At 45.3% G+C, this 124,132-nt stretch overlaps 3 protein-coding genes and 1 long non-coding RNA gene across 10 annotated transcripts; 1 reads left to right on the plus strand and 3 right to left on the minus strand.

The window, feature by feature from the left end:
- Window positions 1-45,251: 45,251 nt before the first annotated feature.
- CAVIN3 (caveolae associated protein 3) lies at window positions 45,252-47,686 on the minus strand. Its single transcript, XM_059134628.1, has 2 exons — window positions 46,408-47,686; window positions 45,252-45,867 (listed from the first exon to the last, which is right to left on the minus strand). Exons 1-2 carry the CDS (start codon window positions 46,789-46,791, stop codon window positions 45,466-45,468), a joined length of 786 nt encoding a protein of 261 aa, XP_058990611.1. The 5' UTR covers window positions 46,792-47,686; the 3' UTR covers window positions 45,252-45,465.
- Window positions 47,687-54,110: 6,424 nt separating this feature from the next.
- On the minus strand, window positions 54,111-94,298 carry LOC131808556 (uncharacterized). 2 transcript variants are annotated; one of them, XR_009344829.1, is made up of 3 exons: window positions 93,670-94,298; window positions 76,720-77,197; window positions 54,111-54,474 (listed from the first exon to the last, which is right to left on the minus strand). It is a non-coding gene; the product is annotated as an uncharacterized LOC131808556 (long non-coding RNA). The 2 variants fall into 2 exon arrangements; XR_009344830.1 differs by lacking the exon at window positions 54,111-54,474 and adding an exon at window positions 63,174-72,454.
- A 106-nt stretch (window positions 94,299-94,404) lies between these two features.
- SMPD1 (sphingomyelin phosphodiesterase 1) lies at window positions 94,405-104,548 on the plus strand. Of its 2 annotated transcripts, none has more exons than XM_059134714.1 (6): window positions 94,405-94,900; window positions 95,816-96,588; window positions 97,124-97,295; window positions 97,716-97,792; window positions 97,974-98,119; window positions 104,306-104,548. In XM_059134714.1, exons 1-6 carry the CDS (start codon window positions 94,601-94,603, stop codon window positions 104,350-104,352), a joined length of 1,515 nt encoding a protein of 504 aa, XP_058990697.1. In that variant the 5' UTR covers window positions 94,405-94,600; the 3' UTR covers window positions 104,353-104,548. The 2 variants fall into 2 exon arrangements, with proteins under 2 accessions (XP_058990697.1, XP_058990688.1); XM_059134705.1 differs by lacking the exon at window positions 104,306-104,548 and adding an exon at window positions 98,284-99,027 and having other exon boundaries at window positions 94,408-94,900.
- APBB1 (amyloid beta precursor protein binding family B member 1) lies at window positions 99,382-121,650 on the minus strand. 5 transcript variants are annotated; one of them, XM_059134664.1, is made up of 14 exons: window positions 121,503-121,650; window positions 113,313-114,047; window positions 107,616-107,794; window positions 107,460-107,516; window positions 107,295-107,380; window positions 107,117-107,180; window positions 106,530-106,679; window positions 106,019-106,146; window positions 105,493-105,607; window positions 105,271-105,355; window positions 104,932-105,015; window positions 100,375-100,490; window positions 100,051-100,227; window positions 99,382-99,966 (listed from the first exon to the last, which is right to left on the minus strand). In XM_059134664.1, the coding sequence occupies exons 2-14, from the start codon at window positions 114,031-114,033 to the stop codon at window positions 99,799-99,801; spliced, it is 2,130 nt and encodes a 709-aa protein (XP_058990647.1). In that variant the 5' UTR covers window positions 114,034-114,047; window positions 121,503-121,650; the 3' UTR covers window positions 99,382-99,798. The 5 variants fall into 5 exon arrangements, with proteins under 5 accessions (XP_058990647.1, XP_058990637.1, XP_058990655.1 ...); XM_059134654.1 differs by lacking the exon at window positions 121,503-121,650 and adding an exon at window positions 121,084-121,430; XM_059134672.1 differs by lacking the exon at window positions 121,503-121,650 and adding an exon at window positions 121,084-121,426 and having other exon boundaries at window positions 107,616-107,791.
- Between the last annotated feature and the right edge of the window lie 2,482 nt (window positions 121,651-124,132).

Raw genomic sequence — 124,132 nt, forward strand, 5'->3', positions numbered from 1 at the left:
TGATTTGCTTGGACTGTTGGAGAATCCAGATGCTGGGATCTTTAAGTCTTTCTTTTGCGGCTGATCAGATCTCCTAGAGAAAATTTTTCCTATTTCCTGGATAGAGAATAAAGGCATGGATCCCATCACCTGGGGAGCCAGTAGGAGAAGACCACAGGGTGCAGTGGGGTGGGCGACTAGGCTTTTAGTAAACCTAAGTGTCCCTGTCCTTCAACTGTGCCTGAAGGACCTTCAGTTTTATCTTCTCCAGACAGATCTCCTGCTTCTGTCTGGTAAAAAGAGCAGTACCATCTTCTCAATAGCTTTCAACCAATCTTTTTTTATTTTCCCTCTATTCCATTTCCAGAGATAACTTGAACATCAATTCCTAGGCCTTTTGAGAGTTTTATCATTTCGTTGTGGCACTTCTTTGCTTACCTTCTACAGTTACAGGTTCTATTAAGTTATTAGACACCTGTCTACCTATTTGGAATTTCAGGTTCCAAAATGTCATCTCCTCTTTTTCTTACCATCTCTGAGGATTTATGCCTTTAAAAATCCCTTTAAAGTCAGTTAAAGGATCAGGACAATGCTCAGCATGGTGCCAAAGGACAGCAGAGCACAGGAGATGGGGATGTGTTCTACATCTTGGCCTAGGATAGATGAGGGAATCCTGTTTCCTAGATTGCTCTTTCATTCATATTGCAAATAATGCATTAGGAGAAAAAAAAAATCCATTTACAGCAGTTTTAGTGGGCTTTAAAAGGAGAGTAAAACTGTATGTCTGTGTTCAAAGTGTAATCTTTCCTGAGAGGTACCTAGGCCTCCACTTAGTTTGTCTATGGAATTACCCAGCTTGAATGGGCTGCTTCTGGAGGTGAATTTGGGCCTCGAAAGGAGCAAATACTGCTGGTGCTTATAGAGGTACAATTTCATTATCAGCATATTTAGTGTGTTCCTCAAATAATCACTTTAATTTTAACATTTATGATTTAACAGTCAGGAAAGCAACGACCAAATCTGTTATTTTATCCGGCCCCCACGGATGGGTACTGGGTGTCACCGGTCTGGTCTTCCTCTCCCAGTAAGGCCCTCTCAAGGGCAAGCCCTGAAGGACAGACTGACCCAAGCCAGTTCGGGAGGAACCGCAGAGATACGAGGTGTGCTCAGGGGAAGTGATTCGGTGCCAGCCCCTGCCACACACCTTCGGGTTCCCGTTGGTACCGACCTGCGGGTCACCTGCCCTTGGCCAGCCCTACTGATAAAGCTTTACGCGCGTTTCCCGGCCGCGGCCGCCCCGCCCCCTGGGCCCCTACCCATCCGCGGGCGCCTGAAAGCGTTGAACTTCCAACGTCTGGTGAGAACCCGAACCACGCGCGGGGAAACGGCTGAGGTCAGGGCGGTTGAAACCAGAGGGAGAGAGGCTGATGCACAGAAGGGTCGCTGGCTGAAATGGGCGGTTGGGACAGGGAAGCGGTAGAGAGGGGAGGAGGGTGAGCTCCGGGGAGGCTCGGAAGCCTTGGGACCCCAGGAGGGGAAGGGAGAGGAACGGGGAGGAAAGGGAGAAGGCAGTTTGAGTGAATGATCCATAGGAAAGGGGGACAGATGGGCAAGCAGAAGAGGAATGGAAGGTTCTCCTTCGGGGGGTGAGGGGGGGGGCGGGGGGAGCGGGTGTTAGGGTAAGAAGGGGGGTTTAGGAGAAGAGCCAGCGTGCTCACTTAAGCGCCGGGTGGAGGGGGGGAAGCTCACCAGGGAAAGGAAAAACACACATGTTGCTGTGGAGTCCAGAAGTAGCTGCCTGGGTAAACCTTGATTCTAACATGTTTGGATGACTGGCAGGCCTCTCACTCAGCAGGACTTGGAAGACACTGGTGTAACTGTTGGGTTAGGTTGGGACTGTGAGCTGACAAAATGCAGATAGCTGTGATCATAATCCTACCTCCTAATCACATTATGTCTCATTAACCCTTTCAAAGTGCTTTCCCCTGTAATAATCCCCTCCCTGCAACAATCCTGGTAATGTCAAGAGATGGTTTTGCCTTATCCCCTTTTTTACAAAGAAGTTCATAGGTGAAATGATTTGCCCAGAGTCTTAGATCAAGTAAAAGACTGAGTACAAACAACAGATTGGTTGAGATTTTAGTGACACCAGAATTGGCCAGTCTAGAATAAAGATAATTATGGCAGGACCTGATTCCATACAAAAGGTCACAGAGGTGATGGCTTGATGAGCCTACAAAATAAAGTCCCCAGACTCAAAAATTATTCGCTCCTCATTGGTAAAGTCCAGGAAGCAGATGCTCTTCACCCTGGGCCTGAAGTCTCTATGTCCCTCTACGGCATCCCAGACACCTCTCTGCGGGCCCTGCCTTGGCTCAGACTAATAGTCAATTTAGAAATTGGGAGCCTCACTCTGGACTGCTCTACTAGAATATGGTAGACTGGGTGGCTTATATAAACAACAGAAATTTATTTCTTACAGTTCTGGAGGCTGGGAAGTCCAAGACCAAGGTGCTAGCAGGTTTAGTAACTGGTGAGAGCCTTCTTCCTCGATGGCCATCTTTTTCTGTAATGTCACATGTTGGAAGGGGCAAGGGAGCTTCCTCCGGCTTCTTTTAAGGGGTACTGTCCTTTTATGAGAGGTCTGCCCAAATTAATCACTCCCAAAGACCCCTATCTCCTAATACCATAACCTTGGGAGTTAGGTTTCAGCTTATGAATTTTGGGAAACACAACATTAAGACCACAGCAGAGTTAGAAAGGACTTGCTTTGCTCAGTGGAATAAAATATGCACAGGCCAAACGGTCACTCCATTGTTTTCAGGAGCGAGGCAGTCCTTTCTAGTGTCTTAGACTGGCTTGCCTGCCCTATTGTTTCATAACGTGCTTAACCTTTCCTCTGATTGGTGTGCAGGATCTACGTAACTCCGGTGTTCATTTAATCTGTGGATGCTGAACCCAAAAGAGGATTCAGGGACTTTGGGGTGGTGGGTAGGAGTGAGTTACACGAAGGTTTAGAGAAAGAACTTTCCAGGCAGATTGAATAGAGAGGGAAAAGCTCTAGGGCAGAATGACTTTGGTGAGTTCAAGAAACAGAGGCCCCAGGGAGCTGGAACACCATAACCAGCAGAGAAAGTGGCATGAAATGAAGTCAGGGAGTAAAGCAGGGATCCAACTGCGGGTTTAGGGAAGGGAACTGGGGATCTAGGGTATTAAACCTGGGCAAGGGTGGGCTCCTGGAAGAGATAGGAATGTCCCCCTCAAGGCTGCTATTAAATACTGAAGAACAGCAGAGGGGGTGAAACAAGGAAACCCAGGCCAACCTGCCTGAGCCGCCTAAATGAAGGTGATGTAGAGTGAACGGAAGGAAACACAAAGACCAGTAGTTTGCGACACAGTGTCAGTGACCTAAAGAACCGTATTAAGAACAACACCAACTTCTCAAACCTAGAAAATGAAGGGTGAGAAGATGTTTAGGCCACAAACCCAATTCAAAGCAGCAGACTGTCTTAAGTGACTTCTCCCTGGAGAGGAGTCTGTGGGACATCCACCCCTGAGGCTGGAGAGCTACCTCCCCACCATACTCCCTATAGAAAAATGGTAACCCTTTTATATTGTTGCTGCAGTGCGTGGAAGTTTATTACACTAGCTCAGGGATTGTCCTCTAAAAATTTATAGGTAGACTCTACAGAGAGAGTTTTAAACTGGCTGTCTGATGGTAGGGATGGTTGCAGGGGAGCTGAAGGGTAAACAAATACTAAAATGTAACACCACCCAGTAGAGTCCAGAGTCCTAATGAGCTTCTATACAGCCCTCGCCTTCACTGTTACACTTGAGAGAAAATGAAGACATAACCAACCCCCTTAAATATTTTTAAATGTTTGTGTTATCCTTCTTCCTGTCGCCACCTTATACCAAGACACCATCATCTCATCTGGATTTCTAAAATAACTACTTTATCTTTCTGCTTCCACACTTGCATCCTTACAGACTGTTCCTCAAACGGCAATCTGAATGGATCTTCTAAACACTAAATCAGGACTTCTTTTTCCCAGTAATGGTGGGTTAGATTATTTGGATCAACCCTCTGGCTGAAAACAACACGAGAGAGAAAAGCTGGACAAAATATAAGACACATTTTCTTAAGATCAATGGAGAGATGACAAAACAATAAGGAATTATCATGCCCAAAAGTGCAGGGAAGACTTTACAGCCCTAAGAAGGCATAGGAGCTGCTTTTGCCCTGAAGGCACGTGCACATTCTCCAATTTAAAATGTTTTGACTGCATTGTGATTCCTGGTGTACAAAAATTCAAAGCAGGGAGCCTAACAATAGACTGTAGTGAACAGGCTCTAAGACTTTCTTCCACGCCACTCCCAAGTGTAGGGGAAGAGACTTTCGACTTTAATCTTTACAAGAGAATATGGCAAAGTGAAGCAATGTCATTTCCATGATTGTTATGAAAGTCTCAGTCTTTTTAGTAGACACATGGCAGAGAACTTAGGGCAGCTTCTAGCAAAGAAACTAAAGCCACAGATTTCAAAAACAAACAAAAACCTGTGAATCCCAGCAAATACAAAGGGAATCAATGAGTGTCATCACAATTGAACGAGGAAACCAAAGAAAAAGACGCTAGAAAAAGGACAGATTATGTTCAAAAAAGGTGCCTTGAACATGGGATCCAGTGAGTAGTTGTTAAATGAGTACACAATCACACATAATTTGGGAGCTTTTATGCTTACTAGTTGTGTGATTTTATGTCATTTGAAACCTCTTTGAAACTCAGTCTCCTAACCAGCAAAACATAGATAAAACCTACTTTATAAGGACAACTGTGAGGATTGCATTTCTGGTATAATTAGGTACTCCTGTTCTGCTCAAACTCTCTCCCAGATTGGGTTTCCGGTCTAATCTATGCAAATTTACTCTCTAATCTAGGTTTCCAGTCCAGGCTCCTTTCCCAGTTCCAAACATCCATCTTGAAGCACTTCTATATCTAAAACATATTTCCTTTCTTCCTTTTTTTTTTATTTATTTATTTTCAGCATAACAGTATTCATTGTTTTTGCACCACACCCAGTGCTCCATGCAATCTGAGCCCTCTCCAATACCCACCATCTGGTTCCCCCAACCTCCCACCCCCCACCCCTTCAAAACCCTCAGATTGTTTTTCAGAGTCCATAGTCTCATACTCTCTCATGGTGAACCATGAGAGACTATGAACTAGAGGCTTCAGAAAAACAAGTCCTATTGTGACAACATCTGTTCAGCTACACAGGAGTGGCGGGGGGGGGGGGGGGGTGGGAAGGCAAGTGAACAAACATTTAGCTTAGGGTGCACCTGATAATTCTCTGACCTAAATAATACTCAGTAACATTTTCCCAAATTCTGTCATGACAAGAACAACCTGAGGCAGTTGTCTGTAATACAATTTTTGGTTCTCTTGCCCCTGAACAACATAACTCTTTAGGTTTAGGGTAGAATCCAGAATCTGATTTTTTTTAACAAGCACCCAGGTGACTCTCACCCTCAGACAGTAGTGGGAATATAGTGAGGAGGTGGGGGTTTAAAAATTGGCCAAGCTACTGATTAATCTGAGTGAACAAATACTTCCTGCTATAGGAAAGGAGAGAAGAAAGCACAAACAAGAGGCTGGGCCTACGAAGGTATGGATATAATCGGCTCATGTCTGGACAGGCTCACTAAGTTTTGGAAGACCTAGGTGCGCATAAAATGTAAAGCAAACAGACTATGCTACCATGGGACGGGCAGTAATGGACAACATAGGAGTTCTGATTGTAGGGACCTGGGAAAGCTTTGTGAAGAAAGTAGAAGTGCACTGTGAACTAGACTACTGCATATATATATATATATATATATATATATATATATATAGAATTTCAGGAAAGAAAAATAGTTTTCAGTAAAGGAATAGGCATAAAATGCCCAAGCTGGTTCCAGTAAAGGCAAGAGACCTTGACCTATTCCTTCCAGATGTACATGGGAAATGCCTGGATGGGGAGGCAGAAAAGGGCCAGTGGGAAATGAACAGATAGTTTGAAAACCCAGTGCAGAAGGTCTGCCAGATTAAGGATGAGAGAGTGGGTGAGAAGAGGGAGCAGAAACCTGAAGAATCTACCACGAGACTAGGAGCCTCTGAGACAGAGAAAGCCCAAGATTAGTTCCTACCTCAGGACCTCTGATCGTCGCACCTTCAGAGACCACTTTCTGACCCATAACTGACTGGCAAATCCTGAAACTTTAGCCCCCAAATACCAAAACTTTCACTAATCTATCCCAGTAGTGGGTAGAGACCCTGTGATCCCCTCCTGAGACTTTAAACATACCCCTATCTACTCCACTCCCTACCCACCTGCCCCGCATCTTTGCTTTGTTGAAAGTTCTTGGAATACTTGATTTCACCAGCAATTTCCTCTGCCCAGAATGTTTTCCCTCACTTCATTTGACTTACTCATGTGTCAGGTGTCTGTTTAGTCACTTCTTCTTTTTTTTTTTTTTTTTAAAGATTTTATTTATTTATTTGACAGAGAGATAGAGTACAAGCAAGCAGAGAAGCAGGCAGAGAGAGGAGGGGAAGCAGGCTCCCTGATGCGCAGAGAGCCTGATGTGGGGCTCGATCCCAGGATCCTGGGATCATGACCTGAGCCGAAGGCAGAGGCTTTAACCCACTGAGCCACCCAGGTGCCCCTGTTTTGTCACTTCTTATACAGAGAAGTCTTTCCTACTCCCTTGGTCTAAACCGTCCTCCATCCCTTATCTTTTGTAGACACCCTTCGAATTTTTCTTCATAGTTCACACAAATATTGAAGATGACATTGTTATTTGTGTTTAAGGCTCTCTTCCTTCACACAATAAGCTCTGTGCACCCCGCCCCACCCTGTTTCCCTCAGCACTCTCTCCTGAGTTGCTACCCTAGGTCAATCTCCCACCTTTAATATTTGTTTTAAAGAGAGGGGGGAAAGGATTGTGGCCTTTTCCAAGATCCTCTGCATTCTCAAGACCCTAATATCTTTCCTGCTTCCTTCTCCAGAGCTTAGTGCCTGGGTTCAGATCCTGATGTCAGTATTCAGCTGGGGTACACTGCACAAGTGGTCTACACTGCTTAAATCTCAGTTTCCTTTTCCTGTAAATTTTAAATGATGATGGTTTCTACCTCATAGGGTCATAAGGCGCATACAAGCTTCCATGTAAAATATCTAAAAGGGTACCTGGAAAATAGTGGTTGATAAAGGTTAGCTGCTATCATTATTGTTGATAATAACTAATTGCCTCTAACATTCAAGCTATCGGGCTTTTTTCCACAAGAAAGTTCTCGTTTTGTTAATATGCTTAAAGAGATTTTATAAATCAAGAAAATGCAATAGAGGGCGCCTGGGTGGCTCAGTGGGTTAAGCCGCTGCATTTGGCTCAGGTCATGATCTCAGGGTCCTGGGATCGAGTCCCGCATCGGGCTCTCTGCTCAGCAGGGAGCCTGCTTTCTCCCCTCTCTCTCTCTGCCTGCCTCTCTGCCTACTTGTGATCTGTGTCAAATAAATAAATAAAATCTTTAAAAAAAAAAAAAAAAAAAAAAAAAAAAAAAAAAAAAAAAAAGAAAATGCAATAGAAAAGTGGGTTCTAAGCACAAAAATTCACAAGAAGCTGTTTAAAATCTTTTTAAAAAATATATTCATAGGAGGAGAGAAAGGGGCACAGTCTGAGTCTCAGGTATTCCCACATCTTAAAAGTTCTTCCCTCTAGTGTTGGGGAAGAAGGAAAAGCAAACAGGCAAGTGCCTCCTTCTTTGGGGGAGGAGGGAGTTGTGGCTGGGGGAGGTGAGGCTGGGCCCCCTTCTCTGTGTGAGGTTTCTGCTTCTCTGGCCTATAGTCTGCCCTGCTGCCCTCCGTGAATACTATCCCTTACAGAGCACACAGTGGTTTTTTGGAGGTCACAAATCTCTCTCTCTCTCCCTCTCTTATTATGCCCCTTATAAGCCCCCTCACCAGAAATTTATTTCTGGTTCTTGACAGTGATGCCTCATGCAGGCAATCCATGAATTCTCGTGTGGCTCTTGCCATTGTTTCTTCCACTCCTTGAAGTACTTCCTCTGTCCTAGGACACTGCTGTCGCTGCTGCTAGGGTTTCGCTACCTGGGAGCCATGAAAATCTCCTTCAACTGTAGGGGGGGACACCCTACTCCCCACTCCATGCTACGCAGATTCAAGATAAGTAAGGTGGTACTGTTCCCACGCAGGGATTCAGCAATGGGGTCCTCCAAGGAGATTTAGCTGCGGAAGAATCTAAAGGGCCTCCCCTCCCCCTCAAAGGGGTCTCAGAGCATGCCCAGGGGTAAGTGTTGGGCTAGGATCCTCTATTCCACTGTCATTCCATTTTTCCTCTTCTCTATCTCTTCAATTTATTCCCTTCTCAAGGTGTCAGCATCCCCTGGAAAGTTGTTAGAAATGAAGACTCTCAGGTTCATCCCCAGACCTTTTAAGTCAGAACCTGCATTTTTAACAAAATCCCCAATTACTCTACACACTAAAGTTTGAGAAATACCGATACATAGGACACAATTTTTGAATTCTCCCTCTCTGGTTACTCAGATCCAAGTTCGTCTTTATCCAGAGGAGCTTCATTTCCCCCTTCCTGCGTATGCTAACTATTATTGCACAGGCATTCCTTGGTTGCTGAACTGGTCAGCACATAGAGTCTGCCACAGTCATTCTACAGGGATTCCACATAAGCAGCCCCACATCTGTTCTTTAGAGATAACCTAACAATTAAAAACATCACCCAGCCCAGTACGACAGATTATCATACACAGGTAAATGATAGATCCTGAAGGAATATTGAGATCATCAGCACCTATAACTCCCTAATACCTTCTTCTTAACATATGTTTTAGCATACTTCAACATATTATGGAGGGGAAAATGATTGTAATGCACCTATTTTGTTAGTAAATAGGTGTACTTAGAAATAAACAGCACAGCTTACACTGAAATTGTACATGCACATGATCCCTGAAGCTAATTCCCTCCTCAGCCCATAAATTGTATCAGAGATTGGTTTGAGGACATTACTGCTCTCAGGAGGGTGGTTGAAAAGGCTAGCTGGTGTCCACCTGCCACTCCAAGGTGCAGTGTTTCTAGAATTCACCCAAAGATTCTTTGGCATGCTTCCTAGGATACAAGTCTCACAAAATACAAAGAACTGCCTCGTGAATTAGTTCTTACAATCTGTTGCATCCTCTGGTTTGAATTCTCCATAGTTCTGACTAACTGAATGAGCCAGCATTATTGTTGTTTTTCCTCCTCTGATAAACCTAGCTCTAGAACTTTCTGTCTGAGGAATCTCATAGAATATTCAAAACAAGAAGACTCCATAAAAGATATGAAATCATGCTATTATTTTCCTGCCTGCCTCCTGTGTCCTATGTGGTTCATCAGTTTCTTATAGCCTACACGTCTTTTTCTGGTTTGGATATACTGGGGATGGAAACCATTTTGAAGTCCTGTGGGACTGTTTTATTAGGGCGATAGTGGTTGGCTTACTAGAGGTTGGGAAAGAGGCTGTCTTCTTTGGAGCAAACTGGTATAGCCATTATGTTAAGAAGGATAGCCTTGATAGGATGTGATCATAAAGCAGCTCATTTTCTTCCCTGCTCCCTCTGTTCAGAGGCTGGTTTCTCAGGAGGGTCCCTGTAGTTTTTCTAGACATACTTAGAAAAAAAGTCCTCCAGTCAATTTTAGTCATAAAGCAGTCTCATTTCAGTAGAAAACACCCAGCCCCATGTAATAGTTAATACTCTGAATTTCATTTAAGGCAAATATTTCTCCTTTCTCCACTTCCCCACTCCTGGTTGATTCAGGCTGGAAGCCCGACAGGAGGGCAAGGGAGGTGGGGGCCAGAGGAGCAGGATGGCACAGCTGGCTTCTTTGCTTTCCCACCTAATGCTTCTCCTGCTCCTCCCTCTCCCTCTAGGGTAGGAGTCTTACAGGGCTTGGGATGGAGGCAGAAGGAGGAAGGAGAGGGAGGAGGAAGGGCCTTCCCTTAGGGGAACTGAAGCACTTGGAGGAGGTGGTGTCCCAGGACCTTGGTGGATGTTCACTATGGACTCCTCCTCTTAGGTGGCACTTAGCTAGGGGTGGGGGTGCTTAGGGATGGCTCCACTAAAACAGCACATCCTGGGCAGGCCACTTGCTCCACTGGCTTCTGCATTTGATTCCAGACCCCTGTTGCCTAGCAGCCTCTGGCTGGAAGCCCACTTGTGCAGGCACTCCTTCACAACAAACCTTCCGCTCGTTTTCTCCCTTCCCCCATGTGACCCACAGGCACATGCTCTTTTCTGTTCTGCATTTAGTGGTGTACATGGTGGTCCTCATACCCCGACTCCAGCCGTGGGCTTCTGCTTTTAATTTTCTCTGGCATGTGTCCAATACCAGTCGCTTTGGGCCTCTCAATTCTAAGGGGCAGGGTTTCCCAACTAACCTCTGAAAGCCCCTTCTGAAACTTGAGCCTAAGAGGAGCTCAACTTCCCCAAGGGGAAGAGACAGGAGGGGAAAGGCCAGGGTGCTTCAACTATTTCTCCCAAAGTCTCTCTTCAAATTCCTCAAACCTCAGACCTTGGGGTGTTGAGGAACGGTATTAGTCTCAAGGTCCCAAGATTATCTTGAGCTAGCTCCTTAGCAGGCCCTTGTGGGTGGTCTCGCAACCCACCTAGAAGTAAGAGGAACTGTCACTGTTTCCTCCTTTTCCTCTGGGCCTCGGCTGCATCCAACCAAGGCCATGCTTACTAGAAAGCTCCATGCTGCGCCCATGGGCTTTCATTTTACAGCCTCTGGAGAAGGAAGCATCTCTTTTTTGAGCATTATTTTAAACATGAATGGCAGGTTGCCTTTTTTGTCTATCTGTTCTTATTAACAGTTTATTACAGTATATTTTTGTGAATATTCCTTTTTTTTAAAAAGTCATTTAGAAATGAGATTGGACAATTTCATCATGACTCTGAATTGGGCTTCAGAGAAGTAAGGGAATCCTTCTGTTTAGGTTGAAACGTGGGAGAAAAGTTTATTTTTCCCCCCATATAGGCGGCCAGGCTGGGGATAATGTGGATGCTAGGTGGGAGGGCCTGGCCTAATTGGATTAAAGCTGCAGGGTATGCTCTCTGGGCTTGGTGGGGGGAGGCTGGTAAACATATTCCTGGAGCCATGAAGCAGGCCACGGGGGTGGCTGAAATATAGGCAGGTCCAGTAGGACCATATTTTTCTGTCACAAGGAGTGGCATCAGAATCTCAACCTTAACGATGACCTTACATAGGAAAAAATTTGAGCTTCAATAATACTATGTATGGTCTATAATACACCCTTCCCATTATCTGATTGTGATTCTACTGGAGCTATTTTACAGCTCAGAGTTGGGAGGTAACAGCAGTGCAAAACACCTGACTCTAACACCACTCCTCACTACCCCACCCCCACACACAACAAATCAACTTAGGCTCCATAATGCATGTGCATTTCAGTATACCTAATCCATAAATGTGTCTGTTCTTTGGATTCCCCTTTAAACTGGTTATAATACCTCATCGGCTTCCTCAATGAGTTAAATCTTTAATATGTATTTATATGTGCAGGAGAGTCACACTTTTTTCTTATTTTGAAAATGACCTTTTTACAGTTTTGGAGTTCTTTCCCAAAGACTTACCCAGTGGATTCATCTGACAGAGGCAGGTAAATTTTGCCACCAGAAAAGTGTACCCCCTGTGGACTGCTTAAGCCTGGGCACAGCTCTTTGCAGCTCCTGCAGGGGAATCCAAAGTGACAAGGCATCTTTGCTATTCTTCTAATTTTACTTTTCCTCTCTGCTAATTTAATGTTTTGGTTTTGGTTCATTTATAGCCAGTACTCATTAGTCACAGCAATGATGGAGAATTTGGTTTTATGGTCTGACCATTTGGTGATCTTTAGGAATGGATTGATAGATTATAGAGATCTACTCTCTGTTGGGTGAGAAACAACAGAGAATCTAGATTGTTAGTCCTTTTTGTTTGTCTGTTTTGCGTTCTGTCCCCATTGGGAAGGCAACTTTCATAGGTAGAATATGGGATTTCTGGACTTATTCTTGACTGAAATTTCAATATTGAAGCTATAAGCTCTTTTTATCTCTCTGCATGTCTATTTGCCTGTAGTTTAGAAAGGCTTTCATATCTTCATTGTGTGACTAGATAATATTTTCCTACTACCAGAGGCTATTAATATATTTGATTATAAAGAATTCTTTTCTGATTGACTGATAGGGATAAATAAGTGCTCATATAAAGCAAATATTCCTAAAGTTCCCAAAAAGCAATGAAATTGAAATTCTAATACTTTAAATGAGCTATATTTTTAAAAAATATTCTTGTTGGGTGCCTGGGTGGCTCAGTGGTTTAAGCCGCTGCCTTCGGCTCAGGTCATGATCCCAGAGTCCTGGGATCGAGTCCCACATCGGGTTCTCTGCTCAGCAGGGAGCCTGCTTCCTCCTCTCTCTCTCTGCCTGCCTCTCTGCCTACATGTAATCTCTCTGTCAAATAAATAAATAAATAATCTTTAAAAAAAAAAATATTCTTGTTGAAATTTCTTATAAGAAAATATTCTTATAGAAACTCAATATTTTTAGTATTCAAGTACATAAATTTCAATACATCTTCAGAAAATATGACTAGTTTAATATTTGGGGTTTAATAATAACAGCTATATTTTCTCTGAGTTACTAGTGTTAAGTATAATTCCTAATAATATTCTACTTGGATATTCTTTTTTTTTTTTTTTTTTACAGATTTTTACTGATCAAAATAAGTTAGCATTACTCATTATGTTTAAGATAAAACATTAAACATGGAAAAAAAAAGTGGGAATTGTGCTTACTAAATTAAAAACTTCTTCTTTCAATGGTAATTTTATTTTATACTATGTCAGCTTAAAAGATAATTTCCAAGAGCTTTAGGTAACTTAAAACTTTTGTATATGTGTATATTGGAAAAAGCGGGGTGGAATGGGGGTCTTAACTATCACACTTACCAATTAGAAACTGAAATTGAGAATGTTTATGGTTCTTATTTATTGAATCACTTGAAGATAGCAACAATGAATGCACTGCAAATTAATAATCTCTTAAGAATACTGGACAACTAGTTCTGACATTGCAGATGCCCTGAGATGTGTCTTAAAATAACATCTGAGTTCATTTCAGTATATACAATGAAGGACAAAACTTGGAATGATTTGTCATTTGAATGTACACAGTTTAGTAGCATTAAGTATACTCCTGTTGTGGTGCTACCATCTCTACCGTCCAGCCCCAGAGAGTTTGATCCTCCCAAGCTGAAACTCTGTACCCACCAAACGGTAACTCTCCAGTTCTCCCAGCCCCTAAGACCCTAGCAGCCACCATTCCACTTTCTGTCTGGAAATACATTTTATTTGCCTTGGTTTATAAATAAGCCTGAGTCTGAAAAACTATGAAACGTGTTAAGGTCTTTGCAAAGTTTGCTCAGTTTTGATGGTCTCGTTTCCTTGGCTTACTGTTAATGCTTTCTCCTGTAATATGAAGTTCCTTCTTCTGTGTAAACTTTCAAGATTACAAAATATCATTTTGCCAGAATAATTTTCTGTGCTTTATGTTAACTTTATTATGTTCTTATTTTTCAAAAGCAAACAATGTTTCTTATGAAAGAACTAAGGTTCTTTGCACTCATGCCTATTTTTAAAGGTTTTCTTGTCACTTTAAAATTGAGCCAACCATTGTTTAAGTACTCATGATACTATCTTAACCATTCAAATCTCTTGACGACTTTTGGGTTTTGCCTCCCTAAAATCCAAAGATTTGTTCTTTTACCCTATAAAAGAGAAGTGTTAAAACAAATTAGGTTTCATTTATTATGTTACTATAGGTGAGTTTCATGGAAAGAGTCATTCAAATCAGAAAAGATACTCAGCCTTCCCTAGGTTAAATTTATATAGGTAAAATATTATTAGTGTGAATATTTTAGAGCCTAAATGTTTTATGGGAAGTCCCTGAAGATTTTTCAGTGTTTCTATCAGTGTCCTGATGTGCTTTGCCTCTTGTTAGCAACAAGAATGTGATGTAACCAATCATAATTTCAGTTATTTTAAATGTTTACTTGGTTGGAACCTTACTTCTTTCACTTGGACCATACATCTTCTAGAACACTGGTTTTCATCTGGGGATAAACATCAGACTTATTTGTAGGGTTTTATTAAAATACTGATGTTTAAGACCTACTCTGAATCTCTATTTGATATTGTTGATATACTTTTGGTATATTCTTAATGTATTGCATATATGTTATGCCTTGGGAATTTTGTATATCGCAAGAATATTTCTTCTGTAAAAAGGGTGCTCACCCATTATTACAAATCAGATATCATATTCACTATCTTCTTTGAAAATGGGAAAAGAGTTGATTATTATATGTACAGACACATTGACTAAAGCTTTATTTGTTTTTTGAATCACCCTTGTTTTGCATGACACAGAAATAATCAAAATTCTCTGTTAGTTGCATCAGTCTTGTTATGAACACTCTTTAGTAATTGCCACAGTCATTTTGAGTCTCTGGCATCTACAGACAGTGTTAGTATTACTTGGATGGTTCCCCAAAGGCTCTGCAATCAACTGCAGGCCAGAGTTCACATCTTCAACAAAGAAGCATGATCTCAGAGCCCATGGGAAAGTACTCCACCAGGTAATTTAATCTTAATAGGCTTGGGTACAGGCTTCTGACGTCACTGCCTAAACAACTTTAAGACTGTACAGTGGGCTAAGTCAAGATTTCCAGGACTTTTTTAAATCAAGAAACCAGTGGGTTCATGATACTGCCAACCTAGGATCCAACAAACAAGCTCGATGACACAGGACTGAATGCACTGATGAAAGATGACTATAGCTATTTGTTTGGAATGTTGCTGATGTTATTTTAATGTTCTATTTTCTGGGTATTAAAAGGACGCCCTTTCTTGTTCTTATTAAGGTATCTATAACCCATAACAATTTAGTGGATTCTGATTATGTGAACTGAAATGGAGTATTCTTTTTTTTTAAAGATTTTATTCACTTATTTGACAGACAGAGATCACAATTAAGCAGAGAGGCAGGCAGAGAGAGAGGAAGGGAAGCAGACTCTCCGCTCAGCAGAGAGCACGATGCGGGGCTTGATCCCAGGACCCTGGGATCATGACCTGAGCCGAAGGCAAAGGTTTTAACCCACTGAGCCACCCAGGTGCCTCTGAAATGGAATATTCTTAAGTGATATTCACCCTGACTCCCCATCCCCAATTCAGAAATTTTTATTACATATTTTTACTTCTAAATAGTAATAGAATTATTTGCATAGGTTCAATAAGAATTTATCTTTTTACTAGATATAATTGGAAAAATTGGTGTGCAACCAAGACCTTGTCTGGAATGTCATACTTGAGAATGATGTTTATTTAATTGGGTACTACAGGCCACTATTTTTTTTTTCCCAAAAGACTATTTTAAAACAATGCTGGTTTAACATTGAACAACAATGCTGGTTGAACAACTGTTCAACCCGAATTATGGGTATGAACTAGCCATTTATACTTCAACCTTTGTGAAATGTCTCTCCCTACAAAATATTTTTCTTAAGAATATTGTCAACAGGTTACTCATTTCTTGTACCTCAGATACAACATTCAAGATGTTTTCCATCTCTTGATTCTTTTGGATTTCCCCAACTTTCCTCCATGCATCTTACATAGGAAGCAAAAAAGAACTCTTACCAAAAATACTTTTTTACATTTCAATTAGTCTGTTATTTATGAAGATTAGCTGTTCAAAGCAGTACTATTACTTCCATCTCCTTTCTTAATATCCTTCATTATAGACACAAAGCCAATTTCTAAATAAAAAGTCTTCCCCATCTCTGCAAATTACATCCCAGAGTGGACAAGCTGGATCAAGTAGAGTAGTGATTTGTGATACAGTATGAAGATCTAGACTATCAAGTGTATGCCTGGCTTAAGACCATCATAATACCTGATAATGAAGAAACAGTTTAAAGAGACTGTCCTCAAAGAATACTTTAGATGTTCAATATCTTGCTGTAATCTGCACAGAAAAAGGCCAACTAGCATGGCTTATTCATGAAACTTCCCAATACAGTGAAGGTAACTGTCTCTTCCAAATTGAGAAAGAGCCCTGCCTCAATGAAGGGCATCCCTTGGACATAACCAACATCAGGTCTGTAACATAAATATACTAATATATTACATAAAACATCATGATTTGGACCATCTTTGTGAAAGAGGTAGAGATGGAAATGCATAGGATATGTCTAGCTTAATTCCAGATGGACATTTGGATCATCAACAGATATACCTTCTATATCATGTTTACAGAGAATGTGTTTCACCGAAGCCTTTCCACTGTTCCTTTCTTCTGGAGAAAAATATTTCATAAAGTTCATTCATAAAGTTCATTTCATAAAGGGGCAATATCTGGATCGCTTCCTACAACTAGACTCTGAGTTTTTAACCATGTAGAGTAGGGGGCAATTCTCATACCCAAACTCCCGAACTTTTCTGTTACTATGCATTTCTTCCCAACTGGTGCAGTATTTCACTGATCCAAACTACCTCTGGATTTATAATATATTTTTCTCTGTTTAAATTGTACTTTTTTCTTTTTTCCTAGTGTACTACTTTAATTTCTCAATTCTGATACTCAACCCAATCATCTAATGTTTTTGTCAGTGAGGTAAACCTTCCTCTACAGATTTGACATGAAGATTTTTCCAGGAGTATGCAAAAATTTCCTAAACAGGACACAAAAGCAATCCTCAATCACATAATGGCCCATACTCAAGAATCAGAATGGTGGTAGAAAGTGGCTCAAATACAAAATTCTCATATCCTAATGACTGAAGTGGCAGTTTACAGGTCCTCCTGCTGAATGTTTTTTGGAAGTTTTCTAAAGATTCTCTTTGGGAGGGACTTTACCACATAATTTCCACAAGGAGCACTACGGACAACTGATCTGAGCTGCTTTTGTCCTTTTTGGAAAAAGTTTCAACCAGGGGAAGATGGAGGGGAGCTCTGTCTGGGGACCCTCATCAGACCCTGGGGGGCCAACTTTTCACTGCTCCAATTCTATGTTTTTATGGTGTCCATAGCCACCAGGCAGCAGCTCTATGGAGGACAGGCTACCTACGCCATCTGCCACCCCATTGCCAAGCCTGTCCAGGAGGACATGGCTACACGGACAAAGGACGAGAGGCCCCCTGCTGACCTGAGGAAGTTGACGCGTACTCCTGACCAGTCACTTTTATGGAACTAAGGTTGACTTCATGGAAACTGGTTTACAAGTTCCAGACTTAAAGCTTGGTAAGGAAAGTCACTTTCATGGCAGGCAAAGAGCCTGCAGATTCTTTGAGGACTTTAAGAGAAAGGAAGTCACCGAGAATGGATGGATACTGCAGATGTAATCTGATGGATAAATTTCTTGGACTTGGCCTCCTAGCCTCAGGATAGCAAGTGTTGGAGGCTTTTAGAAGTCTAACCTGAGATTCCTTATGGAAACCTCCAGCACAACAAAATGTAAAAAGGCCTTTTGGTTAACATTCTTACTGCACCTATGTAAATAATCAGGCCAAGATTAATGAGGCCAGACTCACTCTGTGATCAAGAATCTTTGAGATTCTTTTTGATCAGAAGTGGGGAAACCATAGGAAAAAATCTGAGCTTAGATGGATAATTATGTGTTGTCATTCCAAAGTACATCTGGGTTGTTTGATTCGGAATCTGTAAACTATAGGTAACGAACAGCAATGCTAAAGAATTCTTGTCCATAGACATGAAAACAAATTCTGTTCAGGAAAGAACTATAAAATTTTGGCTCTGTTTGCACCTTACAATATTTCTGACCTATACCTATGTCTGTTCTTGGGATTCTCCTTTGACCTGGTTATAACACATCACCAGTTTCTTCATGAATGAGTTGAATAAAATTTACATGTTTTTTTTCCTTAACATCTGTATGAGAGTCATGATTTTACCTGCTTTTAAAAATTAACTTTTAATGTGTACTTGAAACTAAATCAACATTTAATTGTTGATCACATGTGCCTGAGTCTTTGCTTCAACCACAAAGGGCCTAGAGACTTTCAGGGAAGTGTCAAGAGACTTTTGAGGCAACCCAGTTTGGTGACCTTGCAAGTAACCTAGCACAGTAACTTTCTAAGAAGCTTTATGGTGGCAGTCCTATTCAGAAGCCACTTGCTGTTTTTTCTGTACTACTAATTCAGGTGGTCTGAGACTTCTTCGCAGTTATTGTCCTGGCCATTCAGCTCTTCTTCAAGGGTTGCTCACACTGAAGAGTATACTTCAGGGGGAAAATACAAATTAAAAATCCTCATATTCTAACTCTCAAAGACAAGAGCAAGATAGTACTGAAGCATCTGCCACATGGGGATTTATAAGCTTGTTTAAATCAAAATCATGTGAAACTTCATTCTTGTGAGTTGCCAGGGTGGCTCAGTTAAGTGTCTGCCTTTGGCTTGAGTCATGATCCCAGAGTCTCAGGATTGAGCCCCACATCAAGCTCCCTGCTCAGCAGGGAGTCCACTTCTCCCTCTGGCCCTCACCCCATTCATGCTCTCTCTCTCTCAAAATCTTTTAAAAAAATAACTTCATTCTCGTGTCCAGATGGCAGGAGTATAGTCATATTTTCCTCAGAGATAACTGACGTATTCTTTACTACTATTTGATGACAGAGTTTCTGGTACCACTTCCCTTCACACTTTGTTAGACGCTGGCCAAAACTCCCCTGACCTAGGGCGCAGCAAAACTCAGCAGGGCCCTAGGAAACCCTCACCCATTTAGTTATCTCTTGATCATAAGGACAAATGTCATATTTTCCATTTTACTTTTTTTTTTTAAGAGAGAGTGGGAAGGAGCAGAGGGAGATAGAATCCCAAGTATCTCCACACTTAGCACAGAGACCCATGCAAGGTTCAATCTCACAACCCTAGGATCATGACCTGAGCCAAAATCAAAAAGAGTCAGACATTTAACTGAGCCAACCACACAAGCCTGGTATATCAAAAGAGAAATATTTTCCTTCAGCAAGTGAGGACAATCTTTAAGAGCCATAAGTAACATATAGTAAGGATTTTTGTTGTCACAGGGATGGTTTTATAAATAATTCTAGTAGGTCCAAGTTACTATACTACAGGGCTTGACAGCAGAGTCCTAGAATCTTACACCCTTCATGCTTCCCTGAGTAGATGAGATGGGCATAGCTTATAAAGCATTGGTATAAGACTGATTCTCGGGCAATGCCTGACAGGGGAGGAATTTTTAAGCCAACTAAAAGGATATTTTGTAGGGGTTCTTTGTGGTGTTATGTTTCCAGAAAAAAAAAAAAATGACAGAACAGAGGTATATCTATTGAGCCAACATGGTTATAGTTAGTCATGGTAATTGTTTATAAGAACTATTGAGAATTCACATTTATGATATGGTTTCTCTTTCCCTGGCAAGACACGTTTTGAACAATGTTTACAGAATCCTTTAGGATACTGGAATTCTGAACATTCTGGACATGGAAAGCATTGTTCAATTATACTCTTGTCATAGGCTCTGTCCATTACACACCCACTACTCATATGTTCACAACCCATAGATCAGTTCTTCATATAATTTTCCATAGCCATTTTCTAATTTGGACATTAGGTAAACTGCATTGTACTCTCTGAACGATGACTGCCAGAAGTGAACACTTCCAAGTACAGTTTTATAAAGAAACTTTGAAACACTGAGATACTAGAAGGCCCAATAAATGACCTCTCTTTTCCCTGCCTGACTTCTAAGCAGTAAGGCAAATGGAGGTGAGAAACCACTTTCACTAACGAAGCTTGGTTGGAAGTCCATGGCTTACGTGTGGCAAAAGCAGACTTCCCCATCCCAAACTCTGGAATTAGATTTACCTAGTTACAGTCCATCCCGAAAATCATGGGGTTGGGATGTGGGTGGGAGATGAGCTAGATGGGTAATGGGTATTAAAGAGGTCACTCGTGATGAGCACTGAGTGTTGTATGAATTACTAAATCTTACTCCAGAAACCAATATTGCACTGTTAACTAAAATCAACAACAAAGCCCATGGAGTCATTTACAATCAGCAGGGCTCCTAGTGTCTACCAACAGGCAGGCTAGGAAAAAATTCCGTCTTGTGAATACCAGAGGCATGGGAAAGACATCTTCCCTGCACAACAATGTCCTTTCTCAATTTTCTGGAAATTTATTTTTCTACCATGAAACAACTTTGTCTCAAATTAGATGATCCAGAAACAAAGGACTCAGTCATGATAGGTTGTATGCCAAACTGTTAATGACATTCTTGCAATACAACTACTCATTTTTTCCCCCACTTATTTTGACTCACCTATTAGAGAAGGCTTGTACAAAACACAGATGATTAAGGGGGGTTCTGCCCTGTGCTATAATTAAAGTCTTCCAAATTGTCAAAATTGTGCCAGCATGCCCTTAGCCTTGATGATGGACTTGCCAACTGCTGACCTGTGGCATTGTAACTATCCACCTTTACATGCTCCCAAGGTAGACTCACTTCTGGTAATACCCTAATACTTAAGAACATATTAGGAGGACCCCAGAGAGTCCAACTCTCTACTGTTAAGAATGCATGTTTTGGTAATGACAATGGTCACATAGGTCCTGAAGATCCAGGAGGCACATACGGTGGTGAAATCAGTGTGTGAAGGTGCAGGAGGTCTGTTCAGGTATTCTTTGCATTCTAACAAAAGCAATTATCACATCATCTATGAATCGACATAAGTCATTAGCCATCTTTAAACGTGGATGCACACATTTCAGGGGTGGCTCAGGACAGCCTATATTAATTTCTATTTTGCGAATGTGTTTATTAGTGTAATAGAACGTTTTTATAATTTGTAAATATACAGATACTGAGGTCCGATGTCCAAAATTTTTCTTTTCTTTTTTTTTTTTTTTTAATTTATGCATTTGACAGAGACCCAAGTAGGCAGAGAGGCAGGCAGAAAGAGAGGAGGAAACAGGCTCCCTGCTGAGTAGAGAGCTCGACGCGGGCTTGATCCCAGAACCCCGGGATCATGATGCAAGCCAAAGGCAGAGGCTTTAACCCACTGAGCCACCCAGGCAACCCCCCCCAACATTTTTCTTAATAGGATGCACAATCAAGATTAGAAAATAGGGGCGCCTGGGTGGCTCAGTGGGTTAAGTCTTTGCCTTCGGCTCAGGTCATGATCTCAGGGTCCTGGGATCAAGCCCCGCATCGGGCTCTCTGCTCAGCAGAGAGCCTGCTTCACCCTCTCTTTCTCTGCCTGCCTCTCTGCCTACTTGTGATCTCTGTCAAATAAAATCTTTAAAAAAGAGAAGATTAGAAAATAGTTGGATATATCATCAAAACATGAAAACATCTTGCTAATGGGTTTCCCAGGCATCCTCACCCAATTGGTATTGGGAATGGCTGGCCATTATGTTCATTTATCCCATAATTCATTCAGAAAATGCATGCCAACCTGCTTCAGATTATATTCCTGAAAATTTGTTCTCTGAAAGGATTTTTTTTCTGCTTTTTATTTCTAATACTCAGAAAAGTGCTTGATACATAGTAGGTACTCAATATTTGTTGAATGACTCTCATAGTGGTTTAATTCAATATCTTATTTTAAGCAATCATTGCTCACAAGATATCCCTGCACAGTTTAGCCCTTCATGGGTTGCTGATGAACATATTCACCTAGAGTTATATGGAAGTTTCTTTAAAATGCTAGCATATATAATGGAATATTACTAAGCCACCAAAAAGAATGAACTCTTGCCATTTGCAATAACATGAATGGAACTAGAGGGTATTGTGCTAAGCAGAATAAGTCCAAGAAAGACATATGATTTCACTCATATGTGGAATTTAAGAAACAAAACATGAACATAGGGGAAGGGAAAGAAAAACAAGACAAAAACAGGGAGACAAACCTTAAAGACTCTTAACTGTAGGAAACTAAGGGTTGCTGGAGGAGAGGTGGGTAGGAGAATGGGGTAACTGGGTGATGGGCATTAAGGAGGGCACTTGATGGCATGAGCACTGGGTGTTTTTTGCAACTGATGAGTCACTAAATGTTACCTCTGAAACTAATAATACACTATGTGTTAATTAAATTGAATTTAAATTTGTTTTTTTTTTAAGATTTTACTTATTTGACAGAGAGAGAGCACAAGCAGAGGGAGTGGCAGGCAGAGGTAGAAGCAGACACCCCACTGAGCAGGAAGCCCAATGCAGGACTTGATCCCAGGACCCTGGGACCATGACCTGAACCGAAGGCAGCTGTTCAACCGACTGAGCCATCCAGGCACCCGAATTTAAATTTAAAAAGTTTAAAAAATGCTAGACCTCATAAATCTTGTTAGTCCCATACACTTTTACCAGAGCTGTATTCGGTTCTGACTATCCTGATTTGCCTGAAACTAAAGAGTTTCCTGGGTCAAGAATTTTAGTGTTAAAATAAGCACACTTTTGGGCAGACCAGGATAAATCAGTCACTCCAGTTCCAGTGGACACAAAGCCTCTGTAAGGACTGCTACTTTTTTCATACAATGGACAAGACAGAAGCAGGATCGTGTGAATATCAGTTTTCTATGCATCCTAGAAAGCAGGTCAAGGCAAAATAGCCCCAGAGTGGGAGTATACTTACACTTTCTTCAATCCAAAATAATATTGCTTAAAATCAACACCATCAACCAATTTTCATGACCTGCTATCATCTTATTCACAGGGATACAGACTTGTGAAGACATGACTGTTTATTCTCTCCCCAAACTGTGAAACAAAGCATAGATAAAGGACATGTTTACAACAACCCTCCAACAAAAGAGCATCCCAAGGGTTTCTGAGGCAATGGGCAAACAGCATACCCCAAAAGAACCGATGCAGACATTGTCCCTTCTTGGTTTTTTTTTTGGTAACAGGTGACACCCAAATGACACCTCAGGTATACTAGAAACCTGAGGCTGTCCACATGGCAGACCTAACCAGAGGTCCATTGTGATGTTGCTCCAAGGTGATTTGTTTCACGAGGTTGTGGTTTCCTATGGCCATAAGGGGTTTGGAGAGAACAACCACCACTGATTTCAAAGGCAACCTGGTTCCTGCGATCGTGGCAAAGCCATCCAGGAAGTAGTGCCTAACAAGACCCTTGGCAGGCATGGCATGTTCAATAATTCCTCAACTGTGGGCCAAAAAAGCATAGTCTTTCGTGGAAGAGGAGTGGCAATGAGGGGGATGATAGAAGAGCTATTTTTCTGCTTTAAAAGCTTATATAGATCCATATATATACACATACCTCTATAAGGGTAGAGCAATATGACACAAAGGGGTATCTTATGTTTATTCTCATTAGCGCAGGGCACTCTTATTGAGAGCTGGCTCAGGATGCACCTAATATTGACCCCAGCTGTGAACCAAGCCCCCTTATTCACCTGAAAGGCCTTGGCTTCTGCCACCTTCAGGGAAATTAAAGGGTCATATGCTCCAACAGCTTCCCACCCTGGATCACATGGTAGCCACCCCTAACCTCCTACTCTGAACACAGGAGGCATTTGGTGTTCACCACCTGACCAGAAAAATGGTTTTATTTGTCCTTTGCTCACCCCATTCTTCCTAACAGTCCCCGCTAAGTCTGAGAACACATCTGTAGCAAGCCCTGAGTTACTCTAACATGTCTGCAATCTGTGCTGGATAAGTTCCTACATGTGGCTCAATTGCCATCCCCACCATAAGAACAATGATTTCTTTGACCCTCTCCAATCCACTGGAGCTGAATGTAATGTTCATGACCTACTGACATGTGGGTTTGGTTTTAGCTGTACCCCTCTTGGCCATCTCCTGGGAAGTTAAACAGAAAAAAATCGTAGAAATATTCAGTAGATCCAATATGATCCATAAGCCTTTTCCAGTGCTTAATGCTTCCCAGAAATATATCTACCTCCAGAAATCACTCTGGAGCCCAGGTACCAGCAAGCTTCCCTGAAGCTCTTCAGTACTCTCCCATCAGCGAAGCCCTCTCTGTTCCCTCCTCTGGGTCTTGGTTGAGCTGGACAATCCAACAAACCATGCACTATGATGGTAAAGTGGCTGCTTTGACACGACTATGGTTGAGAGATATATGTGAGAGGCAAAAATCTCAAGTGAGCATGAGGCTCTGTCTTAAAATGCACCTTGTTACAGGGTGCTTGGGTGCCTCAGTCGGTTAAACATCCAACTCTTGATTTCAGCCCAAGTCAAGATCTTGGGGGTCATGAAACTAAGCCCCACCTCGAGCTCCACCCTCAGCAGGGAGTCTGCTTGAGATTCTCTCTCTCTCTCCTTCTGCCCCTCCCCCCATATATAAGTCTTAAAAAAAAATCCTTGTTACATTCAGACACATCGCTGATAAGCTTGGTCACATACACTGGCCTTAATGCTCTTTTCCACATCATTAAGCCCTTTTAAACTTCCTGCTGTAATGGTGACATTTATCTGCACTAGATTCACATTATGTCTCTTTCTTTTTACTACGTAATCACAAATCACAATAATAAAACATTTCAAAATACCTCTTAAATACCTCTGAAAATGCATACATATATACATACTCTTGTCCTTTATTTTCCTAAAAAAAAAAAAAATCACTTCTTGCAAATACTCTGATATACTCTTGCTTGCTTTTATTTCACTTTGCCAATGGTTCTGATATTGTTTATTCATTGGTGCCTTTTGGTTGAGACAGCCCAGAACCCTGTAGCATTATAACAAAGACTCAAATAGATGTCTTGATAAGGGGTACTAGCACTTCTGAAAAGAAAAGGAACAAAGTTCCCCAAATTCCTGTGAAAACACTTGCACATGCACCTGAATTTTGTTGTTGTTGTTGTTGCTGTTGTTGTTGTTAATGCAATATCATTGATGGGGCAAAAGTTTACCCTAAATTAACTTTGCATCTTTTTCCATCATGCACCATAGGCAGAGGAATAGAAAATAGAGTCTTCACAACTGAAAGAGCTGGTTCTGTATCATTGGATGCCAGACTGAGTAAGGGATTCATTATGACAGATAGTAAAGATTGTTTGGCTAATGCTTCAACACAATCTCCTATATTGAATGCTATGGAGAAAGAACCATAAAATAAATGAATAAATAAATAAAGCTCTTTTTCTACGAAAGAGTCTACCTAAATTACGACTTATCTCATAATGTTTTTGTGAATTCTAGGCAATGTCTTCTCACTGACTCAAGAATAAGTCAAACTTAAAACTCCCACATCTCACCATCACCCACCAGGGAAATACTTTTCATCCAACTTTTTAAAAAGATTTTATTTATATATTGGAGGGGGTCAGTGGAAGAGGGAGAAGGAGAGAGAATCCCAAGTAGACTCCCTGCTGAGCAGGGAGCCCAACATAGGGCTTAGTGTCACAACCCTGAGATCACAACTGGAGCCAAAACCAAGAGTCAGACACTTAACCAACTGAGCCATTCAGGTGCCCCTCACCCAACTTTTAATAATAAATATCCAAGTGAGGAACAGTTTAGGTAAGGCTCACTCATATAAGGGATTGATCAATTGTGAGGTTTATTGATCTCAGCACTACTGACACTTTGGACAGGCTAATTCCTTCTTGTAGGGGATTGTCCTGTGCATTGAAAGATGTTTAGCAGCATCCCTGACCTCTCTACTTGCTAGATGCCAGTTGTGACACTCAAAAGCGTCTCTGCACTTTGCCACAGGTCCCCTGGATCAAAATCACATTTAGTTGAGAACCACAGGTCTAGAGAAAGGACTGTGATTGACATAGCTTAGATGTAATGCTTAGTCCTAGGGCATTCAGCTATGACCTGGGGACAGAGGATCAGTAAATTAGAACATAACTCTAGCTGGATCTATGTGGTTGCCCCTTTAAGGGGTGCTGGAAAATGCAATCACTCAGCACCTACCACACTGCAGAGAGTCTCTCTAGGGTTTGGCTTTTGTAGCTTTGCTCTTTGCAGATGGTGTTAGGCTCTTTAATTTATCATTATACTTATGTTTTACTTTTATCTATAGGTATTGAGATTTCTTGTCTTGTTTTGGAAGCTTTTCTTCTGTCTTCAGGTATTTCTATTAGAGTTTTAGTATTCTGCCATCTTCAAATAAGCTTTAAGTTGACTTTTTTTTTTTAATCTAGATCAGAGCTCCATTTTTCCTATTCAACTCCCTCTCATCAGTATAACTTGAAAAGTACTAGGCAAACATATGGGTCTTACTGTGTCTGTCCTCCAAGAACAAAAAAAAAGGTGGGGGTAGGGGAGAGAGGAGGGTCATAACTAAATATCCTATACTTACTTGCTTATATACCTTGGAAGTCTAGGACTATATTAATGGCTAAAAGCAAAGGCTTAGAAGAACAACCCCCCACACACTATGTTAATGTTTAGTATACTTAATGGTCTGAATAATATGCTTGCAAGTCAAAGAGCCATGAGTCTATTTGAGGTACTCTGTTAAGTCCTACAACTCAATGACCTGGAGAAAAGGTCAAGATCCCAGCCCTTCCCTTGAGAGAAAGGTTGCACTGAGTTTTTCTTAGGACAGGAAAATCCTATAACAAAGGACATTCCTTCTGAAATAAGGATATTTGTGGGGCACCTGGGTGGTGTCTGACTTTGGCTCAGGTCATGATCTTGTGGTCCTGGGCTTGAGCCTTGCATCCCACTCAGCGGGGAGTCTGCTTGTCCTTCTCCCCATACCCCTCCCCCCACTTGTGTCTATGAGTGCACGCGTGCTCTCAAATAAATGAAGTCTTTATAAAGTGACAGAGTGAGCGTCCAGGAGCATGGTGAGACCACCCCCAACCATGGCTAGAGCAAGGACAGAGAGGCTCAACTCTATGGGACAACACTGGAGCACTGGCAATGGCAGAGTAGAAGACAGCATGAGGAAAAGAGATTCCTAGCAACAGAGCAAAGAGCTTCTAGGAAAGTAAGCAGAGCTTCCTTCATGGTGGTGAGTTTATAAGAGCAGTCAGTCCAGAACTACACACAGTTAAGAACTTAGGTGTATCGAAGTGGAGGGGCAGCATCTACTTCCTAAGTACCAATGCCCAATAGAGATGGAGGTGCTAACACATACCAGCAAACAGGCAATTATGGAAAAGGGATGACAACTTCAATATTTTGGATGGACTGCACATTAATGTACTGCCACCACTGATTGGAGATATGAGAGGAAACTGGTGCTCAGGAAGTAGGTTTTTGTTTGTTTGTTTGTTTGTTTGTTTAGAAAGCAAGCATTGGCCCATTTCTTTTACTTAAGGCATGATTTTAGAAGGAGCTTCTTGGAATTGAGGTAAGAGAATATGGATGCTAGGTTAATAATTATATACCAAGAGCCTACTACTGTATGAGACAAGCACTGTTATGACTTTAAAATACATGTAGCATTATGAAGGACTGAAAGATAAATTCAATATATCTTTGCCCTCAAAATGTTTATGCTATAATGGGGGAATGAAACGATTATACAAACAGAATATAAAAAGTATCATACAAGAATGCAACTTTGGCTAAGAGAAAGAGATCACAAATTTTTGAAAAAAATTAAGAATAGTGTTTTGATCAACTAATTATATCACACAGATTTGAGTAGGGGCATTTAAGAGATGATTTCAAGAGCCCATGTGAAAAACAGTAAGATTCTAAATGAGGATAACGGCAATGTAATAGAAATAAGGGACTTGATTTCTGAAATTCTGCATACCTAGTTCCTTCAAGATTTGTTGACTAACTGTATATAGGAGATGACTGCAGAGGAGACAAAAAGTTTGAGCATTGGGAATTGGGACAGTGGAGCATATTAAAGTTTTTTAAAGATTTACTTATTTGAGTGGCACCTGGGTGGCTCAGTGGGTTAAGCCTCAGCCTTCAGCTCAGGTCATGATCTCAGGGTCCTGGGATTGAGCCCCACATCAGGTTCTTTGCTGAGCAGGGACCCTGCTTCCCCCCACCCCACTCTGCCTGCCTCTCTGCCTACTTGTGATCTCTCTCTGTCAAGTAAATAAATAAAATGTTTTTTTTAAAGCATTTATTTATTTGAGAGAGAGTGGGAGAAAGAGTTAGGGGGTGGGGGCAGAGAATCTCCAGCAGAATCTGTGCTGAGCTTGGAGCCCTAGGCAGGGCTGTACATGGTGCTCCCTCCTGGGCTTCACTTGGGGCTCAGACCCTGATTCCGACCTGAACAGAAACCAAGTCCTGATGCCCAACCAACTACACCACCCAGGTGCCCCAAGCATATTAAAGATTTTAAGTTTACCTAAGCATTTATCCATTCCAACCAGATAGCACCAAATCGGAAGTGGTTAGGAGCACTCTATGACAGGAGCCAGGGCAATGACTTATATAGACAGAGTCTAGAAGCAAGAAAACGAAATTATTGATTGGTTATTGCTTAAAGCCTAGCTGTCTGTCTGTGACTAGTTGTCCGTAGGTTTCAACTTTAAAACCTTGAGGAATTAATCAGCTTAGAGTTTGGTTTGCTTAGGTGGGCCACCCCAGTATTAGAGCTACCTCAGTCTAGTGGTCTCCTTATTTACTTATTTTTTTAAAGATGTTAATAAGTTCCTTATATGAGAGAGAGAGGGAGTGAGCACAAGCACGAGGAGCTTGAGGCAAAGGCGGAAGCAGGCTCCTCACCGAGAAGGGAGCCTGATGTGGTGCTCAATCCCAGGACCCCAAAATCGTGCCCTGACCTGAAGGCAGATGCCTAACTGACTGTTAGGCCCCACCCAGGGGCCCCTAAGAGCCGCCTTCTCTAACAGAAATAAGGGAGAAAAAAGGAAATGGAATGGATGATGACAAGCTTACTTTTTGAGATGCTGCTTTAAATGCTGATCATATAGGGTGTGGCCATCTTTTCTTGGTGTTCCCCAGAGATGACTCTAGTCTTCCCATGCTGTCTGTTGAGTTACATTCCCAGTCCATAGATACTCTGTGCACCATAAGTATTTATGTCTTGAAAGCCCTGCTTAGGATCCATGCCATCAACACCCACATCCCCCCTGTCGCCTCTTTATTTAGCTTTCGCTCCCTGTGAGTAACTCAGATGCCTACAGGTTTATTTTCTTCTACGTGCTGACAAGATGGAGATGAGCCTGCTCAGCCCGACCGCGGGAGTAGAGTGTTCCATGACTGAAGCTCTGTCGGGAGAGGAACGGCCACCTGCAGAGATTCTGGCTCTAACCACAGACCATCTAGCCTCTGCATGTTTTTGGTTTCTCAGCACAATCTGAAAGTGCCTGATTGGGATGCTGGAAAAAGAAATGCACAGGATCCAGACACTCTTCTCTATAAACCAAAGGAGGCCGTCTTACTAAATAGAGTCTCTTCAGCTCTTCGTACTCTCCATGTGTCTGCACAGAACTGCCTCTCTCTTCCCACCCCTGCTTCACACTCACAAATTCCATTCTCATTTCTGACAGCTTTTACCTACCTGAACCTATATTTTACTTTCGTTTAACATTTTAAAAATATTTACTTGTTCCTATTGACAACACTAAGAGGTAGTCTTTCAAAAATAACTTGATTTGGAAACTAAGGAAAAAAGCATAAAGAAGAAAATATGTGACCTGTCCTCTCATCACTGTTAACATTTTGGTCCTGTCTTCCTCTGCCTAGGCACATTTTAATTTTAAGAGGTAGCTGGGCTCATATGGCATAAGTGATTTGGTTTTCTCATATTCTAAATCATCGCATTTTGAAATTTTTCTGGTATTATTAAAATTATTTTAAGCCATCTTCTCGATAGCTGCATGAAATTTCATTATTGTGAATGTATTTCCCTTTGAGGTATTATCTTCTACGCTGATTCCTTAACTCTTCACAGTGGAATTTTCCTGGGCTATGCATATTCTTATAGTTACAAGAGAAAAAGGAAAGAATAAAAGCCAAAATTTATATAAAGAAAAAAGTTACAGAATTCTTAATTCAAGATTTCTGTTCATACTTCTGCTGTGAAAGATATATACAGCTTGCTTAAGAAATACACGATTTTTTGACAGTGATTGTATGAAGTATTTATATATACTTAAAAGTTAGAAAAACAGAGCTATTTTACTTCTGGCCTAAGGACTTTTTTTTTTTTTTTTTTTTTTTTTTTTTTGAGAGGGGTTGGGCAGAGGGAGAGAGAGAAAATCTTAATCAGGCTCCACACCCAGCATGAGCCCCAATGCAGGGCTCAACATGGGGCTGGACCTCACAACCCTGAGGTCATGATCTGACCCCAAATCAAGAGTTGGACAGTTAACCAACTAAGCTACTCAGGCACCCTTAGTCTAAGGACTTCTCAATTGGGTAGAATTTCCCATTTTTTATTATCAAAATTCATACATATTCACAAATGCTAATAATTAGAGAAGAATAGAAAATAAAAAATATAAGCATATATTTCCCCATCCCACTGCCAAAAAGTAAATTGTTTTTGTTAAGATTTATTTATTTAAGACAGAAAGAAAGAGAGAGCAATGCACCTGTGTGAACTGGACCAGGGGCAGAGCAAGAGGGGACAAGCAGACTCTGCCCTGAGCACAGAGCCCAGTGCAGGGCTGGAAACCTGACATCATGACCTGAGCTTAACCAACTGAGCCACCTGAGTGTTCCAAAAAGTAAATCATTTTCAGTGACATATATATATATATATATATATATATATATATATATATATATTATACACATATATTTTTAATGGACTCACACAATTCATATTCTACATTTGCTAAGTTAACATTAATAACACCTTTTCACATTTTATACTTTTTTCTTATTACATAGGGTAGAACTCCCAGAATAATACTGAATCATCGTGGACATCTTTGTATAGATATGCAGAGGGTCCTTTCCATTAGTATGCACTACTAGCAGTTCATCTGTTCACTGAACTAACAGTAGGCTTCCTTGGTGGTAGGAAGCAGTTTCCATCCCCCTCTACAAATATATCTTATGCCTGCCACAGTTTTCACCATAGCCTCTGTTGAGTCTACATCATCATTTAAGGATCAGCAATTTCCTATTACCAAAGCTTGTTCTTGCATGAGATTGTTAGGTCTTTTACGGGCTTCCCTTAATGGATACTATTTGGGTTTCTTCCCTTTTGCCAATGCCTCTATCCTCTGATCCTCTTGCCTATCCCTGGGCACAGCAACTACTTGAAATCCACATAATGTTCTGCAAGTTTTAAAAAGCAAATTCTGCATTGGGGAGGGTATGTGCTTTGGTGTGTGCTATGAAGTGTGTAAACCTGGCAATTCACAGACCTGTACCCCTGGGGATAAAAATATATGTTTGTAAAAAAATAAAAAATTTTTTTTAAAAAAGCAAATTCTACAAATCAAGGAAGTAATAATCCCTACTTTATGTAAAATGCCCCCAACTTGTCAACTTTAAAATAGAAAGGAACTGTAAAAATGAAAAATTTTAACTTAGAAAAAGAAATTTGACAGAAGTCAAGGCTTTAAATATGAGGGGGGATAATAGTGTAGGTATGTATAGTCTCCAAATTCATTGACCCTCTCTAAAGGAATGGCAAAGAAAAGACTGGAAACAAGCTAAAACGTTGAAATTGTACTTATGAAAAGTACTTATACCTGTGCTGATTATAAACTGATGCTTTTAACTCTGACTTATTCTGTTTGGAATGTGTATATGTAACCTTTCTGTCCATGGGGGAAAGTAAGAGGAGTAGGGAGCAAGAGAGGGTATTCTGATCTTGAAATTATGTGACAACATTTCCAAAATACATTTGCTTGAATAGATGTTTTCCAAACAAATGTTTAAAAATAGTTAATTTGGAACACTAAATTTCCATTCATAAATATGAGAAACTCCTTTCTGAAACTTATTTTTTGAAGAGTATGTTTTTGACCAGAATGAATGTGTGATTTATATGTGTGAGAAGTTGAGAAATTGTAAGTCTTATCAGTTCTGGTTAAATGTGTGATTTGCCTGTGAAAACAATTTTTTAAACTGTTAGTTTTATGTATTCCAGAATGATCTATGGTTCTCAACTATACTGAAGTAAGGAGGAGTCCATTTAAGGAGAGTAAAATGCCATCATGAGTTAAATCATTCCTAAAGTCCTAACTTCTTCTTTTTTTTTTTTTTTTGCAGAATTTTTCATGAATTTCTTCTTTCAGAAATAAGTATGATCTTGATAGACTGAATCAACCAACATATCAGGGAGAAAAATACAGGTACTTAAAATATATCTAGACAATTATCAGAATGTTACTCTCATAAAGATTCTAGAAGGAGAAACATGGGGGTGGTGGGGTGGTCTTTTGAGCCAGTTAACAATTCTACCTTAAGAGTTATTTCAGAATCAAGAAGGGAAGGGAATCTATCACAACTCCTGTTTTAGTAAAATTCCTTCGCACAGTATCTTAAATTAACTTGCACAATTCCAATTTTGGTAACTTTTATTCTAAATGTTTTATCTTAACCCAAAAATACTGTGGCAAAAGTATATAATATAAAGAACTGAAAGGTATATTATCATTCAGTTTGGGCATTTATTTGATGTTGCTAATTAAAACAGAAAAATGTTTATTGGTAAGATAACTATGAACCTTAATTCTTAAAGATGACCACATATGCTTTATCTCTGTCATAATTACGAACATTACAGACAATGCATTTGGGGGATATGGAAAGGGCATATTTTAATCCATAAGAAGAATCTGTTATTATTTATGGCAAATAGAAGGGCCTGAAATTTTTTATGACTTAAGTTTTCTAAATGTTCTCCATTTTCTTCTATATAAAAAAATGATAACATCTGGCTTGATACTTGGGAGAAATAAATGGAAATGATATCATGAGACAAAACTGAAATATCCTTTGTGAAATGATTTTGTGAAGATTAGCTGGACTTACAGACACTGTTTTTTTGGTTTTTGTTTTCTGTTTTTTTGTTTTACTGTGTTCCTTATTTCTTTATTATTGACGTAAAATTCACATAATATAAAATTCACCATTTTTAAATTTTTTCTCTTTTTTTTCATTATGCTATGTTAGTCACCATACAGTGCATTATTAGTTTTTGATGTAGTGTTCCATGATTTATTGTTTGCATATAACACCCAGTGCTCCAAGTAATACATGCCATCCTTAATACCCATCACCCGGCTCACACATCCTCCCACCCCTCTTCCTTCTGAAACCCTCAGTTTGTTTCCCGTAGTCCATAGTTTCTCATGGTTCATCTCCCCCTCTCTTTTCCCACCCTTCATTTTTTCCCTTCCTTCTCCTAATGTCCTCCATGCTACACTGTGTATTTAGCCCAAAGATACAGATGTAGCGAAAAGAAGGAGCACTTGCACCCCAATATTCATAGTATCAATGTCCACAATAGCCAAACTGTGGAAGGAGCCAAGATGCCCTTCAACTGAGGAATGGATAAAGAAGATGTGGTCCATATACACAATGGAATACTACTCAGCCAGCAGAAAGGATGAATACCCACTATTTGCACGGACATGGTTGGAACTGGAGGGATTATGCTAAGTGAAATAAGTCAAGCTGAGAAAGACAATTATCATATGGTTTCACTCACATGTGAAACATAAGAAATAGCACGGAGGACATTTCAAACATTTTAAAGTGTACAGTTCAGTGGCTTTTAGGACATTCGTGACATTGTGCCACCATCACAACTAATTCCAGAACATCTCCATCACCCCAAAAAAGCCCAAAAGCCATTAAGTAAACACCACTTATTCTCCCCTCCCTCTTGCTCCTGGCAACCACACATCTGCTTTCTGGGGATTTGCCTTTTCTACACCTTCATACAATGGAATCTCACAATATATGGCTTCTTGTGACTGGCATCTTTCAGTTGGCGTAATGTCAAGGCTCATTCCTGTTGTAGCATGCATCCACACTTCATTCCTTCTTAAGGCTGAATCCTGTCCCCATGTGGGTAGACCACAATTTGCTTATCCACCCACCTGTCTGGTGGGCATTTGCGTTGTTCTTTACATTCATGATTTTATTTCTGTCAATGTCCCATGGGTCTACAGACCAACAAGTCAGTGGCACCGAGTCCTACAATAATGAAGAGCTGTCCTCTGCCCTCTCTCAAAGGGGCCACTCTCAGCCCATTTATCGGTTTCTTTTATTTCCCTCCGTGTAAAATGGTCATTTCCTGGTTTTAACTTTATTTTAAACTTGGTTTTACTTTATTTTACCTCTCTACTGTGGAAATGAGGATTTAGCTCTTAATCCCACCATGCCTATGCCTCTAACACCACCTTCATGACTCAATTGCAGACACTGCTCCACACAATCATGCTTATTTAAGTTTTCAGGAATGTAATTTTATTTCTCTATTAATTTTCAGTATTGATTTGGTTACATTTTAATGCTATATTAATTTAATTGTAACTTGCCATTCTTAACTGTTTCAGGAAATTTATGAAATATAATAAAATTAATGAAATATCTATGAAATATTTTCTGAGTTGGAAAATATATGCGTGTTTGTATATGTGTGTATATATGTATATATATGTGATATGTAAGTGTATTCATACATACATATATGAGTATATATGTACATGGGTATATAGATAGGTTTTCAGATGTTTCCAAGAAATTGAATTCAACTAAGGCAAACACTGAAATATTTTAAAATCTCTATGTAGGTATGTCTGTATGAGCGTATAAAAAAGTAAGCAGGTTTCGGGGCACCTGGGTGGCTCAGTGGGCTAAAGCCTCTGCCTTCGGCTCAGGTCATGATCTCAGGGTCCTGGGATCGAGCTCTGCATCTGTCTCTCTGCTCAGCAGGGAGCCTGCTTCCTCCTCACTCTCTCTTTGCCTGCCTCTCTGCCTACTTGTGATCTCTGTCAAATAAATAAATAAAATCTTGGCAAAAAAGAAAAGCAAGCAGGTTCAAGTTATTACTCTAAGGAAAAACTAAGTCTATAATTTTAGCTAAAACTCCATCAATAAGTGTTTGTATGTATTACCTATTAATTACTAGGCTCTATTAATTTTATGGGAATGCTGTATGAGAAATTAAGTACTCTAGTTTCTGGAGGAGCTAGTAACTCTTGCTTTGTGTTCCCCAGTGTTTCCTGGATGAGGTTATAGTTTTCTTTAATTTTCAGAAATATTGTGTTATGTTCAGATGATGCTAACACCTTCTTTGGACCTATATTCTCTAAAATCAATGTTAAGTTTCTCAAACTGTTCGAGGGAAGGCAATGGTGTATACTTATTACACCACCCCCCATATTTGCTCTACCTGTATATTTTTCTCATCATCTTATCATCTTGGAAAAAATCTTAAAGTAGGAAAGAGGAACATAAATGCAAACTCTGTCCATCTTTGATAAAACTAAGATACATGGAACAGCCCAAACCACAAATAGGAAGTGCTGCCAAAGGCAGTGAAGATCAAAACAAGGATGATCCCAACTGCAAATCACAGAAGACGCACATGTGCAGAGCTGGCAGAACGTACTTCTCCAAGGTGAGTGGGGACATCCTTGTGAAGAAGACACAAAATTTAGTTTATAGCCATGAGAATAGAGTCTGTAGGCTGCTGGCCTGAGGAGCTTCCTTAAAACTAGGAGTTTCCTTCTAACAGGAGTAGAGCCTGCAGAGCTGAATATGGAATCTGACAGACAATCATCTTACAGCAAGTAATTTCAGGAAGCAGAAGAGAAATTTTGCATTAATGGCTAGAGATGAAAAACTAACACCACCAGCTCTGTGTCATGAGAATTCTTGCTAGCCTGGACAACTGCCCTGGCTATTCACCACATAGTGAACATCCTCTGTATATAGTCCACAAGAATCACTTCTTCCAATGATAAGCAATAGTTCTAAAAATTTGTACAAAACTTAAAGTTACTCTGAGGGGGGGCAAAGAGAGGGAAGGAACTAGCAAAATAAATGACAGATGATAAATACTTTTTAAATGTTGCTATAGAGGGTATAGCAACTGGGTGGCTCAGTTGATTAAGCTTCTGCCTTCAGCTCAGGTCATGATCCCAGAGTCCTGGGATCGAGTTCCACATCAGGCTCCCAGCCCAATGGGAAGTCTGCTTCTCCCTCTGACCTCCCCTCTCATGCTCTTTCACTCTGTCTCTGTCTCTCTCTCTCAAATAAATAAAATCCTTTAAAAAATAAATGTTGCTACAGAGGATGAAAATTGTGATGTAATATTTCTTTATGAATTTTAAAGACTTGGCACTTCAAAATACAGCATAGAAATGCAAAATATGGGTGGACCCATGTGCTGTGATATATAGCAGGTCCTCCATTACTTTATAGGTTATCAATTATAAACATCTAAAGATCCAGAGGTTCTTGAATTCAGAATTACCTAAACCAACAATCAAATGCAATACTTAATTTATGACATTAGGCCTGAGTTTCTTTTTTTGTAAAAGTAACATGATAATGATCCCTACTTTATAGGGCTGATAGGAGAATCCAATACAAAAGCTTAGAATAGACCTTGGCATAGAGAAGGTCTTAATAAAGGTAGCCTATTAGTGACAAATTCTTGGAGAGTACAATCTCAGGAAAGCAAGAGTCAGGGGAAAGAAAAAACTGAAACCCTGCCAAAAAAGGAAGGAAGGAAGGCAAAGATGGAGGAAAAACAAACACAAGATGGTGCAACAGGTGAGCTGGCTATAGCTGCTCAAAAAATGTTGTTTGATGGGCCATTTGGAACCACTTCCACCAGGGAAGAATCCCTTTGGGCATCTGCTTGATTGGGTGCTAGAAGTATGCTGAGTGCTAGAAGTGTGGCAGTTTGCTCCCATAGTGCCTAGTGCAATGGAGCTCAAGCCAAAGCCTGGCCCTTGCCCCCAGACGGCCAGGACAACAGTCCATCTTGGGAGATGAGACAAATGTGGCAACTACCAGGGCTTTGCCTTTTGATCCAGGAAGCAGGGCTGGCGGCTGAGGGCCTGAGGCCAGCATGGGTATAGCTACATGGATCAAGAAAGGACATAAAGCAGAAAAGTGTTGGCCAGGATGTGGAGAAAAAGGAACACTTGGTGGGAATGCAAAATGGTGCAGCCACCATGGAAACCAGTATGGAAGTTCCTCAAAAAGTTAAAAATAGAACTACCCTATGGTCTAGTAATCACACTACTTGATATTTACCCAAAACCCCACAAAAAAGAAAGAAAAAAATTCAAAGGGATGCATGCACCCCTGAATTTATAGTGACATTATTTACAATAGGCAAACTATGGAAGCAGTCCAAGTGCCCATCGGTTGATGAATGGATAGAGAAGACGGATCTACATACAATGGAATATTAATCAGCCAATAAAAAAGGATGAAGTCTTGCCATTTGCAATGACCCGGAGAGACCTAGAGAATACAATGCTACATGAAATAAGGCAGTCAGAGAAAGACAAATGTCACAGATTTCACTCATCTGTGAAAGGAAACAAAGGAAACAAAGGAAAATAAAAAGAGACAAATCAAAAAAACAAACTCTTCACTATAGAGAACGAACTGATGGTTACCAGAAGTTTGGATGGGGATATGGGTGAAATAGGTGAAGGGGATTAAGAATATACTTATTATGATGAGCACTGAATAATAAATAGAACTGTGGAATCACTACAGCATACCCCTGAAACTAATATAACACGGTGTGTTCATTATACTGGAATTAAAATTTAATGTATAGATAGATCAATCAATCAATGAATCAATCTCTCTCTTAAAAAAAAGAAAAGAAATGGGTGTCTCTCTGGCTCAGTCAGTAGAGTCTGCACCTCTTGATCTTGGGGTTCTGATTTTGAGCCCCACACTGGGTGTAGAGAACACATACAAATAAAATTTTTAGAGAGAGGGAAACAAATGATAAGAGACTCCTAATGATAGAGAACAAAATGAGGGTTGATGGAGGGAGGTGAGCGGGGGGGGGGGGGTGTGCTAGATTCTAGGTGGGTGACGGGTATCGAGGAGGGCACTTGTGATGGGCACTGTGTGTTACATGTAAGTGATGAATTACTCTATTCTACTCCTGAAACCAATACTGTATTGTATGTTAACTAACTACAATTTAAATAAAAATTAAAAAATAATAATAGGGGTGCCTGGGTGGCTCATGCAGTTAAGCCTCCAACTCTTGGTTTGGCTCAGGTAGTGATCTCAGGGTCGTGAGATTGAGCCCCACGTCAGGGGCTCCATGATCAGCAAGGAGTCTGCCTGAGATATTCTCCCTCTCCCTCAGCAACCCCAAACCCTTCCTCACTCGTATGCCCTCTCCCTCTCTCTCTCATAAATAAATAATCTTTTACAAAATAATAAAATCATTTTAAAAATAAATAAGGACATAAAAGTAGGCCTAGAACATTTTTAAGAGAAAACACTTGAGGTTAATTCTAAACAACAGCCCAAGAACATCGAAATAATGTGTCAGATCAAAGAGAAAATTAGACTCAAACTAAGGGACTGAATATGTGAGAATGAGTGTGGGAGAAAAAAAAAAAAAATCATGAAAACTCCAAGGAGAAAGAAGACAAAGGACAGACAAAGGAAACGAGAATACATTGTGGCTTCCAGGTGCTCTAGGCACTTTTGCCCTCATGGACTCCTTCATCTATTAAAAAAAAAAAAAAATTATCGTTTACAATCATGTTTGTATAAAGGTCAATATAATATTAAGACATTTTTTTTTTACCCAGAAGTTCATTGTTTTCTTTGATTAAAAAAAAAGTGAAACATTCTTATGGTTCAGAAAGAATTGTGGGCCCCAGCCACTGTCTCTACTAGGCCTTAATTGGCCCTGAGAGGAGACAACAGAGCTCCAAAGAACAATAAACACGGCTCATCCAAGAGCCAACTCCTTCAGGCAGGTTCTTGTTTATCCTTGTGTTCCCAGCACCTCACTGGAATAAATCTGCATATTCTCCAAATACCCAGTAAATGCCTACTCTGCGCCAGACACTGTGCTAGATGCTGGGGACACAAAAAGAAGTAAGATGTTGCCCTTGCTTCTCTGTTGGTTCCAGGGGCTATATCTATTAGGAATCTTTCATTTGCATCGGAAAACCAAATACACTAAAAAAGCTAAAACCAGGGCTAAACAAAAAGTGTGTTTATTAGTTGACATAAATGAAAATGTCTGTGACAAGTGCTGGGTTCCTGCCTGACTTAAATTAGGGATCAAGTGATCATAACAAAACCACCATGAATAGGGGCACCTGGGTGGCTCAGTCAGTTCAGCATATGCCTTTGGCTCAGGTCATGATCCCAGAGTCCTAGGATCAAGCCCCAAATCAGGCTCCCTACTCAGCAGGGAGCCTACTCCTCCCTCTGCCTCTGCCACTCGCCTGCTTGCTCTCCAGAGCTCTCAGTCAAATAAATAAATAAAATCTTTTAAAAATTAAAAAAAAACAAAACAAAAAAAACCATGAACATTAAGCTCTCACAGGCCTCGCATCATCCTGAGCATTTTATACATAATCCATTCATTTAACTCACAACAAACCTACAAAGGAGGTAGTGGGGATTTTTGCTCTGTTTTGGTTTGGTTTGCTTTGATATATAGCTGCATAATGGAGTATCATTCAGCAATAAAAAGTAATGAAGTTCTGATATACTCTACAGTGTGCATGAACTTTGACTTTGAGAACAGTGGCTAAGTGAAAAACACCTATCACAAAAGGGTATATATGTATCATTCACTTTATACAAAATGTCCAGAATAGACAAATCTGTAGAAACACAAAGTAGGGGCACCTGGGTGGCTCTGTGGGTTAGAGCCTCTGCCTTCAGCTCGGGTCATGGTCCCAGGGTCTTGGGATCGAGCCCCGCATCGGGCTCTCTGCGAAGCGGGGAGCCTGCTTCCCTTCCTCTCTCTGCCTGTCTGTCTGCCTGCTTGTGATCTCTGTCTGTCAAATAGATAAATAAAATCTTAAAAAAAAAAAAATGAATGAAATAAAGAAAAGAAACACAAAGTAGATAAGTGATTGCCAGAGACTTGAGGGAGCAGAAATGGGGTACAGGGTTTCTTTTGGAGTTTATGAGAATGTTCTAAAAATAAGAATGTTGATGCTTGCACAATTTCATGAATAGAAAAAAATCACTGAATTGTATATTTGAAAAAGGTGGACTTTATGGTACATGCATTATATCTCAATAAAGTTGTTAGTAAGAAAGAAAAATGTCATTCCAACATTCTGTCAGGCTGGTGGCTTCCAGATGGTGAGGCGAGTGATAGGACAAGTGGGTCCTGTGTTCATTTTCCCACAGAAGCACCTCTTTTGCTATAGTGTTCGTTGATCCTTAACAAAGTAGGGGATTTTATTAACTCTGTTTTGTCCACAAGCGAAGTGTGATATTCAATGTCTCTCCATTTCTCAATTTTGCCTTTCTGTGGGCAGGGTTTCTTCTCAAGTCTTCACAGTGACCCAAATTTATTAGTTATTTATGAGAGTAAAATGCACAAGAATTCTTAGTAGAGAATCAACAGGATTTGGTAACTCATTGCATGTAGGGATTGGGGTGGGGCGGGGGCAAAGGGCCAGGTCTTTGGATGTTAATACCTTCTACAGTAAATACAGAAGAGAATCTTGACTTTTGGGAAAAGCAGCACATAGTTTGGGATATGCTGGATTTAGTGTTTTGATGAGATACTCAGAGGAGTGTACTTTTTTTTTTTTTTAAACAATATCTCAGGTCCTTCTAAAAAGGAAAAGTCACTTGAGAAACTTACACAAAAAGAAATAATATGGGGCTCCTGGGAGATCCAGTCAGTTAAGGTTCCACTCTTTGTTTCAGCTCAGGTCATGATCTTGGGGTCGTGAGACTGAGCCCTGCATTGGGCTCTGGCTCAGCTGTGAGTCTGTTTGATAGTCTTTGTCCCTCCCCTCATCCCTCCCCTCCCTCAGTAAGTAGATAAATTTTAACAAATAAATAAACAGAAATCATGTTGGAGGAAAGATCATTTCTCCCCAGGAAACTTCCTCTGTAATTACTACTACCCCTGCTGGGTTAGAAGCACCATTTGTATGCTCCCATAGCACCTTATATTTTTCTCATTATAGCATTTATTTAAAACTTTATTACAACTGCCAGCTTAATATAAGTTCTATGAGGGTTCTATTACAGTTCTATTACAAACCTGTCCATGTAATATATGATCCATCTCCATCACGTAGTACAACAAAGATAAAATGAATGACTAAATAAAAAATCTTATTTAATCCTTCTGACAGAGCTGGGAAAAGGAAATGATCATTCACCAACAACGAAGCTTGGATATCTTTGACTATGAAAGCCATGCTTCTTTCCATGTACCTTGACACTTCCCTATTCAAAATGGGTATTAGTAAACTAAAACAATCCACGAAAGAATGGCCAAAATTTGGTAACAGATCACAAGGAATTGTTGAATAAACCAGTAATGTTTGGCCTGAGGAGATAGTGTGGAAGACGTTTTAGACGAGTCAGTATTGTGTGGACTGCTGGAATTGGACTCCAAAGACATATCATAGAAATAAAGAAATTTTGTTTAACAGACGTTGCTGAAGGGAAGCCAACCACCAATAGGAGAAACCACAAAAACAGATTTTGATCTCAGTACAAAGTTTCCTATCAGTCAAAGTTGCCCCAAAATAGAGTTGCTTGAGAGGTAGTGAATTCCTTGTCACCTGGCTTTTTTAAGCATTAAGGATTTATCCTTATCCAGCCAAGGATAGGCAGCAAGATGGTAGTGGATGTTGTGTTGGAAATGCAGGTAGGTTGGATGGCTTTTGGGTTCCCTTCAAAGCTTAGGTTATGTGATTCAATTCTCAATAAAGGAAAGGCAAAAGGATACCCAATACTTAAAAAGAGAAGAAATTTCCTACCCGGAATGTATTTTTATCCATGGAGGAGGAATACCACAACAGAAAATGGTCATACCAGGTTGAATAATCCTATCAATTATCTCCAACCCATTTCCACCATTCTATTTTGTAACACTTTAAGATCTTCGGTTTCCCATGTTGCAGAATGGAAAATGTTCTGACTAGCTAGCTAGAGTATGCTAGTTTACTTAGCATTTGGATTTTTCCAAGAAATTAATGAATCCAGCACTTCTGGGGTCAGTTATTGCAATCAGTGTCTCTCAGCCTAACCACACTGGAATCCCTAATAAATTTGCACTTATGGTCTGAAGAACTGAGAACCAAACTCTGAATTCTGGTAATCCACCCGTGTGCCCTCCCCTTGCTTAGTCACCTAAGTGCCACATACGCTGGAAGACAAGTGGGTACTCTGGGTCAGTCTCCACTCCGTTTAGTTTATAATATTAATAATCATAGCAATAGAGGTAATGATGGAGCTTGCAATGAAACAAAGAACTACTAATAAATTAAGCTAGTTTTGTTTTAACTTGACTTTTTATTATTTCTCCTGTAGAAGCATCAACAAGGACTAAAAAATAATACCTGCTCCCAAGTGAGGCAAGACTTTAGGTTCCTAGAGGTCAGAGTCCAGACTCTGAGCCTTCATGTGCTTCCCAATGAGCTATCAAGACATCTTATGTAAGAAATGTGCAGTTAAGCTCTTAATTTTGTCTGAGTTGAAAGGAGGAAATTGGAATTGGGTATATTTCCAAGGATTTGGAAAAAGAACAAGAATTTGTTTTTCTTTGCGGATAGAGAACTGAGCCTGCTCAAACCAGCCCCTCCATGTTGGCACAATCTTGAAAGGAGTAGCTGCCAGGTACCTGAAACAGTCTACATCCTAAGGAAATGGATCCATTACAGAGCCAGCCTCCGTGGAAGTATCCCTGATTTAGGGGCACAGAGCTGGACAAGGAGACCTCTGGTGTGTTGAGACATCAACTAGGACACAGGTACCCCAACAGTGGCATCGTGTGGTCATAAGAAGCAATAGCAGCAGAGACATCCAAGGTCTGAGAGACCAGGAGATGGTTGGTGTGAACCTCCTGGTATACTTGTACAGTCTATGGAAGGAGAGGGAGCCCTAAAGTGATTGATGATAGAATTTCCACCAATCACGGCCAGTGGGGGTTTAGACTCTTCTAATTGAATCCATAAGAAAAAAAAATTTAAGTCACTATTGAATTCTCCCATTATATTCATTTATTTGAGAGAGAGCACAGGAGCACAAGGTTGGGGAAGCAGGGGGAGGGGGAAGCAGGGGGAGGGAGAAGCAGACACCCCGCTGAGCAGGGAGCCCTACTGCAGGCGGCTCCCAGGACCCCAAGATCATGACCTGTCTGGTCCCATTTTAAATCTCCAAGTTGCTCATCTGAAGTACTCCCCTGCCCTGTCATCATCTGTATCCTTACTCTTTCTTTTTTTTTCCTTCAGAGCCCATAACCAGAAAGCCCTTCTAGTTCATATGTTTGCATGTTTTTATCTGTCTCATAAATACAGTTGTTTATGGCCCAGTCTCCCCCTACATAATCCACAAACGCAGGGATCTTGTCTTTCTTATGTCCCACTATATCCCCAGCTCTTAAAACAGTGCCTGGCAGAAACTCCAAGTTCAGTAAATACCTGTTGAATAACTGGATGAATGAACCCAACTCTGCTCCAGGCACTTTACTAGACACTTACATAAATGAACCCTCCTAGCAGTCCAACAGGGGTTATCATTACCCCATTTAATAGATGAAGGAACTGAACTCTCCTGCCACTCACCGTTCCTGTTTTCCATCATTTATTTACCTTTTCCAAGAACAATGCCTTAAACATTCCTCACTTCTCCTCCTTTAGGTTAGGTTGTATCCCTCTGTCTTTCCTCTCAAAATAACACGTATAACAATCGCTATTCTCACATCATTCATGTTTGTATCTCCCTAAACTCTGAAATCCTTGAAGGCCTCAGGATTGTCATCTTGCTGTTCACAAGACATAGGATGGACCCAGAATACATGAGGTACTCAAAAATGTTTTTTATGACAATAACTGAATGAATGGGCTGATGACCGGCTCCCATCCCCAGCTCATCTCCTCGCACTTCTCACTTCTTCTGTGATGCTCTTGCTTCACAAGGGCTTACTGTGGGCCAGGCATGGTATATGGTGTGGGGAATACAGAAATTAATAAAACAATCCCTAGAGCAGAGGAGCCGCAGTCTTTGGAACCGTGTGGGAAGAATAATGGCAAACAATCACCATGGGCAGTTAGTACTGAGGTGTGGGTGGTGCTGGTGGCAGGGCAGAGACGCATCTGGGCCTGAAACTCAGTTTCCTTGCTGGGTTTTGCATTAGAATAGAGATGAGAATGAGAGCCTGAAGCTCAGTGTAATTCAGTTGCAGAATGAGAGGGAGTGGCATGCAGTGAGGCTACAAAAATGGGCAGAAGTCAGATCACGAAAAGTTATGTTAAAGATGTTGAAGGAATATTTAAGAACTCACTTTATTCTGAAGGTGATGGGGAGCCACTGAAGGGTCTGAATCAGGAGAATGATGGGATCAGACAGGCAGTTCAAATAATAGGTGAAAGATAAGGCGCTGGGTCTCTAAAAAGAGGTCAGACCGCAGAGGTCAGAACAATAGGATAACTGTTTCCCAGTGGGAGGGGAGTGCAAGAGAGGGAGAGGAACCCAGGAGGACTCCCAGGTCTCTGTGTGGAGGACAGTGCCCATTCCTGGGTAACGAAAACACAAGAAGGAGCAATTTCGAACGACACATAGTAAGTGCCCAGTAATTATCTCTAAAATTGAAATTGGACTTAAGAGATAGATTGCTTGCTTTGGACACAGTGAGCTGAGGTACATTTCAACCACAGAGAGTGTGTGTGGCTGGTGGGAAAGGCCGGGGAGAAAATATTCACAGAGAAGTACCTGGAATGAGAAGGGGTCTGAGAATAAAGGAAAACCCAATCTTTAAGAGGAAGAAAGGGAGAAGAAACTAAGGGGAAAACCACTTGTTGACATTTACTGAGCACCAACAGCAAAAGACTATACTGGCTGCTTCTCTGGGAGTAAAGTGTTCTAGAAGCAGGTGGCCAACAGGGTATTTCTATGTGCCACTCACCAGAGCCCAAGATTCACTGGGAACCTAAGAAACGACTCAGTGATCTTTCTGAAGTTGAAGCCACATTCCAGGTTCTAACATCTGTCTTGGGCCTTGCAGGCTCCCCCCGGCCCCGGCCCCGCGCCCCTTCACATGGAGTCCAGATTAGGTGACGGTACTTTTATTGACAGTGGGGGCAAGCAGGTTAGAGTGGCTGCTCCTTTCTCAAGAGGACAGTCTAGCCTCAAGGAACTGGGAGAGGCAAATCAGAGTGGGGCTGTGGATGCAGGATTCACTCCTTATTTGGGTGTGAAGGCTGCATTCTGAAAGGGAGGATTTATTTTGGGACAGGGCATAGGCACCGGAGAGGCACGGGCCATTAGGCTGCGCTCTCTATTTGAAGCACTGCGGCTTCCGCTGTCCCAGGTCTCCCGGGATCTTCCTCGGTGTCCTGTGGAGGTTCTGACTCCAGGTTGGGCTCCAGCGCGGGCCGGGCGTCAGGCTGGCCATCAGCGCTCCGGCCAGGCCCAAGGCGAGGTGGCTTGACCGGCGTGGGCGTTGGTGCTGCAGGGCCTTTCCGGCCGGACAGGGCTCTTCGCAGGCTCTGTACCTTCTGCAACCCGGTGCGCCGCAGCCGCCGAGCCCTGGACTCCACGGGCTCCTCGTCCGAGCTCTCCTCAACTTCACCCTCAGGCTGCTCTGGGCCGGGCTCGGACTGGTCGGCTGGGCCTAAGGGCTCTGGCGCCTTCTGGAAGGCGCTGGCTGGGATTTCGGCCTCCTCCTGCATGTGATGAACACAGCGCTGACACTGGCAATCCCCTACCCCGCGCAGCGGCATAAGTCTCACTCCATAACTACACCGGAGAACCCGCCCCACCCCTGGCCTCCGCAGCCCGAGTGGCAAAGCAAAGGGAGGCGTGGGAAAGTAGGGGGCAGCAGGGAGAGGGAGGAAGAGCTACTGGGCGAACTACTAAAGTTTGCAAAGTACGTGGGACCTGCTTACACAGGACGGTGGTAGCAGGGGCAAGAATCGGAGACAGAGAACAGTCGAACTGTCGCGGGACGCACTTCCGCCACCGTTCGGGGATGGGCTGCGACTTGGAGCAAATTCGGTGGACGTGGCCTGAGCTGAGCTGGGCGAACTCTGGTTGGCCAGGCTGGGTTCAGGGAATGGGGCAGCGTGGTGGGAAGTGGGTGCGGCTCTGGAAGTCCGCTCCGCCGGGTGGGGTGAGGAATGCGGGTGTGGTAGCCAGGCGGGGGACGGGAGGGAAGGAGGCCCCAGATGGTGGTCGGGAGGCGGGGGACGCCTAAGGTCACTGACCTTGAAGAGCAGGACGTGGAGCTTCCCGCGCGCCACGAGCAGCCCGTGGTTGGCCTCCAGCCGCTGCACCTGGGCCGCGCGGCGCACCGCGCGCTCCTGCGCGGCATCCGCGTGTGAGCCCACGCGCTCCGCCTTGGCCAGCAGCTGCGCCAGTGTGTTGCTCGTGGTATCGTGGCTGCGGCTCAGCGCGCCCAGGCCGCTCTGGATGCGGCGCACAGAGCCCGCTAGGCCGCCCTGCCTCTGAGCCAGGCCCCCCTGCCGCTCCCGCAGCGCCTCCAGCATGGTGGCCAGCTTCTCCAGCAGCGTCACCACCGTCACGGCATGCACCGGGCCCCCAGCCGCTGCTGCGGACCCAGGCCCCGGCTCCAGCGCGCTCTCCCCCATGATCCCCGACCGTCCTGCCTGCTCTCCCTTCGGCCGCGGGCTGCACTCTGGGCTGGGGCCTCCTTTCCCCGGCTCCTCCCCAGCTCCAGCCGTGACTCAGGCAGGCGGAGCGGGCCCTCCCGGGAGGCGGGAAGGGGAGCGGGGGCGGGATGGCGGCGGCGGGGTCCTTCGGAAGCGCCCCCCCTTCTGCTGCTCCGCCCCGGGGGGCCTTTGCAGGGAAGCTGGTCGGCCTCGTATCCGCCCCGCTTCCCCAAACTCTCTCCCTGTAAGTTTGAATTCCCCTCCTTCGCCACAGCTCTCTGGTGTGCCTCTTTCTGGAATGTACTCCCACCACTGCAGAGGGTGAGCCGTGGAAAATTCTGTTGTGCACATCGAGTGGGTAGAGAAACTATGTAAGCACGGCACAAGGATAACCTGAGGGGCTTCCACAGCCACGGCCTTTGGCCTCCCACGCCCCTGAGGACTGTATTCGTGCCCCCCGGGGTTGGGCGCGGTAGGCAGGGAGGCTGTGCGATGCTACACATACAGACTCAAGACTGTTTAGGGTGTTGGCCTCGCTTCCTGACCACACAGGCTGCTCCGTGCGCACCGGCAGGCGGGGCATCCTCTGGTATTTTCCAAAAGTCATCGCCAGGGTTTAGCCACAGGCCTCCTTTACTGCCTCTCTAGTTCTTACTGTTGGGTAGCTTTGCCCTGTTTTCTTTCTTCTAGTTGTCATACCTCCCTTTTTTTGGTGCTTCAGTGGTAAAGCCCCAGCCACACCTAGCTCTTACACCCTAAGCCTGGAGGGCAGGCAAGACAGCTCTTCCTTTGAACCCTTAAAAGGGTTATTGTAGGTGCTGGTATGTCTTTGTTTCCGTGCAGGTTGGTTGTGGCTCCAGCCTGGAGTTTGTTTGTTTGTTTAATTTTCTCTAGAAATAGCTGAGAATATCTGCAAAGGATGAAGAAAATTTGAAACTGCTGCTGTAGAGGGAGAGAGTGTGTCCCTAGAAGGTCCAGTTACGGTGGCTCATGAATTGGTAATGCCATCAGATTGGAAAATGCCCTCTCCTGTCTTTAGCAAAATGTGGTAAACTGACTATAGGCTCAGGAGTCCAAGCAATCCATTGATCCTGACCCCTCTCCTCACCCAGTCTGTGAGGGCCACTTGATAACTATGGAAGAAACCATAACTATCACTGGGCATAGTTAATGCAAGGGAGCTGCAGTCTGACACAAAAATACCCCAGAGGATGGCAGCTATTGCCAGATTTCCGGGGATGCTAAGTTGATGACTGACTTCTACAAACAGGAGGTTATGGAGCTTGAGCCCTGTGCTTAACACCGAGGAAAGACTCCCTTCGCTGTCTCTACCATTGGACGTTCCATCTGCTCAGACAGACCCATCAGGATGTGCCAGATAAAATGCTTTCAAACCAGGGGAATAGAAAACCCAGTTTAGTTCTTAGAAACAAGAAACCCAATCTGCACCTAATTGGAAAAGCCCATTGTAGAGTGATGATTAAATGTAGGTCAGTCACAGCTTCAAATCTAGTTCTTTACCGTTCTCTCAACCGTGCAGCTTCATTTCAGGAGTCAGCTTTATCCCCAAACTAGGCATAAGGAGGCTACAGCAGTTTCAGGTCTTATATCAGTATACAAGGTCAGGAGAAAAGAAGGGCCCATCTTAAAATTTAGGACATCTGGGGCACTTGGGTGGCTCAGTGGGTTAAGTCTCTGCCTTCAGCTCAGGTTGTAGTCCTTGGGGTCCTGGGGTAGAGCCCCTCTCTCTCTCTCTGCCTGCCTCTCTGCCTACTTGTTATCTCTCTCTCTCTCTGTCAAACAAATAAAATCTTTAAACAAATAAATAAAATTTAGGACATCTATTTTCCAGAAGCCTCCCAGAATCCACTTGCCTTCTACTGGGTTACATGGCCATTCCAGAATGAAATTATATGGCTAGGAAAGTATCCTGCATTGGTAAGCTTTAGCCTGGGTTCCTTCACCCAGCGGTGACAAGAGAGCTGAAAATTACATTTTAACAAATTAGGCCTACTTCTTGCCCTTCCCTAGAAACATGGATGGTATGGGAGGAAAAGTGGATATCTCAGCACTGCTAGAATTAGTCAATTAAAATTATCTTCTAGAGAAAGGCTGTGAAAGAATCATCAGCTTTGAGGAGTAATGCTAAGGGAGTCCAGTGCATTTAGAAGCAAGACTACATGGGTAGGTATTTTTAAAGACCTGCTAAATCCCTCTCTGGATATGCAGAGCAAGGAGGAGCTTAAAACTTAACAATAAAGCTACTGATGATTCTATGGGTCTCTCTAAAACCTTAGGTATAAAAGTAATAGGAACTGACTGATGCTGGAAAAGTGAAGCCCTTGAGATGGATAAAAATAACTTGAGGCAACCCAGAAGAATGCTCTGAGTTAACAAAGCCCAGACTGATAGAAATTATGGTCGTGTAACCTTGATCATGGAGTATCCAAGAAGAAACCATGTTGCAGTTTCCAATTAGGATAAGGAAAAAAGAAAACAAAGATGCAGAATGAAACCCTCTAAGGCAGTGTAACCTGATCTTAAAGACTTCTGGGGTGTGGCTGCAACTACTCCCTCAAACTCCTTGGTGTGGGCTTGAAAAGTAGAAACCCACTGGAGTAGGTTTTTTTGTGTCTCCTGAAAAAGGTATGTTCAAGTCCTAACCTCTGATGCCCATGAATATGTTCTTATTTGGAAACAGGGTCTTTGCAGATGTAATCAAGTTAAGAGGAGATCATACTAAAGAAACAGAGGACCTTAATCCAATAGGAATGGTGTCCTTATAAGAAGACATGAGGGGAAAAAAAAATAAAAAGAAGAAGACATGAGGCACACAGAATGCCATGTAATAACGGAGACAGAGACTGGAGTTACGCTGCCAGAAGCCAAGGAATGCCTGGAGAGACTAGAAGCTGCAAGACACATTCAGAGTTCTTCCCTAGAAGCTTTGGAGGGAGCATGGCCCAGCAACACCTTGATTTCAGACTTTCAGCCTCCCAGAATTCTGATAGAATATATTTCTGTTGTTTTAAGCCACAGATTGTGGTAATTTAATAACCCATGGAAACTAAGATATCCATTAATTAATCACCATCATTTCACAGTATCCCTTTACATAGGTTGCTCCCCTCAATGGCCTCCCCAGTTAATTCTGTGGGAAGTATGAAATTCTCTGCAGGAAAAGTTAATAGAGCCTGAAGACACCTTGCAGATGTAGACAATTAAATTAACAGTTGCCCAAATATAATGGATCTTGCAAAAATTTGTGGAATGCTATGGTGGTAGGGCCAACACACCCTTTAAAATCCTGAAACAAGGTTGGGGCACCTGGGTAGCTCAGTGGGTTAAAGCCTCTGCCTTCGGCTCAGGTCATGATTCCCAGGGTCCTGGGATCGAGCCCCGCATTGGGCTCTCTGCTCCTCGGGGAGCCTGCTTCCTCCTCTCTCTCTTCTGCCTGCCTCTCTGCCTACTTGTGATCTCTGTCAAATAAATAAAATCTTAAAAAAAAAAAAATACACTAGCCCATCCCCTTCCTAGAATTTGGCATACTATGAGGAAAAAAATGGCTCTATTTAAAAAAAAAGAAAAGAAAATCCGCTGTACTTTTCACAGGGCCTAGAATATACTGCTTAACAAAGATCTGCTCACAGACAGCTCTCTGTCTCTGCCAGTATCAAGAACAGTTGGATGTTCCCTTCACTTTCAATGAGATGAGGGTAAAAGGAAATCTCTGAGAGCTACAGAACAGGTTATGGTGACTCAGGTGGTATCATTCTGCATCCTTGGTTTTTTTTTTTCTTCTTTTCTCAGCGGTCAGGTGCCCTACTATATGATGTTCCAAAAATCCCCTGAAACAAAAGTGGCAGAGTCACTGAAAGAGTAAGCACCATCAGTTCTGGGGACCAGCTACAAGGAATCCGGCAGACAGGTTAAGAAGTAGTGGCACTTAAGCCTGCAACTGGTAGGAAAGCATATGCAATAATTACCTCCCATAACAACAAAGAACAGCTGCTAATGGGGTGTTTGGGTTTTAGAGTTGGCATATGCTCCACCTTGGAATTCTTACACATTCCATCTCTTGGATTATCCAAAAAGGCCACATACTTTGAATAGGGTTCAGAGAAGCTTTGGTAACTGGCCCTGGCCAGGTCACAAGTCACAGTCTGGCCAGTTCTACCCCTGATGCCCTGTAAGTCAGAAAGAAAGATAAGACCTGAGGTCTCTGTAATTTCTGCCTCTCTCACAGATGATTTGGGGCAGGGAGGGAAAGAGGCAGATCCAAGCAGGAAAAATATAGTAGAAATACTTGGAGTTTTAGATTAAGGCAATGCTTCCAGCCTCTGAGAATTATGTTGTTTTTGAAAACAACTGATTGTGATTCTACCACAAAAGCTAGTGGAAAGATTCACTGGAGCTTGCAGGGCTGTTTTGTAAATGGGAATGCTCTGTCTCACGTTGCAATACAGACTAACAGTCTTTAATTATTAAATGGGTCAGGGGGATCTAAGAAAGGATGAGGGATGGCTATGTTAGTTAATCATACAAGAATCATCCATGACCCTGAACCTCACCTTCAGCTGCCCAGACAAACTGGGGCATCCTTCAGGGACTTAATTCTTGAATCAAAAGTAACAATGTGCAACACAGGCAGAACCATGCATTTAACAGGGAATGACCCTCAGTGGACAGGCACTACCTTCCACCCTTTGTCATAGACATCCTGTCTACGGAAGGGGTAAGGCCATTCTACACAATGACGGAGCTCTGTGTCACTGACAATTAAGAGAGCTGTAAGTTTGGGGCAACAGGAAGTAAGAATCTGAATTGAATCCAGAAATCAAAATCCCCAAATGGATGGAAGATCCTGGAATGGTATACTATAACCAAGAGGTTTGGGGATGCCTTTTTATAAAAATCAGGCATGCTATTAAATCAAACCACTATTATTTTCTCATATTTTTGGTGAGTTGAATAGCATCCCCAAAAAAGATATGTCCAAGTTCTAACCTCTGATATCTGTGAATGTGACCTTATCTGGTAGTTGAGTCTTATCAGAGACCATCCTAGTTTTAAAATGGGTCCTAAATCCAGTGAATGGTGCCCATGTAAGAAAAGGAGAAAATACAGCTACAGAAAAAGAAAAAGGTGTTATGCAGATTGAGACAGAGATTGGAAAGCAGTCACCAAAAAAATGAACACTGAGGATCGCCAGCAGCCATCAGAGATTCTCCTTCCGAACCTCCAATGGTGTGTAGCCCTACCAACACTGATTTGGACCTCTGCCCTCCAGAACTAGAAGGGAATAAATTTCTATTGTTTTAAGCCACTAAGTTTGTGGACATTTGTTATGGCAGCTCTAGGAAACCATTATACAGAGAGACACCTACCAAAAGGATTAGGGGCAGAAAAATGTTAACAATGAGGTAAATCAGTATGCCACGAATGGATGTTTTGGCTGAGGCACATCCGAGTACCACACACCTGGGATGAGACCGAGGTTGGCAGAAGCCCACGGTTCTGGAGTATGTGCCAACAGTCAGGACGTGGGAGTTGAGCTTTTCCTGCAAAAATGTCCTGGGACATTCCAAAAGGCAAAAATCCTAGAACAATTACTGAATAGACTCTATTGAACCTCCTTCTGTAATTTGAGGAACTCAGTGGGCTCTGACAGGGAAGGCCTTAGCCTCGCCTGGATCTGAGCTTGCATTCTTCACCAAATAACCACAGAGCCACCAACAAACCACTGCAACCCTCTACCTTCAGCTCTATAGCCTTTCTCAACTACAGCCTCTGATCCATGACCATATTCTGCCACCCACATAATAAAGGACAGGGCAGATTGTTAGGGAATGGTGTGCGCTACCTCTCACAGGGCAGCCCTTTAGACAGAGAGATGCGATGGAGCCTGGAGGACAGGCTGCACTATGATGCCATGGGCGGTGATTCAGACCAGTGGCGACTACCAGGAAACTCTGTATAGTTGGGGTCCCGTAGCCACATTTGTCTTAGTACAAAGACACACACCCCCACCCCCCCGTTTATCTCAGGCTGGGCCCAAGGAAGGAGAAGCCATTATGAGCTACCCAGAATCTATCACAACTTGGAAACAATGTGGCTTATAAGATTCAGCACTGCATGAGTTGGTGGTGCTTAGTTGTAAGATTTTGTTTGAAAAATAACTCATTTGTTTGGTGTCTAAAAAAGGAGAGAGTTGCTAATCAATTCAGCTAGGGAAGTGAGAGAAGTAAGCTTTACCCTGGCAGAGAACAGCCTTGGCTCTGTCATCCCATCCTGCTCGAAGGCAACTGGCGTCGTTTAGCGGTACTGCGCGACACAAAGTACCCTATGAAATATTTCTTATCCTATTCGGATCCAGTGGATTCTAGAAGCAGAAGAGAAAGCTCTCAGAACCAGACTGTATGAATAATCATTTACCAACCCAGCCAGGTATGGCAGTGGTGAGGCTCTGAAAAGGGTAACCATGTTTTGATAGGTCTGCAAGCTTACACACTTACTCCAAGAGTGAGAAGGATCCCTAAGACTGATGAGATTGTCCTTGAGGCTGGTACCCCAGCTTTTTGGTATCACACCCTGTCCTGTAAAATGGGATAGTATCACAGTAATGCACTGAATCTCATGGAGGTAATATACTATACAAAATGAGTCCACTGCCAGCTAATTAATTTGCCTGTTTGTGGGAGCTGCAGATAAATCATGACTCCTCCTTATTGTGGGGAGTTAGATGAAGGAAATATTAATTGAACCATCAGGACATAAGGGTTAAGACAACCTGTTGTCACCAAGTTACATCTAAGCCACATCTAAGCTCTCTCACCCCACAGGGGTACCCAGGGCTGCTTCAGGCCCTGGACTAAGTAGTGAGACCAGGGGGAGGAGATGGGGCTGGTCTTGGAGGCACGAGAGTCAGCCAAAGTTCAGTTAGCTTGGAAGCTAATGTAGGTGGGGGAATGCAAGAGGGGACTGGAGCGGTCCTACTGATATGGGCTAGAGATTTATGTTTAAAAAGAAAGAAAGAGGGAAAGGAAAGAAGGATGGCCATAGGTGGGGCATGGGGGCGGAGGACAAAGAGGAAGGCAGGAAAGGTGGGGGGAGAAGTGTTGATCCTTCTCACTCTTGGAGTAAGTGGGGAGAGAGAGAGTGGGAAAAGAGAAAGAAAAAGGAAATATTTACTGTCTAATACTTCCATACTGGAAAATTTGTGCAATATATTGAGGAAACCATATACTTACATGGTTCCAACTAGAATAAGAAAGTTTATAAAAATAGAGAACTGTAACTTCTGGATGCTACTGTACTTATAAAGGTGGTAGAGTTACAATGTAAATCCTCCAACAAAGAATTGAAATTGTTCCTTGCAATTAAGTTAGGGGTTGAAGGACTCTTGGGAAGTCAGATAAGAGTGCCACCTGGTAAAGCGTAATACCAACAATGTGATCCAAAACCCGTTTTCCTAGATTTGTCTCGGGATTTCTCTAGCCTGGCACTGTCCAACATGACAGCTACTAGCCACATGTTGCTGTTTAAAAATTTAAAGTACAAGTAAAGGGAGCACCTGGGGTCCTCAGTCAGCTAAGCATCTGATTCTTAACTCAGGTCTTGATCTCAGGGTGGTAAATTCAAGTCCCACTCCCAGTGTGGAGCCTGTGTAAAAAAAAATAAAAATAAAACAAATTACAATGAAAATTAAGTCCCCAATCACACAACCCACATTTCAAAAGCTTAACATCACATGTGGCAAGTGGCTACTCTACTGACCTACACACCCCTAGTTAATACCACCCCTAGTGAATTAACTACTCTAGTTAATACTATGGGGGTGAATGAGCCACGCCAAATGCTACCAATAACAATAACACAGGTTTCTCTGAGAGATGACACAAAGAAATCTTTCATTTCACTTGAAAGCCAAATCCTGCAGGAGAGGATCAGTGTGAATGAAATCACAAAGCATTAGTGGAGAAGTGATTTCCTCCATCAGTGTTTGGGACCATTTCAAATTGGTAGAGAAGGATACATTCTGGAGTACTTTCTGGAATGCTTCAGGACCTGGATCAGCACTGCCAAAAATATATACTTTTCAACATGGTTTACCTTGATGGTGGGAATATTCTTGTTTTAATTATTTATTTATTTATTTATTTTAGAGAGAGTGTGAGTGGCAGGGGCAAGGGAGAGGGGGAGAGACCCTCAAGCAGTCTCCACTCTGAGTGAGGAGCCCAACTCAGGGCTTGATCTCACAATCCTGAGATCACGACCTGAGCTGAAATCAAGACTCGGACACTTAGTGACTGCGCCCCTCAGATGTCCCTATTATTGTTGATCTTATCCTTTTGGGGGAAGTATTGTAATAACTGTTGAAGTTAACAAGATCCCTTCTTGTAAAAATGCTCAGGATGTTTACTGCAAGACTGCCTCACCCTGGAAAAGGGAGGTGAGGGTTATGAGAAGGATGAACATGTTTAGATTGGAGCATGCAGTTTTGAGTAAAAAAGTAAATGTGACCTTGCACCTACCCACAACTGGTTACCACAGATATTTGTGTTCTTAGTTTTAGAACAAATGCTAAGCACCCAAGAGCCTGGAATACGAAGGTGCCCAATACAGATTTGTTAATTGAAGAAAACACAAAATTTGCTTTGCTAAGCAAATAAATTGTGCTTGCAATGACAGCCTTAGGAGTAAATGTGTTCATGAGAATTAAGTGCCTGCTTCTGATTGGCAACCTGGGGACAGAGAGACCAGTGAGAAGCAATGACAGGAATGGGGGAAACACAGCACATGGGCCAAATTTGGTCACAGGCCAGGACTACGGTGTTTGGAGTAGTGAACCCTCCTGCTGGTGTCATTGATGCTGCCTGGCGTTACCCGGAAGCCAGCTCACCTGTCCAAGAGGAGTCCCCCTCATATGCATTGCCAGATGTGCCCACCCTGAAGGAGAGCCTGTAGACTATGGTGATACCTCAACCACAAAATTTGAGAAAGGAAAGGAAGGAATGTGCTGCTTTGCTTTGTGTCCATTCCCTCCCCTGAAATAACCCTTTGCGTAGGCTCCTCATAGGACTTGCTTTGTTTTATCTATGCAATGAGTGAAGGGGAGGCAGAGATAAGCTTTCTCTATGGCTGAACAATTTAAGCCCCTCCCCCCCATCATGATCCCAGGTTCAATCTAGGACCTGAGCCTCTATAAGATGCCTCAAGAGGCCAACACATAGCATCTTGGTTGAAACCAAAAGCAATAACCATTGGGAAACCCTGGCTTCCCCATGTAGTGCACAAACCTTGTGGGACCTGGATCTTGGGGAAGGGGTGCATAGAAAGACCTCCTGACACAACTCTCAGAAAGTGGCACATACTAACCAAGTCTTTGACTGAAGCTCGTGATCCTCAGGTGAGGGACTCCCTCTCACATCCTTCCAGTCAATCAAGGACCATTAGAATGAGAGGGCAAAGTAAATTGGAAAGATTTGAAATGTCAAATGTTACAAGGAAGAGGGAAAGAGAGAGGAGAAGTTGGTTACGACTAGAATTAAAAACTCAGAAGACAGATTGAGTTAAATATTACGAGGCCACTTGGGTGGCTCAATTGGTTAAGCACTGGACTCTTGGTTTTGGCTCAGGTCATAATCTCTAGGTCCTGGGACTGAGCCCAGTGTCAGAAGATCATCGAGGCCAGCATCAGGAAACGAGCCATGCCTTGGTCTCCATGTGCAGCAGGGTGTCTGCTTCCCTTCTCCCTCTCTCTCTGCCCCTCCCCAGGCACTCTCTCTCTCAGATAAATAAAATCTTTTAAAAGCATATACAAAATAAAATAAAAATAAGCTAAATTTAAATAAAATCCCATGGCATCTGGATGAGAAATTGATGGTTGAATTTTAGAAGTAAAACTGATCTTTAATTTGTCTATCCTCTATAGTGCATTTCACGTAGCCTAGGCTCTTAACCAGTACTTACACTGCTTACAGTTTCTGTACTAGGTGAACTGACCCAAATCTTCATACCAGAAGAGTTTGAACCCTTGGTGAATTAATCTAGAATTACGCTAATATTTTAAGTAACCTTTACTACCAGACATGGCAGAACAAGAAGTCATGCCAGGGGATCCTCACATTCTACCCATAAATCTTCAGGCCTGTATTATATTGGGTGCTACTCAGGTGTCACTTTTTTGCAATAAGCAGAAGACCACTCAAGCTGGCCAGGCTTCACCACACTGCTCTGCCCAGGATGAAAGAATCTTTGCCACTTGACACCATGCGGCAAAGCTAGAGAGTATGCACATTCTTTGAGGCTCTATTGCTTGCAAACCTACTTGACAAAACCCCTTTCTCTTCTAGACAAGGTTCAGTTGGTTGCAAGGAACAGACACTATCTTGGTTAATATAAATGAAGGTGGGTTTATTATAAAAGAATTGGCAGCTACCCCAGCTCCCAAAGAAGACTACTGAAACAATTTATTGAGTCTGGAGCCCTTCCTGAATTACCAAGAGGGAGGAGCCATTAAAGGATAATATAGCTTATTTATTCTTTCAATAGCTTCCCAGGCAGAGCAGGAAAGAAACCAGACCTCTTTTCTGAACAATAATGGGGCCCACTCACTCTGGGAAAAAGGCGAGATGTCCTTCTAATTGAGGAAATATATCCTTTTTCAATATGAGTCTAGATTGTACTCTCTAAAAATTAATGTCTGTTCCTGGGAGCAGTAGATGAGCTAATATAACAATTCTATTAATCAAATGAACTGACATGATTGCTGCTCACACATATAGGAATATGGAAAAGGAAATCTGGCCAGGAAGACCTAAATCCACAACCACTACAGACTCAGGAGTTCTTCCCTCCCACGCACCACCTCCTCCCCTATACGCACAGTTCTGCAAGACTTGGGTGACAACAGGCTTCATTTTGAACTAGCTTAATGTCCTTGAGGCTCCCCTCAGATTGGCACAGTGAGACTAGGAATGTTGGGCTGGGGTAAGGATGGTGAATTTGGAGAGAGAGAAGACCCAAGAAGTGAGATCCCTTCCTATGACTGGTCTGGAAACTAGTGGGGTTTCAAATGGGACAAATTTTAAAAGGAGGCCCGAGAAGAAAAAGTTATCCAGCTAAAATCCAAGGAGTCTGAAGGATCTGGATCTGTACATAGCATCCCTTTGAGAACTAAAGAAAAAGTCTCAAAAAAAAAAAAAAAGTTAGGAGCACTATATCCTTCCCTTCTTTGACACTGACTCTCCCTCCTGAAATTGCTTCAACTCTTCGGTGAAGAAACCTGCACATAATCACTTAGGCTGCTGGTAATTTGGGAGAGACAAGAGGAAGAGACCTGTGAGGGGAAGGAAGATCTGCCCCAAACACCTCTTCCTTTGAGGTCGTGGAGAGAGACCTAAGTGAGCTATAACAAGGAGCTCCTGGTGGTGACACGCTACCTGAGGGCAGGGGGACATAACTATGATGATAGGATAGCCTGGCAAAGATGACAAATTTGAGGAGCAATATGATCAAAGCTTTGGGGTCTTTGTGTCGATTACAGGACCCTGCCTTCTAAAAGAGGAAGTGAAGGACGCTCACATCCCAAGTGACCAATATCATCAGGTTAGTTAGTTCTAAACCTCGGTTTCAAGCCCAAAGTTCTACACACTCTGATCTACTTCCTTACACTCTCTCTCTCTCTCAAGGCTCCTATACTCCCTTGGGCTGCCTTCATTCCTCCAAATGAATCTGGGTGTCAAGCACAATCCCTTCATCAGTCTTCGCTAAGAACACTGACAACTTCCTGTTTCAAGAGATCAGAACTCTAAAGTTTCAGAGGGTTGGCCATGGGAAATTTAACACCAACATCACAAACTCTACCCCACACACTCTGACTCTCTTTCTTCCTTTTCTCTCCAGACTAAGAAAATGCTTTTCCTTGCTCCAGCCAATGTTTTGTCCATACTCAGATTCCTCGGCTTCTCAGCTTCTACCCCAAGTGAGCCTATCATGAAAGTTCTTCCAGAAAACTAACAGTGCTGTCTCATCAGCAAGTCCAGTGAGTACAATTCCTTCCATATCATCAACCTAGGGAGAAGTGACTATCTCACTAACTGTAAGATCTAAAAAAAATCCTGTGGGACTACAATAAGAAGGTCAAAGAGCCCATCTTCTGCCTCTGATTCTCAAAGGTCTCCTGATCGTTTATCTCTCCCCACATCTGTGTGCTTGGTCCATACTCCTTTCCTGAAGCTGAGTCTCTGTGCCTACTTATCAGCAAGGCACAGGGCCAGAAAATGGCTCTCCCAATCCAGCTTAAGCACCTACTATCAAGTGATTAAAGTCACTGTGTCTTAGGAGAATTTCCTGAAAGATAAAGAGAGTGAGCACCTAACTGACAGCTTTGGGTCAGGCCCAGTTAGCTATTGCCCAGGAGTGAGGGAATGAGAGGAATATAGTAAATATGGCCAACTTTTTTTTTTAAGATTTTATTTACTTATTCATTTGAGAGAGAGCAAGCAAGCATGAGTGGGAGTGGGGGCAGGGGCAAAGGGAGAGGGAGAAGCAGACTCCCCAGTGAGCAAGGAGCCCAATGTGGGACTCCATCTGAGGACCCCAGGATCACGACCTGAGCCAAAGGCAGGTGATTAAACAACTGAGCCACCCAGGCGCCCAATATGGCCAACTCTTAATATGACCTGTAGACAAGGCAGGCACAGAAGCTTATCTAACACAACTAGCTAGTCCATTTATCATTGGTGGTTGCTGTAGAGTTTAAAGGCTCCAATAAATATACCCACCCCATTCTCTGTCTGAGTTCTTAATCAATTGAGAAATAATGCAAAGGAATAAGGTAAGTGAGAGGTCAAAATAACAACACTACTGATAAGTTGATATTGATAGATGTGGCTTTATCATTTAGTAATTGGACTTCTTCATCCTGAACCCCAGGATTAGGGAAACTAGCCCACCCATTCATAGATTGTACAAGAAAACTGTAGCTCTCCCTACTCCCCACATACTCCATCCTCTACCCCATCCAGGGAAGACCCCTTTTAAATTTTACTTCATGGAGGAGGAGAATGGAACGTGTATACCCAGGGGGAGTCTGGCTAAGAAGAGCCAGAGGAGCTGTGTTGAGCATACCCAACTCCTTCTTTTCAAATTTATCAGAGAAATGACCACTTTGCCCCAGGTGGTTCAAATTAAAAATCAAATCTGAATCTGGTCAAATCTCTGGATCTAACTACTAATCCACCAGCAATATATGAGACAAAGACACATTTTTCAGTATATCTAAGCAATCTATGCCTACTGTGGGCCCTCCTGCAGGATAAATAACTCAGGTTCCTCAGCTAATAAATTTTAAAGAAAAATAAAGGTGGAAGATAAATGTATAGATATTTCCCTGATGCCAAGTGCTCCATATCACTTGGCATCAGGGAAATACAAATCAAAACCACAATGAGATATCACCTCACACCAGTCAGAATGGCTAAAATCAACAAGTCAGGAAATGACAGATGCTGGCGAGGATGCGGAGAAAGGGGAACCCTCCTACACTGTTGGTGGGAATGCAAGCTGGTGCAGCCACTCTGGAAAACAGCATGGAGGTTCCTCAAAATGTTGAAAATAGAACTGCCCTATGACCCAGCAATTGCACTATTGGGTATTTACCCTAAAGATACAAATGTAGTGATCCAAAGGGACACATGCACCCGAATGTTTATAGCAGCAATGTCCACAATAGCCAAACTATGGAAAGAACCTAGATGTCCATCAACAGATGAATGGATCAAGAAGATGTGGTATATATACACAATGGAATACTATGCAGCCATCAAAAGAAATGAAATCTTGCCATTTGCAACAACATGGATGGAACTAGAGCGTATCATGCTTAGCGAAATAAGTCAAGCAGAGAAAGACAACTATCATATGATCTCCCTGATATGAGGAAGTGGTGATGCAACATGGAGGCTTAAGTGGGTAGAAGAATAAATGAAACAAGATGGGATTGGGAGGGAGACAAACCATAAGTGACTCTTAATCTCACAAAACAAACTGAGGGTTGCCGGGGGGAGGGGGCTGGGGAGAAGGGGGTGGGATTATGGACATTGGGGAGGGTATGTGATTTGGTGAGTGCTGTGAAGTGTGTAAACCTGGTGATTCACAGACCTGGGGATAAAAATATATGTATATAAAAAATATATGTTTATAAAAAATAAAAAATAAAAAAAAAAAAACAGATGAATGGAAAAAAAAAAAAAAAAAGATGTGGTATATATATATGCAAGAGAATATTACTCTGTCATCAAAAAATGAAATCTTACTGTTTGCAACCATACGAATGGAACATACTAGAGGGTAGGAGGGTAAGTGAAATAAATCAGAGAAAGACAATTATCATTCGATTTCACTCCTATGTGGAATTCAAGAAACAAAATAGAGAGTCATAGGGGAAGTGAGGTAAAAATAAAATGAGATGAAATCAAGGAGACAAATTATAGGAGACTTTTAACTATAGGAAACAGAATGAGGGTTCCTGGGGGGGGATGGGGTAACTGGGTGATGGGCATTAAGAAGGGCAAATGATGTAATGATCACTGGGTGTTGTATGTGACTGCTGAATCACTAAACTCTACCTCTGAAACAAATAATACACTATATGTTAATTAATGGAATTTAAATAAAGTACAATTTTTAAAAAAGAAAAAAAAAAAAAAAAGAGATCTACAAAACTTATAAACTAATATTAATGATTGTATCTTATTTGGACTCTGATTCCAAAAATAGGCTAAAAAAATTATGACATAATCTGGGAAATTTGCAGGCTAATTGAATTTTTAAATGCTAACTGAACATTAAATAATATTAAGGAAAAAAGTTTGAGTGTCATACTTGGCTTTGTGCTTTTTTTTTTTTTTTTAAGTGTTTTGAATTCCCATGCAGTTGCAGGTACTGGAGTCAAAACCTGGTAGAGTTGAACTGGAGTGTTCGTGGCTACTGTTCTCAGTAGATAAACAGATAAAGTCAATAGAATATGTTTGGCATACAAAAAAGTAAACTACAACTTTTTTGCTCACACTATGATCTCTTGTTTTGAGAAGCTGCCTCTTAATGGTTTCCTAAATTTAGTATCCTTTGAAGGAATCATTCCAGTCAGCTCTGAAATCTGGACTTTTTTTTAATCTCTTTCTAGATTTATTTAAGATCTAATCACTGTTTCTGAGCTAATAAAAATTCAGACATCTTACTCTGTTCTCATACCTTCTTTAAGAGCGATGGACCTAGATGCATCTCCTTTTCCCGTCTTTATTCACCCATCCTGGTCTTCTTAACATGGGGTGAGAGGAGGTTAGTCTTTCCATGGTTCCCTTTCTTGGGTAGGGTAATTTCAAAATGGCATTATTTTGGATAAGGTTTGGAGCAATAATACAACTGACCAATAATACAACTGGTAAACAATTGTTCTGTGTGCCCCATGTCTAAAAGGCTCATATTAAGAAGGGTTTCAGCTACTCCTGTTTATTAGGACAGTGCAGCCCACCAGCATCTCTGTGTGGTCCCTACATGGCCCACGCACAAATGCTAAGTCTAACAGCTGTGTGTTTCAAGGATAAACGGCAGCCATTACACCCAAGGCTCTCATTTTTACTGTGGCTGTGCCTTTTCTCAGAGCAGTGTGACCAGCAGGTATTTGCTAGATTCTGTGTAGCAGGCACCTGCTGAGGCCAGTGTCAGCTAAGCCATCCCTCCCTGCCCCAGCCCTCGGACCCTGGCCCAGGGTGGTATCTGTCTCAATCCTGCTGTTATAAATGTTGAGGCCACCTACTTGCGTGGAGCAGACAACTTTGGCTGAAGGCAGGAATGGCCTGCCCCTGCATCCTAAAGCCAGCCCACCACCCTGCCTCTATCAAAACATATCCTCACCTTTGGATAAAGTCCTGAGAGGCATGAGGACCCACCAAGGGGAAGACCCCATATATCTGGCACCAAAAACCTAAAGTTGCCCATCCAGTTACAACTGATAAAAACCAACTGCCTCACAAACAAGCCAGCCCCATGGCTCCACACAAGCGACCACAAGCCACACGGTCACGAACGCATGCTTACTAAAGTCCGTACCTCAAGCTGTGGATCCTGACCTCACCAGAAGCCTCTTCACATGTTAGTTAGATCCCCAAATTCTATTCCCTGTTTATTTAATAAGGCTTCCAATCCAGTGAAATTAGGTCTTGAAGTTCTGTGGATCTTTAGTAAATAGCCCCCCACTTTTCCTCTCCCCAGCTCAAAACCAATTAAAAGGTAGAGGTCAACATATTACCTTTTCTTTTTTAAAAGATTTTATTTATTTATTTGACAGAGAGAGATCACAAGTAGGCAGAGAGGCAGGCAGAGAGAGAGGGAGAGGGAAGCAGGCTCCCTGCTGAGCAGAGAGCCCGATGCGGGACTCAATCCCAGGACCCTGAGATCATGACCTGAGCCGAAGGCAGCGGTCCAACCCACTGAGCCACCCAGGCGCCCCATATTACCTTTTTTTAATTGATAAAGCTAATACTGGAGAAAGTGATGTATATAATTGGATGAACTTTGTAATAGCCCCAGAAATAAAGAGAGGCTTACCTACCCAGTTACAGATTATTCTAGAAAACTAAGGTTTCCCTGATGGGGCAAGACCCTTGAAAACGTCCTACAGAACACATGCTGCCGTAGCCAGTCCGATTGCCAAAGAAAGACATGGAGGAGCTGAACCAGTGTGCTCACTTAGTTCTTCTCAAATTTTCCGATAAGTTACTGACTTCTCTTCTGGGGAGAGAGGCCAAGAGTGTTACTCCAGAGGAGCTCCCTCCATATGAAACAAAACCCTGAGAGGGAGGGCAAACCACTTTTCTCCAATAATAGTATTGAAAAGAAAACCACTGGCACACACCACATGCCTGAAGGCCTCCATCCAGTCCACCTGCTCCTTCCACACTATCATCAGTGCTTGTACACTGGGGAGCACCCTCTGCTCAGCCTCTAGTTCCCCTTTCCTGCTGGCTGGCCAGCTGAGAATGTTCTATATCTTGACAGAAACACAGGTTACATTAAATGTGTGCATTTGTCAACAAACATTGAACTATACACAAAAGATCACTGTTCATGCGTGGATCATGTTCAGTGACCACTGTGTTGATGTTCACACAATCCTGTGGATTTGCCGAAACCTATATAATTGTATACCACAAAGAATAAATATTACTGTGAGTTAGAAGAGGAAAATTAATATCCCAAGTAGTGGGGGGGGATGCAAAATAAAATATAAACTATAGCAAATGATCCTACCTCTTTAACAAATAAATAACGTAACTACAATGAACAAAGTGAGTAGGAAACCAAAATGACTTTGGAAAACTATATTTTGAACAGAAACTAGAAGACAGAATACAAAAGTACAGTCCATAAATTATTTTGTGTTTCTTTTTATTTTATTTCTTTTTATTTTTTTGAGAGAGAGAAAGAGAGAGTACAAGCACAGGGATGGGGTGGAGAAGAAGGGGGACAGAGGGAGGGAAAGAAGCAGACTCCCCACTGACACTGAGCAGGGAGCCCAACCAGGACAGAATGATCATGCCAAACTCAATCCCAGGACCCTGGGATCATGACCTGAGCCGAAGGGAGATGCTCAACCAATGAAGCCACCCAGGGGCTCTATTCTGTATTTCAAAGATGTGTTCCTCATAATGATACTGATTACTGGTTCTGAAATGATGTGTATATTATGCTTGATCAACTCTGTTTTATAATGTAGATAATGAGAGTCTGTTTAATATATTACAAACAAGGTAAACGAGAAGGGTGTTCTCTAACACTGTGGTGTTAGATTGGAAAAGGAAAAAAAAAAAAAGAAAAGAAAAGAAAACCACAGGACCAAAATGGAGTCACTTAAGCCAAGTCACCAAACCAGGTCTTCATAGTAACCTAACTGTGTTAACCAGCATGCAACGCAAAGTTACTCAAGTAAGAGGGCTGAAAGCTATCAGCAGAAGGGAGGAGGGGAACAGAAAAAAGCAGTTCTGTTTTGTTTTAGAGAACCTACACTTCCAGGCAAGGAGACGCCCAACTAGGTGTTCACCTGATAGCCGGTAGAAGCTGGTGTGTTTCACCTGGTTTCTCCTTATGGAGCCAGTCTGAGCAGGACTGGAGCTGAGGACCTGCATAGAAGCCCCCTAAATTGTCCTGAAGTTACCTTTAGTTCATTATAATACTAAGATCTCCTTCTATGGCAGTTTTCTGCTATTTTTTTAAACATAATGATGTAGGCACTAGCATGAGGACATGTTAGGCCTGCCCAGTTGAACCAGAAGTGCCTACGCTCCCTGCCCTGCCCACTAATACACTAAATCAAAGCTCCCTGTGCTTACCCCACAGAGAGACAGTGCTTTGAAAACTATCTCCCTGTCTCCTTACTTGTACCACGTGATAAAAAGTTCACTGCCTACAAATTTCCTTGCCTTGTGCTCAATTTGATGCACCCCAAGTGACATCAAACCCTTGGAGTTCAGTTACAATTGCAACTTCCATCTCCCATAGAAATGTAATCTTAACCAGTCAGAAATGCTCTGGTCTCCAAAAGAAGATGAGCTAATCTGCTGGATAAGACCCTCTGCCACTGCCCCCAAGGGAAGGGAAGTTGACTCTGCCTGAAAGAAACCCTTCTTTTCTTTCTGCTAAAAATATCTCGCCACACCCTCCTTCCTATAAAAATCTTGTATTTTAGTACCACTTCTCAGAGCATCTCTCCACTTGCTAGATAAAGCCAATGAGACCTTCAGATGCACTCAGAAGAACTTTTGTTCTTTAATAGCTATCAAGATTAATCATCCTAGACAACACTAGGACACCTTTTGTTCCCTTTCTGTTGTGTGTCATGAGAAATATAAAATGACCAGTTTCCAATATAGTGGAATCATTACTACAGTCCCCTAGGGGAAATGCTCCTGACTCGGGTTGTAAAAAAAATCTTGGTGTCAGGAAGCCAACATTTTGAGAATGGTTATTAAGGTATAATTATGAGTAAGGACACACCCATCTTCCAAAGGACATCTGTGTCTTTTGCAGAGCTTCTTGCAAATCAGGCATTTTTGTTGTTACAAAAAGCTGCAATGGGTATCCTCCATTAGGGCCCTTCTGTCAAAAAGCCCGATAGTCTAGTGAAGAGACTAAATATTGACATAACAATAGTTATGAAATTTCGTAACAGTAGTTATGAAAACAATTACTTAATTATCATCATGGTAAATGTTAGGAAATGCTGGGACAGGGCATATCATGTAAAGATCTAACCACCTGAGGTTGAGGGTGAATCACAAAAGGCTAAGGGAAGTCACAAAGGAAGTGACATTTAAGCTGAGACTTGAAGGATGAGTAGGAGATGGTCAGGCAACAGGGTAGAGGTAGGTACAGGAGGCAGAGGGGTCAGAATAGGTGAGGGTTTCAGGGCGGGATGTGCAGCACCAGCTCCCCACACATACTAGTGCATACTGTAAGAGAAGTGGGCCCCTTCAGGAGTTAGTCACCAGCAACCCTGTCTGCCTGATCCTTAGAATGGGGCAGGGAAGTGTTGAGGGTGGCAGGGACTGGATAGCCAAGGACTCTATGTGCAACTGGGAAGCGTTTTGACTTTCTTTTATCCTCTACACGGTAGAGGGCTACTGGAGAGTTTTCAGGAAGGATTTTCGGAAGCTCTAGCTTGTGGCAGTGTGGAGGGTGGTCTGGAGAGGGGTAAGACCGAAGACAGGAAAACCAGGTTGGGGACAGAACAAGCTGTGTGACCTTTGGCAAGTTACACAGCCTGGCTGAGCACCAGTTTCTGCATCTGAAAATGGGGATGATAATTCCTATTTTATTTATAGAGCACTGTCATGACAGCTGACAAAGTGTTACAGATATTAAATGCTCAGTAAATATTCACATTTATTATTTGCCTAAATTCTTCATTCTTCCTTTCACATCTACTTTGCCACAAAATCCTATTCATCCTCCCTCCTAAATACCCCTAAATCTGTTTTCTCCTCCCTAACGCCTTCTTTACTTAACTCTCATAAATTCTAATTTGGTTGCCTATCTGGGTTCCTGTATGCAATCTCCCTCCCCTAAGCCACCCCACACCCCACACCTTGGCTACTAGCAAATTAAATAGAACCCTGAATTTCATCTGCCTACTTGAAAACCCTCCTGATTCTTCAAGCATTAAACAGCCATTACCAAATCCCTAAGTATGGGCTATAAGGTTCTTAACGATCCCCCACTCCACCTGTCTATCTGTCATCCCTACTCCTTACCACCCTCCCAGCCCATCCCCACCCTGTTCCTTCTACTGTAGACATTTGGGGTACAAAATGATCCCTCAACACCCATGCTCCTTCCCACCCCACATCTATTCACACTTTTGCTTCTACTCCGGGAACCTTCCTCCACTGGTGCCTCACAAACAAAAACCCGGATCATACTTTGAGACCCTGGGTCAATGTCACCTCTTTCTTCCTTTATGTTCACCAACTCCCCAGATCCTAAATTTCTTCCTTCCCTGGATTTCTATAGCATTGGGTACATCCTTATAGTCCTTATCACATGTATTATATTTTATTTATGTTAATGTTTCACCTCCAAGATTATGGATTTCGAAAGAACAGCAACCTTCTTTAACCACCCTTGTATCTTCCCTCAGAGCCTAGCACAAACTCTATCAGGTACTAGGCCTGCTGAACAACTGAATGGATGAATGAATCAAATGTAAAAAGTCACACTGCATTTAATCAGCCTGGTGATTAAGAGGACTTGGACTCTAAGTGGCCAGTGTTTAGGAGATCTGCTTAGGCCTTGGTAGCCTGGTTCCTCCCTGCCTCCAGGGAATGTGGTCAGAGGAGCAACTAATTCCCTCTCTCTTTGCTCACCTGCTCGCACCTGGACCCCACCTTGGGACCCAGCCGGCAAGACCTGTCCTTGTGTGGAGCTGCAGTGCCATCTACTGGTGACTGGAAGACCTGCAGGTCAGGCTGAAGGAGGAAGGGAAGGAGGAAGGAATTAAGGGCCCCTCTGGCTTTATCTGGCCATAGAATCTGTTATTGGACCCCACACTGGACAGTTTTCCCCATCTATATGGAGGCCTTATTTGTATTTCCTTTGTCGAAAGACCTTCAGCCATATCTCAGAGGTCAGAACTATTTCTTCAAACCTCTCAAAGCCAGGACCCCCAACTCACACAGTCCCCTCAGAAGGTAGAGATCCTAACTCCATGAACCAAACATCCTCCTTGGTTCTCTCAGGGAGTACAACCTCTCACTTAGGACCTGCTGACCATACTCGAGAATTTGTGACAGTAGCCTCTCCTTTAGGTTTTGGTAACCAGATGGCTCCATCAGTAAGCAGTGCTACTGACAGATGCCTTAGTGATGAGGTACATTTCCTCAGGTCCTCAATGACCAGACCCCACCCTCAGCAGTGTCAGACCTGTGATGACCTCCCAGGTGAACCCCCTCAGTGACCAGGACCCTCACCTAGACCCTCACTCAGTTACCCAAGCTTTTCCCTCTATTCCTCTAGCCCTGCACTCAGTCTCTCAGTGAGCCAGTTCTCACTCAGGTCTCTGTGACAGGGCCTCTACCTCAGGGTCTCTTCAGGGATGGCACTGCTGAAGTAGAACCACCAAAACTGAAAAAAAGTTTTTAAAACGAATTTGGTATTTGCAGAAAAACATCAATGAAACTAACCATCACAGGATAAACCTGAATTGTATTACTGAACTAAACTTATTCTATGGTTTAATTGTTTTACTTTGAATGACATATGAACATCAGCCAGAACCTTTAACAGGTTTAGACCTTTCAAAGTTTTGATTCAGCCCCTTTCCCACAGGGACCTGGTGCCCATCACTTAGGGCTCAGAGATCGAGGGGACTTCATTAAGGTTTAGTGAGCATAACAAGAGCTAGGCTGTCCCTCCAGACTGCCCATCTCCTTTCTACTTCCCGCTGGTCCCCGAAGAAGCTGCCAAAGCCCCTTGCCTCCTGCTTTGTCCCTGGGCCCCATGTCCAGACAGGGGCCACAGCTGGGCCCAGGTCTCATGAGGAAGTGTGAGCCTGCTGGACTAATTGGTAAATCCCACGGACTATCTCCCAAAAGGCCAGTTTTGGCCACCTCTGCCCCAGCCCACATGCATCAGAAGTGATTAGCAATAACCCTCCTTGAGACATTGCTGCCAAACAGAAATCCACGTGAACAGTATAACAGATAAACAAACCAACTTCTACTTTTACCCCAGGTCCCCTGGGAACATAGTACAGGGTCCAAAGTAAATATGATCATGGAAGAAACTGGTGGGATGGATGTAGGAAATTGTGACTCACCATCCCCACTCCCATTCCCAGCCCTCCCAGAACCTTTTGTTCCCTCTATTTTGGCCCAAGCAGGTTCCCCTGCACTTGACCAGACTGCCCATGGAGTCTAAGCATTAACCACTGCTCTAGGTTGCCAACTGCCCCAAGGCCTGTTTTCCCCTTTCATAAGAAGATCCTTCAGCATTAAGACTTCTTTTCAAAAACAAAACCATCCCCTGCTTATGAAAATTACTGTGGGTCAATCATTCAATTCAATTCATTCATTCATTCATTCATTTATTCCTATCACACGACTTTATTAAACTCTATGTGCGGGGGCCTGTGCTAGATGTTGGGGATACAGCAGTGAATAAAACAGTCAGAATACCTATCCTTGTGGAATTTACCTCCAAATGGGAGACACAGATGTTAGATAAACTACACAGTTACTTATTTAATGAACAGTATGATACAAGCTGCAAAGGAGTAGGCCTAGAATTATACATCTAGGCCAGGGCTACATGCTCTGGGTGATTAAAAAGAAGTAGATTAGACATAACTGTAGTGTCAAGGAGTCAAAATTGAGGTGGAGAGCCAACCTGGAGCTCCTGCTAGGAGAAGGAGAAGGTTGCAGAAGACTTACACTCTAAAAAAAAAAGTCCTTGAGAATATCTCAAGGACTCCTGATGACTGGAAAAGACAAAAAAATGGGTAAAGGAGCCCAGGAAACAGGGCCAACAAGTCAGGGCTGGCATGATAATCTAGTGCCAACAGGCCAAACATGAAAGCAAACGAAGCTTAGAAAATGTAGCCCCAGAGAGCTGCTGGTAGTACCAGCTGGGTAGGGAGGGGGGCATACAGGGAAGGCAGGGTTTCTTAGAGACGGGGTAGGAGGTATGCAGGCTTCCCTCGCCTGTTCAATCAGTCCGCACCGGTAAATGTCAGGCATTGTGCTGGGCACTAGGCATACAACAACTAATGGAAAAGTTTAATGGGGGAAATACACAATTCAACACAATAATCGCTATAAAATATATGCAGGAGGCCCGATGATGACTTATCCTTGTAATAATGTCACCCTCACTAATTCAGAAGGAAAAGGGGTGGTGTCACAGCCAGGATGCAGGAATTGCTTCTCCAAAGCCTGTGCCACACACACACACAGTAGCCAGGAGTGGGCAGACTGCTAACACGCCAGAAGTCGTGCCAATTTCAAGTCATCGTATTGCATTGAGATGTAACAGTTATTTTTACCACCGACTTTCATTTCCTGCACAAATCCTGTCCAGGTTTAGATAAAATTGGGTTTAACCTTTGAGAGCGTGTATGAACATGGATGCCATCCATCACACGTGGTGGGAGGAGAGAAGATTGAGAATGGCTGATGCACATGGCTGAGAATGAGTCTAGTTCCTTAGACCAGGGAGGCAGCTGAGTGGGAGGCCGGCGGAAAGGAGCAGCCAAGGATGAATCAGGGTTTCGTGTCCTGGAGACCTCTCCCGTGTGAAGGAATGGAGGAGGGCCCCAGATCTCGCAGGTCTGGAGCAGGGAGGAGAGGAAGCAGCCCAGGGCCCTGGAAAGCCTCGTGGCAGAGCAGCAGCTCCTGACTATGGGACACGCAGGCTGCCCTTGGACATCTGACTCGTAGTGAACTATTTCTGTTTTCTATTTCCTCTTGCTCTCTCCTCTTCATAAAAACTCTCAGAAATGCTGGCTATATTTGTACTTTCTCCCATGAATATGTATGGCCTGCATAATTTTAAAAAGATATTTATTAAAAGTCATATAAAGAAAAGACTCTAAAATGATATTGCTAGTTGAGTTCTACTTGGAGGAATTAAAGCAAGTTTGGCCCACCTTCCCAGAAGTCGTTAAAAAAAAGATGAGCAGTTCAACCCAGGTAGGAGTGGGGGGTTGGGGTGGGCAAGCAGCTGGTTTTTAGGTCTGAAAACCCCAAGGTTGTGGGAAGGTGGGACAGGGGAGTCAGGGTCCTTAGCTAGCTCCCTGCCCTCATGGCCAGACCATTCTTCCAGAACACCCCTCTGCCAGACCTCCCCAAGCTTCCACGTGGTTTGTCCCCATGAAGAAAAGCTGTTTCCATTACAGATGGATGATGGTGGCTGGAAAGACACTAAAGACCACCCAGCTCCAGGCTGCAAAAGCCTTGCAAATTCGGAGGGGAGCCAGGAGAGTCTGGCAAGCAGAAAAGGCCATCTAAATGTGTGGCATCTCTTCCCTCCATCTTGGTCAGTCCAGATCTGTGAGAACGAGCCCACAGTCCACCTCCCCTGTGGAATTTTCCCTGACTCCTTTGGCTACCATGACCCTCTTCTTCCTCGAATTATCAAGATTAAGCATCCCTCTGTCTTTTTTCTCTTTTGGAAACTATATGCTATATACTCTGCCTGTTTATTCACTGGGGTCTCCGTGTATTCTTTTAAAATAAATTTATGGAAATTCTTGTGGCAGTTGTCTGCAAATATTTCCCTGGTTTGTTTGCCTTTTTATTTGGGTTGCCTTTTCCTTTTTTTTTTTTTTTTTTTAACATGCAAAAGTTTAAAATACTTCTACAGTCCAGTCAGTTAACCTTCTCCTTGCTATCTGCTTCTGTTCCTTCTAAGATGGAAACCTACTTCCTTCCAGAGATGTGATAAATAGTTCAGTGTTTCCAAGGTTTTTAAAGCTCCTCAGTTCATCTGGGAAGTTTGTGGTATACAATGTGAGGAAAAGATATCGGTTATTTTTTTCTTTGTTGGTAGCTGGTTTCCCCAGACCATGCACAGACTTAATCTTTTCCTTTACCAGTAATTCCTGATTCCACCTTTATCATCTATTTCTTTTCTCCAAGCAAACTTTCCAGTTCCAAGCAACCATCATTTTGACACTTGACGGTACATTTGGTATTTCTCTCTGTTAACTGCACTTGAAACTGTTTAAGTAAAGAAATCACATATTTTCCTTCCAATTTTTCTTTCAGCAAGTGTCGGTTAGGTGTCGACGATGGTCCATGAACTTGCTGGGTGCTGGAAACCGAATGGAGAATAAGAGAGGCATGGTTTCTGCCATCATTGTTCTCACGATCAAATAAGCAATGATGATGAACTGTGGAAAGCGTTCAGCAGAAACCAGGGTATCTTAGAGATGATGGAGGGAAGGCACAGAAAAGGCCCCCCTGAAGCTTCCTCCTAACACCCAGGAGATGAGTGGCACAAATGCAGAGTAGGAGGCTGGCGGAATCTGGGATGCAAGGGGACCCGGGCCAGACCACCCCTACCAGAACCTTGATTCCAGCTCCTAGTGGAAAAGGAAGAGGTGAAGACGGAAACTGATGACTCTAGCTGGCTGTCCTGAGCGGGAGGTGAGGGGCAGGGGGATGGGGAAGAGCTCTAGCTCCCTACGGGTGTCATGACAACATTTCCATGTGGTTCTCATTTCGTTCTCAGAACCTTCCCAGAGGTTCTATTATTTACTCCACCGCCTACACAGGGAGACAAATGCTCAAGGTGTTTACATTACCCACCTGCTCCCCAACATATTCAGGATGAAGGGAGGCCCTGAAGCACGGGCACAGTCACCTTGTCCTGGTGTCTTCCTTCCTAGGGGTAGGGGGGACCACTGCTATCCCTGGACCTTTATGTTTCCTGTTCTCCTGTCATACGATCCTACACCTAAGTCTTCCTAACACTGTGCAGACTCACCAGAGTCCACAAACTGGCAGGGGTCTCGGTCAGACCCTAGAATCTCTGGGCCCATACCCATGATTGACTTTTCAAGTCCTATGTTCTCCACTCAGACACATTAAGAGCTCAGTGAGCTCTCACATAGTCAGTCCTCACTGCCTGCTGCTTGTTGCAGATATTTACACGGAAGCTTCAGTGCACCACACACACAAATGAAGAACTGCAGCCTTCCCAGGAATCTTTTGGGACTTCTTTCCCAAAACCTTCCTATTCCCGCTATTTCATTCTGAGAAGGCCATGCCCAAGGCCCACCCGTACGGCCACCATCTTCCTTCGAACCCTGTGCTCTAACTTCATGCCAGTCGCCTCCTAGCCTTCTCACTCCACTGCTGTGCCACTGTAAATATAGTCACTATTCTTCATAACAGTGTTATTCAAGGTGTGGCCTGAGGACCAGAGCCAGGCCACAAATTCTTTGTACCTGTCCATGATGAGATAAGTTCAGAAATTAAGAGTAAGAGCATAGAAACTTGTATAATGATTTGACTAAATGATTGTGTGATTTGAATTCAATAATAAGAAGTGCAATTCAATAATAAGAAATGCCGTCGGTAGAGCACTGGCTTGGATCCTGAAACAGAAAAAGGACATTAGCGGGGAAAACTGCTAAAATCTGAAGAGTCCGTAGTTCAGTTAATTGTACTATACTGAAGTTAATTCGTTAATTTTGATAAATGTACCTTGGTTATCTACAATGGTGATGTTAGGGGAAGCTCGGGGAAGGCTATACAGCATCTCCGCTCTCTTGGCAACTTTTCTGTAAATCTAAAATTATTCCAAAATGAAACTTATATTTTTTAAAATATGGGCTTCTGTTTTATATGTTTTTTCTTCAATTTCATTTTTTGAGCAATTTAACTGAATTTTATAAAAGTGTCAGTCTGCGATGGATCCAAAAAGGAAATTTTAAAAATAAAGCTGGTCTTTCCCCACAGGCAGCCGGAAGAGAATGGCTTTATCTGTATCTCCCACAGCACTTATCACCATGATCGGTACGGATGCTGATCACAAACACTTGCTAGAGGCACCTGGGTGGCTCAATCGGTGAAGCGGCTGCCTTCGGCTCAGGTCGTGATCCCGGGGTCCTGGGATCAAGCCCCGCTTTGGGCTCCCTGCTCAACAGGGAGTCTGCTTCTCTCTCTCTCCCTCTGCCCCTCTCCCCCAGCTTATGCCCTCTCTCTCTTGCTTGCTCTCTTTCTCTCAAGTAAATAGATAAAATCTTTTAAAAATAAATAAATAATTGGATGCTTGCTGATAATGCCCAAACTCACAGGTGCAAGTCTGTGGACCAGTTACTGTACACAGACTGTGGCTACAGTCACAACCCAGCACTGTATCACTCAAATTCCGGCACATTTCAGGGCTCAGTCATATACCCAGCTCTGTCACAGCTCAAGGCCAAGCACAGGTTATGACAGGACCCTAGGAAGTAGTGGTAGGACAGGCTCTTGGTTGTTGACAGGGTCCTAGGATGTGCCTTTATTCAAAGAATGACAAGCCCCGCTCTGTGACTGTACAGAGTACAACAGTATAGTACAGAGCACAACTTTGTTGAGGTACAACAAAGTCCTGACATGTGACATGGTTCTAGCATGTGACTGGACCCTATGATGGGCAGTATTGACTGCTGGGCTGTGCCAAGTTCTGGCTGCAGCAAGGAACGGACTCCAATTCTCTCTGGGTTTCACAGGGCGCCGGATGTTCTGCGAAACAATCGCTCTAATGCTCAGGGCGGATCCTAATTTGTCTTGTATCGGTGGACTGGGACAGCTGAACCAACCCACAGGTGAAAGTGCATCTGGGTGTGTTGGGCCAGATTACAGGTTCTTGTTCTGAGCCACCCAGAACTATTCCAGAACTATTCCAGGAACAGACACAGGACTCCTAACTCAGCACAGAATTCTCTGCTTCCAGGGGATCAGCCTGGGGCCATCACCCCAGGGAGTTTGGCTGGAGTCCATCTAACACCCCCCACGCCTCCAGGCCTTGCGGCTCCCAAAGCTGGTGGAGGCTCCCCTGAGCCTTTCTAGCTGAGCTTCACCCCAAGGACTGCTCACCAGCTGCCCCCTTCCAAGTCCCGGCTGCATGGGGTCACAGTGCCATCTGCTGGCTGCTGTGAGTCATGCTGGTCAGACCCAGAACATCCAGTGTGCTAGGCCGCCTGCAGGCACTGGGAAGGCTTCTCCAAGCATCTCAGTTCAGGGTTAATGGAGTGGCCTCCCTCTCAAGAGCCTAGCTACCAAGAACTTCACTAAGACTGCAATGATCTGCTCATGCCACTACCAGACATGGCCCCCAGGTCCCTGGGATCAAGCCCCTCACTCAGCCCCTAATTCCTGTCCCCAGTAACCAGGGCTTTCACTCAGACCCCATAATGACCAGAAACCTTCACTTGGGCTTCAGTGACCAGAACACCTCACTCAGGTCCCACATTGACCAGAGCCTCTCACTTAGGCTCCCTGCATGACATGGCCTTACATTCAGGCCATTCAATGACCAGATCTATAGCTTATGACTCCCAGAGACCCTCATTCAGGACCCTCTGCACCTCAGTAACTAGATACCCTTACTCAGAGCCTTGTGGACATATGGAAAGGCATTTTGGGGAGCTCTTGTGTCCCTAAAAGTGAGGCAAGTCCCATCTGGTTCCCTCATCTATCTTCCTCCCTCCCCCCGATCTCCCCAATCTCCCCAGGACTTTCCATCTTTTTTTTGCTGTTGCTCCTGGTCCCTGCTTCAGATATGGCCACAGCTGTGCCCTGGTCTCATGAGGAGATCTGGTTCTGCAGGGTCAATTAATCCCAGGAGCTCTGGCCTGAGAAGACCAGATTCCATAGCAAGGCCGCCTACCCATTACCACCTGGAGCTCACTTCTGCTGGCTCCCCAACACCAGGCCACACACATATGTGTCACCTCATATGCACACAGAGACCCATCACAGACAAGGCCTCTGTCATATCACAGTCTGGCCATACAAAGGCCGAGCACTCCCCAGACCCAGCATTCCACCAAGCCCTGGTGCTGATTCTTCCATTCTCCCTTTCTTCCAGACCCCAGCACGAGCCAGCCCTGCCCTCCTTGGTCTTTATCCCATTCATCTGTTCATTCAAACAAGCATTAAATGAGCCTCTAGTTGTGTTGGGAATCACCTAAATGGCCACTTGGGGGGTTGCATGCAGGGACAGCAGCACAGAAGGGGCATCTGGGCTGAGATGCAAAGGATGAGTAGGAGTTTGCCAGAGGTATTATGCCAGAGTATGTTATGTAATAATACCAGAGGTATTATGCCAGGAGTATGCCAGAGGTATGTTCACAACAGAAGTGAACCTCTGCCAGAGGGTCAAAGGATAGGAAGGTATTTAAAAAAGGAACTGATATACACAATGCCCAGAGGTCGCAGCCGTTGAGAGAACTCCATAACCATCTAGCATGGTGCAACATGAAAAGCAGGCAAGAAGACTTGGACAGAGTCAGCTATGGAAAGTAGACTATGGGACTGGGGGCAAGGGTGGATGTGGGGAAACCCATTAGGATTAACCTGAAACCATCTACGCAACAGGTAACACAGTTTTGGCTAAGATAGTAGCTGCAGCGGTGATCGGCAGCAGGATTTAGGATACATTTTGGAGGAGAAATAGATGTGAGTTGTTGGTGAATAAAATCTGGAGATAAGCAAGATGAATGCCAAAGATGACTTCAAGTCTCTAGTACAAATAATTACGTAGATTGAGACACCTAATCCCTCGCTGGGAAAACTGAACAGTATCAAATTCAGGAAAAACGATCCCAAATTCCATTTTAGAGATAATTAGAGATACCTGTGCTCAGAGGTAGGGACTGGAGATATAAATCTGGAACTCATCAACACACAAGAAGTATGTGAGGCTGTGGGTGTAGACAAGATCACTGGGCTCTCGGGAGATGTAGGGATGCCTGGTTCTGGGTCAGGCTGACCCAAAAACGTTCCCAGAATAGTCAGCAGATCTTCCTTATCACAGGATTCCCCTTATCTTACTTTTTCCCCCTTGGTCAGAAGTGAATCTCTGCATTCCAATAAGGCCTTTAGACTCCTATAAGCAAGGCCCCTGGTCTGACCCCATGACTCAGGGGATCACAGTTTTCTGTATCCTGTGGCACCTGGGAATGGCTGGAGGTGGCAGTGCTGCTGGTGGGTCTGGGTCCGGATCCAGTGGCCATGGTCTCTATTTCCTCCCTTCAGAAGAAGCAAGCACAGAACTTTAGTAAAAGAGATCTTGGAGGATGGAAGATCTTCCAGGTATGCCCCAAACTCATAACCTATAAAAGAAAAGATCAAAATTTTAACAATGGAAAAATTGAGATTCTGCATTGAAAAATCCACCATGAAGGAAAAGACAAACTGGAAAAAAACTGATACTCGTATCAGTGACAAATGCTTAATTTCTCTAACATGGAAAAAATTTCTAGAAATCAATCATAATAATACCAACAGAATAATAATCCAACAGAAAAATGGGCAAAGGAAAGGGTTCCAATAAAAGAATATATGGATGGCCCTAAATATGAAATGATCAACTTGACTTATAAAAAGAAAAAGCACAAACTAAAACAACTCTGAAGTATCATTTTGTATCTAATCTTATTACCAAATATAACGCTTTGCTACGGTGACATTGTTAGGAGACAGGCAATCCAAGTATTTATTTTTATATGCATAGAAGATCTCTGGAAAGACACCAAAGAAACTGGTAATAATGCCTGCCTCTGAGAAGGGGAGCTCATGGGGACAGGAGACAGGGATGGGGCACTGATTTGTTTTCATTTTATAACCTTTTGTACCTTCTGAATTTTGAGCCATGCAAATGTGTTATCTTTTAGAATTTTTAATAAAGTTCTTTTAATCAGTAAAAGGATATAAATTGAAATAAATGAATGTGCTTATTGCCTGAGCCCAAATCTATGTTTTCAAACTTGCCTGAAATGTGCTGTCCCTCTGCTTGGCCCATCCAAATCCTATACACATTAGAAGACCCACATCAGGCACTGCATTCCTCTGGAGCCTTTTTTGATCACCCCAGCCCACACTGACCTCTCCCTGAAGAGTCATCTCCTACAATCTGAGTCCAGTAAATACAGGTGGTAAAAGAACACCGAATAAAAAGTAGAAAGGCTGAATTCTCATCTGAGCTCTAGCACTAAATCGCTCAACAATTCCACACAGTCTCTGAGCTTCTATGGGTGAAGAAAGTGACGGCACTGAGCAGGTGAGAGAATGCAAGGAGGGAATGTCAAGGTAAGTTTCATTAGCCCTGGTACTGAAGGGTTACGCACAGCAGCAGAGGCTACAGTGCTCTGCAGGATCCCAATTCTCCTCTCCTTCTTTGGCCCACAGATTCCCCAGGCCTCCTCCTTGCCCCGCTTCTTGCCAAGGGAATCTGAGCAGTAGCAGCAGGCACTATTCCAGGCCCAGGATTTCATGAAAACTGCTTCCAAGCCTGGATCACCTCTCTCTCTCTCTCTCTTCCCACCCACACCCACACCCCCACCTGCTGCCCGGATTTCAACATGCAGGCAATTCAAGGAGTCATGAGCTAAAGGTGATAGAACCTCTGTCTACCTGTGTCCCTCTCCCTTCTCTTTCACCACAGACCCACACTGGACAGTGACAAGAGCCAAAGGTAAATCCATATTGGGTGAAGTCACTGATATTTTAGGACTGTTTCTTAAAGCAGCTGAAGTTACTTATCCTGAATAATATGTAAGTATGGAAATACAATAATGGTCCTATAAATCCAATATTGTCTCACAATATTAACTGTGTTTCCCTAATCAATTGGTTTTTGTGCTGTCCATAGCACAACTTTCTCGTTTTCCTCAAATCACCAACTTCCCATCCACACTCTTCATGTATGCCTTCATACTACAATGGTACAGATCTGTCTGTCCAAGGGCAGAAAACCAAAGCTCCATTTGTAAGCTAAGGAATCAGACCACCTCTGTAGTCATTTATAACAACTTGAGCTATTTTCTTACCCAGCCAAGGACTACAGAAAAGACCCTTTTTGTTTGCTTGTGTTAACATTACTTATTATGTTCTTGGTACACACTGGAATGCCACGCACATTTCCCACCTTTTCAATGATGTCCAGTCCCTGGGGCACACACTCTCAAAGGTTTATGCAGCACCCTGATATCTATAACTATTCCCTAAACTGGAGGAAAGCTTGACATTTTATAGGCCTGTCTCTAGCTGGCAAGACTTTCACAATGGAAGGTGGACAGAAAAAGACGTACGTTGGAACTTTGACAGCATGGCCTGGAAGCAAGTCCCAAGTCTTGATTCCACTGATCAATCATTTAATCTCTCTAAGCCTCGGTTTCCTAGAAACTGGGGATGATAACAGTACCTGTCTCAGGGTCATGTTGTCATAATTTGATTAAATGCTCTACTTCCTGGCTTCCTCCTCCCTTTCTTAGCTGCTAAGATACTAAAGCCCAGCTCCAGAATCTGATTTTACTCCCCACTCCCTCCAGAATGTGTGCGTTAAATTCTGACCGCAGTAAATGAAATTAAGAATTTGAATATTTTCAATCCAAAGAAATGGTGAGAGGGACAAACAAGATTTCAACATAAAGGATACAACAGGTCTGGCAAGTTCTAGAAGGTCACCAGCCCTGCCCATACTCACACCTGCACAGGACTTGGAAAGCAGCCAACTCTCCCATGCAGTGAGATGGGACCTATAGCTCTCAGCCCCAGTGAGTGATTTCCATGCATCTTTGAGTATTCAGCACATGAAAGTTAAAGCAGGAGGTTTGCTTCGGCTGGAGCTTTGCAGCAGATAAAAAGCAAAAGAAAGTCCATTATTGGCTACTGGTAACATTGCATACAGTGTCACAAGGGAGGAACAGATAAGAGATATTTTTAAGAGAAAAACACTAAAAGAGAAGAAAACTGTTGCAGAAAATAATATACTTGCCTTGCCTCTTGGCTTAGATTTAAGCAAGACAAGAAAGATAAGGGAAATAACAAGGCTCTGAGCCAGGCGGGCAGGAGGCCCAGTTATGAGATATGTCCTTATGTTAGACAATGACTTCACATACTTTTAGGTGATAAAGGTTGAAATTAACTGTCTTGGCTAAGAGGAAGCTCCCTCTCCCACCCTCACCAAGGGCAAAATGCAAGTATATTGCAGATTGCTTATGTCAGAGTTGAGTGTTCTAAGGGGAAAGAGCATAAAGCGGGAAGGCCATCCTAACAAGGGGTAATACTGGGAACTGAGTGTCTCCATAGGATCTAGGGTTTTTGATACTATTTGAAGCTAAAACCAGAACCATGATTTTGCTTTTCAGCCCAGAGTACCTGCCTTGCATCTTGAACCCTCCACTGATGCTAGGCTGAGTTAGCAGGTAGCTTGTTAAACCAAGGCCGTTCCATCCCTCAATAATATCAGATAACGAGTGAAGAGCACATGTCACCTCATCACCTTGTGTTTGCAGCATCTACAGGAAGTCAATGTTGCGAGCGGCTGAGAAGGAACAGAAGGGATGGAGGAGGCAGGAAAGAACAGCCAAAACCGAGACGCCAGAGAAGCAGAGAGAAGGGAGTGCTAGAAGACAGAGTCATCCAACATGTGCAGACCCAGAAGAGAAAGACCGAGAAGTGCCCACTAAATCTATTCATGTGGAGGTCATAAGTACCTTAGCTGTTCTGGTAGACTGGGGGCGTCGAGATGAGATGGGAGTGTTTTGAAGGACAAATAGCTGAGGCATTGGAGACGGCACACGGGGAGAGCCCTTTTGAGATGCTCCCTGTTTCAGAGAGCAAAGAAATGGGGACTGGAGATCAGATTTGGTCTGGAGAGGGGATTGCATATATTTTGCCTTGCTTATGTTTACTTCATTTTTAAAGATGGAATGTCAATTGGATTTTCAAGTTGAAGGTGCCAGAGAGGTGGAGTACATTGAGACAGCTGATTTCCTCCATCAGCCCTTCTCCTTTATTCCATGGTAGTTGAATCTATGAATTTCAGCTGGGTAGAGGGCCTCCTGATGGGTAAGGCTGCTCAGCCACTTGATGGTGACCCTGGCATAACAGTTCCTCCTGCTCTGACCTTCTCCTCCAGACTCCCAGCCCACCTCTTACCACCAAGCCCTCACTCTCAGAAGTTCCAAAGGATCTTTTCTAGTTTCTCCAGGACAAGAAGGGGCGAATTAAATTATCTGCTTTGTTCTGTTCTCCATCACCATAATGACATAAAGCCTATGTCTTGATTCCCCTTTCCTTGTCATGTTCAAAAACTTACTTGAAAATAAACATAGATACCAGGTACCAACACACCACTCTTAACATTCCTACTATTATAACAATCCTAATTTTCCATGAAATAATGTGGCTATTTGCACTGTCTACAGCAGGGCTCAGCAAACACTTCCTGTAAAAGGCTGGATGGCAAACACTTTGGGTTTGAGGGCCAGAGAGTTTCTGTGGTGACAGCTCAGTTCTACCATTCCGGTGTAACAGCAGCCACAGAAAGGAGATGATAAATAAGGGTGGCTGTGTTCCAATAAAACTTTATGGATACTGAAATTTGAATTTCCTGTAATTTTCATGTGTCCTAATATATCATTCTTCTTTTGTTTTTTTTTTAATCATTTAAAAATATAAAAGCCATTCTCAGCTCATAGACTGTCCCCCCAAAAAGGCAACAGGCCAGAATTTGCCCACCCCAGTCTAGAGCTGGAACATGCAGAAAGAAAAAAAATGGGCACACAAAAATATTTCAAGGTGTCTTATGGTCGTGGAATACTATACTGATTTTAAGTTTTAAAGTAGGAGGAGCTGCTTATCACTTCATTCTTTATGTTTTCATGGAGAGAAAGGATTCTGCTCCACTCTCCAAGAGAACACTCTCCTGGAAGAATACTTCTGGTCTCTTTCTCCTCTCGCTAAATGAGTAACTCGGGTGCTGAGATGAGACAGTGTTTGCCAAACCATAGCCCAGTCTCCTGGCTCTTGCTCTCTCGTAGGACTTGAAGGCCCATGTGAACCACACTCTTCCTCCATTTCTGTTCTTGAGTCAGATCTAGCTTCTCCTTCTAGGGCAGCAGAGCACGCACGTCACAGGCAGAGCACAAACCAATCCACCGAGGTTCAAGAATAAGACTTTAGAAAATTGGAGCTGCTATTTTTATTTTGTTCTCAAATTTGTATTTTATTAAGTTGTTAAAGAAAAATAGCTATGTTACAGTATGACTGTAAATTTATTATGTAATTTGTAAATGAAGGAACATTTGAAGATGAGTGCTCAAAAGTCATTTATTCATAGGGATTTGTAAAGACAAAATTTGGATATTATTATTTTAGAGACAGTAATGAAACTGTGTTACTCTCCTCTCCCAGGTAGATGGGCCCTGTGCCAGACTATAATCCGGGATGAGGACCCATCCCCAGAGTCTAAATCTAACTGCAAGTTTTCACTGTGGCCTCAGGCCCAAGTGTCCTACTCCAGTACAGTACCAGGTTGAAGCAGACCTCAATCCTCACCTGCCTCTGGGCATTTACCCTCCGTTCAGAATCCAGTGAGGAGCCCATGTGATTCACCAGCTCCCTGGAACTCTCCAAAAGTTAGCTCTCTGCCAGTTGATAGGAAAAGATATTTTGCTAAGCAAAAGAAACAATGTACTGTTTTCTCCTTTGTGTATTTTGCATGACAGACTATAAATACAGATGTAATGAATTTACTTAGTGACCTGAATGCAGAGAAGCACAAATATTCTTCAGCTTTCTTTCCGAACACAGCCTTTACACATGCTGTACTGAGACCCCTTCTCACACCACCCGTCCCATGAAGTCTCAAGCTGATCCCACAGATGGACAGTCACTTTCAGATAGAAAAACGGTTTCAAGTCAATAATTATAACAAGCTCACTCCTGTGTATTAAAATGGTTCAGTCCTGCCTAAATCAAAATACAGAAATATTTCCAGTTCAAAATGTCCCCCACCAGCCCTGCACTTCCAGCTCAGGCCAGCTCTAGCTTGGGAACTTGTAATAATAAAAGGAGGTGTGAAGAGTGCTTTCATCTTCCATCCACCCTCCTTCACCTGCGGCACCTGACTCCTTTGGAGTCCACATGGGGTGTTTGGGTGTGAGTTTATGTGTGTGTCCCTAGCCTGTTGGAACTGGCTCTGGATAATATAGACGTATAGAGGTGTCTACATTTGGCTCTCTCCTGGGGACAGGTATGGATCTCAGAGGCCCTGTAGGGATGCACTGTTCGCTGACCTGGGGCCTGGGGAAGAAGCAGACCTGAAGGTGTATACACCCTCCAACTAATCTCCTGAGTCCCCATCTCCTCAGTTCCTCTCCACTGACGTATACTCCATAGTCTCTTATTGCCATTAGTAAGTACCACCTTGGACAAGGTTCCTTCACATTCAGCTCTCTTCTTTGATCTTCACTTGACTTGAACATATCATACTCTGAGCACACAGACTACCCCATAGCTGCCTTCTCTCCTTGCTCTAACACTGAGGGCTACTCCAGCCAGACTCCGCCTGAAACTTATACAGGTGCAAAGGAGTCACATACCAAGCTCTTCCAAGAACTCTCTCACCATACTTTGCTCTGATAGCTATACTGGGATTGTGCTGGGTACACATTTCTTCAAATTTCCAAGTCTTTCTCCCCAAAGAAGATACCATATTCCCAACCACTCTTGGTTTTCTTAGCAGCATGCCCCCTGCACCCTCCCAAACATGTACACAAATGTACACACATTTAGAAAAATCATAGCTCTGGCCCCAATGCTTTAAATGTCATAGAATTTGGGGGTGCCTGGGTGGCTCAGCAGGTTAATCCTCTGCCTCCAGCTCAGGTCATGATCTCATGATCTCAGGGTCCTGGGATTGAGCCCCACATCGGGCTTTCCGCTCAGCAGGGACCCTGTTTCTTTCTTTCTCTCTCTCTCTCTCTCTCTCTCTCTCTCTCCCTCTCTCTCTCTCTCTGCCTGCCTCTTTGCCTACGTGAGATCTCTGTCGAATAAATAAAATGTTTAAAAATAAATAAATAAATGTCATCGAATTTTTAGACTTCTTTTATATAGACTGAAGACAGATGTTAGGAGGAGAGTCAAAGATCTGTTCACCCAACTTTTTTTTTTTTTTTAAGTAGACTCCACAACCACCATGGAGTACAATGTGGGGGTTGAACCCATGACCGTGAGGTCAAGACATGAACTGTGATCAAGAGCTGCACACTTAACTGACTGGGCCACCCAGATGCCCCTGTTCAGCCAACTTTTAAGTAATTCTTTGGGTATATATATTGTCTAACCTTAAAGCTTTGGTCAAAACATTGAGGCATCAGAAGTCCCATTCAACACTCTATTATACACACACACACACACACACACACACACACACACACACAGAAACATTCTAAAAAACGCACAAAAAAAGAAGTTATGTTTCTCTCCAGAGAAAGGCTCCAGAGTTTGGGGTAGGAAGAAGCATTCTCTATTTAAAGCATACCTTTAGGGGCATCTGGATGGCTAAGTCAGTGGGCATCTGACTTCTGCTGACTTCAACTCAGGTCATGATCCCTGGGTCCTGGGATTGAGCCTGCACTGGGCTCGCCACTGAGCGGGAATCTGCTTCTCCTTCTCCCTCTGCCCCTCCCCCTGCTTGTGCCCTCTCTCTCTCTCTCTCTCTCAAATAAATAAAATCTTAAAAAAATAAATAAATAAAAAGAAAACATACCCTTTAAGTACTTGAAAAAAATTCTTAACATATGCATACACTGCTCTTCTGGTTTTAAGAAAACCAGCTTTTAAAATGAAACACTTTATTGGGGTGTGGTCCTCACACCGATGTAACAAAACAATGTGGGTGTTATTACTCACATAAAGCAAAGCAAGGGCTTTGTTAAAGCAATTTAGACAAGTTGATTTCAAGCAAGGATTAAAAGTTTTATTTCAAACTTCCCCTCAAGGAAGCTAAGCTTCCAAGAAACATAGCTGAAAAGATTTCTTTGAGGGGGAATGACGTTTTACTGAGGGGGGAAGGGGGTATGTATATAAAAATTAGATTAAATACAAGAAAATCACTCCTTTATCTTTGAACAAATAAACAGTGACAGTGAGCCTTTACTTTGCCCCAGGCACCATGCCAGGGAGTGGAGATAAAATAGATACTAAAGGTCTTGCCCTCCAGCACCACCCCCCCAGTCACTCGTGGTCTTGTGGAGAAACCACTGAGTAATTGTCTAGTGTTGAGGGCCAGAGGAGTGTGCTGTAGGTGGAGCATGGGAAGGGTGCCCTGTGTGTGCTGGAGTGGCTAAGCTGAAACTTGATGGACAAGAAGATAAGCAGATGGGGGAGGAAGCAAGTCAGTCACCAGGGCCTGCGTGACCTTGATTCCTGACAGATCACCTGACACTGAAATCCTGTTCTCCGTCCTCCTCCTACCCCTACCGTCAGCCTCAGAGGAAGCTATACCCCTCTTTTTGTGCCAATCCACCTCTTAACATGTGTGCTCCATTTCTAGCAACAAAACCAGAAACCTTGGTGTCTTTAATTCAAGTGTTCCCTCTGTTCATCTGTTTATTTAGAGATCTGAGGTGGCCCCTTAGCAGGTACCAAGAGCCCTTAGATGTGGTTCTGCAGGTGTTGCTTTCCTTGTATCTCTTCTGCTTCCCCTGCTGAACAACCTTCTTCAATCCCACTTTTCAGAATTCATCTCTAACGTCACCCATTACCAGCTGATCTCTCTGGCTCTCCTCACTAAAGGTCCACAGGCTATCACGACAGACTCCAATAAAATCCTTTAATGACTCAGTTACCCAGATTTGCAAACAAATTCTTCAATACCTAGGTCCTGCCTACTTCCCAGCATCTCTTCTCACAACTAGCCTTCACCTGAGCTTTTGAAGATTTCCCCTTTTACATAGTGTTTCATGCCTTTGGCCCTTTGCTTATACTCTCACTTCTAATTTATTCAAGCAATCAATCTTATGGAGACACTGGCAGACATTGTGGTGTGTACTGGGGACACAATGGGAGCAAAACCAGACATGGTCCCCACCCTCATGAAGTCTAGAGTCTACTGGAAAGGCAGGCATTAATTAAATAAGCACATAAACAAACACAAAATTATAATTGCAGTCAGAACTATGGTGGAGGATGAAGAACAGGGAAGAAGAGTAGGACAGGAGGAGAAAAGGAAGACAAAGAGGGAGAAAGGAGGAGGAAGAGGAGAAAGAGGGGAAGGGGAAAGAGGAAGAAAAAGAAAAAACAGATCAGGGAAAGCATCCTCAAGGAAATCACAACTGAGCTAAAGAATGAGTAGCACCTAATTAAGTGAAGGAGAAGGGAGATCTTTTTAGGTAGAAGGAACAGCAGATGCAAAGGCCCTGAGAAAGCTGGGAGCATGTTGTGTAGGCTCTGAAAGAATATTAGTGCATCTCAAGCACTGAAAACAAAGGAGGGGTGCCTGCATGGCTCGGTGGGTTAAGCATCTCCCTTGAGCTCAGGTCATGATCCGGGAGTCCCGGAATGAGCCCCAGGTTGGGCTCCCTGCTCACTGGGGAGTCTGCTTCTCCCTCTGCCACTCTGTCTGTTCATGCTTGTGTGCTCTCTCTACCTCTCTCTCTCTGAAATAAATAAAATCTTAAAACAAAAAACAAAGGAGAAACCCCTTCCTAATCTTGTCCTCTAGGTAAATAACTAATTCATATTTCAAGACTGGCCTCCTGGAAAAAGTTTTTTCATTCCCATCAACCTTTACTCTCAGGTCAGCAGGAATCCACCACTTCTTCCCTGGACCCGTTACAATACCCATTAAACATGTCGCCGAAAGCCCTTTCTTGTGGGTCTGTGCTTCACGTCTGTTTCTCCCCACAGGTCCACAACCTGGCTGAGGGAGGAGCTTGTGCAGAGTCATCTCTGTGTTTCAGGGTCCACAGCACAACACTTGGCACAGAACAGACTCCTAAGTGTGCGTCACCTGACCAAGGGCTGGATGGATAAATGAACAAAACTATTAACAAGTGCATCCATTCCTTTGGGGATTAAGATGAAGGTCTGATGTAATCCTCCTACTTCAGTGCCACTGCCAATCTAGTGTCAGCCTCGCACACCCTCCAACTCCCTCCCAGGGCTCAAGTGGTCACACTGTCCTCTTCCTCAGTTCCCAAATTTGCCAGGCCTTCCCCGCCACAGGACCGTGCAAGCAGTTCCCTCCGCAGGGGCATTAGTCTCACCCCGCCTGAGCATTCTTTAGGCCTGGTATAAAAATAACTCATTTCCTGGGGAACCTGGGTGAAGACCCTGGGCTCCAGGTGACATGCCTCCTCTCTGCTCCCACAACTCCCCACACATCCTCCATGGAAGCTCTTATTGGACTGATTAGATTTGCCGTTATTAGCGTAACAATACAGGGAAACTTCTAAATCATATTCCTCTTTAAGGCAGAGTTTCTCTCTCTCCCCTCTGAAGGGAATTGTTGTTACTGAAAGAATCCTTTCATGAGGAATTTCGGGTGGGGAGAGTGAGGATACATGAATAACAGCGAGATGACTGTAGGGTTTTTCTAGGGACGCTGAGTTCTGTGAGGGTTTTGTTTAGACAAATGTGTGTGTATGTGTGTGTTGAGCAAATAAATGTATGACTGCCTGGCAATAAAAGGACCCAAGTCACTGCTAGGTCAAGGCTTGCCACGTCTTCCATGGGTGATGAAGGGAGGTGAGTCAGGGAAAGGATTTTTCAAAGTTTTCCACATTCTTTCCTTTGGCCTTCACCTCACCACAGGGTTGCCTCTTCCCAGGCAACAGACCCTGTGAATGGGGCATGGGGAGCCAGGAGCCCTGGGACCTGGACCTCATTAAGTCAGCGATGGTCTATACAGATGGGAGATGCAGTTTAAAAGGACGGCATCTTCCTTCCACCCTACATACTGTTCTAAGCACTCTGGATTTCACTGAGCTCACCACGACCTTGTACCATTATTATCTCCATGTCATCTAAGAAGAAATCAAAGCTCAGAAAGTGATGTGTTTTGTCTAGGTCACACAACTAGTGAGCGGCCGACCCAGAACTCTAACCCAGGAGACTGAATCTGAAGCCACTGTCCCTACCACTGAGGGTTCTGGACACACTGTTGGAATTGCCTGTCAGAAGACCATTTCTTCAGGGTCCATGCCCTTAAATTCATAGATTCCTCACTCTCTGGTACTCCCTAAAAAATCCACAAGAGGGGGACCTCTTCCCACCAGTTCCAAGCTGCTGTGGGAATTATGGATTTAATTAGCAGTTTCACAGGCAGCCAGAGAGTTGGCTGGTTACCTGTATAGAATTTGAACAGGTTTCCTGAAACAATGGAGCATATCCTAAGTGGGTGCCTGATCCAATTAGCCCAAATTATTTAAGAAGTTCTCTTTCCCAACCAGGCAGCCCATATTATCCCTCTGCCAATCGTTCTCCAAGCTTGGCGCCCAATTTGCTATGGAAGCAGGAGCTGTGCGAGCCTTAGATCTTTAAACACTAGGCTCGTCTCCCCTGCCCCAAGTTTCACCTATTGCCTAGTAGCCTGGGAGCCTCCAAAACAAGTTTCAGAGGTTCTAGGACCCAGAGAAAATGAAGAATAAAATTGTTTTTACCATTTTCACTCCTAGCCCCACAAAGGTCTGCTCATAATAACTCTTAGGCCCGAGGATGTCCAAATTGTATCTATGCCCTTTCTTAAGGAACCAGAGAACAGGAGTGTGGTAGACACTGCTAGAGGTCACCCAGGTTTCCCCTCAGGAATGAAAGACAGTCTCCCAGCTACAGGGGGGTGCTACTGGAATACGGCCCTCAATGATGAGCCCACACAGGAGCCTCCACCTAGGAAAACCACCTCATCCCAGGCCATACCCATAGGATGCCTATGATTGATCAGTTTGGGAGGGAACAAAGGCCCAGTCCCCTTGATTCAGCCTGGAACACTATGAGAGGTTATCTCAGCTTCAGAACTCACTGTAGGGTCGACTGAGGCCTCTGTAGGTACTACACCAAGGTTCATCCTCCACCTCTGCCAAACTCTACTTGCTTCCTTTCCTTCACAGGTAGCGGTCCTGACAGTACTCCCTAATAAACCTCAAGCAAGTTCATCTCCATCTCAGCTTCTGCTATTGGGTCACCCAACCTGTAGAAGTTGGTGCCAGGATGCTTCAAGAAAGGAGATGGTAAGACAGGATTGTGGAGCTGGATCCTTTGCCACCCAGCCGACAAGGACACCAGCACTGGTTAAGTGGAGTTGGGAGAGTCCCCGGTGAACTGGGGTTGTGTGCTGGTGGAAGGAAATGCACGGGCCAGGTCATGAGGGAAACTGTAACAATACGAGAAACAAGAGGGAAATTGTAACTGTAAGAATGAGGGAATTGAGTGTAGATAAGCTCAACTGATGCACTAGAAAAAAGTAATGAAAGGCTTAAAATAATTAATCAGCAGTTAAAAGCATGGAAAAAGTGATGGCCTGCACCAAGGGAGGCAGAAACACCATCACTGACAGGAAGGATAAAAAGGCTCAGAAGGTGGGTATCAAGAATAGATATACTATATGAGATTGGAAAACTTACGAAAAACTGTTCCATGTGTTCCATGGGATACACAATTTTCGAAAGTAATAAGGAATGTTTAGTAAGAGGGGCACCAGCATCACTAAGAAATTCCATAATGGCCCTCCTATACAGGCCTAGAGGGATGGTAGAAAACACCCCTGCTGAGCTGGGCTCACTGACAGCACTAGAAATGACAGGACTTTCCTCCCAAAACAGAGACTAGGGGGCAGCATATCATCATTAGAAACCTATTACCATAGACCCCATAGTGTGGGCTCTCACTTACCAAAGCTGATACAGGTTTCTGACACATGTCAAATGTCTAACCCACTAGCAGCAAAACAAAAGCCAAGTCTCCAACATGGCATCATACCTTGAAGAGACCAGCTAGCCTCTTACTGGCAAGTTGATGATACTGGATTCCTTCCACTCCAAAAGGTGAAGCAATTTGTTCTTTCAGGAATAAATACATATTGCAGGCATGGTTTTGTCTTTACTGCCCACTGGGAATCAACTATCACCATGCTCTAAGAGCTTACAGTGTTTGAACAACAGGCATGGGATCCCATCATATCAGACCAAGGACCCAGTCTTTAGCAAAGGAGGTATAAAGTGAGCACATGACTAGGAGACCCACTAGTCACATTACATATCACATCACCCAGAAACCACCAGCCTGATACAGTGTTGGAATGGGCTGGTGAAGGCACAGCTAAAGCATAAACTTGAAAGTGACACCTACAGAAGATAGGGTGCCATCTTCCAACATGCAGTGTCCACTTTAAAATAGCAACCTTTATATAGTGCTATGTGCTTAGAATTCATGAGTCCAGAAAGAAGGAAGGAAGCAGGAATGGCCTTCTGACCATTAATCTTGTGATCCACCTGGGGAATTTGTACTTCCTGCTCCTATAAGTCTAGGCTCCGCAGGTTTAGAGGTCTTGATTCCCAAAGGGAAAATGTGTCCAACAGGGGACAGAGCATGACTGCTGCCCAGGAACTTGGGCTCCTTTTGTGAAAGGACCAGCCGGCAAAACGAGACATCACTATCTTGGTCATAGAGAGGGTCCTGATAACAAGAACAGAGGAGGCAGGGCAGCTGCTACACAAAGGAGATGTTGGCTGTCCTGATACCAGCTACAGTACCTATAATTCTTCCCACTAGCTTTCCTTTTCTAAGTTGCCACCATGAAGGGAGACTCACAAGAATGCTGAAAGAGCTGCTCCCAGACTGTATATGAAGAAATGGATCCAAGTGGCACACAAGGTGTATGGATGCCTGGTCTCCATTCAGGAATGAAGGACTTATTCTCCTGGCCATAAGGAGTGCTCTCAACAGAAAACCCTCAGCTATCAGCCCCCTACAGGCATTTCCCCAAATGAAGCAAACACACTCATGCCATTTCAGGACAATTCTGAAGGGTCATCCCAGCTTCAGAACACCCATATGGTCCACTGCGGTCTCTACAAAGACAGCATCAAAGCTCAACTTGTCCCTCTCCTCAATCCTGCTACCTTTCCTTCCTTCCACAGCTGTAGATTCCAAGAGCACTTCCTAAGAAATCTCTTGTATGTTCATCTCTGTCTCAGAACCTAATTCCTGGAGAACAATGTATCCATGTCAGGGGAAGAGGGGCTTTTGATCACCTACCCAGAAGGGTAAGAGCATGTGACACACAGCAACGATGGTACCACCAAAAGCAACACTATGAAACACTGTGAGAAAGAGAACTGGGCAAGTGAGCAAGGAGGGAGTGAGCAAGAAAGATGCTGTAAAGGAGATGCAACGTGAGCAAAGGAAAGGACCTCCTGAGATAAGGTCTTGGAGAACAGAAGGAATTTGGGCCCTAAGGGTCATCAATGTCCTCTTACATAGGAAGGACAGAGACTGAGAGCAGTAATAGTTAAGGAGAAATGGTGCTATTTGAAGTCCCCTTCTTAATAACCATCTAAAGATACCCATCCTACTGTCCATCAAGATGGACCTTAACTCTCCCCTTTGTGTCTCCCCCTTCTCTTGTTAATCTAATGTTTTTACTAGCATCTATAAAACCCATGAGGGGAAGCTTAGACAACAAATTTGATAAGACTTCTTGGACTGGGGCGCCTGAGTGGCGACTGCCTTCGGCTCAGGCCATGATCCCAGGGTCCAGGGATCAAGTCCCATATTGAGATCCCAGCTCAGCAGGGAGCCTGCTTCTCTGACCAAATAAATAAATAAATAAAATCTTTAAAAAAAACAAAAAGGCTTATTGGACTGTTGCTTGATTTTGCAGCAGAAAATTTACATGGGGGGGTGCATGCAAAAGTGTCCTGCTTAACCACAGTGTTTATCATGACCTAGGTAATGGGTATATTCAGTGGGTGAGTATAAAGCCAAGATCATCATAAAGCCAGTCCCACATGGCTTGCATATGAAGCAGATCAGCTACTTGATGTAGGACATTCCACTTGGAATTTATAGGGATTGTTAACAGTATCCCTTGTCAGGGTAAAGAGACCTCACAATGGCTTTTATCCAATCCAGCAGGCTGGCCATTTCCTCAGGAATAACCCTCTGTGTATCTGGATGGTGTATAGCCATCTGGATGGTTCCACAGTAACCAATGGGTCCTGTAACAACCCAAACATGCTCTTCCATTCTGAAGCATGTAAAAACAAAAATACTGCCCCTAAATTCATCATGCTCACAGTCCATTTCAATAAAGGTTCTTCAGGAAGTTGATGATCTTAATCTACAAAATAAAACAACTCTCTCACATTGTACCTCCTGGTTTCAGTAGTTTCTTGGTTTTGCCCTCTCCCATCTGGCCAATCTTCTTATGACCAGAGTCTTAGAGGTACTCTGTTTTCCCCATATAATTTTTCCCTTCAGAGGCAGATTTGAGACCAGTGGTGAAAACTCAGATTAGCTAAAATCTGAACTTGGTCCAGCATCAAGGACTCACCAGCGTTCTCCTTCCTTTCATTTTTTCTATTATAGAGAACAATAACCAAAAGATTATATAGTTTGCCTTTTTCCTATTAGTTTCCATCACCTTTAGCATCCAATGAATCAATTCCCCAGGAGTTGGATCTACCTCTAAATTCCATTGGTAAATTTTACCTTTAGTAATTGGTTACAGCACAATTACTATTCCACACTTTGGGTAACTATGGAATCAAAGGTTCCACCCTGGAATCAAAGGTTCCTCATCCTTTCCTCCACCGTTTCATCTTCTTTACCCAAACTACACGTTTCCATGAGCTAGGGCCTGGCTAGCAAATCCTACGTCTGATACCACTTCTAGTGACACCACACAATTCTCCAATTCTCCAAAACCAACTGGCTGTTCAACAACTCAATTAAATTGTGACACTACCTGGAGTTAACATCAAATCCCACAAATTAAAGGACTCAGTCCCACCAGATTGTCCAGCTTCAGATGCCAGTGGCAAGCTCCAGGTTGCCACCAGCACTTCTGATCAACCAGTTACAAATTCTGGGGTTCTATGACACTCTCCTCAGGTTTGCTATTTTGCTGGAACAGCTCACAGAACTCAGAAAACACCTTACTTATATTTACCAGTTTATGACAAAAGGTACAGGTCCAGAATAGCCAAATGGAAGAAATGCACAGGACGAAGTATAAAGGGGAGTGATGTCACGGAGCTGCCAGGTGCTCTCCAGCTGTGACCCGTACTAGCAACTGAGTAAATTCACCAACAGGAAACACTCAAGAGATTGAGAGCTCCTTCTGGAGTCCTCCTCCCTTCCCCGCAGGTTGAGGGTGGAGCTGAAGTTTCTCACCCTCTAATCACTTCCTCTTTAAGTCACCGGCCCCATCCTGAGGTTATCTGGGGGCCCACCAGAAGTCACCCCTCATTAGCATAAGTTTAGGTGTGATTGAAAAGGGCACGTATAAATAACAAGGAAGTTTTAAAAGATTTTAGTTCTGTGCCAGGAACAGACACTGGAGACAAAGATCAAATATATTTCGTACTATACCACAATTACTCTGAGATGATGAGGAAGAGTCACTTAAAAGAAATTCTCAAAGAATTGCCAGGACTTGGTAGTTCTGAAACTCTTGGAGAAGAACTCTAGAATTAAAGAGCTCACAGGTTTTAACTGCTGTTCTGCCAATTAACTTCCCCATGCTTCATTTTCCCCATCTGCAAAATGTAAGTGATAACAGCATCATACTTACTTCTTAAAGTCGTTCCAATTGAAGACAGTATTATGAAGTGTCTGGATCCATGCGGGAACGTGTATAGAGCTCAGTAAATGTTAGCTTTCACCAACATGGATACACGGGGATGGGACACACAAGTTCTAGTCCCTGTTCCTGGCTCTCCTGGCTGTACGCTCTGTGCCCCCTCCTTAGTCACTAAACTATCTCTGGGCCAGTTTTCTCATCTGTAAAGTGAATGTGTGGGTGTCCCCACGAGTTCAGGGCCCCTTCCATCAGGAAAAGTCTGCGTCAAAAGTGACTCAAAGATTCTCAGTCAAGGTGATTGAAGGGTGCTGGTGCCAGGGGCAGAACATCAAAGATGGAAGGGAGGCGCTCTCTGGCCAGAGGTAACACACTCGGCAACCAGCTTGGTCACCAGCTTGGTCACCAGCTTGGTCGTGCTCTCCCCGCGCCTCCCTTCCCGAGTGGGCGGCCGAGTGGAGTGCCAAGTGGGTCTGGAAGTTAGCTGCCCCAGGAATTTAGTCCAGGTTTGGAGAGTCGAGGCTTTCACCAGCCACACCACACTGCACCCACACACAACAGGTTCGTGGGCGGCTGCAGCGCCCTTCCACGGTTTAGACCGCAGGGAGCTTCCCTCCGCCCAGCGGCCCGCGCAGGCGCCGTCGCAGTTGGAGGAGGGGCGGGGGGCGGGGCGGGGGAGGGTCCCGGGCGCTGGGTTTTCTCCACCTCCCCGGCGCTCACAGGACTCTTGGCAGCGGCGGCTGTCAGCTGCTGGGGAGCAGAGGAAGAGGAAGGGGTGGAGCTGCGTTGCGGTTGGACGCGAAGCAGTCCCCCGACTGCAGCGGGGGCTGGTCAGCTGTCTCTGGCGCTGCTCGGCCCCTTGAGAGCCTGCGCCTAGACCGGCGGGACACGGACGGGCGAAGCGGCCTATCTAGGAACTCGGGCAATGCCCCGCCACGGAGTATCTCCCGGCCAGGGCCACCCTAGATCCGGCGGGGAGACGGAATCGGACCGGTCCCGGGGGTCCCCCAGACTGAGGCTCCTGTGGATAGGCCTAGCTCTGGCGCTGGCCCTGCCCGACTCCCTGATTCTCTGGGCCCCTGCCGGGGCCCACCCTCTTCCCTCCCAAAGCCATCCCGCCAGGTTCGGTCGCTTAGTGCCCCAGCTCCGCAACGCCTTTGGGTGGTGGAATCTCACCTGCCCAGTCTGCAAAGGCTTGTTCACCGCCATCGACTTTGGGCTGAAGGTGAGCGCTTAAAAGGGCTGTGATGGTGTAGCCAAGGGGAGCGCTGGTGGGGGCAAGGGCGAGGGAGGTGCTGGGCCTGGGGTCCTGAAAAGCAAACCCGATGGGAAGGCTGGCATCTATCTACAGGCCTTCACCGGATTTGCTGTTTTTTAGGGACACCCATGATTACACACCAGGACCACCTCCACTGTGACCTTGTGAAGAAAGGAAAGAGTGCAAATTGTGGGCCGGCCACTGTGCTAGCCATTTTATATAGGTTAAATCAAACCTGTGAGGTGTTCATTACAGTTGTTATCTTCATTTTACAAATGATTAGAGTCTGGAAGAGGTGAAGTCACTTGCATAAGGGCACACAGCTGGCGGCTAGGGGAAGGGCTGGGACTTTTTTCCCTGTACATCTGACACTGAATCCCCTGTGCCTTAAACTTGGCACCTCTAATCCAGAGCACCAGACCTTGTACCGGTTACTCAACAAGGACTTGAATTCAGAAACATCCAGGCATGTGGGACTAGATAGTGATGTCTTGACCCTGATGGGATTATGATGAGTGCTAGTTGGTCACTGAGCTCTGCAGTGTTCTCCAGGGCCTGCCCCAAACTGTGGACAGACATACTACCCAGCCCAGATTTCAGGGCACTCTGCAGACAGTGTCTGAGAAAGCCAGCTGGGTAAGCAAAAGGCCTGAAATGCCACTGCCTCCTGAGGGGAAGAGGAGGTATTGGCCTGGTGCTGCCTGAGTCACAGGGCAGTGTCTGTGGGAGGCAGTGTCTGTGGGAGGCACTGAGGTCTCTTCACAGTGGCACTGAGGCCAGCCTGGCCCCAGTTTGGAGATGGAGGTACAAAGGGTGGTAGCCAGGGTTGGCCTGTTTCCTGTGCTGCCTCTGACCTCTCATCACTGGTTCTTCCCACTACAGAAGGAGCCCAGTGTGGCCTGGATGGGCTCCATGGCCACCAAGCTCTGCAAACTGCTGAAGATAGCACCGCCTACTGTGTGCCAGTCAGCTGTCCAGCTCTTTGAAGATGACATGGTGGAAGTGTGGACACGCTCTGTGCTGAGCCCATCTGAGGCCTGTGGTCTGCTCCTGGGCAACACCTGTGGGCACTGGGACATCTTCTCATCTTGGAACATCTCTTTGCCAGCTGTACCAAAGCCTTCCCCACAACCACCCAAACCTCCAGCCCCAGGCGCCCCTGTCAGTCGCATCCTCTTCCTCACTGACCTGCACTGGGATCATGACTACCTGGAGGGCACAGACCCTGACTGTGAGAACCCTCTGTGTTGCCGCCAGGATTCTGGCCTGCCACCTACCTCCCGCCCAGGTGCTGGATACTGGGGCGAGTACAGCAAGTGTGACCTGCCCCTGCGGACCCTGGAGAGCCTGTTGAGCGGGCTGGGCCCTGCTGGCCCCTTTGATATGGTGTACTGGACAGGAGACATCCCCGCCCACAACGTCTGGCATCAATCACGTCAGGACCAGCTTCGGGCCCTGACCACTGTCACAGCCCTTGTGAAGAAGTTCTTGGGCCCAGTGCCTGTGTACCCTGCTGTGGGCAACCACGAGAGTACACCTGTCAATGGCTTCCCTCCCCCTTTCATAGAGGGCAATTACTCTTCCAGCTGGCTCTATGAGGCAATGGCCAAGGTGTGGGAGTCCTGGCTACCTGCTGAAGCCCTTCACACTCTCAGGTAGCTGAGGTCCATGGAAACCCAAGAAGAGAAAGGTGGATGATAGGGAAGGGAGTAGAAGATCTGGGCATTACCTGTAACTATTCTATCATGAGTCAGCTCTCCTCACTGGCCCTCCCCCACCTCTGACCCTAGCTTCCATCCCTACCCTTATGTCCAGACACCCACCCTCACAGGGCTGACAGCATAACCTCTCCATGTCTTTGCTCATGTTGGCCCTCTCTAAAATGTTGGCACCCCCCATTTTAACATCCCAACTTTCCCAGGCCCAGATCATATTCCTTGTGAAGGGCTTTCCCATTCTAGCTCACTTATCTCTTCCCTGAACTCCTAGAGCCCTTAGCCTTCTGAGCCCCTTCATCTCAGTCACATGGGCCCTACAATCAGTACTGTTTTTTGGTCTTCAGCTGGAATGGGAGCTTCTTGGTGGAAGTCCTGTGTGCCTCTGCCTTCTACCCAAATGCTTAGCACAGGACTGGGTGAGCAGGACCTGGATTATGAATGAGTGTTGATCTTCATATTCACTTTGTTTCAGAATTGGGGGGTTCTATGCCCTTTCCCCACGTCCTGGTCTCCGTCTCATCTCTCTCAATATGAATTTTTGTTCCCGTGAGAACTTCTGGCTCTTGATCAACTCCACAGATCCCGCTGGACAGCTCCAGTGGCTAGTTGGGGAGCTTCAGGCTGCTGAGGATCGAGGAGACAAGGTGAGGGAAAGTGGTGAGAACATGGTGTAGTAGTTGCTGGTGGGGGTTGGGAAAGAAGCAGGCCCTTTGTGACCAGACTCCTATCTAGAGCCAGAACACCTGTGAGCAGAGAAGCTTGGTTTTCTGAGGCTCCCAATAAGTGTTCCCTGGGAGTTCGCCTCCTGGTCCCTCTTAGAAGCCCTTTCATCTACTCCCTGTCTCTGGCCAGCAGTGCCGGCCGTTGTGGGAAATGAGTACCAACTTTTCCTGGCCAGGGCTGCCTGAACCCCTCCTTGCTCTGATAATTTGTTTGTTTGTTTACTTGTTTATTTATTTAAAAGATCTAATTGGCTTTATTGAACAACTTATGAATCAGGCAGCATCCCACCTAGCAAATAGAGGGGCATTATCCCTGATAACCCTCCTTAACTCTCCCTGCAGGTACATATAATTGGCCACATTCCCCCGGGGCACTGCCTGAAGAGCTGGAGCTGGAATTATTACCGAATAGTAGCCAGGTAGGAGGGAGGTGGGAAGAGGGGTGGATGAAGGTTGGAAATTCCTTTCAGCATCTTATTCCTGCTGCTCCATTGGGGTAGAGGCTTCTTAGTTCAGTGTGTGAAGAAAGAAGCATCCCATCTCCCCAGATTTCCTCCCCATCCCTAGAACCTTCTGAATATAATTAGTGTCTTCTGGCAGGTATGAGAACACCTTGGCTGGTCAGTTCTTTGGCCACACCCACGTGGATGAGTTTGAAGTCTTCTATGACGAGGAGACCCTGAGCCGGCCGCTATCTGTAGCCTTCCTGGCACCCAGTGCCACCACCTACATCGGCCTTAATCCTGGTGAGTGAGGTGGAAGGGAGCTATTAGGATAGAGGAAGTTGGTGGGATAGAGGAAGCAGAAACAGACTTGGAGCCAAGGCTGGCAAAGGGCAGGTGGGACATGTGACCCCTCCCTGGAGTGGCCTTGGCTCCTTCCCTCTCCAGTCAGTTCTCCCTCCTTGCAGGTTACCGGGTCTACCAAATAGATGGCAACTACCCGGGGAGCTCTCATGTGGTCCTGGATCATGAGACCTACATCCTGAACCTGACCCAGGCTAATGAACCAGGAGCCACGCCACACTGGCAGCATCTCTATAGGGCTCGAGAAACCTACGGGCTGCCCAACGCACTGCCTGCCGCCTGGCATGACTTAGTGTATCGCATGCGGGGTGACACGCAACTGTTCCAGACCTTCTGGTTTCTCTACCATAAGGGCCACCCGCCCTCAGAGCCCTGTGGCATGCCCTGCCGCCTGACGACTCTGTGTGCCCAGCTCTCTGCTCGCTCTGACAGCCCTGCTCTATGTCGCCATCTAGTGCCAGATGGAGGCCTCCTGGATGTCCAGAGCCTGCAGCCAAGGCCACCTTTCTGCTAGCACCCCCAGGGCCCAGAGCTGGGAAAGTGGAAATCTTAGAAAAGGAGCAAAAACCCCACATGGTAGCTGTGGTAAGAAGTGCATCTGAGCCCCAAGCACTCCAGGGAAACAGGACCTTCTTTCATGGAGCTGGTTTGGCTAGATAAAGAAGGGGCAGCTGCTCTGCCTGGGCCTGTCCTGGGACTACTGTTGTTCATGGCTGTGGAGCTAAGGTCTAAGTTGGCACTGTGCCAGCAGATCAGACAGGAGCTGTGCTGGCCAGCCAGGAACCCTGTACTGCTGCTGTCGCCTGGTTGTCAGGCTATTAACATAAAGATAAGAGACATGGACTCCAGACCCCTCTGTGATCGTCCCACTTACTTCTTTTAAAGCTCGGAGGGCAGGGCAGCTGAGTGGCTCAGTCAGTTAAGCCTTCGGACTCTTGGTTTCAGCTGGGGTATGATCTCAGGGTCGTGGGATTAGAGCCTTGAGTGGGGCTCTGCTCTCAGAGTCTGCTTGGAATTCTCTCTCTGCCCCTCCCCCTGTGTATCCTCTCTTTCTTTCTCAAATAAATTAATAAAATCTTTAAAAATAATAATAATAATAAAATAAAGCAGGGAGGGCATGGTGGCTTTGGGAATATGAGCCTAACTGAGGGGTCAGGGTACTGCAGGTGATGATGTAATGCAGGCACAGGAAGGCACACGGCTTAGCAGGGCAGACAGACTTTATTAGTGATATCAGTACAGCAGAGGTGCTCATGGAACAGGGGGGAGGGGACCCATGCCTGAACCAGTCCCCTCCTGCCCCTGCCAGACCCTACCAAGATGGGGCCTGGCCTAGACCAGTTCCTCCTGCTCCACCTGAAATGTGGGGGTGGAGAGCCAGGGGCTGGCTTTGCTTCTAGCTCCCCTTATCAATCCAGTATTGTCACTTCCTTGCAGGGATTAGGTCTCTCTCTCCCCAGCCCCTAAGCAGGGAACCCCAGCTACTGGGGAGGGGCCACTTTGGTGGGCAGAGGGGGGTGGTGCTGAGGCCTAACAATAGCCTCCAGGGCCCCTCCCTGCCCCATACCCTTGAGTTCCCTGGGACCCAACGCAAGCAGGTGGAAGGAGAACTGAGGGCTTCAGGGGGTATGGGCCCCCAGGCGTTTGGGCTTGAGGGAACCCCACAACGACTGAACGCCCCTGCGGACAGTCCACCCTACACGCCGGGCAACAGACTCAGCAGGGGGTGCTGGGAGGCAGGAGGTGGAGGCCTGGGAGCGTGCATCCAGACACTTCTGATAGCGGAGCTGTAAAGAGGCAGGTGGGGCAGTCACTCTCCAGCCTGCCCCCTGTGAGGTGGGCGTCATCACACCACCACCCTACCCACTTACCATGCACGCAGCCTGCACAGCCTCTGAGAGGCTGGCAGCATTGGGCTCACACCAAAACATGTGGCAGCAGAAGGAGGCTGGGCCGGCAGCCATGATGAATGCAAATGTGTGGACATCTCTGCCCACGGCCAGGAAGGAGAGGAAACGCACCCGACATTCCCCCAGCACTGCTTCCGTCTGGAGGGATGGAACCCGGTTAGAAAGGAACAGCCCAACCCTCTCTTCCACTGGGCACATCCACCTTACTGGCAGCTCTTCCTCAACCACCCCAGGCTCCCCTCCATGGCAAAGCACAGCCATGCCTTCTCCCACCCCAGTCTTTACCTGCTGATGCAAGATGGTAAGGGTAGCAGGAGCCACACTGACGTGACTTGGGGTCCACTGCTCACGGCTACTGGAGGACAGGACTGACTCCAGGGCCCCATTTATCACATCCACTCCTGGAAGATAAGGACACAAATATGACACAACTAGGAGTGGGGAGAGGATACCCAGAGCCTTTGCTCCATCCCCACTTGACCAGTCCACAGCGCTGTATAAAGCTGCACAGGTATCCCTTCCTTGGTACCCTCCTCCTTGGCTTCAGTGATTTAGCACTTTTCTGGTTTCTTCTATATTGAATCCTAGGCTTAGCTTTCTTCACCTGACTCAGCTTCTTCCTTCAACCTTCAAAATGAACTGATCCCCACCTAAGCTCTGACCTCCCCTTATCCTGGCTCTCAGTGTTCACCCATGTTCAGACATTTACTGCATCGTACCACAAGAACTCCCAAATCAGCACGTATTAGCCACTCCTCTCCCAAGACAACCTTTGTTTTGTTCTATATCCACTTGAGGTATGTTGATTTGTGTGTGTGGCAGTGCATGCCAGTCATTACAGTGCACAATCCCATGCACACCTCACAACAATCGATTCTTTTATCACCATTTTACAGATAAGGAAATTGAAGTTTACAGTTCCCCTGCTCCTTCTTTTTTTTTTCTATTTTCAGAATTAGAAGGACTGTCAAATCTTAGTTGGATTCAGTAAATTTCTGTAATTTCTATAATGTGCTAAAAGGACAGTTGTAGCTTTTAGATCAATCAACATCCCCCTGTAAAAGAGTGGCTTCCTATACCTCAAAGTGCTATTAAATACTTCACTCTTGGTTGCACTCGGCCGAGAACCAAGGCAGAAGCAACAAATAGCATGGCAGAGGCATGGGTTCTGGTCCCTGCACTACTCATGAATGTGTGACCTACTGTCTTTACCTTCACAGCTAAGAGGTTAGAAGAAACGGCCAATGTAAAGACATGCAGCTCTGTGGTCCATTCCTGGGCCATCTCGCCCCTTTCAGGGCCTCTGGGCTCCCAGAGGAGCAGACCACATGGACCCTTTGTGGGCAGAGGACAAGGAAGAGGACAAATAACTTCCTCAAAAGCCCTCCCTCATCTTGGCCTTGCTCATCTTACCTTTGGCTGGATCAAGGCCCAATTCCCCTCGCAAGCATGCAAGTCCTCCAAAAACTGGCCTCATCTGAGCTGTCAGGCCTCATATTGTATTGCTCCCTGAGCTTCAAATGATTTATGTAGCATTTATTAATACCTAATCTTGGCAAATGCCCTGCTAGGCAGATGGGGAATACAAAGTAAGAAGAGTATGCCCTCAAGGGACACAGGCAGTAACTGTGAAAAAGCCTCTATCTGGAGTGCCCTTTCCCTCTAGACTATGTGAGAAACTCCTAATTTTCCTCCTTCAGGGTTCACCCAGGCCCCACCCAGGAAGCCTTCCCTGCTGCAGGGCAGAGAGGGAATGTTGCTGGGACAACTCTTAGCACATCCCAAGGACAGAAGGCAAGTTTATTTCATCTCTGTGTCCCCAGTCCCAGCACAGGGCTTATCTACTTAAGGAATTCCAGACACTTGAGCAAGACACCCTCAAGGCAATACTGGCCAATGCGTTCCAAACTTGTATAACCAAGTAAACTAGGCGTCCACAGACGGGTGAAAACACAGGCAGTTCCTGAGTGGGTCTGGTCCGATTGGCAAGGGTGTGTTTGACATTTATGCCAGTCAGTGGAAAATCTCAAAGACTGTAAGTGTGAACAAGATATCAAAGTCAAACCATTTAATAAGCTCATAGGGCGTGGGGGTGGCGCTTGGCCTTGGAGCATGGATCAGCACTGAGGTGGGGAAAGTAGTGGAACACTGTGGCCTAGAAACAATCTGCCATATTTGGTGACAACTCAGGATTAAAAACTTACCCTGACCCCTAGCCCTGCACTCCGAATCCCCCTTACTCTACTATGCATTTTTTTCCCCCATATCAATTGTTGCCTTCCAACATACTATGTAATTTCATTATTGTCTGTCTCTCCTGACTAGAATGTCAGCTACCTGAAGGCAAGAATCTGTCAGTTTTGTTCATTAATGTGTACCAAGAACCTAGAATAGTGCCTTGCACAGAGCAGGCATCCAATAGTCACTTGTTGAATAAATGAATGATTTATGAATGAATCAATATTGCAGCCTCATGAGGAGCCAATGTTAAACTCCTAGAGGTTAAAAAGAGAGATGAGACAAAGCAGTAAATAACTTTAAAGACTCAATAGAGCAGACCCGTCGAGGTAACGGGCAGCAGAGGGGCAGTCAAGGATCGCAGACAGTTGTCTCATTATAGTGAGAACCTACATGAGGTGGTGGGTGGACAGGGGAGTAGGGGGAATAACTAGAAGAGGCAACAAGGGTGTGGAAGTTGAGGGTGAAAAGAGAAAGAAATGAAGCAAAGGCGTAGAGGTCAGCCAAGCTTCCTTCCTGCTCCCTAAGCATGATTTTCTCACCCCCAGCTCCATGTCTCTGGCACTGCCTTGAATCCAACTGGAGTACCAACTCCCCTCCGCAAATCCAGGCCATCTTTCTAACCCCAGCTCAATCCCCACCCTTTCTAAGATGGGTTCCCTTATAGGATATAAGGTGCTGGTCATTAAAGTCAGCATGGTTTGAGGGGAAGAGCAGACAATTAAAGATGACCGGGGTTTGAGTCCTAGGCCTACCATCTCCTAGCCATGTCATTTGAGGCAGGTCTCATTCATTGTTGCATTTGTCTGTTCATTTATCCAGCCACCAAACAGTTGAGCTCTTCCTAAGTATCTTTTGATATGATATCTGACCACTTCTTGAAGTGGCCTCTTTTGTGCCTCCCCCTCTCTCTCCTTCTGCTCTCACAATCCTTATAATTTCTCTGTCCATTAAGTGCTGGAAGATCTAAAAGCTAGGCCTAGCCTCATTTCTCTTTTCACTGTGGGCTGCCACACTCACGGTTTTGATTACCTCTATAACCCAATAATGCCACACTTTAATCTGTAACCCAATCCGCTTCTCTGTGAATCCAACTGCTAACCCAAGTTTGTTACTCAGCTTCCCCATCAAACTTGGTATGTCTGAAACTGAACTCCAATCTCCATACCAAAACTGGCTTCTTCCAGTGTCTGCTACCTTTAGAGAATGGTGTCACCATCCGTTAATTCCCAAAGCCAGGAAGTCAGGAGTCAGCCTGAATACCTCCCTCTCTCCTCCCACCGTCAGTGAATCACCAAGACCTGTTGATTTTAATTATCTAAACACCTCTTGAGTCTGCACACTCTTCTTCAGCTCCACCATATTCCGTGATACTCTTCTTATCGGCCATGGCTACTCCAAGATCCTCTGAATTGATTCCTCACACCCACCTCCACCTGCTAAACATCTTTCTCCATGGTATAGCCAAAGCCAGCTTTTACAAAATTCAAATCTGATTATGCCAAGTGCTTTCCTGAAAACTCAGCTATAGCTCCTTGCTGCTCTCAGGATGAAGAACCAATGGTTAATGTGGCCTCTGAAATCATATAAGGTGTGAGTGCCACCCAGCTCCCAGCCTCTTCTGGCCCCAGTGGCTTTCTCTCAATGTCTTTGAAGTACCAAAGTGCCTTCCACTAGGGTCCTCTTCTACACTGTTCATCCTGCCTGGAGAGTTCTTCCCCTGCTTTATTCCTATCTCCATCTCGTTTATCCCATTAGCTCCCATTCATTTTTTTTTATCTCAGTTCAAATGTCACTTTCCCAAGAAAGTCTTTTTCCAACATAGTTTTATAGCACCTCGCTACTTTCTTTCAGTGAATAACTCAGTTAATAATTAGACATTTATTATTAATATGATTATTTGACTAACTCCTTTTTTGTTTTTGTTTTTTTGCTTTCTGGTTTTTTCTGCTGTAACCTTCTGTAACCTCCACGAAAGCTGTGGCCATTGTTCTCCCAAGACCCAGCCCAAGGTGGGCTTCATAGGAATTCGTTAAGTGAATGAGCAAATAAATAACAGGTACTGTGAAAGCACTGGAAATATGAGACAACCAGACAGGCTCTACTCAGTTTCCTTATCTACAAAATGGGTATTACCATAATCCCAACCTGACAGGACTGTCAAGACTTAAATAACAAATAAGGAAGTACTTCACAAGCAATAAAGCATGTCACAACTATGCTCACGGCTTCCTCTCTGGATGCTCACAGCCTATCATCCTTAGCACTGCAGTACCAAACCCAGCTCCCAGCTGCTACCTGGTATTTACAGTCATCTCAGACCTGCCTCCCAAACCAATCAAAGCTTCTCCATGGGATGCAATAGTGCATCTCCCGATGTGCCTGGTTCACTGGTTCAAACTCAGTGAAGGCATGCCAACTGCTACTATAGGCAGAACACAGAGTGCAGATGGGACAGAGGTACAACAAGCTGGGATGCATTTTAAAGGGCAGAGTGACGTCAAGCAAGAAGAAGGTCTGGTAAAAAAAAGGCATTAGGGGCAGAGGGTGGGCATAGCCTTGGTATCAAAGTGGTGGTCCCTGGGTGAAGAAGAACACACATACCAACAGGTTTAGCAACAGGCACGTTCCCCAGGTAATAGACTTGGAACTTTTGTACCAACTCATTCTTAGGTGCTGGAAATTCCACTGTGGGAAAGAAAAGAGGGATCAGTCGTGGTGGCAGACCTTGCTCACTCTCAGTCCCCACCACCAGGGCATAAGCTGGATATACACCCAGCCAAGGCCCTACCTCCCCCACTTCCCCATCTCCCTTTGGCTTATTTGATCCAAAGAATTTAGTCTCCATGTGCCCATGTCCACGTAGTAGTTTGTGCCTCCTCCTGAGTCACTTCACCTTTGCTGACAAAGCTGAGCTGGACCTGGCAGGGTTGTGGCACTGACCTTGGAAAGGGACATCCACCAGTTTAGAGTGGTCCAGGGAAAGTCCATTTACCAAGCAGCGGGCATTACGCCTTTCGGCCATGATCTGAGGAGAGGAGGGCAGGAGCAAGGGAGAGTCTGTTAGGTCTCCGGTGCCCTGGAGTCCCCCACCCCCACTCAATGACCCCACCCACATCCTTGTAGAGCAAACGCAGCTAGTCCAGGGAGCAGAGGGGGCCGTGCCTTAGAGCAGATCTCATGCAGGCTGGTGGCGATGTTCTTGGCAGGTGCCTCACAGCGAAACACGTGGCACTTGAGCATCTGGGTCAGCTTATCGCGAGCTACGTAGGCAAAGTCCCTGTTGGGGGAGGGGCACCTCAGTGTCTCCCAATGCCATCCAGTGTGAGGTGTCATCCCTACCCCACCCAAGCCCTCCCTGTCCGTTGCGACTCCTTCAGGGCTTCTGCCCTTGGGCTGGTGTCCTGTGGGTGCCGCCTTCTGGCTGGGGCATAGACAGGCAAGCATGCCGAGGTAGGGGAAGATGGGCGAGCACAGCGGGCAGGAAGGGGCAGGGCAGAATAGGGGAACTTCGGTGCTTTGAGGCATCTGGTCCAGATGTGGGAAGAGGAACAGACAAGGTAAATTAGACATAAGTACCTCTCTCTGGGTCCGGCAGCACAAGAGAGGCAAAGAATAGAGTTAGGAAGGAGGGCCCCCACTCTGACTGCTGGATGCACCCCCACCCGAGGATCCCCAGCCCATCTCCCACCTTCCACTGTCCCGCCCGACGCCCCAGACGCGGATGCTGACGATGGGCTGGGCATGCAGTAGGGCCTGACTCTGCGGCTCCACCAGCTTTAGTGTCTCGTCTTCCAGCTGTAGCAGCAGGTCCTTTCCCTGTGGGCCCAGGAAGCAGGCACTCAGTGGAGCCCCAGCTGGGGAGGTGGCCGATCTCTGCCGCCTCCAGCTCAGGGGAGGTCAGCCACAGCTCTGGGCCCCTGGCCCTGGTGTGAGACCACCCGCCCTGCAGGCCTCACTCTACTCGAGTCACGTCTGTCATCTCTTACATGATATGGTTTTACGTGATCTGGTCACTGCTAGAAACCATCTCCCCAGGCCACCACCTGGGACTGCACACCCATCTCACCAGGCTGTCATTTGCGGGGGTTGTCACCTCCCTCCCCCAGTCATCGCTTGGGCAACCCAGCTCTCTCACGCTCTCTCTCTCTCACAGCTCCCTTCCCTTTCCACTGAACCGCACCCGCCAGCTGAGCCCTCACCTCCCCCCAGCCCCCAGACATGGGGTCGTGCAGATTGTTTTTGTGGTAGGAGAGCTGCCGGATGCAGTTGTTGACAGCCACGCTGCTGCGTCCAGGAGCCAGCTCCTCCTCGGTCATCTCCACCCAGCCTAGGGAGCGCACGGCGAAACACTGCCAGACACAGAAGAGGGGGTGGGAGGTACAACCGGAGGACCCCCCCAACACGGGATGCTCTCTGCTAAGAGCAGAGGAGTTTCTGACTCAGAACATGGCAGCTGGGACGGTGTTCTGAGCTAAGACTGAAAAGCTCCCCAAACAGGATATGGTTGGTGGGAGGGGGATGGTCTCAGATGAGACCCCTGCCAGTACAAGAAAGCATCTGAGCCAAGCCTGGATGGACCCCCTGCCAAGGTGCTGGATTGGCTGAGTTAGACTCTGACATGCTTCTGGCTCAGACACAGGGATCTGTGCTAAGACTGGAAGAGCTCCTAACTCAGGACCTGGAGAGCTTCCTGAGACCAGAGATGCCCCCCCAGAACATGACACAGGGGGTCTCCTGCACACAGAGGAGCCCCAACCTGGGGAACGGGCATTGGTCTTGAACAAACCTTGATCCCTGGGTTGGCATTCCGTGGGGGCAGCTTCTCCTCCTCTTGGGGTAATGGCTCTGGGCTGGAGGAAGATGGTAACACTTGGTACAGATCCCTGAACATGAAGCTGTCCTATGGTCCCTCCCAGAGAGATCCATTCCCCTGCCAGCACATTCTATCATGCCTTCCCACTCACCTAAGACTCTGAGCTGGGAAGGGCAATGTCCCCTCCTCAGGGTCCTTAAGTCCCAAATCCATAGGAGCCTCCTCACTGGGTTCATCCTTGGGAAAGGGAGAGAGGGGTCAGGGCCAAAATGATGTCCCTTCTCCCCCTTGCCCATTGTGAAGCAGGTCCCCTCACCTTCCAAAATTCTCCATCCTCAAAGCCTTCTCTGTGGGCAAAGCCTGTCCAAGTGAGCTAGGAAGAGGGATGGGAGTGATAAGTGGGTGGCTCGTCTGGCTCCAGCAGCACCACCCCTCCACCCTTGGACAAAAGACAATAGGCGTGTGAGCTCACCTGAGACTCCTCTTGGGGGCTGCTCCCCTGTGAGGGAGAGGCCCGGCCCGGGGGCTCCCACTGGGTGGTCCCTGTTGGGATGTGCCAGTAGTAGGTCCCTGAGGTATCCTGGACCCTCATCCATCCAGCCGGCAGGTCGGAATCCGTCTCGAAGGCGTTGGGGTTCCAGAAGGAATCTGCTGGGTAGGGGGACTGATGAGGGTCTGCCCACCCAACAAGCAGACAATAGGTACTTATGCCCAGTCCTCTTGCGGAGACCCCATGGTGAAGAGGAAGAGATGAGGGAAGGCCCCAACACAAGGTTCCTGCTTCCTTCTAGAGCTTGCAGTCTGGACTCACAACATGGGGGACCACCAGCCGGGGACATGACTCAGGTCTCCTCCTGGACCCTGCTTCTGGCTAATGTGCCCACATAGAAGGAAGGAGGGAGGCAGAGAGAAGGGAAGGAGACTGGGTGACCCTAACTGACCTCCTGTCATGGATATCCATCTCTCAAGTACACGGACTTATCAGCAACTCCCGCACACATGTGTGCATTAGGATACACAACACATACAAGCCCTACTACGATCCTGTGCAGCCATCACACAGAAAATACCCGCAGAGACATCAGGTATCACAGTCAGATGCACACACATGAGCAAGGGCAAACACACACACACACACTCCAACTCCAGCCATAGCCTAAGGCAGACACCACACGCAGAGGTATGCACACACACAGTTGTATGTTTCAGCTCCCATCACACGTGTGCAGAAGCCACACCCACAACAACCCCCCACACATGTGTGGGTACCACCCAGACAGTGAATGTACACTCAGTCAACCTCTGCCACATGTGTGCAGATACCACAGACACTCATACCCTAACCCCTGGCACACACAGATGCGGGCAAACATTCTCTGCACATGTACACATACCTGTGACATACACCCCTCTTCTTCTAGCAGAGCCACACCACTCCAGCTCCGTAAGCCAGCTTCTGCCTCCTCTGCCTCTCCTCCCCACCCAGCCCCAGCCCACATCAAGCCCAGACTTGGGCTACCCCTCACCTGGGCTGCTGTCCTGCAGGATGATGGCCAGGAAGAAGTCCTGGGAGAACATGGCGCTGGTTCCCAGCCCCTCCTGCCTCCACCCTCCCTCCTCACAGCCCCTCCAGCCCAGCCAGCTGGGCTCACAGCCTGGTGCTGGGCTGCAGAGAAAAGCTCATCCCGCCCCCTTCTCACCAGGGCAGAGCGCCTGCCAGGCAAGATCCTCCCCCACCTGGCGCTCACTAAGGAGGGGCCAGGACCACCATGGGAGGGGACCTCCTTTGCGTGGGGATGGAGGGTCCTCATAAGACCCCAGCCCTTCCTGCTCACATCTCTTCTTTCTAATCCTGGCTCCCCTCCCCCAATCCTGAATCTCCATCCCACCCCACAACAGGCACCACAGCACCACAGTCAAACCTAGTCTTAGGGACACCAGGAAGCTCAGCACCTTGGGAATACCTCAGCCACCTGGGGCTCTGCAAAGCCTGGAGCTCTCAGCACAAAAAGGGTGTGGCTTCAGGGCTCCCAGGGATCCCTCCCCTGCCCAGAACCTGTCCTGCAGTTTGAGCCCCAAAGTGAGCCTTGAGGGCTGGGCCCCAGCAAGCTTGAGGATGGGCTTAGGGCTTCCCAGAACAGCCCCCCTCACCTGCCAGGGCCCAGCTAGGCTGCAGCGTCTCCTCGGCAACCGCAGCACCAGGCCGGCTGGGAGCGCCCAGACTGCTGACGTGCTTCCCGTTACCAGGGAAACGAGGAATCCTGACTGGTCCAAGAGGCAGCACTGAGGATACAGGCAGTCCCCAGACCCAGGCTGCTGGGCAACCAGGCACAGGGGTGCTGGGAGCAGGTGTGGTTACCCAAGGTGGCTGCACACCTGATGGGAGAGTTATTTCAGCAAGATGTCTTACCATCCTGTTTGCAAATGAGGTGGGCCCACAGAGGAGGGGCTCTTCTTGCCTGCCCAGCCTTCTAGGTAGCCATTACCACCTCGTCTCCCTCCACCCTCCCCTTTCCTCACGCCCCAGGGACTTAGAACGTCCACTCTTTCCCAGGGACCCTCTATCACCTTCAGGGCTCTCCTGTCAAATCTTCCGAGAACACGAGCACCGAGGGCAACCGTGCCCTCCACGGCCACACCCTTCTTCATGAAGGATCATACACCTCTTGAATCTGGGGACCAATTCGTCTTCTGACTGAGTCACGAACACCAATCCATCTGCCATCCCTGTTAGCCTGTACCTTCCTGCTTCAAAGAGCGTCATCCTTCCGATCTGTCCTGGAGGGGCCGCTCTCCTCCTCTCTCCCCAACCATCTGGGAGGCCCTTCTGGAGCCTGGCATATCTCCCTCCAAGCAGAGCCCCACTCAGGCCTTTGCCGCCTCATGCACACATTTATTCCAGAATGGACATCTCCCCTCTTGCGTCAACTCATTCAGGCGCTCACACACGGATTTAAAGGTTTGTGTATCATTCTTTCATCCATCCACGCATGTCTTCATGGTGAAACCAATGTAGTCATTTGCTCGGGAGTCAGTGAATCACGTAATGCTCTCTCCTCTTCTCCATCCCCATGTCACTACAGGAGTCCAAGCTACTACCTGCAATTTTTCCCTGGATCGCTGCAACAGCCTCACAGGTGGGCTCCCTCCTCCAGCTAGTCTCCTCCAATCTGGACTGCACATTACAGCCCACATGACTTTTCGAAAATACTGATCTATTCTCCACTTTAATACTCTTAATTGTTTTCTCTTGCCCTAAGGTTAGAACCCAAACTCCTTCCTGGGTTTGTGTGCTGTTCTCAGCCCTTAACCTCTGCCTCTCAACCTTATCTCTGATCACCCTCCACCCCTTGTCTCTCTCTCCCTGCGTGGCATGCCCCTCTTCCTCTCCAAGCCCAGCCTCCCTTCCTCAATCTTCACTGGACTATATCACCCAGTCCTCCTTCAGGGATACATGTAAAGGTCGTGCCTTAAAACTGACCCACCCCCTCTCCCGCATCACGCACACAGGCAGGGCTGGGTCACCCTGCTGCACCTTCCCCACCCCAGTGCTCACCACGCTGATCAGAGCCGCCTGTCTATCTCTGTCTCCCTCACTAGACTGTGAGTGCCATGAGGACAGGAACCTCTGTCCCCTATAGTATGCCTTCTCAGCATTTAGGACAAGACCTGACACCAAGTATGAACCCAACACAGGTAGTTAAGTTCATTCACTCATTCACTTATTCATTCATTCATTCATTCATTCATTCAGGCACTTATTCAATCAAAAACTTTGTGGAGATCCTAGGCTGGGAAGGGGAAAATAATTTTGCTCAATTCTACTCCGTTCCTACATGAGCCCAGACTTTCTCCGTGGCCTTCAGGATCATGGCACCACAATTACAAAGGAGTAAGCAGTGACTGGACCCTTTCCCCAGGCTGAGGCTACACCACTCCCTCCACTTTCCAGAGTCTCCACCAGAGCTTGATCCTTGGCCATCGCCTCTCACTGAGGTCAATCCCCATGCCCAGCAGGCCCTTTCCACTTCTTCAGCAGTTCCAGCCTCCTTCTCCCAGGAGGCTCACAGGTGCAGCTACTGCACTGACCATCCCAGCAGCCTCTGAGCAATCACGCCCTCCAGTATTTGGCCTCTGACTCAAACCCCCAGCCCCCCAAGCTAGGGCAGAGTCTGTAAACTAGCAACCGATAGACCAATACAAGAGTCAGACTTTGTATGGCCTGCATGGTGCTTTTTCAAAAAACAGAGTTGGTTGTTAATATCTAGAAATTGAGATATTTCACATCAGTGTCCAGTTTTTAGTTTACACTGAAAAGTGTCATGAACTGGCTCCATTGCCACTACATTTCCCCTCACCCAACCCTATAAACAGAGTGAAGCAGCAGCTGCTCCCTTCAAAGGAGGTCCAAGCAATGACCATGGAAAGTCACTAACATCACAGAAAAGAGAGGCAATCAGACTTTGCCTTTGATGGAAGCACTCGATACCACCTATGAGGTGTCCTTGCAAAAGCAAAACACCAAAAAAACTCTCAAATCCAAATCTGATCAAGTCTCTGGAACACACTCCCAAATTTGCAGGAAATCTAGGGGAAGAGAAACCTGCTTGATGGCACCACAGGGACAGAGTCTGCAAATTCAGACCATGGAAAACCCAGGCCAAATAACCCTGTGTCACCGATTTAAAACAACAACAACCTGCAAGCAGAAATAAAGAGAGACAGAGGGATGGAAGCGTAACATACAGCTCAGAGAAATTTTGAGATACACGTCCACCATCAAAAGGTCTAGGAATACTTGATTATTGATTCAAAATAATCAAAACTTTTTAAATAGCAGAGTGAGGGATCATTTATTAAACAACTGGGAAATCGTAAACACTGGATATTTGACAATATTAAGGAATTACTGTTAAATTTTTGTATGCAATATAATGGTACTGGGGAATGTTTTAAGAGTTTTGTTTTCTAGAAATGCATGGGTGAACACTTACGGATTTGAATGTTTGCTTTAAAATTACCTAGGCTAGGGCCTGGAGTAGATCAGGGTATAGATGCAGCAAGTTTAGTCATGTGCTAATAATTGCTGAAACTGCATCATGGGTAAACTGGGCTCACTATTCTAGTCTCTCCACTTTCGTAGATGTTTGAAAATGTCCATAATAAGTTTTTGGAAAAGGAAAGGGGATGATGCACTGCTCTTGGCTCCATGGCTCCATGAACTGCATGCTCCCCTGCAAAGGCTCCCCAGTTTGGGGTTTGGTACGGTGTCTGTTGCCAGGGGCACAGCAGAGTCCTTCCGAGGCTCTACTTAGACTCCAATCCACAGAACTCCAGGCTTGTAGCTATGACCCATCATCTCTGTCCTCTGTTCCTCAACTCTGTCTGCATCTCTACGTGACAGAGACTCAATTTATTTAAATGGGACACATTTAATGATCAGTCCTTGGAGTCCTAATACCTACTTTCTACTTTCTCCTCCTGTCCTACCCCACAAAGGATCTATTTATTCTTCCTTTATTTCCTAACCTTTAGTCAGTATTCTATTCCTGATACAAAGAATACAAAACGGTATCCTCGTAATGCCTTGAGTGGTGCTCTGCATACAAGCCCTGACCTCAGTCTTTCTGGGTAGACCTGCGTGGGGAGGTGCTGTTGCCTCCAAACCTGGCCTGGTAAAAGCTGGCTCACGTGCACGTGGCTCACTGTGCCGCATGCACCAGTGCAGGGTAAGCAGGGCTAAGAACTCGGGTCTAAACACAGTTCCACTATAAACACAGAATGTCTGTGACTATGGGAAAGCTACTTAACCTCTCCAGGCTGACTTTTCACCATCTGTAGCACAGGCCCCATAATAGTATCAGACTCACAACATAATTATGAGGATTCAGTACAATAACGCTGAGCAGAGGGCAGTACCTTGAAAGTGCTCCCTAAATGCAACAAGTCCACCATCCATCAGCGTCCACGATGGATGGATCTATCAGTTTGTGCAAACATTCTGAATATAGGAATAGTTTTGTTCAGGAAAACCCAGTTATGGCCTGCTGAGGACTGAGGACATGGGCTCTGTGGCTCATGCCCTGGCTGGCCCTGGCCTTGATTTGGAGAGGCCTGACCTCTGCCCTCTTGCCCTCCCATCTTCCCCATGTCAAGCTCCATAAGGTACCTGTGTCCTCCGGGGAGCCGTAGGAGGGGCTGCCCTGGGATAAGGTAGCCCAGCTTGAGTCCTCGTCACTGGCCGCACTGTTCCGCATGCCAAACAGGAGGCTGGCACTCTTGCTGTGATCTCGGGGACCGTCGGCAAGGGCCTGGGGTCTGGGGGGCACCTCCACACTCTCCGGGGGCTCAGGCAGCCCTTGGGGAGAAGACAAGTCCTCCTCCTCCTCCTCCTCGTCCTCTTCCTCATCATCCTCCTCGGCCTCCCCTGCCGCCTTCTCCTCTCCTTCATCCGGCCCCTGCTCTTGGGTGCTGATGATCAGGCCAGATCCTCGGAGCCCTCTGTTGGCCGCATTGTGGGCAGAGAGCTCCAGCTCAGAGTACAGGTGCATCAGGCCTTTGGGGCCCAAAGGTGCCATCTCAGGCTCCTGACTGGCCTCCTCTGCCAGGGTCAAGGTCACGTTGCGGTTCTGGTCACGATGGGCTGTGGCAGCCCGCCGGAGCTGGTTCTGGCCCTCCTTTAGCCACTTGGCATTGGCAGGGCCTGGCTCAGGCCCACCCCCCTCCCCCATGGCACTGCGCAGGTCCTTGGGTCCCACAGCCGTGGCCTGCAGCTTGGAGTTGAGCAGCTGGTTGTGGGCAGCGTGCAGGGGCAGGGGTAGGCTCAGAGCGGGGCCTCCGTGGCTGTTGGCATTAATGGCCGACTGGCTCAGTGATGACGGAACAGACATGGCCTTGGCAGATCCTGCGGGTGAGGAGAGGAGACCGCGTTGAGCCTCCAGGTGGGAACAGCAGCACCCCTACATCTGCCTGAGGCTGTGCTCTATACCTCCTCGACTCCCTCATGCTCAGCAGACCAGCACCCACCAGTCTGTGTCCTGGGAGCTATTTTCCCATGACAACGACTAGGCTTAACTCCTGTCCCCTCTCACCACCACCCACTCAACCACCATCTCCACCAAAGGCTACAGCCAGGTCTACAGTCTCCCCTGGGCCCCAGTCCTGAGCTTTCTGAGCCAGCACAGCCAACCCCTGCTCTGCCCTCACTCCCAACGGCAGAGCCTCCACACAATGGCTCTCTGTGCGTCCCCACCCCCAGCTGATCCAAGCAGGGCTTACTGTGCCAGGGACCCAGTTGCTGTGGGACTGGCTCATGTGCTCTGGACACTGGACACTGGCTGCCCCCTTCTTCTTGCCATGCTACTATCCACAGTGTCCCAGTGTGAGCTCCCCAGGCAGTATTCCTATCATCATCAATCACTGGGCTCAATCAGCCCTGAAGCCCAGCCTTACTAGGGACTGTGAGAATAGGAGAGAATGAGCTGCAGACCCATCTCTCAAGGGCATGGACCTGGGAAGGAAGGTCACAGAGGAAGGACCATCAGCTCCAATTCACGGCTCCTTTGGCTGGATGAAACTACATTTTGATGAGTGTTTCTATTAGGTACCTCACTTTGGGCACCAATCCATCTCCCAGACCCTATAATGTCCCATGTCTGGTGGCTCACTGCAGGGGCTTTTGACCTGTACCCTCCAGGCCTTCAGGTCTTGATCTGAACATCACCTTCTCAGTGAGGCCTTCCTCATACCCTTTTAAAACTGCATGCCCCCATGCCCTCTCTCAGCAACACCCAAACCTTCCCTGGTGCCTAGAACCATCTGTCAAGGTATTTACCAATATTATTATTACTATTTGTTTAATGATTGTCTCCTCATGACTATAATTTCAGTTCCATGGTGGAGGATTTTTTCTTTTTTTCAATGCCATATGCCTAGAGCTTAACACAGTAATGGCACAGAATGGGAATTCAATAAATATTTGTTGAAAGGCCCTCCTATTTCTTCCAGGCCTGATTTTAGCATTCCTCTGCCAGTTTCAGAAAACATACTTGGGCCACGTTACTGTGTCTCAACCACTGTTCGTGGTGGCCCAACCAAATCCCATCTGCCCTTCATGGGAGGGGATCTTCTGGTCCACAGTGACAGCCTCCCCCCACTTCCTGTCTCCTTGGACCCCTCTCACTAGAAGCCTTTGAGGATCACTTTCTCTGCCTACCTGTCCTTCCAGCCACATCACCCAGTGATCCCACCATCAAGGTCTCATTGCATCCTCCCCATCTCTCCTACCTTCCATTTCTCTACTCTCCTCCCTCCCTGACCCCTACTGTAAAGTGCTTACTCCCTGGACCCTCACTGCCACCACATCGCCGGCCATTCTCCCCGACCAACCACTACCCAATTCTCCCTCATCCTGGCCCCCTTAGCTCCTGCTGTCCACTTCCCCCATGCCCTCCCTGAGTCCTCCCATAAGGTCTCCTTGACCCTTGTCCCCAGCACACAACTCTCCCTCACTGCCTGCCTCTCACTGCTGCACACCTCTCTCTCTGACTCCCACTGTATGGTTCTTTTACCCCTATTTCTCACCTGAGAGTTCTCTCCCCACCCCAAAACCCCACTGAGGAGTTCTTTCTCCCCCTGACCCCCAGCCCTGGTTCTCTCTGCACCTCACTATAGCTCTCAGCCCTGAACACAGCTTTAGGCTGCCTGTCTCTCAGGTGGAGTGCATGACGCCTTTCCATCCTGCCTCCCTTCCCAGACCCTAGCACAATTCTGTGCGCACATCTGTGACATGCATTGAAAAAATGTTCCTGTCTGTGTGTCTGCTTCATGTGGAACTGCTGGGGCACTTGGTGTGGCTCCACCTGGGCAATAAGCAAACTCATGGTCACTGGCATAAACGAGAAAAATAAACAGCTCTGCCACTACCTAGAACCACAGTAATCTTCCAAAAATGGAAACCAGATTGTGTCACTCCCCATTTGGAAAACTCAGATGGCTCACTGCTGCCTTCAGGATAAGGGCTGTGCACACTAGCAGGAGCCTCCTTGAGCAAATTCCTATGACCTCTCAGACCTCCTCCCCCTTCCCTGCCTCCTTCACACCTGACATTCCAGCCTCAAAAAGGGTGGCAGATTCGAGAAAATGTCACACCCTAACAGCTCTGGCTCTTTGTTTACAGTGCTCTCCCCCCCACCCCCAACCTGGAATCCTGTCTCCCCATGTGAGAACCTCTGCTCATGTTTCAAAACTTGGCTCAGCAGCACAGCTCCGAAGCAGTGAGCCTTTCCTATTTAGTCCTCCCTCTTCATGCTCAGGGGACCAGTCCCTCCTCCATGTCTCACGATAGCCGGTGCCCCACTCCAACCAAACACCTGAGACTGTGTCTTACTCAACTTCATATTCCCATTACCAAGGAGTGTGCATTGTGCATGTGCCACAGCGTGGGCCCTCAGGGTGGACCGAAGGAAGGATGGAGGGGACAGACATAGAGTAAGAGGAATTCGGAGGCTCAGAACTCAGAATCTGGAGGCTGGAGCAGACACCAAGATAAGCTTGTGTGGCCCTGTGGGCTGAAAGAAGGCAACGGGAGTGTTAGGGAGGGTGATGGAGAATGATGAAGTGTACCCAAGAAGGCAGGGAATCCCAGAGCAGCGAGGACCAAGATCTGGAGAAAAGGAAGGGAGGGAGTTAGTGTAAGCCAACATGCTGGCCCAAAGGCTGCTCCACGGTGGCATCTCCATGAGTGTCAGGATGGTGGGAGACCTGTGGCTGGCAAGCGCAGAGGATCATGGAGATGACGAGCCCTTCTCTGATGCAGCCAGGCTTATAGGAAGTAAGGATAGGACTGACCTCCTTAGCACTTGGAGGTGTGATCTGGGAAAGACACACACACTGTGAGGCTGGGGCGCTGAAGAGCCAGGTCTTCTCCAGGACAGCCCTGTCCCCCTGGTCACCAGGGCAGAAGGTACTAAGGGAGAAATGAGGAAGTTCTGTTGTGAATAGCACTGAAGCCTAGGTACCTGGCTCAAGGCACTGTGTGGAGCCATCACCTAACTTATTGTGGTCAAAGGGTGACCAGCAGCCCAGTATCCTCAAAAAGAGGCACATTTTGGAGTTTGGTGTACCTGAAGCCTCTCAAAGGATGGAAAGAGCCACATGGATTCTGGCTCAAGGTAGGGAGCTGGGCGGAGCCCTCATGGAAAGGAGCTAAAAGAGTGGCGGCTAAGCCTGAAGGAGCTGCGGTGGGGGGCACATCCCACTCAAGGTCAAGCCTCCTGTAACCTGACAGCTTACTATTTGCAAGGCACTGTGCCAGGCATGGGGAAGAGTGATGAGTTATAAAGCAATGGTCCCTCCCCGGTGGAGCACAGAGATCAGCAGGGAAACCACCCCTTACTGTACAGAACAGTGCCAGTGTCTGGCCAGTCCCTGGCACCGATGAGCACTCCCTATTTGTTGAATAAATGATGGAGTACCGATGGGGAGCAATAAGGCACTACAGGGGTAAGAGTCTGTCTTCCTCTATCTAGCCCAGACATCAGCAAAGAGCTACTTGAGGAAAGGACTTTTTTTTTGTTTAAGATTTTATTTATTCATTTGACAGAGAGAGAGAGAGATCACAAGTTGACAGAGAGGCAGGTGGCGGGGTGCTGAGCAGAGCGTCCGATGCGGCCTCAATAGGACCCCTAGACCATGACCTGAGCCAAAGGCAGAGGCTCAACCCACTGAGCCACCCAGGCAAAGTCCAGGAAAGGACTTTTAAGTTGATAGAAGAGCACAACTCTCCTGGGACCACCCCCTGCACTAGCCCTCGCTCCCAGAGGAAGACCTCCCAATCCTCCTTCACAGAGGAAATAGAAGCCACCAGTTGAGGGATGTCCTCAAACACAAACTTGCTGTCTTCAACACCTATCCCTTCATCCTTCTTCCTAAGACCAACTGCTTCTTCTGTTACTTCCCTCCTTCCTTTCATGACTTTCCAGGAATTTTATACCACTGTTTATCCATTTTCTCTTCTATATAATCAACCTCTCCTTCTCAGTGGGACCCACTATCTACCAACTTACATGCAGAATGTTTCTTTACTGACACTCCTCCAGTGCAACTAACTGCTCGCTCTCTCTCGCTCTCTCTCCCCCCTGCCAGCTCAAGCAAACTTCTTGAAAAGACTTGTCTCTACTCACTGTTGTCACTTCCTCACCTTGCACTCACTGCTCAACCCTCTCCAATCCTGTTTCCACCCCCAGTACGTCTCAGTAACAGCTCTTGCCAAGGTCAAAAGAACCCTATGTCATCTAATCCAACCCACACATAATCTTGGTTGTATTCTCAGCATCCCTCGACACCCTGCTTCTCATCCAACTTTCATCCATGGCTTCCTCATGCTACATCTCCAGGTTTTCTGCCTACACTCTAATTCCTGTCTGGTGGCTTCTTAGACCCCTATGCTGGCGCACCTTCTTCTACCAGCTGTTACACACTGGGATTTCTCCTGGCTTATTCTTATGCCCTTTTCTCTTTCTCACCAAATATTCCATGTAAGTATTTATTCGTGTCCATAGATTTGGGTGTCACCTCATTGGGCATATACTGCCCATTTCCAAATTTACATCTCCATTTCAGACCCCTCATCCAAGCTCCAGACATGTACATTCAATTTCCTACTCAACATCTCCACCAGGATGTCTCAAAGGCTTCTCAAATATGCCTGCTTATGTTTCTCTCTCCCACACCCTTACTGGTCCTCTTTCAGAATCCTGGTTCATGGAGGGATATAACCACCTATCCTGTTTTGCAAATTAGAAGCAGGGGTACCATCCTTAACACTATCGTCTCCCTCACCACCCCCTACGTTTAATCAATCCCCAGATACTGATAATGTTATCTCCAAGGAAAATTTCTGGACTTCATCTACTCTCTTCATCCACTGTCATCACAATCCACACCAAGGACAAAGAATTTAAGGTCAAAATTATTAACGTGGCCTAAACTGTCCTGCTCGGTTTAAACTGGTCTCGGCCTTCCTCTCCATCTTCAGCCTCACTGGCCTTCTTTTGATTCCTCGAAGACCTCATGCTCTCTCCTTCCACAGTGTGTTCGCATGTGATTTTTCTCTTCTGCCTGGAACCTCCTTCTGGTAACCCTCAGCCTAACTAACTTGAACTCAACCTTTACATCTGAGTTCAAATGTCACATTCTCAGAGAAGTCTACCTCAGCTCTCTCTCTCTACCTCCCAGACCAGTTTAGCTTGTGCCCTTATGTATTCTCAAGGCACCATCCACTTCATGGTATTTATTACACTTGTCATTTTATTCTGATTCCCTCCTGGATTGTGGGACAAGATTGCAGTCTATTTTGTTCATAATTATATCTTCAGCGCATAATACTACCTGATATATAAAAGGTGCTCAAAGTTTATTTGCTGAATGAATAAATAATTAGATCACTGCAATTTTTTAAAAAAATCACACTGTGTTGAGAGCATTTAATGGGAGGTAGGCAAGAGAATATATGCTATTAGAGCAATGAGGGGGAAAAAGAGTGTTGGCCTAGATTAAATCTGGTAGCAGTGAGGATGGAGTGAAATGAATGGATCTGAAAAATATTTAGGTAGCGGATGTGACAGAATTTGGTGACATTAGATGCAGAAGATGAGGGAGAGAGGTTAATCTAAAATGTGGCCCAGGAATCCAGCTTGGATAACTGATTGGAAAGTAGCCATTTCTGGGAGCTGTAGGAAGAATAGATTTGGAAGAAGGGTAGAGAGGGAACACATGGAAGATAATTCAGCTTGGGATCTGTAGGTATGGAATTTCTCTTGATTCAATGGGGATGTCATGAGGGCAGCTGTATATGGAGTTCAGAAAAGAGGTCTGGGCCAGATACATACATTTAATAATAATCAGTATAGATATAGATATAGATATAGATATAGATATAGATATAGATATAGTTATATGAATCTGAAGACTTGGGAGGGACTAAAATACCAGAGGAGAAAGTACAGAATAAAAGAACACAGCTCAGGACAGAACCAAGAGCCTTACCAACATCTAAAGGGAGGGGAAGGAGATGGTAGCAAATGAGACCATGAAGGAGCAGACAATGCCGGACAAGAGAAACCAGAAAAATGCTTCCAGCAGAGTTAACGCACACCACTGCATATACTACAAGGTTAAAGGGGGAAACAGGAAAGTGTCCCTTGGAACCGGCCACATGGAGGTCTCCCGTGACCTTGGCTCCAGCAGTTTTGGTGGATGTCCACGACAGAGACCAAATGAAGTGGTTTTGAGAATGAATGGGAAGTGGAGACATGGAGACAGCAAGTGTAGGCAAGGTTTTGGCTTTGAAAGAGTAGAGAGAGATGGGACTATGCTGGAGGGCTGGGAATGCAAGAAATGCACAGGCAGCTCGGAATAACCTCTGAATTGGCGGTAGCAAAACTACTCTTAATGAGTGCTGCTGCGAGTGCTAGGCCTCCTGTCTGAGCTGGGGACACAGCCGGCCCCAGGGCACACCCCTCGGTCGCTGAGGGCAACTGAATGCGGCTTGACAGATTGCAGGCCAGGGACCCTGCAGAAAACCGTAAAGGCTCTGGCCACCTCACCCCACGTCCCATTCCCAGCCCTAGACCTCCCCTCCCCCACACCCCTCCCCCCATCGACCCCTCGCTTCGTGTACCCCATTCTCGCCCCTCTCCAGCCCCGAAGGACACGAGGTAAAGGTTGGGGAGGGGGCCTTGTGATGACCGAGGTGGAGCCTACAAGGGAGGGACAGGACGGCGGTCGGAATGCGCGCGGCGGAAGGACCGTCAGCGGGGATGGGGCCTGACCGGGGGACCCAGACCCAGGGACCAAAGGGAAGGGGCTGCAGGGTCCGCTGACTGCTGGGGCTCGGGATCCGACCTCCAGAGCTGGGCCCGGGCAGGGGCAGCTCTTACCTGCGTGGGGAGGCCCCAGGCCCAGGTGGCGGAGGTGGCTCAGACTGCGGGGCTCCGGCTCCGCGGCGGCTTCTCCATCACAACATCCCCCGCCCTGGAGCGCGCGGGCCGCGGGGCCGCGCCCCGAGCGTCGGAGGCGCGCGCGGGGCGTAGGGGGGGTGGGGAGGTAGCGCGGAGAGGCGCCATCTTGGGCCGCGCGCGGGCACGGGCGCGCGAGCCCGTCGCGGGCGACACTTGCCGCAGCTTGCCTGGGGGCCTCACCCTGCGGGACCCTCGGGCCTCCGTGCACCCTACCGCCCCGCTGCCCCGGCCAGCCGCCAGCCCTGGGCCCGAGTCCCCGGGTCCCAGAGCTCTGCCCCTGCCTCCGCCGACCCCTGCCCAGCCGGGCACCGCCCTCCGCGGCGAGGCCCCGGACTCACCGAGAGCGCCCCGCCGGGCCCTGGGTCCGCACCCCCGCGCGCGCCCCACCCACGAGGCTGGAGCGCGAGGGGCTGTGGCTGTGGCGGGCCGCGGCAGCCTGGGGAGGGGCTCCGAGGAGGCAGCTGCTCCACTCTTGCGGCAGCAGTCCCTGTTGTCCTGGTGGAGAGGCGATGAGGACACAGCGTCGGGAATAATAATAATAGATCGTATTTACTGACCAATTACACTATGCCGGGCTCCGTGTTAGAAGTTTTTCAGGCATTCATCCGCACATCAGACGTGTGGAAGACGCCACTGTTACCCTTATTTTTCAGAGGCAGATGCTGAGATTCAGAAAGGCAGAGCGACTTGCCTGCAGTCGCAAGTTAAGTGCTGAAATCAGACTGAAACCTAGACGTTTCTTAACACTCCAGCCCTGATGCCGAGGGTAAACCTGCGACACCAAGGTCTCTCACATATGTCTGATATAAAGCCTTCCCTGGTAGAAATTCGTAAGAAAGAAGGAAAAAGAGAGAATGTGGACGAAAAGTGTGAAGGAAAGAACGGAGGGGCGCCTCGCTGTGCAGACTACTCCCTGGATTGTGGGGTAGTACTCAGTGGTCAGTGGCCAAGACGTCATCAAAGATATGAGGGGAAATGTTACCATCCAGAAACCTTCTCTGGGTTCATTCCTCTAAGGCAGAGGTTTCCATTTATTGTAAATGCTAACTGTGGAGCAACTGATTGGAGAAGCCCTCTAGGTACCTGAAACTAAAAGTGCCCAGATCTAAATATTATCCCATCCTTTTTATTGACCTTCTGAGAAGCTTTGTTGGGGTGTGAAAGAACCTCCCCAACACACACACACACTCACACACACCAGCCTGGATGCAGGTGCGCTTTGTCCATCCCAGTGAATGGCACCACCATCTACTGGATTACCCAAGCCAGAAGCCTCAAGCTCATCCTTGACTACACTTCTGCATAACTTGAGACGAACATAAATGTTTTAAGTTTAAATTTACTTATTATGGAAAATTTCAAATATATACAAAAGGAAACTTAACAGTATAATGAACCTTTATATACCTGTCATTCAGTTTCAGTAATTATCAACTCCTGGCCAAGAGTTTATTATGATTTGACAAACAGCTATGATATAGGAACCGTGTACCAGGTCCCAACTTAAACCTAAGGATCCAAAAATGAATCAAATTTAATTGTAATTCAACCTGAGGGATATAACATCTGACCTTGGTTTCTGAAAGATAAGTAATTACCCAAAAGAGAAAAGGTGTCATTCACTAATTCATTCTCTTTCAACTACTAGTTATTATGTGTGAGGCACTGTCCTTGGTACTAGGAACATATAAACAAGCAAGATTGAGTCCCCATCTTCATGAAGCTTGAAAAACAGGGGAAAGAGACATTAAGCATGTGGTTAGAAATGTGATGAGTATCTTAAAGGAGAGGTTCAGGATGCTATGAGTGGACTAAATTTGGCCTGGGAGGTTTGGGAAGGCTTGCATAAGGAAGTGGCACTTACATGAGGGGAAGGGGTGAAGGACTTGGAGGTCAGCCAGAAGAAGAGAAGATTATTCCAAGTCCAAGGAGAAGTACAAAAAGGCCAGTATGGATGTGATAATGGTGAAGTATTCTTATTAGAAGTATTCTCATCTTATTAGATGAACTGGGAAGGGTAGGCACCTACCGAATCAAAAGGACCTTGTATACTAGGCTGAGGGTTTTGGACATTATTTTAAGGGGAATGGAAAACCATCAAAGCATTTGAGGCAGGAGAGTGACATGCCCCCCCCCTTGCATTTTAGAAGATCACTTCCACTGCTAAATGGACAATAGGTAGGAGGAGAGGAAAACTGGCAGTGTGGGGACCAGTTAGGAGGCAACTGATGTAGTCTAAGTAGCAGATGATTATAGTGGTAGGAGTAGGAATAAAAAAAGTTGCACAGGTTTAATAAATGTACAGTAGGTAGAATTCACAAAAAAATAGTGATCAACTGATTGATTGGCTGTGGAATTATGAATAAAGAGATGACTTCCAGAGTTCTGCTGAAACAAATGAAAAAATCCAGAAATATCACCTGTTTACAAAGCAGAATACTTGTCTTTCCAACCCCATTGAATAGGGTGGCTCCAATATTCAGGAAAATCTCTTCAGATAACCAGACATATGCAGATAGTGGGGGGGGGGGGGGAAGGAGTCTAATTAGCTAAGATATAAAAAGCAAATTTTACAGTTCACATGTAGTACAGTTTGACCCACACAGTCTTCTTAAATCCCTGATTTTTTCCTCTCTGCAGAGCTTTCTGATCAATGGGGAATCAACCTGTGTCCTTCATCTATCCTCTATTGTATCTCTTCCCACTTCTGATGTTCTCCACTACCTAGGAGCAGCCAATAGCCTATGAACTGCCTCAGATGCTCAGTGTGTGGTTCTGACCAGTTTAGGTCCCTCTGAGGCAGAGATCTTTTAAAATCATTACCTGGACCTATTTATTCCTAAACTTGAATTAGAAGCAGATCTATCCAGAGTCACTTAATAAAAGTACAGCTTTATGCTCTTTGGATTAATAGACCAACCATTTAGCATTACCAGGCAGTTGGCACCATATATGGGAGAATAGATCT

Source organism: Mustela lutreola, chromosome 1 (genome assembly GCF_030435805.1).
Source record: "Mustela lutreola isolate mMusLut2 chromosome 1, mMusLut2.pri, whole genome shotgun sequence".
NCBI classification, from domain to species: domain Eukaryota; kingdom Metazoa; phylum Chordata; class Mammalia; order Carnivora; family Mustelidae; genus Mustela; species Mustela lutreola.

Excerpts from the sequence above, each read along its gene's own strand:
- CAVIN3 (XM_059134628.1), bottom strand. The coding sequence starts at position 46,791 with ATGGGGGAGAGCGCGCTGGAGCCGGGGCCTGGGTCCGCAGCAGCGGCT. Across the intron at positions 45,868-46,407 it reads TCCACGTCCTGCTCTTCAAG|GAGGAGGCCGAAATCCCAGC; the intron begins GTCAGTGACCTT and ends CATCACATGCAG.
- SMPD1 (XM_059134705.1), top strand. The coding sequence starts at position 94,601 with ATGCCCCGCCACGGAGTATCTCCCGGCCAGGGCCACCCTAGATCCGGC. Across the intron at positions 96,589-97,123 it reads GAAGCCCTTCACACTCTCAG|AATTGGGGGGTTCTATGCCC; the intron begins GTAGCTGAGGTC and ends ACTTTGTTTCAG. Across the intron at positions 97,793-97,973 it reads TATTACCGAATAGTAGCCAG|GTATGAGAACACCTTGGCTG; the intron begins GTAGGAGGGAGG and ends GTCTTCTGGCAG.
- APBB1 (XM_059134664.1), bottom strand. The coding sequence starts at position 114,033 with ATGTCTGTTCCGTCATCACTGAGCCAGTCGGCCATTAATGCCAACAGC. Across the intron at positions 107,181-107,294 it reads TTCCCAGCTCAGAGTCTTAG|CCCAGAGCCATTACCCCAAG; the intron begins GTGAGTGGGAAG and ends ATCTTCCTCCAG. Across the intron at positions 105,356-105,492 it reads TGCATGAGATCTGCTCTAAG|ATCATGGCCGAAAGGCGTAA; the intron begins GCACGGCCCCCT and ends TCCTCTCCTCAG.